Raw genomic sequence first — 144,179 nt, 5'->3', positions numbered from 1 at the left:
TTCTGCTGTACTAAATCAAATGCATATTGTGAGCGGTTTATCCTATGTTTATTTTAAATAACATGTGAAAATATAGATTCATAATCTATGCTAAGTAGTACTTCTTATAATCTGATTGGCTAATGAATACAGTCTGAGAGTGCTGATTTTAAGGAGTATGGATTTGCATCACAACTAGCATCTATTCCAGCTCCCCCTCCTTAGTCAATGTAATAAGGTGTTAGATGGCCATTCAATTTACTATGTTTAGATTTTCTATCCTTGTTGTTATTTTTAACATTGATAAGGATGTCTTAAAACATCACAGATATTTAGTTTTGTTGAATTCTGCTGACAACTGTTTCAGTCGGCGGTGGTATAACTTTTATTTCATTGCTTTTAAAAATCATGTCAAATTGATGACCTAAAATAATAAATAAATGCAATATTGTGTGTTTGTTTAAGTAGTAAATAATAATAATAAGAAGAAGAAGAAGAAATGTGCTTTTTCAGGTGCATTTCAGTAAAGAATATGAACATTTCATTAAATGTATTTGTTTATTAAAAGGATAAATAAAATATATTTTTCCTGGACTCTTTACTATCACAGTCTAGGTCATCAGGGCAAGGGTAAATGCAATAGACAGGCACATAGATAGATTAGATAGATAGATAGATAGATAGATAGATAGATAGATAGATAGATAGATAGATACATAGATAGACAAACAGATAAATAGACAGAAAAGGCAGAGTAGCTAAACAGAATGTTGTTTGATGCTGGAAAGAAATGGATTACTAGAAATAAACTCTGTTTTAATTATGTCAACCACAAAAGGCCAATGATGCAATGTCAACAGTCTACTGTCCATGTGAGAGGAAAATTTTGGCAGCATGCAAATAAAAGCTTGGTAGAAAAGACAAAGGCATCTTTTTTGCAGGCAAGCAAGCCCCACTTCACTACCCGCACCCTCTGCTAATTATACATATTAACTCTGAGGCCCCACTGCTGCCTTGGGATATGGGGTCATTTTTACACTCAGATGTGATTTACACTGCAGCTATATAACAAGGTTATAATAAATGACTCCCTAGGATTTCATCCACCTCAGTCTGAGTCAAGTGCCTTCTAGAGTAATTTACCAACAGTAACTGAGACTTAACCAAACTGTTTTCTCATAGATATGCTCTCACAATGTTTCTGATGGGGGGACAATGATACCTTTTCAGTGAAAGTACCTCTTTCTTGTATTCATGGTACCTGCTGCCACAAATCAGATTATTAATATGGTACTAACAATCTTGGTTAACAAACACTGATTGTACATATAATACAGTTACACAGTGAAAGAAAAATGCATTATTTCATACAGAAAAAATGTATCTGTATTTGTTATTGGCAGTTACTTATTGTTGCTGACTGAAGTTTCAGGATGAGATAGAATCCATCAACTCTGTGATCCAGAAATCCTTGATTAAACTTTCTTCAGAAGTTAGACGTTCTCAAGTCCCAGTAATAATGTCAGGCAAAATGAAAGAAAATAATAGCAGCATAATAACGGAGTTGATATCACCCAAGTCCCTTTCCTGGAAGACCTAGTACTTTTTTGATATCAGATGAAACCCCTTTTGCCACCTCTCCCAACATCATTTTACCTTACTCTACCCTTTTATACAGCCATTGGATCTGGCATTTTCATAGTTCTCCACCATGTGGGTACCCCCTGATTTAGCAGTGAATGTGTCTTTAAACTCTTTCAGTACTGCCTAGATTTCCTAATCTGGGTAGGAAGTAGCTGCTGTGGTGATACAACTTCATTCACACAACTGTCAGACTGAGCATCAAGGAAAAGACCTACTGCAAGATCATTTCTAATTCTTCATGTAACCCAGAGCAGATAGTGATTCTTCCCTTACAAAAGTGAGGGGGAGTCCCAGGTTTCTCGAAGCTTATTTTGCTGAAAAGAAATATGTGCCATTACCTTTTGCCTGACAGTGTATTCTTGTGCTTGTGTTATTTTGTCATCCCAAACTTTTTTTATTAATGTTGTACATACCTCTCAACCTGGAAACATCAAAAATCTAGACAAGGCCCATGAAAAATAGGTACAAATCTATACGCTGGTTAACATCTAAATTGCATACTTAATTACGTAACCTCACCCACTCCAATGGAAGTGTGGGATGCCAACTTTTAAACACAAACTGAAGAACAGACAACCAAATATGGCACCAGAGTCCCCCTGCAGCCATTCCAATGTCCTATTACCTGGCTATTTCGCCCCATTTACCATAAACACTAATGTGTGCATACTGCTTTACTTCTGCAATGATTGTTTGGATTTTATTTTTACATTTTACAGCACAACAATGCACAGACACTAATAGACATCTGGTAAACAAAGCAATACTGTCTCACAATGAAATAGACTTGGCATTAAAACTTGAAACTCACATTCATTGAAACAGCATTGAAACACACACCACATCCAAAGAAAATGCATCTGGCCAGTGGTGGATAAATTTTACCTTTGGGCTCTTTTCAAATCATTGGCCCCTTGCACACAAAACAAGAAACATACATGTGTACTTTTCTTTGATACACCTTCCTGACTTTATTAAATTATATTCCTTGCGACCTTGGATAATACAACACACTTGTTAGACAGAGCGCATTTTAAATTTATACATTTTTCCAGTAGGCTGCACTGTAGGCAATGAAACAAAATGTATGAACCAATAATGACAAAACTGCCCAATTCAGAACATTTTCATCATAAAAGTCTACTTCCACACCCACACTATATGTAGAATGACAGCAGTGTAAGCCATAGGCATATTGCATAGCTTCTCACACTTATTTTGAATTTCATTTTTGGGGATGGGGTGGGGACAAAAGGACAAAAACCAGGCATACATTTTAAATATTGCTTGTATAATTTTGTAAAGTTGCTAGAATTACCAAAAAGTCAGCCAACCAAAAGCAGCCAGTCTCATCTTTTACAGAAATCTTAGTCTCCTCTAGTTACTGTACTCCTCTATTCAGCACCCCAAAAGACCCAATATTTCCACTGATTACAAGCAACATAGGTTCCTGTGAACGTCAACATTTCTCAGTATACTTAATATGTACATTCTCACTTCTCCAGCACAAAATGTACCTCTACCAATACCAGAAAAGAAGATATATATAGTTTATAATGCATTTACCATGGTTAAACAAGTATATCAGGTAGCTAAGCTTACAGAATGAAGCACACCTTTTGTCTATTTTTAAACCATTTTAACTATCATAAATGATGTCCAGCATGCAAGTACCCTGACAAATAGTCATAGAAAGCACAAACAAGACATAACTCCAACCCTTCAAACTGTGTGTGTGTGTGTGTGTGTGTGTGTGTGTGTGTGTGTGTGTGTGTGTGTGTGTGTGTGTGTGTGTGTGTGTGTGTGTGTGTGTGTGTGTGTATATATATATATATATATATATATATATATATATATATATATGTGTGTAAATTAAACACAGATGCCTCAACACATGACTAACAGACTTGTCACTCACTCTGAACATATACACTCCTTACTCATAAAGAATTTAAAAAATTCCCAGACATGAACACTTAATCGTTCATCAGTTAGTACTAGGCTAACTGCCCTCATGGGCCATTTTAAGACTAGCCAATTACCTCATGTAAGAATCAAACCCTGCACCTTGTGTTTGTAAAGCAAACATTTTAACCATTACATCAACTCTTCTTGATTACTATACCAATTTAACTTCATTGGCAGATGATATTATTTTGTGTATAATAAGTAAAAAAAACATTTTGGTGTGGTGGAGCACTTTAAGGGACAGTTTCACATTTTTCTGGGATATAAAATTAAGATAAAACAAAGACTAGTGGTAAACTAGGTACCCACACATGAAATGGTTCAGCAATACACATAACTATGGGGACATATAAAAACTATTTAGATGCTCAAGTGTTCATGTGAAAACACAGAAGAATATATATATCTGTCTTAGCCTTGACCTCGTGTTTGTACTCATTTTAATAATATGTTTCACAGAAATGGTGAATGTCCCTAACATTTTTTGTTAAATTTTACTAATGCCAGCAAATGCAGTCAAGGCATACTCATACCTTCTCACATTGTGCTAACCCAATAAGCAGCTAAAATCCTCAACTTTCTAATAGCTCACATTTGGCAAATCCAGGGAAAAGTCAAAGCTCAGCTTCACTATCCCCTTTAACACTGAATAACCTTATAAGTAGAGTAAAATAAATTAGTAGTATCAGCAACTTAAACATGAAACACACTTATTCTGCACTAAGCACAGGCACTGTGTAGTCATACAATCTTTTCTCTGTCTTTCCTTTCTTTCACTTCCTATCTTATCTTTCACAAGTCCTACTTCACCTTGCTGCTGCTGCTGTTTTGCTCTTCATTTCTCATTATATTTTTTTTATTCACTGTACCTTCTTACCTCTAACTTCTTTTTCATGGTGAACTACACTGACGTTTTTTTTTGTACTTTCTATGTGACCCCTTGCAAAGAAATGTCTCCTCTACCTTCTCCAATCAGTCCATTCTCTCCATCTATGAGGGGGAACAGCCATCTCACTCTGAAATCTGATAAAAAATCACTACAACCTTTTTGCTCCCGGCCTGGGATAAGGCCTGATTCATCTCTTTATTCCAATTGCCGCTTCCGCAGTCTTCATTCCAGTGATAAAGACAGCAACCAGCAGTTGAGTTCCGATCCTGCACCAGCAATTTGTTCCCGCTAGATAAAGAAGTTCTGTAACAGTGACCATTTGTTGCTGTTCCGGCCACTCGCATTTGAGCAGCCAGGCCAGCCGGAAATGCGTGAGCTCCTTGAGCTCAATTCTGATAGACTGGTAGCTCTGATGGAGCTGACGTCATTGTGCAAGTGATGACATCAGCTCTAACAGCATGAAAAATTAAAAACAAAAGAAAAAATCGGAAATGAAGGGGGTGCCACTCGGGAATTGTGGCACCCCTTCATTTGAACCCAAAAACTTGGTAAAATCCAAATAATTCGGCATGGTTGGGAGGTATGATGTAATCAGACCTCTCAACTGTCCATGTTTTGTAGAAACATTTCCATTTTCCAGCCTGATTTACCCCTTCACACAATTTTCTGAACCCCATTATCACTCTTGATTTCTGAAGTTATCTAGTACACAGAAAACCACAAACTTCTGATTTCATGAGACAAACTGCAAAATAATCCAAAATCCTGCTACAGGTCTCGAAAGAAATTACATTCAGCATAAAGGCTACTCAGTCCTTTGATAAACTTCATTTCAATAAAAATAAGCACTTTCATTCACTTAAACCATATGTGAACTTCTCCAGACACAGAAAGCCACACTACATGAACAATGTACTAGTGGCAACAACAATTGAAAGAAAGAAAACAGACATCTTACATCAACCTTTTTTGGAAGCAAAGATAAATGACCTTGTGTGATACAATTTTGCAATAAAGTTCATTAAAGTCTACAGATTTTACTCTATCTTTTTGATATTGTGCTTATATTTTCCATGATTTTTGTCACTCTGTTTTTAATCGGGTTTTTTAATCGGGTTTCTGAGTAGTATTCCACATTTAATTTGGAAGTGGTAAGAGTTATGTGTGCTATTTGTTATTCAAATTTTATGCTAATTTGATGTCCAGATTTTTGGCTGGATGTTTCTTTTTTCCAAGGGCCTTTGTTCTTATTTTCAATGTCTGCAAACTGAGGGGTATACATAGTCTACAAGACACTCTTTTAAGGAATCACCTTTAGTCTCCTGTTCATCCCAACTCAAGTCTAGAGGTCCTCTCATCCTATAAACACAAAATTACTATAATGGTGAAAAACCTGTGGATTGTTGCAAAGCTCAGTATATGAAAAAGGAGCTGAAGCAGATATTTATTTCATTCCCACAAAATGTATCAGCATACTCCTAAAGGCAGATTTAAAAATCTCCATCAAATCATTTGTGTGTGAGTGGTAGGGAGCAGCTTCTAATTGTTTTCCTCACAACGAAACCATAATAGGTCAACGTCTGGCACAAAGCTAGTTCTTCTGTTTGACAGTACTTCTTGAGAAAAACCTATCATGATGAATTTTCCTAATAGAGCTTATGCCATGTTTTCCACCTCAAAAGAGGACAAAGCCACTGTCTGAGGATACTGAGAAGCATAATCCACCACCACCAAGCTCTACCTCTTACCATTGGTGCTTTGGTTACTGAGGTCTCACACTATTCATGGTTATCCTCTGAAAAACAAAAATTGCACTTTATTTTACTTTTGCCTCTTCTTAAAAGTACTCAATTGCATTTACTCTGCTTATTTATTACTGCTTGGTAGTAGCCTGATTAAATTGTAACTGTTATTCTAAGTCTTTGGTTGAAGCACTTGGGCTTCAGACCAGTTGTTTTACATTAAGAAGGTTTGTGGTCTGCACTGTTGTGGCAGGACAGACAGCTTACATCCTTCTAAACTGGGAATTGCTGATTGGAGGCTCAGTATCTGTTATTCTAAAAATGTATTAGTTCTGGTTTAAGCACTTGGGCTTCAGGCCAGTTATTTTACATTAAGAAGGTTTGTGGTCTGCACTCTTGTGGGAGAAGAGGTTAGATTATGTCCTTCTGAGCTGGGAATTTCTGGTTAAAGGATTATTGTGCCTGGTTATCTGAACTGTTCTTTCTGAAATTGGTGCACCTTGTTTGCTGTAGCATAGACTAGATTCAGACCTGCTGAATCTAGCTTTGTTTGTATAACTTGAGCACTAATCCAGACCATCGTTTTTTGGAGAAGGTCCCCCTGCACCCTAATGGCAGGAGTGTGCAGTTAGAACTTGTCTGATCAAAGACTGCTGGAACAGGGCTTTTAGCTTTTTATTGGTTAATTTGTTTAAATCAGTTTGCTCATTTGCTACTGTTATATTAAAAAAAAATACACTTTATGCATCACCGCTTAGCTAGGGTTAAAGTATCCCTGGCGCCATAAAGTCTGCTCTTCAAATTTTCCCTAAGAACTAGTCAGTTTTTTAGTTTTAGCATTCAAGTCAGTTTCTTTGAGCTCAGCACTTGTCAAGAACTTGTTGTAAGCACTAAATAAGCTACAAATTACTACAGCACTCAACTTTCCTCACATGTCTAGAGGAAAACAGTTTTTAGTACTTATTAAATAAGCACCTATCTAGGCATGTCTAAGGGTCAGCTCCCAGTGTTTTCTCCTGTCTACATGATGAATCTTGGCATCTTGGAGCAATGCAGCAATTGCCTCATTTACACAGGCAACCCTCTCCTCCTATCACCTAACACTACAGCCTGTGAGAGGTGCACTTATATAGCCAAACTGGAAGCAAAGCTCTCTTCACCCAAGACTGGACTAGACAGTCAAGAGGAGAAGGTATACACTTGCACCATACCACACTCATCACATAGTCCCTCAAAACCTACACCACCAAAACACACACATAGTAACACAAAACACACACCTACATTAATGGAGGCTCTCAATAAAAATCTGTTCAAGCAACAGAGACCTCCAAAGCAAAAACGCATGCAACCTCCACCCCCCAACACAACCCTAATGACACATAGCCCACAAACTCAGTGTGCAACTCAACCACAGCCCATAAGGCATAACAACGTACCCAACACTCTTGTCATAGGTGACTCTATAGTCAGGCACACTGATTTTCCACTCACCAGGCTAAACAAGGAGAAAGTTACTGTCAATTGTCTGTTGGGTGCCAGTCTCCGCCACATAACCCATGCATTCAGGTCACTCCACAACAAGTACAAATATGACTCTGTCATTGTCCATGTTGGTGTGAATGACATGAGTCATACCTCCCTGGACTACATGAAAAGAGACATGGAGGAGCTCTCTGATCTTGTAGCCCAGGCAGGTATGACCCTAGCCCAGAGTAGCATCCTGCCATCACCCAGAATGATACCACAGTACAAGGACAAAATGATTGACCAACAATTTGCTAATCTTCTGGTGTCATTCTAAGAGGATCCGGAATCTGTCTGCCTTGGATGACATGATCGATAGACCACAATGCTTTGCCAGAGATGGCCTGCACCTGTCGCCCTTGCGATTCTGGATACTGGCTAAGGCGCTTGCCACCCCTATAATGCCTTTTTTAGGCAAGGTTCAAATAACAAATTCACCACCATAATAGGTACAAGCAAGCAAAATCTGAGGGTAATGCTACTTAATGCTAGAAGTCTAAACCTCAAAATGGATTCACTCGAGGCACTCCTTAAAATGGAGAACATCAAAATCAGTGCAGTGACAGAGACCTGGTTCAAGGCTACAGAGAGCACCCCTGCATTACCAGGCTATAATTCATACCACACCTTTCAGCCACCTAACCTGGACTGAAACACTAAAGGTGGAGGTGTGTCCATATTCATTAAGGATATCCACACCTCCAGGCTAGTTGCTCAGCATAATGCATCTACCCCACCATTAACTGGAAAAGCTACTCATGTACCAACTCTTTTGCTCAACATTTTCTGGAATTCATAAATTCCAATGCCTTGGATCAACTTATCCACACCCCCACCAGGGGCAGCAATATCCTAGACCTAGTCATTACCAACATGAGCGACTGGTGTTCCACACCAGAGGTCAATTCCTCATTGGTCCGATCTGACCACAAGCTAATCAGCCTAGTTATCCACATCCCGCCCCCACTCCCCATTAGGGAAACCACTGTAAATAATTTCTCCAAAGCCAACTTCACGCTTGTTAAGACAGAAGTGGCAAATTTCACGACACCCATGCAGACGGACAATAGAGGTACGACTGCTGAATCCTACACAAATGCACTTTATAAGCACTTACATGAGTGCATGGATCATGCTATCCCTAACAGAACCAAGATGCTATCCTCCAAGAAAAGGAAGCCAATCTGGAAGTCCCCTGCCGTAAACAAACTCTACAACAGAAGAAAGAAACTGTTGCAAAAAAAGTAAAATCCCATGAGTGGAAGAACTCCCTGGTCAGCCTCAGTAAGAAGCTGAAATCCCTCATAAAATCCTCCAAAGCTAGTTATGAAAACAAAATTGTCACTGATTCTAAAGACAGCCACAAAGCATTCTATAGCTATGTCAAGAATCTCAATGGCAACACTCAGATCTGCTCTGAGTTACAGCACAATGGCAATAAATATACAGAACCAACTGATATTGCCAACATCCTGGCAGATAGGTTCAGTGCTAACTTTACCCTCCCCCTCACCCCCTAAAAGGCCCATCTCTATACCAGAAGAATACAAGGTTCCTGTAATCACAGCTGCACAGGTTAAAACCACACTCTCCAAAGCCAAGAACACAGCATCCATGGGACCTGACAACATCCCAGGCTGCCTTCTACATGAACTACAGAATGAACTGGCACCCCACCTAAGCACCATGTTCAGTCATAGCCTTACCTCAGGCTTTGTGCCCACTGAATAGTGCACAGCGATGGTTATTCCACTCCACAAAGAGGGAGCCACCACAGACCCCGGGAGCTACTGCCCCATTAGCCTAACGAGCCTGGTCTGCAAAGCCATGGAACGTATCAACATGGAACTTATAAACAAAGACATTGGTAATCTCCAATCTCAGGACCCCACCCAGTTCGGGTTTGTAAAAGGCAGATCATGTCTCCTCAACCTGATTGACTTCTTTGAAGCAGTCACCAAAGCCGTAGACAAGGGTAAGGTGGTTCACACAGCCTATCTAGATCTCACCAAGGCTTTTGACACCATCCCCCATTCTGGATTATAGATAAACTCACTAAACTAGGTATAAATCCCTATGTCACAAGATGGGTTGCCAACTGGCTCACTGATAGAACCCACACTGTGAAAGTAGCAGACTCCAAATCCGACTTCAGACCAGTGACAAGTGGAGTATCACAGGGTTCAGTCCTGTGTCCTTTCCTGTTTGGTATCTACTTTTCTGAAGTACAGGCTAACGCAGAAGGTCTTTGGCTAACGAAGTTCACAGATGACTGCAAACTAGGAGCCATGATTGAAACTCCTAATGATGTGGACATCCTACAAAAGGGCCTCACTGAAACAGATGCCTGGTGTCAAAGCCATGGCCTCAAGCTCAATGCCAAAAAGTGCATTGTCATCTTCTTTGGTAAAAACTCTGCACCCATGAGCTACCACACAGGTGGTAGTCTACTTAACACCGAAAGTATGATAAGAGACCTTGGGACACAGATAGATGGTAGTCCCTCCTTTGATAATCACATTGCCACAGTAGTCAGGAAATCCTTCTACATGGCATACCTCATCACAAAAGGTTTCTCATCCAGGAAAAAAGAGGTCATTGTTCCTCTCTACTCGTCACTCATTAGACCCATTATAGAGTACAACGCCCCTTTTGGTATGTACCTCACAAGACATCTACAACAACTGGAAAGGCTGCAGAAATACCTCACAAAGAGGATTACCAACCTCAAACAGATGCCCTATGCAGACCATCTTAAAAAACTCCAGCTTTACTCCATCATATATCGCCTACTCAGAGGCAATCTCTACCTAACATACAAAGCTATGTCAAAGCCAGAGCTGTTGGACATGCTCCACTTAAAGAAATCTCAATCCTTCCGAGCTACACACTCTAGGGACCTAAACCTTGTCACCACAATAAACAGAATGTGCTGGAGGGATAGATTCCTGTCCCAGAGACTTCCCATACTCTGGAACAAACTACCTATCTATATCAAACAAAGCTCTTCATTAGCACTCTTGAAGAAAAAATCTTGATGATTGGATGGGAAATAGGAAATTCACTCTGGGGATCATCTCTGTGGCTCTGCTCGACAGGAGCACAGGAAAATAATTTTCTTGGGTGGCAAAAGCCAGGGTACCTTTTTGGCTAGGCTATAGTAGAGTGTCAACATTTGAAAAGTTGACATCTTTTGGCTGTGACTACTGATGTTTAGCTGTTTTGATAAAATTTAATACACCATATATATATATATATATATATATATATATATATATATATATATATATATATATATATATATGCCTTCGCCTTCAACAAATGTGCAGAGAAATTATATGGTTAAGTTCCTTAGGCCTTTGATTCCCCCCCCCATTAAGTCTGGCTTTGTTCAAATTTATTGCCTCAAAAGGTATAAAACTCAAAGTGTCAGTCATTATTTACAAAGCCATCCCTCAATGATTTAACCATAAGTTATGAGAGACTGACCAAAATATGAGGCCAAATCTGGCCATTCTCTGAAAATCTGAGCCAGCAGAAGGTATGATAACATATGTAACCAGCGAGCAATAAGCCTCCCTTTTCTCCATACATTGAAATGTCTTTGTTTTCACAACCAATTACACTATTCGAGCAGTCCCTAAATGACTTAACAAATAGCTTGCAGTCATTGGCCCCTGAACCTCTACTGAAAAAGACTTCTGTCCGGACCATCAAGGTTAATAACTGTAAATAAAGTGTGCCACTTAGAGGCATGAGGCCTGCAAAAATTGCAGCTGAAAATAGCCATGCTTCACCCATAAGCCAAAACGGTAATACCTTTCGCCCCACATACCGAGAACCCCTTCTGTCCTGCTCATGGTTAAGACTTTATAGACCACAACGCAAACCAAATTCAGTCTCACCACTCTGCCCCTTGGCTCGCCTCAATCCACCACCAGACCTCCATGCCATTAACTATCTTATTGTCTCTTCCTTACTCGTCTAATACTGTAACATCAGCCCAGGACTCACTGTCCGGGCAATACTCTGACCCAAGACTCTTCCCAACAGAGTAACCGACCAAATATGTCAGCTATTCCTGAAATAAGGAACTGTATAGAAGACAAGACATTCCTCAAAAATATGCACAGTTTAGAGGCACACTGCACCCCCATGTTAGTTACTTGTTTCACTTTACTTAGCAACCCAAAAAGAAAAAAAAAAAAAAAAGACCAAGCCATAAATAAAAGTGGTACAAAGGCCCAAGATTAGGATAATTTGAAACATTGCTCCCCAAACTCACAAAGGTGATAGAACAGGTTGTGCCTTAGTATGAATTCTTTGAAGGATATAAAGTCTGAAACTCAAATGTCTGTCATTATTTTCTAACTTCAGTCATTAATATTTGTCAGTAAATTGCCAGATAAAAATCACAATTTTATGAAAATGGATCAAAATACGAGGCAAAATCTGGACATTTACAAAATCTGTACCACTGAGAGGTAAGCCCTGAGCTCTGAACCCAAAAGCCTACCCGCACACCCATTATGCGGAGGACTATTGCAAATAGGCACTATGTGACTATATACCTCTCAACCTCAGAGCAAGAAATCTGACCACGCCACCAACATGAGGTCCAAAGCACCAAATAGAGCCAATCTATAAATGTGCTCTTACATACTTAGAAAGCTAATGTCATAACCTGGTTTGCATTGGTATACCTTTTGAAAGCCTGAATCGAGGTATGTCATTATTTGCTGACTTTAATCCTTAACCATTCACCAACAAACCTCAACTTTATGAGGAGCAGACATAAAATATGAAGCAAGTCTGAATATTCTGCGAAAAATTGATCATTGAGAGGTATCAGAGAATAGCCAAAACAAACATTGGGAGGCACTATGGCGCGAGATGCCCCTAACCCCACCAATGTCTTTGGTTCATAGGTAGGTACTAGGCTATTGGCTCTAGGGCCTATACAAGCCTAGCCAAAAAGGTACCCTGGCTTTCGCCACCCAAGAAAATTATTTTCCTGTGCCCCTGTCAAGCAGAACCACAGAAGTGACCCTGGGGTGAATTTCCTATTACCCATCCAATCATCAAGATTTTCTTGAATAGTGTTAATGAGGAGCTGTGTTTGACAAAGATAGGTAGTCTGTTCCAGAGTATGGGAAGTCTCTGGGACAGGAACCTATCCCTCCAGCATGTTTTGTTTATTGTGGTGACAAGGTTTAGGTCCCTAGAGCGTGTAGCTCGGAGGGATTGGGATTTCTTTAAGTGGAGCATGTCCAACGGCTCTGGGTTTGACATAGCTTTGTATGTTAGGCAGAGATCGCCTCTGAGTAGGCGATATGCGATGGAGTAAAGCTGGAGTTTTTTGAGACGGTCTGCGTAAGGCATCTGTTTGAGGCCAGTAATCCTCTTTGTGAGGCATTTTTCCGGCCTTTCCAGTTGTTGTAGATGTCTTTTGAGGTACATACCAAAAGGGGCATTGTACTCTATAATGGGTTTAATGAGTGATGAGTAGAGGGGAACAATGACCTCTTTTTTTCTGGATGAGAAACCTTTTGTGATGAGGTGTGCAACGTAGAAGGATTTCCTGACCACTGTGGTGATGTGATTATCAAAGGAGAGACTACTGTCCACCTGTGTCCCAAGGTCTCATCACACTTTTGGTGTTAAGTAGACTACCATCTATGTGGTAGTTCATGGGTACAGAGTTTTTACCAAAGGGGATGACAATGCACTTTTTGGCATTGAGCTTGAGACCATGTCTTTGACACCAGGCATCTGTCTCAGTGAGGCCCTTTTGTAGGATGTCTACATCTTTGGTGGTTTAGCAAATTACCCCCTCACCCCACACAGAGATCCATGCCTGTTGAGAGCCTTGATTCCCCGACCCTAAGTAAACTTGTGCTGTTACTGTGCATGTACATAATTGAAAGAAAATCAGCAGAATGCCCATGTATGCTAGTCACCCTTGTATTTATTTATTTTTATCATCTACATATACACATAGATATAAACAGCTGCACCTACCACTAATTTAGACATATGCAGTGCTACTGCCTTAAAAAAATTCCATAAGCCATTTGGAAACCAACTCATCCCTTCAGTGAGTCCGTACTGGGGAAAGCAAAAGAAGATGACAGACTCGAGCAGGACCCCGATTCATCAGCTAGATGGCTCCAGTTGCGGGTGAGCATGCACAGCCCTAAATCACTACTTGTAGCACTTCCCAGGCTGTAACATCCCTACAAACCACCTCTCAGTCTTTTGTGCAAGAAATCTGGACACGGCTCCAATGGGAACAGGTCAAATGCTGCTTATAAACTTAAGTGGATTTTTATTTTTTTTTTAAATAATCAGATTGCTCTCTTCATACATTACTGAAGGGTATGAAGCCAGCAACTTGAATGTACATCCTTATTTTGCATCTTTAATCCCTTGAGCAACCCAGTGATTTTCCAGAAAGCCACAGGTTATATGAGGAACAAACCAATATATGAGGTAAAATCAGAAGAGTTGAGAGACATGGTAGAATACATTTTCCCACCGCATACCACTGACAGAAACCAAAGGTAGGGCAAACTTTGTGCTCCGACGCAAGAATGAAAGCTTTCGTATTCTTATCAAATCTGCTCATGTTTTGGGACTACCGTTACAGTACACTGCTCACTGATATTGCGTATGCGTTAACCCCCCCCCCCCAAACAGTGAACAAAAACACCAGCCCGCGAAAAGAAGCAAGGAAACATGACCCGCAGACACTAGAAACACCAGCAATACCATACAGCTGAGTACCGGAACACGAGTACAGTTTTCTGTTCTTTGTCCCCATTCCTTTTTTTTTTTTTTTATAAGCCTGCCACAAGAATAAAGGGTCATGCTACAGCCCTCACTCTCCTGTGCATATCGCGACCCCCAAAAGGCTTCTACCTACTTTTAAACCCATCCCCACCACAACTAGCCTAAACTGCAGCACAATAAACAGAAACCCCCGAAACACCATAATTGTCCCTTACAAGTCTGGATATCCATTAGGAAGAAAGTAGCCGCAAAAAGTAAAATCTAGGACATCACCAAGCAACAGAGCTTCACCAGCAATGCAGGCCCATCCTAAGCCACACCTTACCTCCTAAAATATATCTCCGTGACACTACATCAAGGAAGGCACTATGACAAACAGCATGCACAAAACAGCTGCAAATAAAACAGTAAACCCTATCTACTCACCTAGCCCTAATCCACAACTACCCAAATGCACACCTGCCCCCCACATGTGGAAACCTACAGCACCTTTGACATTTAAATGTTAACCCTGTGAGACACATGAAAACTCCCAAAACCAGGCCACTGAAAACATGTAGCCCACAGGGAAATAGGCCTATGGGAAACCATACAGCCAAGCCACCAGAGGTGATACAGCTAAGCCAAGTATAAACACTCCCTCATACCCAAAGCATCAAGAGGGGAAAATGTATACTTACAAATACTGTTTGCTATACATACAGACCACCAACACCCAGTGGCCTACCTTTTCTACCAGTGTACCTTGCTTCAGCATGTTCACGCCAAAATGTGACGCTTATTGCATAAACCCCTTAACCCCTCCCTATCCTTACCTCATTTCCTCCCAAACAACCCTCATTCCCATTTTAAACCTTTCTTCGACCTCATCCTCTTAATTCTCATTTATGTTTAACTAATCACCCACCCCGAAGATGTCCCAGGACAAATTGGTTTGTTACTAAACCTCATATGTCACCGCTGAATTTCATTGGCCCTTTAACATTCAGCTCCTTGCTTTCGTTGCTCACTTTTTCCAGTGCCATGTCTTTATTACTAAACCATGCTTTACCTTTTGTTCTCCTCATCCTTTTAACATCACATACAATGTCACTTACTGGTTATTATAAACACGTTTAAAGTTATCAGATAACAGTTCTAGCTCACTGTGAAGTTTTGAATCATCAGTGATTAATCCGGATGTTCTCACTGCTTGTCTTTTACTATAATGGAAAACATATGTCATGGATGCATGCTGTAAAAGCTAAGCAGTGTGTTCTTCCAACATAATTTCCTATATAATGTAGTCCCCATTTGACGATTCTCATCTATAAAAACCTGAACATCCGGAAATTCAATCTTTTTATCTGAGTAATTCAAGGTGAAACAACCTTGTTTACCATTATTCCTAATGCATATGACATTCAAGTGGTTAAATAATTTCTGAGTAAACATAACATCTATGATGACAGTATGATACATAGACTCTGCCTGCTACTACAATTGGTTCTGGAAAACAACATCTTTATATTTCAAGATATCTGTCTATCTATATATAAGCAAAAACTTCCATCGAAATGGAAAGTAGTTCATCCTACAATAATTGGCTGCTTCCCATCAAAAAACATAAATATCAGTCAGTAAAGGATAGAAAAAACACAGAATGTTTTTGAGGGGGGGAGCTCCCCCGCAGTCTTAATCTTTGATGGAGGACTCTATCCTGTACACCCCCTGCTACTTATATATGCCAATTCCAGGACTGACCAGTGGTGGTCAGGTTGTGTATTCCAAATAGGGTGGCCTAATGGTTAAGGCGCTTGCCTTACAAACACAAGGTGCAGGGTTTGAGTCTCACAAGGGATAATTGGCTAGGCTTACAATGGCTTGCAAGAGCAGTTAGCCTAGTACTAACCTAGAACTATGAACTATGAACTTAATCCCCATGCACTGCAGCCTCACACCACTCCAACATCCTGCATAAGACACACATATACTCATACATATCTTAGAAACCACATTTGCCCACCATATAATACCTATTCCATATCACTGTATACATAACAAAAAAACAGACATTATTAGCATTCAGTAAGTACAGACACTACCATTGCAATAAAAAAAAAAGTCACGCTCATGCAAGCAAAGCAGAGGCTAATCAATTCTAAATGTAACTTTACAAACCAAATATCAACCCCGAATTGATCAAACCACTAAGACAAATCTAATCACATACTACTAACAGATGCAAACACATTTGCTGAACTGCATGTAACTCAGTTTAGCGTTTGCACGTTTGCATTTGCTCACTTTCACACTGCTATCCAACATCCATCAAACATGCATTTGACTAAAGTGAATGCGTTCATATATATGCGTGTGCCTATGTGTGTTTGTGTGTGTGTGTGTGTGTGTGTGTGTGTGTGTGTATATATATATATATATATATATAAAGAGAGACAGAGAGAGGGGTTCATCGGTGGTTACTATGCTATCAGCCCAAAAGCCATTTTAAGCCTAGCCAAGCTTACCTCAAACTTACCAAAATATTGCTGACGTGTCAATACCCCATGGAATTTTACAGTTACAATATAGGCTTATACATATCAAGCATTCACAGGATGCCCCTGTCTGTCAAGGAAATAGATGCCAAACCAGGGATAAATTTGTGATTTCCTAGCAATTGATTCAAGTTATGTTTGAATAGAGTTAAGGATGAGCTTTGCTTTACATAGATTGAAAGCTTGTTCCAGAGACGAGGTAGTCTTTGAGACATATATCTGTTCCTTCAAAATGTCCTGTTTATGTCACAGATAAGGTTTAGGTCTAGAGGACATTACTTCTGATGCTATTTGTTTTGTAGATATGTAACAAATCACTCAGTGTGGGATCTGAAGTGCCTTACAGGCTAAGCATACATTGTCGTGCAGCAGTCTGTAGGAGACCAAGTACATAGGGCTTTGAAACAGCCCACATAGGAATTGTTGTTTACTCCATGTATTCATTTTGTGAGAAACCTCTATGGTATTTTAAGCTGTTGCAAGTGCCTGGCCAGGAACATGCTGAAGGGTGCATTGCACTCAGTGACAGGTCTGATAAGAGATGAGTACAGCACAACAATGGCCTCCTTGGACCTGGATGCTACACTCTTACTTATAACTTGTGTAACGAAAAGTGATTTTCTCACCACAGTAAAAACATGATGTTCAAAGTTCAGGTTACTGTCAACATGTGTTCCCAGATCTATGACCACTTGTTCTATTTGCTGTATCATCTGGCTCTGTATAGGTGGTTTCACTCACCATCCGTTTGACAAATTGTTTTGCCTTTAAGGTTATGACATAACTGAAGACAGCCTTACAGTTGTCCTTAGCTTGGGCAGCTATTTTTATCTCAAATTTTGCTCTTGTGGCCTTGACTAGTCCCTTGAGTTGCTTGTTCAGATAGATGAGGGAGTTTTTACCTTGCTGAGCAACACCGTTCCTGTTTTTGGATATGATTTTCTTTCTTTTGCTTTACAACCCATTTATACTGGCATTCCACCAAGGTGGCATGTTTTCAGTGGTTGCCCTGTGTTACTTTGGGTAGGTACAGGTGACTCTAATCAGCTATTTACATGATTGTATAGGGTTTCTCTTAACAATCCAGCACAGGCAGCCGCGTTCTCAGAGTTTGGGGTTTTGGAATTTTGCTAGACTGTTGCTTAGTATGAGGTAGTTAGCCTTAGAATATTTTAAATGTTCCAGGGTCGGTTGCAGTCTCAGGCTTAATATTAACTATGAAAATTAAAACTTGCAAAGCAAAATGGTTAGTGAACATTTAAATGTGTGACTCCTGTAGCACATCAAATTTTGCATATTATTTGGGTAATTGATTGATTATACGATGCTTCCTAGGGTTTTTTATTATTCAAAAGAGACAGCTTTGTTGTCCAACCTGACAAATGTGGACTTTACACTGACAGGAAGGGCACATTGTCCCCCATGTTTATGAGCACCAGGTCAAGGATACTTGACCCACTGATGGGCATATAGAGTAGTTGTTCCAGGGTGTTTGTATTAACAAAGTCCAGGGATCTGTGGACCTGCATGTTTAAAGTTGAGTATGGTTCCCAATTAATCTTAGGGTAGTTAAAGTCACCCATGAATATTGTGTTGGGTTAAATGGGGAGTGTCTTCAGTTTGTTCAAGTATGTGATAAAGGCTTCTTGGGTTAAAGAGGGGGACCTATAGCTTGCAAGGATATGGTATGGGACTTTACGTATGGTAAGACAGACATGGAGAAGCTAGAGTGTGTTGTACTGTTTGACCACCCTTGAGGTGCAGTTGTGTTTGACATAAATTGAGAGTTTGGTACATTTAGATCCTAACTGTGAAGAAGCTGGTCTAAATGTTTGGAAGGCATTACAGCCTTGCACTGCCAGGGGTATCTCTGTAGGTTTAAGCCAAGTCTTGGTAACTGCATAGATGTCTCCAGAATAAGTGTTAGATCAGGGTTTTTCATTGTACAATAGTTATTAGGAAGGCATAAAGAATAAAACAGGCCTATAAATGGTGTTTTGTTTATGCATACATTTTAGAAAGCAGAAACAAAGAATCTTCCATCGAATGCTGATCTTGCTGAAATAACAGTTTGTCAAAGGAAGATGCCGAGAGGACTTGTTATGTTCTTTTCTCAAGGAAAGAATCAAGAGACAAGTTAAGCTAAAAACAAGACGTAGCCTGAGGATCAAGGATTAGGGGGTGGACATAGTCAACAGAGGAAAAGTACTGAAAAAGAGAATATAATATGCTGTGTTTAGGACAGCAGGCAGTTAAGGCTAGTATGTTCGTTTGACCTGTTACTTCAGAAAAGATGTCTAACACTCGAGCATGAGTACAGAAAACAGGTCATCTAGAGATTATGTCAGTTTACGTTGTTCGGGACAATCAGAATGATGTACAGCAACTTGAATTGTTTATCAGAACTGTTAATGGAGACAGTATTTCGGATATTGTAAACATCTAATAAAACCTTATTAAATGAACTACAGTGTTTGGAGAATTCATGCTGAACAGTGCACAAGACTTGGTTATAAGGGAAAGACTGACACTTATTGAAGCATAAGCTTGGATAATTAAGACTTTTGTTTCTCAGTCTCATGGCATACAGTGTTTCCAGCTAACTACGGTAAAGTGCCTTCATATCTAATTTTACAATAAGCATAGCTTGTAGGTGATTTTTTTGTATAGACTCCTGGTATAGAACAGTAACACCTTTAGATTATTCTGAGCCAGTTTAGATATACAGTAGGTTTATCAGGTTGGCACTGCCTAAAAAAATGCACACTGGGGTTAGCAAGGTTTTAGACAGTATTCAAAAAGGTAAGGGGAACAGCTTCAGACTATCTTTGGCAAAGCAGCTTGGTCTCTCAACTATATCATACTAGGCAGGCAAATTATCCCATTAGACTGATGCCAAAAACTAAGCCAATTATTAAAGTCAATTATCTTCTCTTGATACTGTGACATCATCCTTGTAGAAGGCAGAATGACAGAGACACACAGTAACAGAGCTCTGTCATACCTTTGTTCATGTAGTCCAGGGAGATATGTTTCAGTTCATTTGCACCCACAGGGACTGTGTTGGAGTCATAACTAGTATTTGTGGTGCAATGACTTGAGTGATCTGGTAGTCTTTCTGGCCTCTAGCTTGCAGATGACCATGATTCTCTACTTCCTCAGTCTGGTCAGTGGGACATATGTGTGTCACACAACAGAATATCCTATAATTAAAATATTGTGTTGTGCAGTGGCTTGCCTTATAGGCTTAGAGACTGAGAGAGCTATATGTGTCTTAGTGCATGTTGTCATAGCAGAGTGCCCTATAGGTTGTTGAGGATACTTCTTTTATGTGCTACATCTGGAACATTAGACGTAAGAGCCACAGCATATATGAGACTGTGTGTCTGGTCCATATAATGTGTAGTGTGTGTGTTACTGACATCTGGAACATTATATTTAAGAGCCTCAGCATATATGGGACTTGTATGTGTGTGTGTGTGTGTGTGTGTGTGTGTGTGTGTGTGTGTGTGTGTGTGTGTGTGTGTGTGTGTGTGTGTGTGTGTGTGTATCTGTGCACATGTGCTTGTGAGTATGTGTGTGTTACTGGCAGCCTGTTTGGTGTTATTTGTATTGGTAAGTGACAGTCTTGCCTCCAGTGACATTGAGTAACTACATCTCTTACATTCTGAATCAGCTTGCTTTAGAATTAGGTGGTTGTCAGTAAGCATGAGAAAATGACTAGATTGCCTCAGGAAAGCCACATTCATTAAGCTGGCTGCAGAGACAGCAGGAAAGTACAAATCCATGGTTATAAATCCTTAATTGGTACTGTTTTAGGGGATAATACAAGAGAAGTTAATGGTTGCCAGCTGACTAATAGGTTGTTGCTTGTGCTTGAAGGGCTGTGCTCCTCAAAACAAAAGACAGTTGCTTTTTCCTTATCTAGGTTCTGATGAGTTTTCTGAGGTAATCCATTACAGGGAACATTATCCACGGTGGTGCAGCGGTAGCGTTGTTGCCTCACAGCAAGAGGTTCTCCCGTTCGATACTCGGCTGGAGTGCGAGGAGGTCCTTCTGTGTTGAGTCTGCATGTCCTCCCCCATGGTCGAGTGACATTCCGAAAGACATGCGTGAATGGGCGTGCCATCGTTGAAGGTTGGGCGTTGAGCTGGCAACTTGGCACCGTAAAAATCTACTGCCAATCATTAGCAGATGGTGACCCCTAACTGTGAAAAGCTGAAAGACAAACAACAAATTTGCTACAATGTAGGTCAGTATAAGGTATCTTACAAATTTAAACTCAAGTAAATGTAAATAAATGAAAAAATAAATCAAAATGCTATAACTTAACACTACAAATAGTGCACACAGTAAAAGTGCACTCAATATTAAGCAATTTTAGGAAAGGTCTTTTAGCCTGGTGAATATTTTAGGGGGAGAGACTTTGCAAGTAGACAGAGAAAAACAATCACTGACTAAACTTAAGCAACCACAAATCTGCTGAAAGAGATAAGTAAAAGGAACAAAGTAGTTTAAAAGACCTCTGTGCCAGTATATGAAAGTCATGATTTTATTGCTCTAGGGCACAATTTTTGCAGGAGAGTTAATTCACTATCACTTTGACCTAACTAGTGATATATAACAGTAAAAAATTGCACTTGACTGTTTGAACAACTGTGTAATGGTAAGAAGGTTTCTATGGACTTTGAAATGTAAAGACCAAAGACTACCCTCCACCCCCACAGAGAAGCAAAACAATGACAAAAGGTAAGCGAGAATAGTGGACTGCAGCTCTGGAAAAATACTGGCTCAGAACTGGAAGTGATTACACAAGCATCTGGGGCAAAGGAGAAATAAACTTAAGGAAGGGAGACAGTGGACTGCTAAAAACAATCAATGGAGTACAGTTGGACAAACTGTCAGTGGGACTGTTGTGGTCTAAAAAATTGAGCTATTATAGTAGACAAAGTTCTTTGTTTTAGGCTGCCATAATATTTATAATTTTCATAATAATATAGCCCGCACACTGCTGTTCAAACTGCAGACCACTGTTACATACATATCTATTTGTTTGCAAGGACACTTTTATAGCAAAATAAAACACACTAAAGAGACAGTTAAGTACACTGAGTCAATGTTGACAGTGCACCAATACTAGCTCAGAGCTGAAAGTGGTTTAATAACTGTCTTGGGCAAGGAGACATAATAAAGTAAGGGGGCCGACCAAGGGTGACTTCCTTGAAGACATGCAGTTCCACTGAAGAAAGACAGGAGGATATAAACAATGAGAGCAGCAAGTGTAGAAGAAGTGAAGAGAATATAAGAGAATGAACGAGTCTGAATAAGAACAGTAAGAGTAAATGTCAGTGTCTGCTAGGAAGTAGAGAGTTAAAGCTGACCAGCAGAATGTCAGTGGAGGAGGGGTTACAGACTATAAGGCTATTACTTACAAACTATGACACAGAAGCTCTTGTCTTCAGACTAGTCACTGTGCAGGCTAATATATATGCAGAAAAGGCTGGATGCCCCTAAACACTTACTTAAAGCACAAGAGGTGGTACAAAGTCTTTCCAAAATAAATAGTGGATGGATTGAGTGGACTCAGGCTGCCTTTTTAAATGAGACTGCTGTGTGTATGTTTTAGTAGGAATGTTTCACTGAACTTAAAGCACAAGGGCATAGGTGGTACAAAGTCTGTCCCAAATAAATGGTGAGTGGATTGAGAGGACTCAGACTGCCTTTTAGATATGCCTGATGTGCGTATGATGTAGGGATATTTCCAGTGAACAGTGTAACTGTCTTGTACCCTACTAGAGAGAGAAAGACAGACAGAAAGAAGGAAGGAATAATACAGGGGATCGAGTTGAAGCTTCTAGAATACTCTAAAATCCAACCATTTCCAAAATGCCATACTTGAAGCCATGGCCATGGTAGAATGGGCCTTAACCCTGCTTAGAATAGTTTTTTTGTAGTGAGTATAACAAAAGGTAATAGCCTTGGACAGCCATTTGGAAATAATCTGTTTTGACACAAGTTGTCACTTCTTCTTACTTTCACAAGAAATGAACAATTAATCCAAAGATCTGAAAGATTTAGTTCTGTCAACATAGTACCTGAGGACATCAAGGTATAGAGTATTGTTTATTCCTCATTTTTAAGTTCAGGAAAGAAATCAGGAAAACTGATAGTTTGGTTTAAAGTAAATCTGTATATCACTTTAGTTGCAAAAGAAAGATTAGTTCTCCAGGAAAGAAACTCTGTCTCTGAGGAAAATGGATAGGGTCAACTCACCATAAGAGCTTGCAACTCAGACACCCTTCTTGCAGAGGACAGGGCAATCAGTAAAACTGCTTCCATGTTAAGAACCTGATGTCAGCCAGGTTAGCTGGTTCAAATGGAGCAAGTGTTAACTTCTCTAACTCAAAAGTTAGATCTCAAGGAGGCGCCACCAGTTTTCTTGGAGATCTCTTATGCAAAACTCCTTTCTAACAGATTTTAACATGAGAATGCATTGTAAGAGGAGGGTCTATGGGCAGACAAGCTGAAATGGCTGATAATGATCCTTGATGCAGGCATAAGAAAGGCTGCACAGCCTCAGTAAACAGATGTCTAAAGGAAATTAATGCCCTATTGTATGAGCAGTCAGTTGAAGCTGATTGGGGTTGGGTTGTTTCAAACACTCATGTTCTTGTATGAGTAGATCCAGTCTATATGAAAGCTTCTAGTAATTGCTACTGGCCATTTCCTAAAGAAGGGAAAACCATGGCAGGCTGGTCCATAAGGAAGTCACCACAATGATCTTGGGGGTTCCATCTGAATCTTCAGAAGTACCCTAAATATCAGTGGAAATGGAAAAATGTACAGGAACAATTCTGTCCGAGTAATAGAAGAGGTATCTATCTTCTAGGCCTTCTTGCATGGAGTCCTGAAGTAGAATCTTGCCAGCTGATTGTACAGCAAGGAGGCAAATAGGTCTACTTTAGGAACTTCCTACAGATGGATGAAATGTTAGACGTTCCCCTGATCAAGATTAAATTTGTAAGGGTCTGTTCTTGTCTTGCTCAGCTTGTCTACCACACATTTGTGCTCTGATGGAATTTAGAATACATGTAGAGTGAGACTGTGCTTTGTAGATATATCTCAAGCTAACATGACTAGTCTACAAAGGGGGTAGGACCTAGTTTTCCATTGCTTGTTGATGTACCACATGGTAGTGGTATTGTCTCTAACCAGTTGAAGAAGTCCTGGGGACCAAAGATTGCTCAGATAATTGAGTGCCTTGATCAGAGAAAGCATCTCCTTGATATTCATGTGCTTGCATCTATCCTTGGTGCCTCACACCCCTGCACTTTGATCCCTTTTTAAGCTGCTCTTCAAGTAACATAGGAGGCATTTGTGGTGACTGACTACTTTGAAACAGGGAGGAAGAAGGGAAGACCTGGATTTATGGATATTTGCTGTTTCCACCAGGTGATTTCTCTTATGACACCCCCTGTATTGGAATATGAAAAGACAAAACATGTTGATGTTGTGACCAAAGAGACTTCAGATAGCATTGTATATTTCTCTTGTGGAGTCTTGACAGGGGTATCATGAGAGTCATAGATGGCATAAGACCCAAATATCCTGAGGTATTTCCCTGCAATAAATGAAGTCTGAGTAGAAAACCTTAGAAACAGATTTAAATATAGATCTATTTTTTCCTGTGGAAGAAAAGCTCTTTGAACTGAGGAGTATAGCTAGTACCCCAGAAAACGATCCTGTGTAAAGTAGTGAAAAAATACATTTGGATGTTGTTTTGGAATCCCAGTTTGTGAAAGAGATTCTGGGCACTATCGCAAACAGATTTAGGAAAAAATGATACAGGACTGGTCTCCATGCATTTTCTTTCTTTCTTTCTTTGGCACTAAAAACATCCTTGAATAAAAACCTTCTCCCAACCAGGAAGGAGAAACTAGATCTACAACACCCTGAGACAGCATGTGATGACAGACAGGTGGAAATAAAACAGTCTGGTCTAGTGGATAAAGGATCACCCTGTGAAAGGAAAGACCTTCCTCCCACTGACATTTCTAACCTTTTTGGATAATCTTCATAATCATTTGTTTGAAGTATCTGCTGCCAAAGACAAAAGTGGAGATTCAAACTTTCTGGAAAAGAAATGGGGCTGCCAGGGTTGTGGGGGAGTGCTCCTTGAATAGTCATTTTGACTTGGACTGTTCTTGGTTTTGGGAAGTCCCAGAATTAATTTTCAAACCTCCCTGCCATTGCTTCTTAAATGTCTGTTTACCTGCATTTTGTTGAGACTGTTTTTTTATTTATTTATGAATTGTCCAAATTGGATGAGGGGTTACAGAATCCCTTAGAAAATTTGGAAAAGGACGGATGAAAAATCATAGAGATTCACCATAGAAGCTTTCCCCTTTCATCACACTTTTTGGTCACCTCTGCAGCATAGGGGCCAAAAACTAAATCTCTAGCCAAAGAAGAATTTAAAATCTCATTTTTTTAATATCAGCTGGAAGGTTCCAGGAACACAGGCAAATCTCCTAAAAACAGTAGCAGTGGCCACAGCCCTGGTAGTAGGATCAACCGAGTCATACATGCACTCTAAACAATAAGTAGTGACATGGGCAATGGAAGTAACTCAATTATTTAAAACAGATTTTTCTTCACAAGAAGAAACTGCAGACAAAACATTCCTCATACTTTCACAATTAGTCAGAACAAACTTTAACATATGAGCCTGACAATTCAAAAGTCTGAAAATCAAAGTTTCAGAAGTATACACTTTTCCCCATACTTATCAATAATCTTCCCATCCTTATTAGAAACAGTAGGATTGGAATTAACTAAATGTTTAGCAGCAATAGGATTAATGAAAGCTGGGCCAGGTTTGTGAAGAATGTAGTTAAAAGACTGAGAAACTTTATACATCTTATCTGCCTTTTTAGGGGCAGTTGGCTGATAGAACAAATACAGGCAGTAACACACATACACACACACACACACACACACACACACACACACACACACACACACACACACACACACACACACACCCATCCTCCAAAGCTGATAGACCTGGAGGAATGGGTAAAGGTTCTGGAAATTATTTTTTTAACAGCTAATATTTTTTTGAGAGGCTGAAAACGTCAGTGTTCTCCCACTGAAAATGCTGACACATTCTGTAAATACTCTCAGAGAAAGAGAACCACCCACAGGGAGAATCAGAACTGAGCTCTTTTCTGAATATGACTTAGAAATCTAAGGAGAACACCCTATATCTGTCCCTTCATCTTCCTGTACACATTCAGAATCTTAAATCTCTCCAGCAAAAGAGGTATCCCTCTTTCTTTAACCAGAATCTACTTAATAAGAAAAATCAGTAGCTTGAATTAAACCCTGAACTAGATCCAGGAAACTAGTCCTGTTTAAGGACATTTGAGGAAGAAAAGATATGTGGTTAGTTTTCTGTTTCTATTTGACAGCAAAGATGGGGCCATCAGTGTTATTAACCCCAGCAGCAGCATCCCCAGGGATGGGCACAACATTCTGACTGAACAGGGAAACCTTTCCTGTTCCATTTCCCAGGACCAAAAAGACTGTCTCTACCTCACCCACTGAGGGGTCCCAACAGCCACAGAGAATGTGCTACACAAGAGGGATCCTGGGAAAAAGAAGAGAGGTCTGAGTTACAACTACAGAGATGCCTTGTTCTCAAAGCACATCTTAAAAATTTGGAAATCAATTCCCCAGCTCATTCTTTGTGCAGCCAACCCCTTTAAATTCAAAATTCTTCTTAAGTCCCATTTGACTAAAAACTAGCTATGCTCCTGCTCAACACCAGGCTGACCCCTCAGTAATTTTTAGCACTGTTCAACCTACATTTATTCCACTCTAATGTTTATATTCCCTGACTCTTTCCTTTAGAACCTATCTACAGCTTATTACAGTATATTTTTATTCTAATTGTTTAATTTGGTGAGGCTACCACTCCACTCCTTAAGTAGAAATACATTAATGCTTTAGCTTCTGGTGTGTCACATTCAAGGACCAACAATTATAATGTGTAATGTGTGTGGCTGGCCATCCTTCCTGCATTATTTCTATTACTGTTGCGTGTTTTTGTTTACTATGTAACCTGTTATTTTTTTACGCTTTATGGTAACACTGTTTACTATGTAACTTGGAGATTTTCGCCCCGTACCTTCACTGTAAATGGGCCTTTTTGGGCTCAGTCTGACACTCTCGATAAACAAATATAAAATAAAAATAAATAAAACTAAAACTAATTGCCACAACAGTCATCCACCTGTGGCTGAAGAAAATTGCTAACCTGTTGTGGTGGCAAAGGCTGCTTGCTTAACTTTTTTCTTTTTGTGGCTGGAAGAAACACTGACCATCACTGACCATCAGACCTTGGTCAACCAAAAATACTGCCCCTTTCCTGAAGAAAGCAAGCAGCAAAAGCCAGTAAAACCTAAAAGTCTTTAAAATCACTTTTTCACATAAAAGCACAGCAAAAACACTTTAAAACAATTTGCTACCCCTAAAGTAAAATAAATATTTCTCCACAGAAAAAAAAAATGGTCATCAATTACTTTAAACAATTTTTAAACTGACAGGAAAAAAGACCACTGTTGTTTATTACAATACATTTTCATGACAGTCCATTAAAACACAAACTCCTAGTTTTAAAATAACTTATTGTTCAACAAACATTTTTTTAAAATGGAAGATTTTCTCCCCCAAAGAAAACTTATCTGCCCAGCAAAAGAAAAGTACAAGCAACCATCAATCCTCAAAAGCCTCAGAGGAGTGTACTCTTTAACAGCAGGAAAGCTATGAAAGGTTTGGCACCAGGACATATCTTTTTAGTTAACTCAGTTTAAGCTGACTGATAGTTTGGGTGCATGGAAGCTATCCTGAAGCTTTGGAATCTGTCTGTCTGTTATATCATTGGCAGGCTAAAACCCTTAAAGCTAAGGCAACAGCAGCAGCAATCAATATGATGAACATCTTAATGTATGTAAGTTGTTCTATGTAATGGAAATATAACAAACCAGCAGTGGTTTAAAATAATCCAACGATATCTGTCTGGGAATTCTTATATCCTTAGCTCTGAGATGACTGGCCTGGAACTCTCTTAATGCAGAAACAAGTCCTGGACTGGCCTGACTCACACTGTCTACATAAGAAACTAACTAGGGTTTAATACCAACAGATTGTCCACTTAAATAACGAAACGCAGTGCAACTATGAACTGAAATTACTAATACAAGCTTAAAGACCATAGCTAAAGCAGATACAGACTGTTAACATGAACTTCAAAACAGATCAAGAAATGAAAAATCTAAACTTATCTTTGTTGCAGTATATAATGGAACTATATCAAACCAATAGTAGATACAGACACACACACATACACACACACACACACACACACACACACACACACACACACACACACACACACACACACACACACACACACACACTCACACACACAATAATGTAACTGCTCTGTGTTTCACTGGAACTTGGTATACTGCAATGTAAGCAAATGGAGCTTTTCTCCCCAGGCCTCTGTTGAAAATGGGTACTACCCAGTCAGACTTTATCAGTAAACAAAGACAAATATATATATATATATATATATGTACGTGTGTGTGTGTGTGTGTGTGTGTGTGTGTGTGTGTGTGTGTGTGCGTGCGTGCATGTGTGTGTCTATAGTAGAGCTGTGTAAGTTGAACTTACCATAACAGTAGATGTTCGAATAATCACTGCTGCAGTAACCATAGCTATATGGGTTATATCCTGCCAAGGATATAACAGTTGGACATCTTCCAAAGCTTTAGAGCACCTTCAACATGCTCAAATTGTCAAGAAGCTTGAGCTGAACTGACTTAAAGACTAGTTCGGAAGTGAAGCCCTTCAAAGCTTTCCTGCCAGTGGAAAGACAGAAGTTATGCCCTAAAAGGGCAAGACTGGGAATAACAAAAAATAAATGTCCACACCCTGGCATAAAAACACACCAAAAAATAAGGGGGTGGAAGGAGGGATTGGTTAATGTAGCAGTTATCATTCGAACATCTACTGTTATGACACGTTAAACTTACAAAATTGTGCTATGTTCTTCATAATGATCACTGCTGCAGTAGACTTAGCTATATATGTAGATTACCATACCTAACTAAATTTGTGAGATGGAAGGAGAAGGGTCCAGAAGCCCCTGGAGTATGGTCCCAGCAAGGCATGATCTAGATCTAGAGAAGGAATCCAACTTATAGTGTTTTGTAAAAGTATGTACAGATAACAAAGTAGCAGCTTCTAGAATACTTCAGGAATCCAAACCTTTCCAAAAAGCAATAGAAGAAGTCAAGGTCCTTGTAGAGTGGGCCTTGACCCTGCCTGCAATACATTTGTCATGGTGAATATTACAAAAGGTAATCACCTTAGACAAGTCGGGTCTATATTATATTATCGAAAACTGAATCCACTGAACTGCATCTACATCGTAAATGCAGTTCAGCAAACTGATAATAGTGAAACTGTGGGTACAGTGAGGATCAGAAAAGTTGCCCTTTCCTTACTGTAGTGCGATCTCAGAGTTGGTATATATAATTAATGGGGGGGGGGCACAGCCCCCCACAAGAGCATATTCGCTGAGCTGCATTTCTGATGTAGATGCAGTTCAGCAAATTCAGTTTTTGATAATATAATATAAACCCAACAAGTCCATATCTCTCATCTGTCCAGATTTTTGTAGAATGTGCAGATTTTTGGCTTATACTTTTAGTCTGTTCCTCACAAAATTTGTGGTTTACTGGCAAATCACTGGGATGATCTGAAGATTGGAGTCACTAAATAATGGCATACGTTTGAATTGAAGATTTCAAATCCGTCAGAAAATGTATGTTAAAACAAACCCTGTTACTCTAGCAACTTTCTAAGTTTATAAGAGCAATGTTTAAAATATGTCCCTATTTTTGGGCTTTTGTACCCCCATTTTGCCAGGCTTTGTCCAGATTTCTTGGACTGAGAGGTTGAGAGGTATATAGACAACCCTTTGGAAATAGTCTGTTTTGACACCGGTTGTTCCTTCTTTTTACCTTCACAAGAAATGAACAATTGATCTGATAATGTAAAAGATTTAGTTCTGTAAAGATAGTTCTTGAGTTGTCTGTTCGACATCCAAAGTACGGAGTATCCTTTCTCTCTCATTTTTAGGTTCAGGAACGAAAACAGGGAGATGGGTAGTTTGCCTTAAAGTAAACGCAGATACTTTAGGCATAAAAGAAGAATTAGTTCTCAACAAAGCTCTGTCCCTGTCCTTGTAGACTCATCATAAGAGCTTGCAACTCAGAGTCCTTCTTGAAGAGGTCAGAGCAAACAATAAAGCTGTTTTCCATATTAAGAATCTCAAGTCAGCCAAATTAGCTGGTTCAGATGGAGCAAGTGTTAGCTTTTCTAACACAAAATTAAGATCCTAAGGATGGGACACTGGTTTACTTGGAAGCCTGTTATACAAACCCCCTTTCAAGAACATTTTCACATGTGAATGCCTTGAAATAGACTGACATGCTGAAATGGCCGATAAACGAACCTTGATAGAGGAAAAAGAAAGGCAATAGGATAGTAAATCACACAAATATTGTAAAGCCAGAGAACAACTAGCCCTGAATGGGTGCTGTTTATGTTGTTGGCACCAACTAGAAAACCTTTTCCATTTGATAATATAGATTTTCAAGTAGCAGGCTTTCTTGCCTCCATTAGTACCTGCTGCATGTCCACAGAAAAAGGGTTTAGATCCTATCATCCAGGCAGTCAATGGAAGATGATTGATGTCAGGATGTATCTAGCACCTCTGCTCTAGTGTAAGTACATCCATTCTGTGAGGAAGCTTGTGATAATTGCCCCTGGCCATTTCCAAATAAAAAGGAAGAACCACAGTTGCCTGAGCCAAAAGAGAGTCACCACAAAGATCTTGGGGATTCCTTCTGAATCTTCAGAAGTACCATGAATATTAGTGGAAAGGGGGTAAAGGCAGACAGGAATATTTCTGGTCAAAGAAAAGTAAAGGCATCTGTCTTCATGCCTTCTTGAATGGAGTGCTGGAACACAATTTTATCAGTTGATTGTTCAGAGAGGAGGCAAAGAGGTCTACTTGAGGAATTCCCTACAGATGGATCAAATCTCCTGGATCCAGTTTCCATTTGTGAGGGTCTGGCCTGGTTCTGCTCAGCTTGTCTGCCACACAGTTTTGCTCTCGCACAGGATATCTCTACTCTGGAACAGACTCCCCATCCACATAAAACAAAGTTTATCCCTATCCATATTCAAATACAACTTGGAAATATGGATGGAAAACAGAAAATTTACCCCAAGACTGTACTATGTACTACTAATGGACTAAGGCAGCTCCTAAATGCATTATCCAATGCATGGGTCCCCTCAAATTGTCTATGGTATGATTCCAGTTATTTTCATTATGGGGTAATATATAATTATTGACTATAGGATGGGTAAGGCAATCTATAACCAAATGGGATAAGTTATTTCAAGCATAAAAAGCAAAATTTGCCAGGCTTAAAATGGTTCTCAAGGGCAATTAGCCTAGTACTTACCTACGAACCTATGAACCTAAGTAATTTTATCCCTTCCCACCACCCCACTGTTAATGAAAGAGGCATATGAGGATAATATTCATGCACCATTTAATGAAAAGTGATATGTTTTGTTCAAATATAACAGATTTTGATAAAATAACATTGAACTCACTGATGAATAATGAAATGATTATAGAATATGCTGATAAAAGAGAGGTATTGTTTTAAGTAAGAGTGACTACTTGCAAAGTATTTATGATTTTGCTACACCGCAAATATACATATGATTCAGAGACATACAAATAGCTGATAATGTGATATTTCCTCACTGAGGTTAATGTATCTCTGAATCACTGGTTTCCACTGTTGCTCTAACAGGCCCTTTTTGATACAGCTGCACTACTTGAAGCTGTGCCTGCTTCTGAATCCTGGCCAGAATTTTTGTCACACTAGACATAAGCTCACTGTTTGAAGTTATTTCTAATGAGTTAGGTGCTGAATCAGTTAAAACATATTTGCTTAAGAAGTCATTTTATTGTACAATGCTTATTAATACTATATGTGAACTGCTGTTATATGTTTTACAGAAAAAGTGCTTTTCTTTTTCAGAATGAAATATGTATACATAAAAGGGCATAGAAATGGGAACTCCTGTTGCTAATACACATTTATTTATTTTTTATTTTACATTTGTTGACCAGGAATGTCTGACTGAGCCGAAGCCCTTTTTCAGCAGAGGCCTGGGAAGAAAAGCTCCAGTAAATACATATCACATTTAGTCCTTATTACAGATATTAAAGAAGTGGAATAACGTAATCAGTTAGCTGACTACAAGAGCATTTTTAAGAGTATACAGATTACATTTAGTCATCATAGAAATATTATATGTGTAGAAAAAACATAAAAAACAGCTAGATTACAGCCACAGCATTTTTTAAAGTAGTAGTTAGTATAAAAAAGTAACATAGAAGTAAAGTGTTTTTTTTTGCAATTGAAACAAACAGGATACAGTAAAGTATAAGAGAGACAGGAATACATAGATTAGCAGAGTGCTGCAGAGAGTTATCAAGAAAGGTTTGAGCATTGGCAGATCCATTTCCTGTTGAAATATTTTTTTAGAGTTAGTTTAAATTGTTTGGGATGTGTGTGTGTTCAGATTTCGAGGGGAAGTTTGTTCCATTCAATAAAGGGGTGGTAGCTGTATAAGTTACACCCTGCTTTAGATTTGGGCTTATAGATTTTTAAGAGGTCTTTGGAAGAGCTACGGAGGTTTCCTGAAGGAGCATATTGGGAGATGACAGAGTGTAAGGCTGGACAGAAGGATGGCTGGTAAAGAACTGAGTGTATGGTTTGGAGCTGAGAGAGAAGGAGGAGGTGAGGCAGCTCAAGCCAGTTTAAATATCTTAAAGAGAGACAGTGGTGAGATCTATAGGATTGTTGAGTTGCAAATCTAGCTACTTTGTGGTATGTAGTCTCAAGTGTAGTGAGGAGAGAGGAGTTGAGATTAGTAAGTATTTGTGAGCAATATGTTAAACAGGGAAAAGGTAGGCATGAGTGAGGGCTATTCTAGCTTTCTGAGTGAAACATTTTTTATTTCTATATAGTAGGTCTAATTTAAGGTAAGTTTCCTGATACAATTATTTATGTGGCGGTCGAATTTTAGTTGATCATTGATTGTGATACCAAGGAGTTTTGAGCTAGGTTCAACTACAATAGGAGTCTTGTTGAGTGACTGGATAGTAAAAGAGGTCTTTATGTGGTTGGCTGTTTTTGGGAGGAAGAGTAGGAGTTTTGTTTTATTAGGGTTGAGGATCAGTTGGTTGTTTGAGAGCCATGATTCTACTAAGTTAAAGGAGGTCTGGGTAGCTGATAAGAGTTCAGACGGAGAGTTTGCTATTGTTATGACTGTAGAGTCATCAGCGTATTGGATAATAGAGGAGAGTGGGCAGGAGGTATAGAGCAAGTTTGTGAAATGTTGAATAGTAGTGGCCCTAAAATGGATCCTTGAGGGACACCCATTTTTATTGGAAGGGGAGTAGATAAAGCAGTGTCCCATTTTACTGATTGTAATCTATCTTTTAGATAGCTTTCAAACCATGCCACAGTATCTGGGGAAAAGTTGAGGTTAGACAGTTTGTTTAATAGTAGAGAGTGAAAAACAGTATCAAAGGCCTTTCAGAGATCAAGAAAGAGACAGAAGATAAGTTTTTGGTCATCTCTGGTCAGGAAAATAGTATTGAGAAAGGACAGAAGAGCAGTATAGGTGCTATGCTTTGGTCAAAAACCATGTTGCGTAGGTGTAAGTAGGTTTTCCTGAGAGAGATGATCCATGACTTGAGTATGTATGCATTTTCCAAGAACTTTTGACAGAGGGGAGAGGACGGCAATGAGTCTAAAGTTTGAGATTTCAGTGGAGTTACCTCCTTTGTGGATAGGTAGAGTGTAGAACTGTTTCCAGATGGATGGTACTTTGGATTCAGAGATGGAGCTGTTTATAATGATAGAGATGGGAAAGGCAAGTGAGTGAGCAGCTGTCTGAAGAAAGTATGATGGGATGCTATCAGCAGATACTGAGCATGGTTTCAGTTTGGAGAGTAGGGTTCGGATGTATGTTGTGGAGATGGGCTTGAGGGAGAAGATTTTGGGAGGGGTCGTTGTTGAAGAGAAAGCTGGGTTTTTGGGGTTCCTTGTATTGGAGCTATTGGAGTTAAAGAGTTTGGATATAGATTCAACAAAGTAAGTATTGAAGGTGTTGGCAGTCTCTACTGGTGTCTTTTCATGGTTAGGGTTGGGTGAGATAGGGTTTCCAGGATGAAGTATTTGCATGATAGCATTTCAGAATTTTGTTTGGGTCAGATTTTAGTGTTGTAGGGGGGTTATAATAGAATTTTTTTTTGTCTTTATTGATAAGCTTTTTGACCAGGTTTCTTTGTTCTTTATATCTTTGTAAGTCAATTGTTTGTAGTCATTTTTTCCAGGACTTATCTCTAGACTTCATGAGAGTTCTTGTGTTTTTCTTTAGCCAAGGAGATATTGTTGCTTTTTTCTAATTTTACGAGGTTGGGCTAATGAGTTTATGATATCAAGAAAAGTAGAGTTAAAAGCAATGACAGCTTCATCTAGGGGAGCTGAGTGCGGAAGTCCCAGCATACTCTAGATAAGAGGGTGTTAAATGTTTCTGGGTTGAAGTTGGAGGGATTATGTCTAGTAATGTGTCTGTGTGGTTTAGAGTGGTGGTTTGTATATCTTAGCATATATTTGAAGAACAAAATTTGTCTTTAGAAAAAGTATTATTTCATAGTCATTTCTGCTGATATTTTTCCATTATGGGGAGGAACCATAAATAAATTACATGATTTTGTTCATTATTTTTTTAACATCAGAGATATTTTAAAATTTAAAGTTACTACAGCACACAATAGTATAAATATATTAAAACAGCAAACAGTACTATACTAGTCAATAGTATGAAAAGATACAACAATGCGTTTGCAGAGATGCACGTCCCTGTATGAGTTCAGAGAAAATGAAATATTTGATTTGACATAAAAAGGTTGTTGAAGGATGTGTGACCTCTGGAATATATAAGTAACAGTGCATTGTGGGGTGGTACAGTAAACCACGTCACATTACAAACATGTACAAGCTAATGTACTTAAGTTCACATAGACTGATGTTGTACATACACTGCAGTCTGATCCTTGTAATAGTATTAAATAAGCCCAAACTATGCATTTCATATCATGGACTTCCTTCAGTAAAAGCATTCAGCTTTCTTAAGTGTGGCTTTTACATTTTGCTATTCTGGTATCAGGACTTGTTTCATGATTCCAACTATTCAGAGAGTTTACTCTCGAAGAGTTATCATCTTTTTGAGGTGGATCGGTAAGTTATGTTTCCAAGTCCAAATTGCTTCCAGATCTCCTTGTAGATGCCTTGAAAAGGTAAGAATGCTATAGGAACATAGGAACAATATTAGGCAAGGGATCAGGGGACCATAAGATACCTTGCATATATACTTATAAGCAGATGCACTTAGGGTTATAGCTTCATAGGTACTCTCTAGGCTATTGATTTTTGCAAATCTAAAGAAGCTTCACCTTACATTCCAATGGTAGTGTTTAGCCCTTATATTTTGTGTACAAATTACCCAAAGACAGACAGACAGACAGGTAGACTGAGAACAAAAGCTGTATTAGGACATGTAAACGTTGACCCCATCCATGAAGGATAGAGGTATTAAACTGGTTGTAAGTTTCCAGTTTCCTTTCCATTTGACCAAATTACATTTGAACAGAGTTATAGAAGTACTTTGCTTTATGTGGACTGGAAGACAGCACCAGTGAAGCAGAAATCTCTGTGATACACATGTATCCCTACATGGTTTCCTATCAGTAGGATTTATGATAATAATGTTTTGAAATGGCCTACATATTTTCTTTTTCATTTAGGGCCTTTTATTTCCAGTGAAGAAGCAGTGTGATTGATCAGTTATGACAAGTGTTTGGACAAATACACACTGAAAAGGTCATTATACTCAATGATCACCCTAATGAGTGCTGAGTACAGTGAAATGATTATATCCCTGGATTAGTATTCTGTACCTTTAGATATAAGCTGTGAGAAGAAAAAGGCTTTCATTATAATAGTTCATTATTGGTGTAGGTTTCTAGATCCTTGACTACTCATACAAGATCATTTTTAGGGGTGAGATGATGTCAGTGTGATAGCTACAATGGGAGTCATGCTTGCTGAAGGATATAATTATACAATTCTTTGCATTTAGTTTTATTCATAGCTTATACATCAGTCATTTGTTTAGAACAGGACTTATTGCAGATCATTATGTCCCTTGGAGATTTTATGATGGCACCATATTTGCAGTGATCTGCAGACTTAGTAAGCTAGAAACCCTTAACATTAGCCAAAGAGGAGTGGCCCTAGTACTGAACCGTGGGGTGCACCACTACTGACAGGTCTTTAGGAGGAGGTAGATCCAGCCACCCTTATTTTCTGGGTCCTGTTTGTGAGGCAATTTGCTATCAAATGAGTTATATATTGATTTTCATTTAGCTCCCAGAGTTTATCTATGATACTTGAGTATGGGATGGTGTCAACTGCATTTGCAAAGTCTAGATATGTGGAGTGTACTAATTTGCCCTCACCCATTGATAAAAAAACTATTCCAAAGAGACCGACCTGATTAAGTAGGCAGGTTCTGGTCTTAATTAATTCAAACTGCCTTGGGTGCATAGTCTGTTGTTACCTATACCCTTATTTATTAATTTCATAATGATCATTTCCATAAACTTACATTTGAAGCTGATCAGGCTTATCAGGTCAGCTGAAGCCCTACCTTTGTGAAAGGAAATGACTGCTGCCTTCCTCTATTCATATGGGATAAAGCCTGTTTTGAGGCTGATGTTGAATAGCCTCTGTAGGGGGGCTTGACATGTAATATTTCAGGTTGAACATTAGGCATGTGTGAATGTCTGTCTCCATATAAATAGTGTTCTTGACCTTTGCAAGCACCGTGAGGATTTATTCTTAGGAGATCTCAGGATGGTGTAGCTGCAGGAATGTGATCTGATAATACTGGGGAAAGGTGAAGCTGAATTAGTGTTTGCCTGCTAATAGATTAGCAATGTCCTCTGGGTTTGAGTATGTGATGCAATTCACTGTTAGTTCTGTAACTCATTGGGCTTTCTTTCTGTGATTTCTAACATAAAGACGGCTTTGTGGTTATCCTTCACCTGGGTGGCTATTCTTACCTTATTTCTGGCTTTGGTTGATTTGATCAGGGTCTGGAGCCCCTTGTTTAGTTTAGCTACAGCATTTTGACACCTTTGAGAATTACATTTATTTTTGTATGCAACTATTTTTTTATGTTATTACAGAGTTTGTTTGTATTAGGATTCTACCATAGGGCTACTGTTTTTGATTTTGATGTATTTATTTCTGAGGGAGACAGATGTATGTTTGCAGCTATTTACATGTGCATAGAATTTGGCAGTAAATGATTGCACATAGGCAGTGGGGTTGTCAAGATGGAAAGGGCTTTTGAATTTAGCCAGTTAATCACTCAATTGTAGTATATTAGCCTTCATATAATCTCTGAATACCGAGACAGTGTAAGTTGCTTCAAGCTTCAGTCTTATGGTGAATGTGACTGATTTGTGGTCTGATTTGACCAAGGAGGAAGATACAATCGGACAATTGGAGGGGGACAAAGCCTCACCATATAAAAAAACAAATTTTGGATGTTTTCACCCTGGTTGGGGTGCAGACTAATGGGCCCTCAGTGTTTGTACTGATGAAGTCCAGAAATTTCAGCCATGTTTGGGAATGTGTAAGTCTCCTGGTTTATGGAGGGGTATTTGAGGTCTCCTAAGAAAATGGTGATTTCCTTAATACAGTATTGTTTTCCATAATAGTTAGGTAGGTGTGGGCTGAGGAGGACATTGAGGGGATCCAATAGTATGCTGGATGTGGAGATATTCCGGTCATTATCTTGTCTAATGAGTCTGCAGGTGAAATTAGTTTTACGGAATAGGAAGACATTGCTGCCTTTAGTGCCTTCATCTAATGCAATGGGCCTGAATGAGATATGTATTGAAACAATGCACTGTTGGAATGCTTTCACTGGTCTTGAACCAGGTCTCTGTGATGATATTTATTTAAATGTTTTCCACAATAAGGAGTGCTTGCAGAGTATATAGTATTTTGTTAGAGCTCCTGTCATTGATCAGCAATACGTTAATGTTATCTGGATTCTGTTTTGTTATGTTAGAAACTTTAGAAGGCTGACATTATATAAGAAAGGTACTTTGTAGGGGAACAAGAATTAAAACAATATACACCAGCCTTAGAGGGAGAGGTGCAGGCCATCCTTGCAAAGCAGGTAGAGCTGTCTACTATCTCCTGCCAGGCCTCCTGTGAATAACTACAGAAGCTAATCCAATTGTTAAAAACAATAATCTTTTGTTTGTGTTATGACATCACTCTTGGCAATGGTGGAATACTGCTCAAGAACAGGTTCATACCAGCCTTGGGCACATATTAAGAGAGCTCCATCATATCTCTCTTCAAATAGTACAAGGAGGTGATGTACTATGACTGTGTCATATGTGTACTTGTGAAGCAAGGACATGAGTGCATGCATAATGTGGTGAAGCTTGGTTCTTGATAGGCAACTGACTATGACACTTGTCTTGCACAACCTGATAAATGGTGCATCAATTTGTCTCACAATGAAGTCTCATAACTAGGATATAGGCTTGTGCCAAGGTTTGTTTTATGGGTTTTTGAAATGAGTTGGTGCGTATGTTAGATGTGTATTTCATGGGGTGATAATACCTCTGCTGTGTGTTCGTGTGGTTGCTGAGGGTACTTCCTTTTTTAAGTTACTTTCAGGAGACCTTTGAGGTTCATGTAAGGTAATTTTAAGAAGCCCAGCATATCAAGGTCTATGTGTCTAGTCTGCGCTCCTTGTTCTTTATTTAATGCAGTGTTGTGTTATATTGACAACGTGGTTGTTATCTGCTGTTGCTTTGTGTTAGAACTTTGCCTTCAATAATACTGTATAACTACATTTCTCACAGACTGTGCCCACTAGTTTAAGTTGTAGGTGGTTGTCACTAAACATGAGACAATTGCTACATTGTCTTAGGATGCCCAATTTAACTAGGCTGGCTAGACGATTGGTTTGAAAGTGTAAATCCAAGCTTCCTGTGTTTACTAAAGTGGGATATAAGGGAAGTTGCTAAGTGGGATGTAGCGGGAGCCTGCTGCTGTTATGAGAATAAGCCTGCACACAAAGAGCAATGTACCAACTAGCACAAACCTCTCTAAGTATACATACTCCACTCACGCAAACCAGAGCCCCTGTACAACTACTGACTAAAGTACAATAGGAATTGGTGAATTAGGTTGATGAGAGAAAGCAAGATTCTAAATACTGGCAGTTTTTCCATCTCTTTCAACTTTCTGGTTTAAAACCCTGCATTTGTGCTTGCTTCCCACCTTTCCTGTAACTAGTCTAGTCCAGGTACAGATTTGCTGTATCCAGGACTGTTTGTAAGCGTCTGAGCCCCCCAAGCCTTTCTGTGTTGGAGGGAAGCCTTCTAGCTTATCACTAGGAGTGGTAAGTACTATGTAGCCTATCTACCACAAGAGGAGTGGTTTTTGGCCCAGAAATTGTAGGTTATTGACCATTTGGGCAGTTTTTCCATCTATTTTTACTCCCTGGTTTAAAAGCCTGCATTTGTGTTTGTTTCCCACCTTTCCTGTAACTAGTCTAGTCCAGACACATATTTGCTGTATCCAGGACTGTTGGTAAGCTTCTTAGCCCCCCAAACCTTTCTGTGTTGGAGAAAAGCCTTCTAGCTTATCAGTGGGAGGAGTAAGCACTAGGTAGCCTATCTACCACAGGAGGAGTGCTTTCTGACCCAGAAATTGTAGCTTATTGATTGTAGCTTATTGGCCGTTTGGGCATTTTTTTCCATTCCTTTCAACTTTCTGGTTTAAAAGTCCAGATCTGTGCTTGTTTCCCACCTTTCCTGTAACTAATCTAGTCCAGATACAGATTTGCTGTATCCAGAACCATTTGTAACCTTCTGAGCAGTGCCAAAGTTTGTTCTTCAATTTTTCCCTTAGATCTGCTTGTTCTCTCCTCTCCTGCACTTTTACTAGCTTATTAGTACTTTACCAGATTTCTTGTAGCAATTATTGTAGCACACAAAAGTGCTACCAGCACTAAATGTTCTACAAGTAAACAGCTCCAGTATTTATTAGTACCATTGCCCACCCCTCCAGGCATGTCTAAGCATCAGTTCCCTGTGCTTTCTCCTGATAACCTGGTGAACTTGGGCATCCTGAGGCAATGTAGCAACTGCCTCATGTACACTGACAACCCTCTCCTCTTACTTCCCAACACTCAGAGTTGTGAGAGATGCAATTATATATCCAAACTGGAAGCCACGCATTCTCCAGCCAAGACCAGAATAGCTGGTCAAGAGGAGAAGGTCAACACTTGCACCACACCACATGGAACAAATAGCCCTCCAGAACACATACCAGCACTGCCTTCACATAAAAACACAAACCACACACCCACTTTTGTGGAGGCTCTCAATAAAAATCTACCCAAACAGCAGACTCATCCAAGGCAGAAATGCACCCGACCACAACACAAAACCAATCACGAGACACATAACTCTCCTAAACAGTGTGCCAGTCAACCAAAGCCCCTAAGGCAAAACAGCATGCCCAACACACTAGTCATAGGTGACACGATAGTGAGGCACACTGATGTCTGACTCACTAGGTTAAATAAAGAGAAAGTAACAGACAGCCGCCTGTCAGGCACCAGGATCTGCCACATAACTCACACACTCAGGTCCCTCAAAACAGTTACAAATATGGCTCTGTCATTGTACATGTGTGTGTGAATGACCTGAGACGTACCTCCCTGGACTTCATGAAAAGAGACATGGAGGAGCTCTTGGATTATGTAGCCTAGGCAGGTATAACCCTAGCCCTGAGCAGCATCCTACCATCACCCAGAATTATACCACAGTACAAGCAGAAAATTATTGATTTCAACAATTGGCTAAGTTTCTGGTGTCATTCTAAGGGAATCCAGTAACTGTCTGCCTAAAAGTGGACATGATTGACAGACCTCGATGCTTTGCCAGAGGTGGCTTGCATCTGTCACCCCTGAACTTCCAGATACAGGCCAAGGCTTTTGTCACCTCTATAGTGCCTTTTTAGCTGGTTTTGCAAAGACCAAATTACCACCATAACAGCTACAAATAAATGCAATCTGAGAGTCATGCTGCTCAACGCTAGAAGTCTAAATCTCAAAATGCACTCACTCAAATCACTCCTTAAAATGGAGAACATCGATATTTGTGCTGTAACAGAGACCTGGTTCAAGGCAGCAGAAAGCACCCCCTGCACTACCAGGCTATAACTCATTCCACACCTTTTGGCCCCAGAACTTGGACCGAAGCTCAAAAGGCGGTGGTATTTCCATATTTATAAAGGATGTGCACACCTCCAGACTGGTAGCCCATCATAACGCATCTATGATACTTCAGGTGCAGCTAACAATGGGTAAGACAGCAATTCAGGTCATAGCCTGCTATAGGTCCCCAACCATGTCCCAAAACTCACACTCCACGTTCCTAAGCACCCTGGATAATATTAGGGTCCAACCTAACACTCTCATACTGGGCAACTTCAACTACCCCTCCATTAACTGGGAAAACTACTCATGTACCAATACACTTGCCCAATGCTTTCTGGAATTCATTAATTCCAATGCTCTGGACCAGCATGTTCTTACCCCCACTAGAGGTAGCAATATCCTTGACCTGGTCATTACTAATATGGGCGACTGTTGCTCTACACCAGTAGTCAACTCCTCCCTGGTTAGATCTGACCACAAACTAATCACCTTGGAAATCCACGTCCCCCCCCCCCCCCCCAACAAAGGTAACCACTATCAAAAATTTCTCCAAAGCTAACTTTGGACTCCTAAAAACAGAGGTGGTTAACTTCACGGCACCCATGCAAATGGAGAATAGTTGCCTGACCGCCGAATCACACACCAATGTACTGTACGAACATGTACACAAATGCATGGATCTCACCATACCTAATAGAACCAAGATGCTCTCTTCAAAAAAAAGGAAGCCAATCTGGTGGTCCCCTGCCATAAACAAACTCTACAACAGAAGCAGGAAACTGATCCAGAATAAGGCAAAGTCCCAAGACTGGAAAAACTCCTTTATCAGCCTCAACAAAAGGTTGAGATCCCTCATCAAATCCTCTAAAGCTAGCTATGAAAACAGAATTTCAGCAAATAGTAATTCAACCACAAGGCCTTCTATAGTTATGTAAAGAATTTCCACGGCAATACCCTTATTTGCTCTGATCTACTGCACAATGGTACCTCCTATACCGAGCCAACAGATATTGCCAATATACTGGCCAACAGATTCAGTGCTAACTTTACACCCCCCCCCAAATCACAATGCCAGTAGATTGCCAGGCACCCAGTGTTACTGCTGCACAGGTTAAAACAGCACTGTCCAAGGCCAAGAATACAGCTTCTATGGGACCTGACAATATCCCTGGCTGTGCTCTACATGAACTACAGGGTGAATTGTCACCTCACCTGTGTGCCCTGTTCAATCACAACCTCATATTAGGCTTTGTCCCTACCGAATGGCGCACTGCTACAGTCATGCCTCTCTACAAAGGAGGAGTGACTACAGCATCCAGGAATTATCACCCAATTAGCCTGACGAGTCTGATATGCAAAGCTATGGAACACATCATGATGGACCTAATAAACAAGGATATAGGGAATCTCCAAACTCTGGATCCTACACAGTTTGGTTTTGTGAAAGGTAGCTCATGCCTGCTCAACTTGGTTGACTTCTTTGAGTCAGTCACCAGAGCTGTGGATGAAGGTAACATGGTTCATACAGCCTACCTTGATCTGGCCAAGGCCTTTGATACCATTCCCCACTCAGGAAATTTTGAAAAACTCACTAAGCTAGGCATCATCCCCTATCTCACTAGGTGGGTTGCAAACTAGCTCAGAGGTAGAACCCAGAGTGTGAAAGTTGCTGACTCCAAATCAGACTGGTGACCAGTCATGAGTGGAGTCCCACAGAGTTCGGTCCTGGGTCCTCACCTGTTTGGTATCTACTTCTCTGAAGTCCAGGCCAACACAAAGGGACTGGATTCTGGCTATCAAAGTTCACAGATGATTGCAAGTTGGGAGCTATTGTTAACACCCCAAGTGATGTTGAGATTCTACAGAAAGGCCTCACTGAGACCAACGACTGGTGTCAGAACCATGGCCTTAAGCTCAATGCCAAAAATGTGTCATCATCCCCCTTGGGATAAACCCAGTTCCCTTGAATTACCACATCGATGGTAGTCCACTGAACACAGAAAGCATTATAAGAGATCTGGGAACACAGGTTGACAGCAACCTCTCTTTTGACTACCACATTGCCACTGTGGTCAGAAAGACCTTCTATGTAACACATCTCATTACTAAGGGTTTTGCATCTAAGAAGAAAGAGGTCATTGTCTCCCTCTACTCTTCCCTCATTAGGCCAATCATTGAGTACAATGCCCCATTTGGCATGTACCTCACTAGATACCTACAACAACTGGAGAGGCCGCAAACGTACCTCACAAAGAGGATCCTAGGCCTTAAACACTTGTTCTATATTGACAGGCTCAAAAAACTCCAACTATTATCTGTCTCATATCGCTTACTTAGAGGCAATCTCTGCTTGACTTACAAAGCAATGTCTGACCCAGCTCTATTAGAAATGTTACATCTAGAAATGCTACATAAAGAAATCCCAATCCCTCCACATCACACACTCCAGAGACTTCAACCTCATTACCACAATCAACAGAACATGCTGGAGGGACAGGATCATAACCCATACACTGCCCATGCTATGGAATAGACTTCCCATACATGTCAAGCAGAGCACCTCACTGACCCTCTTCAAGAGAAATCTTGATGAGTGGATGGGAAATATAAAATTCACCCTGGGGATAACTCCAGTGGCTCTACTCGACAGAGGCACTAGGAACTAAGGTCGGGTGGCACGATGCCAGGGTAATTGTATAGGCTAAGCTTGTAATTTCCTCCATGGCCTTTAACCTAGTACACACCTATGAACCTATGAACCTATGATAGGGCTGTACTAAACCACCATATTTATAACACAGAAAATACACAACAAAAAGTTCAACGCAGTATATCATACAATAGCAAGACACTTAAATTTAGCCCCTGTAGCAACTAATGCCAATAACTAGCCTGAGATCATTCACCAGGAAGAACCAGTAAACTTATTTTAGCAAAAAAAAATCATTATTTTAACCAATCATTAATCCTATGATAAATAGTGGTAATTTTCCTATTAGGTACTACCTGGCTACAATTAGTACTGGTCTTGCTGCAGCTACATTCAGCTACAAATCAAGGTCCCTTTGTTCCTTCTCTCACCAGAAGCAAAACAGGAGAACTGATCCCAAGCTGTTTCTTAAGAAGCAGGTGACAAGACTATTGGATGATCAGTAGTCTCAACCCAAATGTTCTATGGGTCTGTTGGCTTGTTGGAAATGTGTCTAGGTAGATGCCCTGGATAGCACATACAGCAGCTCTGTGCAAGAGAGCTAAGCAGCACAATGGTGCAAATGTAGACCAGTGACCAATCAGAGACATCCAGGAATCCATGTCTCCACATTTTTAATAAATGTAGACCGGTGACCAATCAGAGACATCCAGGAATCCATGTCTCCACATTTTTAATAAATGTAGACCGGTGACCAATCAGAGACATCCAGGAATCCATGTCTCCACATTTTTAATAAATGTAGACCGGTGACCAATCAGAGACATCCAGGAATCCATGTCTCCACATTTTTAATAAATGTAGACCGGTGACCAATCAGAGACATCCAGGAATCCATGTCTCCACATTTTTAATAAATGTAGACCGGTGACCAATCAGAGACATCCAGGAATCCATGTCTCCACATTTTTAATCTTATCAGGAGCAAAACAGTAGCACTAATACAAAGATGGATCTAAAGAAGTAATTTTCTGGATATCCAATGATTGGTAGTCTCCAGGAAGGCTGGAAAATAATATCCCATACTCCCTCTATCACCAGGAGTAAAACAGAAGCACTAATCCTAACTTAATTCCTGAAATGTGTTTTGTGGGCTACCAGAGGTTGGTGGACATGCCAACATGTTTGTGATTTCAAAAGCAGGATGGAAATAATGAATTAATAATGCTTTACATTTTGCAGTATGCACTAAACAGTGAGAAGATATGATGGAGAGAAAGTAACTGAAGTTTTAATTGTCTAAGGGGAGGGTCTTCCTAGTTTGATTTTCTGGTGCTCACTGGTATGAGTAGACCAGCTGCGACTGGGTAGAGCTTCCAAAGTCAAATGTACAAAAAAGTGTGGACCACTCAAGAGCCACTGAGTTTAAAGGCACAACAAAGGGTGAGTAAATATGAAACTTATTTTGAAAACAGCAGCAGGTTAGTAGCAGTACATGTTCTAGAATGGTCAGGTTTCTAAAGATGACTGAATGAATGGTTGACCTTAATTTAGTTGACTGCATACATGAAATCCACTCTAAGGAAGTATAATGGTGAAAGCTATACTTTGATTATAAAAAAGGCTTCATACATTAGGTCTGAGGTATACAAAGATGAAGCCCTGACTACAGCCCATGTGACCCTAATCTGATTAGTGTCACAAATGCTGGAAGATCTGGGCAAGTGAGGAAAGAAATGGCTGGCTTACACTAGTTTGCCAATGGGGTGGGGGTAGGTGGTCCTGATTTCAGGAAAGCAGAGATGTGCATACAGCAATGGCCAAATGATCAGGGCAGATGGGTTTAGCATTCCATGACAGTCATAACAGTCCTTGAATTAGTTTGTGTAGGAGTATGCATCAGCAAATGGAGGTCAGAGAATGCTTTGCCGTGAAATCAGTTCTCATATCAGCCAGCAGGGAATGAAATAAGGGACAAAACCACAAAATCCATATGACCATTTCCAGAAAAGGCAGACATGATGGTCAATAGGCAGAAGGAGAGAAATAAAATATAAAAAAATCCATGAAAAATATTTTTCCATCTTGATTTTGGTTAGTCAAAATTCATTCCAGCGTGTTCCTACAATTCTTAGTGGCAGTGTTTAACACAATATACATTGCCCATTTGCTTTATTATTCATATTTTCTGTCCTGGATCATCCATAAAAAGTGAAACCATGCGGAGCCCTATGGATCATTCATATTAGTTGAGTCTGTTAAAAAAAAGAAATATGTATTCATTTATTTGCACTACTTTGATCAGGTAATTTCAACTAGGCCAGTGCCCTCTTTTCACGGAGATCAGAAGTGGATTTCATACTGACTAGGGGAAATTTGTCCAGGGCACCAGAGAACTTTGCCTACTTCTACAGCACTCATGGTGCATGCACCCATTGAGTTACAGCATCTGTTCCATTCCTGATGCACTGGCAGCCAGGAAAATGGCATGGCATGCAAAGCATGGCAACGAAGGTGTGTGGAGTAGAAGCGAATGCCAACTCCTTAGATTTGTTTCCTATTTTGTTTTTGGAAAAGGAAGAAGGGAGATTTAGTGAGGAAAATCATGAGGGAGACTAGTTAGAGGATAAGGAGCGTATTTTTCAGTGGAATTTGTTCAGATTCGAGGGGTGAGGAGGGACAGCAAGAATATGTTATTACTACAAACCTCCAGTCGGGAAGGCTACAGGATGATTTATTTGTAGAACTTGCAGATCAGAGTGAGCCAGAGATTGGGAAAGATGTATCTCGGGGAAACATGATGGAAAGAAGTAATATAGAAGAATGACAAGACCTTAAGAGAAGGAAATTCACAGAAGTAGTAGAAGAACATAGAGAAGAAGAAAACAGAAGAAATGGAAAGAAAGAAGTATGTGGCAAAAATTTAGAATGCATTATTATGTCTTATGCTAATGATATAATATTAATGGCTAAAAACAGAGTGGAAATGAAAGAGGTAATTATATATGTACATGAAAAATGCAAGAAGTTGGACAAATAATGAATAAGGGAAATTGTAAGGGTTTTGGAGAAGAATAACAGTTAGGAGGACTACAATTTAAAAAAAAAGATATCAGCATTAGGAATTGATTTTAGTGAATATTCTATATTAAATGAATAATGGGAGACATTTTTGAGAGAATTAAAATGACTTAGTGTTATGTTGAACAGGTATAGGTTGTCTTTTAAGAAGAAAGTCATACAATATGCCTAGGAAAAGTATCATATATAGCTAGTGTGTGTATGTATGTGTATATATATATATATATATATATATATATATATATATATATATATATATATATATATAGATATAGATATATAGATATATATATATATATATATATATATATATATATATATATATATATATATATGATACCAAGAGAATTGGAGAACCACTTTTTTGAAATAATCTTTAGATATATGTGGGGATATAAGTTAAACCCAATTAAAAGAGGAGTGCTATATGTGGATAAGGAGAATGGGGGATTATGTTTATTGAACCCAATAGTATATGTGGCTTCACTGAATCTATATAAGACATTAAATGGATAAAAGGAAAAAAAAGATAAGTTGGTAGTAAGAACATTTCAGAAAATGCTTGAAAGGGAATGGAAATTAACAAAACTGAATAAAGGGAGAGAAAAGGAGAAATGAGGAAATAGGCCTGTAGCAAGACAAAATAAAAGTATGGAAATTAAGTATAGAGGGAATAGGAAAAAAATAGCAAAATATAGTGTAAAAATATAATGATGTAAAATTAGTGTGAATCCACTAGGACATTTAATAGAAAAACAAATAATAATAATAATAACAATAATAATAAAATAAAATAAATGGTGTATGAAGAATGCTGTATGCCAAGATTTTTTATGGAGGTTACAAATTAATGACCACTATTCTTTGGAGGAGAGGAAGTGAAGTACTCTGTGGAGCTGCTAGGTGGTGCCAGAGGGCTGTTACTTCAGTTCTGGGAATTCCAAGATGGAGGAGAGTTCAGCAGAGATTGTCAAAGTAGCACGAGAAAACTTACTGAAGGAAGGAGAAGGCGATAAAAATCTGTTACAGAGTTGGAAAATAGAGGAGTGGAAACACAGGTATTCATAGATTTGATGAATTAGGCACAGCCAGAGGAAGGAGATGATGTGCAACAGAGTGGCATGTTGGAGAGAGTACTACAGGAGGAAGAAACTGAGACATTAGAAATGCAAACAATAGATGGTGAAGTGAACACAGCGGAGGTATTCTCAGCTGGTGAGGTAGCCAGTTTTCAGGGCTTACCTCATCAACGGGGTTCTTTGTTACAAGAAAGAAAAAAGTTATGCAGATGCAGCAAGGCAAGGAAGAATGGAAGAAGGAATTGAGAGGGGACAAAGATTTGCAGTTTCTCAACAACCACAAAGAAGATGACCATTGGTAAGAATAAAAAGTAAAAGTGATGGTAGTCTGAAAAGTTATGACATTATGGATAATATTATTTTACTACTAGGGTATAACATTAAAGACATAAGAACATTAAATCATTTGGGAGCTGAACATTTTTCTGAGGTGAAATTGGGAAGCCTTAACTTGATAGAAAAATGTATGGCTGAGAGTAAAAAAATAAATATACTAGCAGCAGGAAAGACTATTTATTTCAAAGACTGGGTCTACAACTAAAAATGAAAATAGATGTGCAACTTAGGATTTCAGGTATGACGTTTAGTTAAAACTGTTTTTTTTTCTTTAACTGTGAGTAAAGTATATGAAGTTAAAAACATATATGTGAAGATAGGAATGTATGAACAAGGGGCTAGAAAATGTGGGTAACAACTTCACTAGTAATAAATGGTAAGAAAGAATTTCCTAGGTACTAGAGCAAATTCAAAGCAAGTAATTTCTATGAGGATGAAAGTCACTTAGTACAAGACTGTAACAAAGGTATGGCCAATGTGGGGATAGGGGAAATGTAGAAAAAACTATAAGCTTTTTTGTAGAAAATGTAAAGATATTGAACACGTCTGGTATGACTGTCTAATATTAAAAAAAGGAAAAAGTAGGTGAAAAGAAAAGCTCAGAAGAATGACAAACAATAGAAAATATTACTACAGAAGATACTGAAAGAGAAGGTATGGTGGAACAGAATTCTGAAGAAAGTTTAAACAATGAATATGTAGTTAGAGAAGAAGCAGTTCAAAGTGAGGTTATTAATATACAGAAAGAGACCAGATTTGAAATTTTAGAAAGTGAAGAGGAAGAAGAACAAGAAATTGAGACAGGAGAAGAACAAGAACAAGAATAAAAAAAAAAATCAAAATTAGTGGAAGACTTAGGAGAAGGAAAATAAAAATAAAATCTGCAAATAAAACACAATAAAAAGAAAAGGATGATATGGGAATTTAGAATTAAATGTGAATATTTTGAATACTGAATACTTTCCCGGTCAACAAATGTTAAATAAAATTTTATTATTTATTTTATTTTACATTTGTTGACCGGGCTAGTCTAGCTGGATATATGTCCATTTTCAGTAGAGGCCCGGGGAGAAAAGCTCCAAATAGGAAATTGACAAAGTTAAACTAAGCAATTCTACAGAATTAAAACTAGGCAATACTAAATAAGTTGAACTAAGCATTTCTATACAGAAAACATAAAATAAACAAATTTTTTTTTTTTTTTTTTACAAAATCACACTAGAAAGGTATGAGCAATTATTAGATAAAGGGAATAATAAATGTATCTTATTCTCATTATAGGAGAGTAGGAGTAGAGTTGAAGGCAATGGATACAGGTGTAGGAATAGAGTTAAGATTATAGAATGGAAGAAAAAAGATATCAGTGGGGGTTAGTACATGGAGAAAGCCAGTGTGCTTTCAGATTTTTTTTAAGATGTTTCTTGAAAAGAAAAGTAGAATTAATGGTAGATAATTCAGCAGGAAGTTGATTCCAGACTTTACCTACGGTGCTAGCGAAAAGAGAATCACCGGCTTTGTTATTAGCTTTGCTGGATAAAACTAGGAGCTTGTTAGCAGAGCGTAATGTAGGTAGATTATTGTAAGGAGTAATAAGATTAGACAAGATAGGAGTGTTGTTAGGGAGGTGTAGAATCTTTTGTGTTATAAGCAATTGTTGAAAGAGTATATGGTTTTGCAGTTCTAGCCACCCTAGTTGTTTGATGTTAAGACAGTGGTGAGTTTTAAAGGCGGAACTTGTGATAAATCTAGTTATGCTATTATAACATATGGAGAGCTTAGTGAGGTTGCTTTTGGATAGGTTGGTATATATGACAGAGGCATAAAAGAGGGTGGAAATGAGGTGGGTCTGAGCAATTGTTTTCCTTGCAGAGGGGGTAAGGAAGGTTTTTATTCTGTAGAGTGAGCCAAGTTTTCTGTTAACAGACTTAATGGTGGAGTTTATGTGTTCATCATAATTGAGATGATTATCAATAGTTACCCCTAGTAGACGGGTTGTAGTGTCTGGGAAGATGTTGGTACCATTGTTAGAGGTTATAGAGAAGAAAGGAGTGGCTGATTTATGAGTAGGAGTAAAAAGCAATAGCTTTGTTTTTTTGGGGTTTAAGAGGAGGCAGTGTTGCATAAACCAGTTTTCAACTTTCTGAAAAACAGTTTGTGTGAGGGAATGGAGAGAGGATATATCATTGGCTGTACATATTAATGTGGAGTCATCTGCATATTGAATGCAGGTGGCTTGAGGTATGTTGATGTGTAAGTTGTTGATAAATAAGGAGAAGAGTAGGGGACCTAGGATGGAGCCCTGTGGGACTCCAATGTTTACAGGAAGTAGTGAAGATAGACTGTTCTGCCAAAGTACTGCTTGCTGTCTATTTTCCAGATAGGATCTGAACCATTGTATGGCTTGGGGATTGAGAGAATGATCCTTTAGTTTGTCAAGCAGCAGGTTGTGGTTTACCATGTCAAAGGCTTTTGACAGGTCGATAAATAGAGCAGAAGAGAAAGAGTTGTTGTTGCGATTCTTGTATATAGAGTCGGTAAAAGATAAAAGGGCAGTAGATGTGCTGTGAAATGGCCTAAAGCCATGATGGCAGTTAGCCAATAGGTTATTTTGTAGTAAGTGGTTAAGTAGCTGCTTGTGAATACATTTTTCCATTATCTTAGCTAAGGGGGAGAGTAAAGCAATAGGGCAAAAGTTAGAAAGCTCTGTAGATGGTCCTCCTTTATGTAAGGGGATGATATGAGATATCTTCTATAGAGTAGGGATTCTAGCTTCAGAGATAGTTCTGTTAATAAGGATAGAAATGGGATAGTCTATGGCTTTTGCAGCTATTTGTAGGTATTCAGATGGGAGTCGGTCAGCAGAAGGGGTGCAAAGTTTTAATTTTTGAAGTAGCTTACAGATGAGAGCTGTAGATACCGGTTGTATCTGAAAGGTAGGTAATGTAGGATTGCAGGTATTTGTTTGGGATACAGCAATGGGTGGTAAAGAATTAGCCAGGGTTTTAATGGCTTCTGTAAAGTAGTTATTAAAGGCGTCAGGGATCAGGTTGGAGTTACTTTTGTTGAAACCGATTGGGTCTGGAGTAGAAGTGTGACCTGGCTGAAGGAGTTTGTTTATGGCAGACCAGAATTTTTGTGGAGTTTGTTGATTGTTTTTTTGAAGATGTAGGTAGTAATCTTTTTTGTCTCTAAGAATATCTTTCTTTGTAGCATTTTTTAGCTTTTAAATTGGAGGTGGGTTGTAGGACATTTGGTAGATCTCCATTTGGCCCAGATTTTATTTCTGAGTAGTATCTTTTGTCTGGTTTGTGGTGTGAGCCAGGGAGCAGATTTTGTTTTTATTCTAGTGGAGCGATAGGGTGCGTGGGAGTCTAGGATTTGAAGAAAGTTAGTATTAAAGTAGGTAACAGCTTCGTCTAATTTTAGATAGGTTAGTGGTGACCAGTCACATGCTTTTAATTCAGATATAAAGCTATCTGGATTAAATAATTTTTTTAAGCGTGAGGTTTTAAGTTGATGGGTAGTTGCAGTATGGACTTTTTCTCTAATAATGTAGGTATGTGGTCACTGATGTCATCTGGGAGTGTTCCTGGAGTATAAGAATTAGGGTGGCTATTAATGAGGATCCAGTCCAAAGTACTTTCCTTTTTACTGGATTTATGGATTCTTGTAGTAGATGTTATTAGTTGTGAGAACCCAAAGAGGTTTATATGGTTGGTAGGGTTTAGGGAATTGCAAGTAGACCAGTCTATGTTAACATCACCAAGTATAATAGTCTCCTGGGGTAGTTGGATAGAGAGGTGGCTCAGTAGGTTCTCTAGAGAATTTGTGTTATTACCTGGGGGTAAATAAATGCAGACTATATAGATAGATTTGGAGTTATTTATTTCAAGTTTGATGGATAGGGTTTCAGATTTGGTGTCTAGTGATGGAAGCACATTAACTGTGGAAATTTTGAGGCTTGATTTATAGAGAATGGCTATACCCCCACCTTTTTTTATTTTACGGTCATTTCTGAGTATGTTATAGCCAGGAGGGGTGATTTCTTGGTCTAGAGTAGTTGGTTTTAGCCAAGTTTCAGTAAGACAAAAAATGTCGAATGAGTATATATCAAGGAGTGCGTGCAGATGGGTAAGTTTATTATTAATACTTCTAATGTTAAGGTGAGCTATCAGGAGGGAGTTAGATGTTTTTTTAATAGTAGAAACTATGGGAGCTGTTAACTTGGTAGGATTAGTGGTGGAGTCAGTATAGGGTCCAGGATTTGGGTGAATGTCACCATCTTGGAGGGGGTGTTGCTGGGGGTATCTGAGTGATTTTAGAAATTTAGATAGGTTATTGAAGGTCTTTTTGATAGAGTAGTAAGTGAAATGGGTTGTTCTATGGAACTTTGGTAATAAATAAGTAGAGTAACATGTTATGTTACAATGGTTAATGGAGAAGGTGAGAGAATATGGTAAAGTCTGTTGGCTGTAGAGGTTTTGTTCAGATAGAGAGAGATATTCATAGGAGGTAAGTGAATAAGGAATGGTAAGAGATGCTAGTATGATAGCTGAGAGCAGGGAGGTGGTGAGTAGTGTTATATTTGTTGGAGGCATGGTGTTTAAAGTATATAAGGAGTAGCTTGAAGGCAGGTATTAAAATAAGTAAAGGAGAAAGTTTAAAGAGGTTAAGTAGGTTATATGTTGAGTTGGTGAGCAATTAGTAGGGACTAGATAAGTAGGGTCCTAAGGTATAGTGTTGAAGAGCAGAGGATGTGAACAGAGAGGGAGTAAAGTAGAATTAATTGGGGGATAGAGTAAAGGGAGAGGCTAAGTGATAAAGAGTTAAGTGGGAGTTAAGTAAGAAATCAGGAGATAGAGTAAGAGGAGTGGCTTAGTATTAAAGAGGTAAGGGATAGGAGAATAATGGAAGGGGGGGGAGTGGTTAGTGAAGTATAAGTGTAGGACCACTGGGGGTGGGTGGGAATTGGGGGTAGGTTAGGGGAGCGTAGTGAGCCCGAAGGGCGAACGGAGCGGGAACAAACAGAGTGGAGAGCTCAAGGAGAAACAATCAGCAGAGCTGCCAGTAAAGGTGAGTCAAGAATGTTTAAGGTGAGATGAAGCAGAGAAAAATGTAGGAGTCTAAGAAAAGCAGGCTGGAATAGCAAGTTAGTATAGAGGGAGAAGTGTGAGGTTTAGAGTCATTTTAGGTTCAGGGAAGTGTAGAATAATAAAGCGGGCTAAGAAAAGGAAAAGCAAGAGAAGAAAAATGGAAGGGAAGGTAGTGGTATCTACTGGGCAAAGCTATTATTACAAATAGCTACAATAACGGGGGGTAGGCTAGTACTGATAATGGAGGGATGAAAAGCAAAAAGAGGGGCACTAGGAGGTAGTAGAGGAGTAAGGTTAACAAGGTAGCTAGTTGAGGAGGTAGGAGGCTGCTGGCTGACCAGGCTCAGAGCGTACTTTAGAGCCCCTGGAACACCAGTGAATACAATTATGCTTTAAAGGCAGGACAAATTAACATACATATTTGTTTCCTTGAGAGGGGGTGCAGGGAGTAAAGGCAGTCAGTTGAAACCACAGGTCTTTTGTCAGCTGATAGGTATGTTCACAGATAGTATAGCGGTAGCAGTACAGTGAAAGTTAGGGTACTAGTGGAAGAGAGAGAAGATAACACAGATAATGAGTGGCAGAAGGTTAGCATAGATAACAGTAAAAAGTAAGTACAACAGCTCTAATAAAACACAGAGTGAACTTGTACTAACATTGCTAGCATATGCAACAGCATAGCAATAGGAGTTATAATGCATTCAAAACAGTTAGTAATTGAACAATAACTTAATACTGCTAGAGGCTATCAGTTTCATAAGACCGCAAATATTCTGATACAATTGATATACCTATAGGTTAATTCCTGTAGGCAAGTAAGATAACATTTAGTACATTGGGTTACAATTGATACATAGTCAATTCCTAATTGTATATAAAAGTAGTACAGCGCAGACTGGAATAATGCATATAGAGAAAGTGTGTAACAAATAAATGACGAATACTAAAAACAATCCCCTGGTGAGAGTTAGTGTTGGTGACTGTCTGGTTCTGTAGAAAGGAGATGCCACAAAAACGTAGCAAACAGAGGGTTGTTTGGATAACCAGCGTCCTAAAGGCAGGCACAGGTTACAACAGCTATTGCGCTTAATTACACACTTGTAGATCCACGTGGTCCTTGAACTGCTGATGGCTGTGGCGTTTGTATGGAATATGACTACCAGAAACTAGGCTAAAAGCTTATCAGAAATCCAGTAGATTACTGGCTACAAACTGCAGCTCTAGAGAGAGAGAGTTGTTAGACCCAAATACCCTAGCTACAAAGCAGGGCAGGAAGCGATCGCTAAAACCAATAATTCAGGGTTTCACCCTGTAGGAAGTAGCCATTACAGGCTAAAGCTATGGAGACTACAGTATAAGCGACAGCTGAATTAGTCAATAAATTGGTTTAAGAAGCGATCGCTTAAGCAGGCGAGTCATCTAATTATCAAAGAGTATAGAGAATAAATAAATAAATATCATTAGAAATTATATAAAAGGTTTTGTGGTAGTGGAATGTTGTAAAACACAACAATGTCTGTTAATGCTTGATGGATACCAAAAGTAACAAAGAAGGAAAAAGTAAACTAGTCCAACTAGCACCTCACAGCAAGAGGTTCTCTGGTTCAAATCTCAGCTGGGGTGCCTTCTGTGTGGAGTCTGCATGTCCTCCCTGTGTTCATGTGGGTTTCCTCTGGGTACTCTGGTTTCCTCCCCCATTACAAAGACATGCATCTGGAGCATTTTTCCCCAAGCCTCCACTGAAAATTGTCTTCATTCCAAGTTGGACGTTTCTGGTTAACAAATGTTAAATAAATAAAAGAATATAGGTGGGGGGGCAAAATTGTTTGTATGGTAGGAAATAAGACATGTTCTGGAATAATTTTTTTATAAAAAATTAAGAAATAAGAATTTTAGAATTAACAGTAGTAGTAGTACCAGAAAAGGTAGTAATATATGACTGAGAATGAGACAAAAGTGTATAAGTTTAATAGTGATTTAGTAAATATGCCAATAGTTTTGGTTGAAAATTTAAACTGTAACCCAAGAAAAGAAAAGGGAATATAGCACATGATATTAATATGTTAAGGGAATTAATAAGATGTGGAGATTTAAAAGTAGGAAAGAATAGAGAATTGATATATAAAAGGGAATTTTAAGACTGGACATGATTAGATAGTTTACTCTAAATACATAAAAGAAATAACAGGGGGGGGGGTACCAGTGCCACAGTTTTCAGATCATAGAGCAATATAGGCTAGAATAGGAGAAGACAGCAAAATAATAAAAGTGGGGCAAGGGTTAAAAGGATTAACTGCAGAGTTTCAAAAAGATTAAGAGATGATAAGAGAGAGAAATATTATGGAAAGATCATATGACAATAAGACTATTTTATAAAAAAATTGGACACAGTTGTGGCTTATGTTTAAACAGAAGTGCAAAACAGTTATTTAGAAGTGGAAAAAGAATAAGAAGAAAACAGATGAAATATGAAGACTTTGTGTGAAATTATGAAAAAGAGATAAAATAAGATAAATAGAAAACAAAGGAATGAAAAGAATTGAGAAGTAAAACTTGTGTTACATAGGCAAAGATTTTTTTTTCTGAAAGGAAGGAAAGAAGAAATTTCTACTTATTTAGGGAAAGAAGTAAAATGAGAGAAGGCAGGATGGATGCTATCTTAGATTACAAAGGAGACAAAATGCAAACAAGAAGATATTATTGAGGTGGTACAAAATTTTGTAGAGAAAATGTATGAACAAGAGGAAATGCATATACAAAAAGAATAGAAATTTAAAATATTTGAAAAAGTAAAGATTTTTTTTATGAAATAATGTAATGAAAGAAATACAGCACATGATGAAAGAAGGTAAGAATGAATCAGTGCTGGGATTAGATGTTATACATTATGTGTACTATAAGGAAATAAAAAAGATGAATTTTTTTTTTAATATTAACTGAATGGATGAAGGAAGGTATAATGGAATAAGTCATATGTGCTGTAGGGATATAATGTATATAGAAATTAGATGAAATAAGAGATATAAAAATGGAGGCCTCCAACACTAGGGAATGCTGACTACAAAATATTCATGAAAATACTACAAAAAGGTGGAGAAATGTTATTTACAATGAAAGACAGGGCTGGTGCTAGCATTTTGGGTCCCCCAGCAAGTCTCATGCTGGGGGCCCTACCCAGGATGATGTAAAGGGTGGCCATGCCCCCTTCCCTTTACTTCAATCCTCAAAGTTTGCTAGAAAACCAAATTGCTTTGAGAGACAGATTACAATATCAAGCACAGCCTGAAACTGTCTCAAAGCTCATAACCCCTACCACCAACCTCTCAGCACATAAGACATCAGATTAGGGCTTTAAAACACTGGGCTTCTGAGCTAATAAAGATGTTAGAAAAGATTTTGCAGTAGCATGCGTTGCATGAACCCACATTTTTTGAGGGTAACTGACCAAAAATACCATGTAAACATGTCATCATTGGACATCATTCTCACAGCCCCTACCCCTGCCTAATGTTTCAGCTCATTTCTATAAAAAGCCAAAAATAATCACAAAACAAAGGCATAACATCAGAGATATCTTTAAACATTGCTATTATAAACTTACAAAGGTACTAGAATTACAGAGTATGCATTAGTATGAATTAAAATGTAATTACATTCTGCAGAATTCTCATAGCCTCTACCTCCCAATATTTCAGCATAATAATTCCAGATAAAGCGAAAATTAATTGCAGAGATATAATGTTAGCAATAGTTTTAAGCATTTTGTTTTAAACATTGTTTTAAACTTATAAAGATAGTATAACAAGTTTTCCATCAGCGTGCATTAAAATACTGCCTGTAGTTTCTACATTCTCATAGCCTCTACACCCAGCCCTTCAGCACAAGAACTCTAGACAAAGCACGGAAGCATAAGACAAAAGCTAAACATCAGGGAAAACCTTTAAAATGCTTATAAAAATGACTGAATGGGTATTCCCATATTTTGATGTATTACTTTGCTTCAATCTCAAAGTTTTGTTAGAAAAACAAATTGTTTTGAGGGACAGACCACAAATATCAAGAAAACAGACCCACAGCTTTCACATTGCCCATACCCCCACCACCAACCTCTTAGCACAGTAATTCTAGATGAAGCAAAAATAAATAAAAAAAAAAAAAAGAACAAGACAAAGGCGATTTAAAACACTTGGCTTATGAACCAATAAAGGTGCTAGTATAACACATTTTGCAGTAGCATGGATTGCTTGAACCAACATTTTTTTTATGAGAAACAGACCAAAAATACCAAACAAACATTAGAACACCATGCAACATTTTCACAACCCCTACCATCCTCCTAACCTCTGAGCACAACAATTCTAGATAAAGCTAAACATAACTGCAGAACAAAGGTGGAACATCAGGGATAGTTTTAAACATTGCTATTATAAATGCAGAACAAATTTGTAGAACAGGTTTGCATTAAAATTATATTTGTGCATTCTGCAACATTCTTTCAGCACGATTCTGGACATAGCAAAAAAAAAAAAAAAAAGCAGGGCAAAGGCATAACATCAGGCATTTAAACACTCATATAAATATGCTAGAACAGGTCTTGCATTGCATGGACTCAAATTTTACATGAGTGAGAGCAACAAATCCTAAGCAGACATGATGACATTCTGGAATATTCTCACAGCCCATACACTCCCAACCTCTCAGCACAACAATTCTGGACAAAGCAAAAAATTACAGATCAAAGGCATAGCAGAAGAGATAGTTGTAAATACTGATGTTACAAACTTAAAAAAGAAATACTAGAATAACAGGGTTTGCATTCATCTACATTAAATCATCATCTACATTTTCTCAGTCACTATCGCCCCACTACCAACCTATCAGCACAATTCTGGACAAAACAGAAGTAAATAAATAAAAAATATGACTATTCTTATGCAGGACTTAGTAAAAAACTAGAACCTGGACATTAATTATCACAGACAAGCCCCCCCCCCCCATCTCTTAGCACAAGAATTCTGGACAAAGTTAAAATAAAACTATTTAAACCAAAACCTCTCTCCACCACCCCACCCACCAATCCTCCAAGAATTCTGGGGGCAAATATTACAATCCTCATCTCCCTGTGTCCCCCCTAAAAAAGTAAAAAAAAAAACTCAGCAACTTACCTTTTTCTGTATTGGAAGGTTCATATGTTCATGGATTCATACTAGGCTATCTGCCCTAGGGCATTTATAAGCCTAGCCAGAGTGTGTTGGTTTTCGGCACCCATTTTAAATGAATTTTGCTATGCCCTTTTTCGAGGTTAGTATACTGTGCCTCTGTCTAACAGTGACACAGAAGTAATACCTGGGGTAAACCTATGATCTCCCATCCACTCATCAAGATTCCTCTTGAAGAGAGTCAATGAGGGACTCTGTCTAACCTGGACTGGGATTTTATTCTAGAGTGAAAGGAGCCTCTGGGTTATGAATCTGTCCCTCCAGCATGTCCTGTTTATTTCAGTGCTGAGGTTCAAGTCTCTCGAGCACGTAGCTTGATGGGATTTGGATTTTTTGAGGTGCAGCATGTCCATTAATTCTGGGTTGGACATGGCTTTATCCGTCAGGCACAGATCGCTTCTGAGCAGGCGGTATGCCACTGAGTAGAGCTGGAGTTTCTTTAACCGGGCAGCATATGGCATCTGTTTGAGCCCTTTGATCCTCTTGCTGTGGTACTTTTGGGGTCTTTCCAGTTGCTGCAGGTGTCTGGTAAGGTACATCCAAAAAGGGGCATTGTACTCAATAATGGGCCTGATGAGGGATGTGTAAAGAGGCACGATGACCTCCCCTGATCTAGATGTGAATCCCTTCATGATTAGGTGGGCTATATAAAATGTTTTTCTAACCCCTTTGGCCACGTGGTTTTCAAATGAGAGATTGCTATCAACTTGGGTCCCCAGGTCTTTAATTACTTCTTCCGTACTTAATGGATTACCACCTATATGGTAATTTGTGGGCACTTTGTTTTTGCCAAAGGGGATGACTATACACTTTTTGGCATTTAACTTGAGGCCATGGCTCTGGCACCAGTTGTCTGTTTCTATGAGGCCCTTTTGTAGGATGCTTGTGTCGGCTGGAGAGTCGATTATGGTGCCTAGCTTGCAGTCATCTGTGAACTTGGTCAGCCACAGTCCTTCCGTGTTGGCCTGTACCTCTGAGAAATATATACCGAACAAGAGAGGTCCCAGGACTGAGCCTTGTGGGATGCCACTTGTAACTGGTTTGGAGTCTGACATGGCTCCAGCAATTCTAACCATGTGGGTTCTGTCCTTGAGCCAGTTTGCAACTTATCTAGTGACATAGGGGTTTATATTTAAGCTGGTGAGCTTATCTATAATGCCCGAGTGGGGTATTGTATCGAAGGCTTTTGCGAGGTCCAGGTAGGCTGTGTGGACCACCTTCCCCTCGTCAATGGCCTTGGTGACTGTTTCAAAGAAATGGACCAGGTTTAAGAGGCAGGATCTGCCCTTAACAAAGCTGAACTGGGTAGGATCTAGTGTCTGTAGGTCCCCAATATCTTTATTTATGAGGTCCATGATGATCCTTTCCATAGCTTTGCAGACCAAGCTAGTCAAGCTTATGGGGCGATAGTTTCCAGGATCCATTGAGGCACCACCTTTGTGGAGAGGAACCACTGTTGCTGTACCCCACTCTTTGGGTACATATCCTGTAGTAAGGCTGAGATTGAACAGTAGTTTTATGTTTGGGTTTAGCTCTTCTTGGAGTTCATGTAGGACAGCCGGGACACCGTCTGGTCCCATTGATGCTGTGTTTTTTGCTTTGGAGAGGGTGGCTCTTACCTGAGCATCTGAGATGTCAGGGGGGGCAGCACTCTGCTGGGATAGATATTTGCCCTTTGTTGGGAGTTTGCTCTGAACCTGTCAGCTAGGATGTTGGCAATGTCTGTGGGTTCGGTGTATTTTTTGTCATTTTGGACTAATTCTGAGCATATCTGGGAATTCCCACCCAGGTTCCTAACACAACTAAAGAAAGCCTTGTGATTATCCTTAGTGTCCTGTGCAATTTTTGTCTTGAAGCTGGCCTTAGACGATTTTATGAGTGCCTGTAGTTTTTTGCTAATACTGATCAGAGATGCCTTCCCTTTTTGGGATTTTGCTCTATCATGTAGTAGCTTCTTCCTTCTATTGTATAGTTTGTTTATGGCTGGGGTCCACCAGACAGGACGCCTGCCTTTGGAGGATTGGGTCTTGGTTTTATTTGGGATTGCATGATCCATGCATTCCTGAAGGTGTTCATAGGCTGCAACTAATCCTCTACCCGCACTAAATTAGAGGTTGACCCTTGCTTGTTACCACAAAGACCATTTCAGCCTATTTGTCATTAAAAGTAGATAGTAATCTCTCCTTTGACAATCATATTGCCAAAGTAGTTAGGAAATTCTTCTATGTAGACCATCTAATTACTAAAGGGTTCACATCTAGAAATAAAGAGGTTATAGTGCCCCTCTACTCGTCACTCATCAGACCTATTATAGAATACAATGCCCCATTTGGGATGTACCTCACAAGACACTTCCAACAGCTGGAAAGATGACAAAAGTACCTCACCAAGAGGATTACTGGCTTCAAACATATGTCCTATGCAGCCTGACTGGAAAAACTCCAGCTGTACTCAGTCACATATCGCTTAATGAGAGGTGATCTCTGCCTGACATACAAAGCCATGTCCAACTCAGAATTGATTGACATGCTCCACCTAAAGAAATCCAAGTGACTGCGAGCCACTCGCTCTAGTGAGTTGAACCTCACCACAACAATAAATATAACATGCTGGAGGGATAGATTCCTGTCAGAGAGACTCCCCATGCTTTGGAACAAAATTCCTAACTACATTAGGCAGAGCCCCTCACTAACACTCTTGAACAGAAACCTTGACGAGTGGATGGGTAACAGAATATACACCCCTGGGATCTCTTCATTGGCTCTTCTTGATAGAGGCTCAGTTAATTAATCAATGGGGTGGCGAAAGCTGACACACTCTGGCTAGGCTTATAAATGCCCTCAGGCAGATAGCCTAGTACCTACCTATGAAGGTATGAACCTAAAAGGACAATTTTTCAGAGCTTTTAAAAATTGCCCTTTCAAGGGCAGTTGAAAATGTAGCTTCTTGGCTTGTCCCAATGATCATTGCTGAAAGGCTTCTTCCAAAGTCCTTGTCCTCCTCATGCAACCAGTAATCCACTGAATGATCTCCTGAAAATCCAAGTAGCAAAGCAAACTTTTCTCTTCAAAAACATAAGAAAGGAATGCTCGCTACACAAGTGCCTTTTTAAAGGTAACTGACACAGGAAGTGCTTTGCAAGGACCACTTTTTTGAAGAGAAAAAAAAAACATACAACTTACTTCCTTGGCTGCTACAACCAGTCAGGTCCTTGCTTCACTGAGGCAGACCTGATGGAGTGCAGCTTTTAGCTGACATTACAGCTTACAGGAAGGCAATTTATTAAAGGTTTTGATGGTGCCACGAATTGTGCGATGCTATCATAATTAAGAGTCTGGGAAAATCGGAACCGGGAAAAGAGGAAGGAGAAACCTGCAGCCGCTTGTGTGCAAGTTGACTGCACAGTGTTAGTGGGGCCCTTGTGTCCGGGGAAATAACTGGGGGCCCCCCACGGCTGCAGGTTTGGCAGGTGCCTAATGCCGACTATGATGAAAGAAGTAGTAGAGATGAAGCTATAAGAAAATAAAGAAGTAAGACTGATTGATGTGACATAGCTAAAGCCTTCAATAAAGTGATACATGAAGTAATGTGGTAGATTTTAGAAAGGTATTGCACAGGAAAAACAATATTAAAGGAGAACTGCACCTAAAAACTTAAACAAAAAAAAATGTGTTTTTCAGACAGTCTTGAACTTTTCTGCATTGCCAATGCCTCTGCATCACCATAAATGGTTACTATTTATTTCTAATTTGTTATACCCCAGAATGCTCTGCAGGCAGCTGCCATGGCTAGCATGATTTTGTTTTACAGTCAATGGCTTCTCATTCCTGATGTCATGTTAGAGGGACAGAAAGAAATCCTTATGATGAGGGGATCATTATGGATTTCTCTCCATTCAGTTGACGACATTGCTGTGACTGCTTATGTTTCACTGTCAGCATGAATTCACATTTTTAATTACTTTACTTCCTTTGACTTTCATTAGTGACTATCTCTGTTGCAGCATTTTAAGGAATGTTTGAATGACAGGCTTAAAAATCTATCTGAGTTAATTTTTCTTTTCAAAGTAACAACTGTAGTTCAATGTTCAAGTGTAATAAATCTGACCCCTGTGATTAATAGGTGTTACTTGGGCTGAGATGGTTCATGTTGCATTCACAGTTTTAAATATTGTAGCTAGAATTAAAGTCTTTGATGTTGATCTTCTTTCCCAACTCCAGAAGGAACATGCACATTTACAAAAATTACAGTACAGAAAAAATGCAAAATCAAATAGTGACAGAAAGTAAGAAGAGTTAGCTTGTGCTTTGTGCTTTCCTTCTTCGTGGCCCTGAGCTTTATTAAAGGGAAAGACATTTGCATTTGAAAACTAAGCTTGACAGCCCTGCCTTTGTTCAGACTCCAGGTTACTCTATTTATCTGAGGTGTGATGTGGGCAATCTGTAACTGATAAGGCACATTTAAATGTTATTGCTTTCTTAATGTCTCTGTTGTTGGGATAAGTGACCTAACTTAATTACTGTGCCACTCTTAGCTGTTGTGATGTAACAGATGAGACAAATGCTGGAAAGAAAAGCAAATGTGATTATTAAATTATGTTTTTTTTTTTCTGTATGTGAAGTGTTTAGTGTCGGGTTACAGGGAAGGAAAAACACTTTTTGGAAGGAAAGACATGACTTTTGGGTGGAATTATCCTTTAATGTAATAAAAAGTATTCTGAAAAATCATAGTTACAAGTTTTGATAAACAGATGGGAAAACTTATTAAGAGAGGAGTAAAACAAGGATGCCTAATGAGTGTGTGCTTATCTTTATTAGTAATGAATGCAGTTGTACTGTCATGCATGTCTGAAATGAGGGAGGTGAGATATGAGATAGAAGGAAATATTATATTACCAATATGTATGACAGCTCAACGCTAGAAGTCTAAATCTCAAAATGCACTCACTCGAAGCACTCCTTAAAATGGAGAAGATCGACATTTGTGCTGTAACAGAGACCTGGTTCAAGGCAGCAGAAAGCACCCCTGCACTACCAGGCTATAACTCATTCCACACCTTTTGGCCCCAGAACTTGGACCAAAGCTCCAAAGGCAGCGGTGTTTCCATATTCATAAAGGATGCGCACACCTCCAGACTGGTAGCCCAAAATAATGCATCCGAGATACTTCAAGTCCAGCTAACATAGGGTAAGACAGCAATTCAGGTTGTAGCCTGCTATAGGTCCCCAACTATGCCCCAAGACTCACACTCCACATTCCTAAGCACCCTGGAGAATATTAGGGTCCAACCTAACACTCTCTTACTAGGTAACTTCAACTACCCCTCCATTAACTGGGAAAACTACTCATGTACCAATACACTTGCCCAAAGTTTCTTGAAGTTCATTAATTCCAATGCCCTGGACCAGCTCGTTCTTACCCCACTAGAGATAGCAACATCCTTGACCTGGTCATTACTAACAAGGGTGACCATTACTCTACACTAATAGTCAGCTCCTCCCCGATTAGATCCGACCACAAATTAATCACCTTGGAAATTCACATCCCACCCCCCACAAAGGTAACCACCTTGAATAACTTCTCCAAAGCTAACTTTGGGCTCCTAAAAACACAGGTGGCTAACATCATGGCACCCATGCAAATGGAGAATAATTGCGTGACCGCCAAATCATACACCAACGCACTGTACGAACACGTACACAAATGCTTGGATCTCGCCATGCCCAATAGAATCAAGATGCTCTCCACCAAAAAAAAAGGATGCCTATCTGGTGGTCCCCTGCCATAAACAAACTCTACAACAGAAGGAGGAAACTGATGTGGAATAAGGTGAAGTCCCAAGACTGGAAAAACTCCCTTATCAGCCTCAACAAAAAGTAGAGATCCCTCATCAAATCCTCTAAAGCTATATATGAAAACAGAATTGCAACAGATAGTAAAGACAACCACAAGGCTTTCTATAGTTATGTAAAAAATCTCCATGACAATACCCAGATTTGCTCTGAGCTACTGCACAAATGTACCTCCTATACCGAGCCAACAGATATTGTGAGTATACTGGCTGACAGATTCAGTGTCAACTTTAACCCTCTCTCCGCACCAAAGGACCAATCACAACACCGGTAGATTGCCAGGCACCCAGTATTACTGCTGCATAGGTTAAAACAGCAATGTCCAAGGCCAAGAATACAGCTTCTATGGGACCTGGCAATATCCATTGGTGTGTTCTACATGGACTACAGAGTGAACTGGCACCTCACCTGTGTGGCCTGTTCAATCACAGCCTCACCTCAGGCTTTGTCCCTACTGAATGGTGCACTGCTACAGTCAACCCTCTCCACAAAGGAGGAGTGACTACAGACCCTGGGGACTATCACCCCATTAGCCTAATCAGTCTGATATACAAAGCTATGGAATGCATCATCATGGATCTAATAAACAAGGATATAGGTGATCTCCAAACTCTGTATCCCTCACAGTTTGGTTTTGTGAAGGGTAGATCATGCCTGCTCAACTTGGCTGACTTTTTTGAGTCAGTCCCCAGAGCTGTGGATGAATGCAAGGTGGTTCATACAGACTACCTTGATCTGGCATTCAGGAATCATAGAAAAACTCACTAAGCTAGGCATCAACCCCTATATCACTAGATGGGTTGCAAACTGGCTCACAGATAAAACCCGCAGTGTGAAAGTAGCTGACTCCAAGTCAGACTGCCAACTAGTCACGAGTGGAGTCCTACAAGGTTCAGTCCTGGGTCATCTCCTGTTTGGTATCTACTTCTCTGAAGTCCAGGCCAACATGAAGGGACTCTGGCTGACAAAGTTTGCAGACAATTGCAAGTTGGGAGCTATTATTAACTCCCCAAGTGATGTTGACATCCTACAGAATGGCGTCATTGAGACCAATGACTGGTGTCAGAACCATGGCTTAAACTCGGTGTCAAAAAATGTGTGGTCATCCCCTTTCGTAAAAACCTGGTTCCCATGAATTACCACATTGATGGTAGTCCACTGAACACAGAATGCATTATAAGATATCTGGGAGCACAGGTTGACAGCAATCTCTCTTTTGATCACCACATTGCCACTGTGGTCAGAAAGTCCTTCTATGTGGCACATCTCATTACTAAGGGTTTTGCATCCAGGAAGAAAGAGGTCATTGTCTCCCTCTACTCTTCCCTCATTAGACCAGTCATCAAGTACCATGCCCCATTTGGCATGTACCTCTCTAGACACCTGCAACAACTGGAGAGGCCACAAAAGTACCTCACAAAGAGGATCCTAGGCCTTAAACACTTGTCCTGTATGGACAGACTCAAAAACCCCAACTATTCTCTGTCTCATATCGCTTAATTAGAGGTGATCTCTGCTTGACTTGACCCAGTTCTGTTAGAAATGCTACATCTAAAGAAATCCCAATCCCTCCGCACCACACACTCCAGAGACCTCAACCTTATTACCACAATTAACAGAACATGCTGGAGGGACAGGTTCATAACCTAGAGACTGCCCATGCTATGGAATAGACTTCCCATACATGTCAAGCAGAGCACCTCACTGACCTTCTTCAAGAGAAATCTTGATGAGTGGATGGGAAACAGAAAATTCAATCTGGGGATAACTCCACTGGCTCTACTCAACAGAGGCAATGGGAACTAAGTTCAGGTGGCACTACACCAGGGTAATCCTATGGCTAGGCTTGTAAAGGCCCCAGGGCAATTAGCCTAGTACACACCTATGAACCTATATGCAGATTATTTGGTTCTAATAACAAAATCCAAGGAATGGATAAGTGAGGTTGCAATAAGGATTGAAAAGCTGTTAAAAAAGCTGGTCTGTAGTTAAACAGAATTAAATGTAAGGGATTTTGTGAGAAAAAAAATGAATGGCAAATATTTCACAAGAATAGAAATGAAGATTTTTGGGAATGACATTTGGTGAGTATGCAAGTGTAATAAGTCAGCGAAGAGAGCGAGAGATACTGCATCAAATAAAAATGTTAACTTGCTGGAAAACTTTTTTTATTATTTCAGAAAAAGACATTCTGAATACTTCTGTATTAGGACAAAAATGCATATTTAGGGGAAATACATAAATGTTTCTCACTCAAATGGAAAAAGAGTTATTATAGATGAGGTTATCTTCATTTGGAGCTCAAGTCTGTACCCACTAAGAAGAAGGATAATTTATAATAAAAAGTGTTTGAATTTAAGAAAAGTCCAGTGGTACATTTAGCATCTATTAATTTATTTGATGTAATGATAAGGGTAAAAAGAAGACATAGAGAAATGATAGGTAAGATGCTGTATACAATATATGGGAAGAAAAATCAGGGGAAGGAAAAGAAGACGAACATATCTGAAAAAATGAAATTATATAATGTAAAAGTAAGTGAGGCTGATGGGGGGAAAGATGTTATAAATTTTGAAAAAATGGTGTACCCATAGAAGGAATGAAAAGGTGAAAAAAGGCAATAAAAGAAAGAAATGTTTGAAAATTTTAATGAAGCAGAGAGTTTTTTTCTGACTAATTATTTTGACAAGTTACTCATGAAAGAGAATATGAAGTGTAAGGTGATGGAGGAAAGAAAATGTGTTGACTTTAATGAAGAAGAAACTAAATATTTATTTGTCTTTTTATTGCAAAAATAATAAATCATTTTGGGAATTGTTTAAAAATGAATGTAGGTGGGAAATGTTTAAATGTATAAATATGAGTATGATGTTGTATGGAAAGTAGGGTCTATGTCATACGCTCAAAAGTTCAAAAGAGCAAAACCCAAAATATCTAAAACTCAAAATATCGAAAACATTTTTAATGCAGGGGCAATCCCGCTTGCACCCTCAACACTCCCTTCTAATAATATATACTAACTCTGAGATCTTACAACAGAGGAGAGGGGACAAATTTCCATTTTTGACATTTTGAAGTTTTAGATATTTTTTGTTTTCAGTCTTTTGGACTTTAGACCCAGGAAGTATGATGCAGTGAAACAATGCAATATTGATGAATGGAATAAAGTAGTGCTTCTGACAAAGTGGATGCTGTGGAAAAAAGATGTGAGAATTTCTTATTTAAAAGAAAATGGAAGACAATGATGTATTAGTTGAAATAAGAAGATGGTTATGGAAGAAAAGATGGGTGGACACAGCAAAATTACAACGGAAAAAGAATGAAAGAAATAAAACACTTTAGTTAAGATCTTTTGTGCTGATAACTTGTAATTAATTTAAGTATGAATGTAAAAATTCTCAGATTTGACACATTTCTCTTACCATAAAAAAGGTTCACAAAAAACTAGGTGCATTGTACAGAAACAAACAATTCCTCACCAAGACAGCCAGAACTTCTGCTGCCAATTCCCACCTAATCTCCACTTTACTCTACGCCTCTCCTATACTTACCTACCTTAGACAAACAGACCTAAACAAGCTCAATGCTTGCTACAATAAAATTGATACGTTTGCCACTGGTGAATCTTAGCGCAGCCACCATTGTATCTCACTTAGAGAACTTGACTGACTTGAACTCCCTCAACTTCTTCACTTGAATCAACTCTCCCTTGCCCACAAGTTAGTAAACCATCCTCTTAAAGTCCCATCCTTTCAAAACCTTCTCCAGCCGTACTGTTCCAGTAGACCTCTACACTCCAGCAGCAAAAATCTACTTCTAGTGACCAAACCCAAGAACTTAGCAGGAGAAGCATTATTCTCCTGCATCAAATCCAGATTATGGAACAATCTCCCCCCAATATAACCACACTACCTTATTTCAATCACTTCAAGCCTGCAGTAAAACTCACTTAAAAAGTCTCTGGTTATGCCCATGCACCAATCCTGACTAGTAACCCTCCTTTTTACCTCCCCTTCCTCTCCCCTGGCCTGCCTCACACTGTCTGATCATTGCATTCCTTCCTCTGCAGGTTTTGGCTCACCATTTATCCTCCCCTTCCCTCCTCTCTCAATCTCTCAGACCTGTTATAACATGCTTAACTACCTCACTTCATCTCAACTCCAAATACATATCCAACTGACTTACAGCTAGCTTCCTCTCACTACCACATATACTGCTCACTCTTCTCTCTTACTCATCTATCTTCCTCTTCCATCCCATTAGCCCTTCTAGCTTCTTTCACCTTCATGTCGAGCTTCTGCTTTATATCTGCTTGAGTTTAGTGCAATATTTCTATATAAGACTTAGGTATATGAGTTTAGAGCAGTATCTGTTTGAGCTTAGTACTATCTGTATATACATCCTACCTTTATTCCTAGCCTTTAGCTAGATATTGATATATCTGTTCATTACTATGCTTCATATTGTATGTATAGCTAATGTTTGCTGCAGTATGTATTATTTGTTATTGTATGTATATTCAGTTGTTCTTCATGTACTCTGCTGCTCATTTATTGTTCTGTGGAGATTTTCTCGCTAGGCCTCCACTGAAAAAGGACCTGTTTCCAATTGGAATTTCCCGGTAAACAAATGTAAATAAAATAATAATAAATAAAATAATAAAAAAAATGATTTTATAAATAATTGTCAAAGTTTTTTATATGTTATAAATTGAATGTGTTAATAAAGCACCCATGTTCTTTTCGATAAGTGCTGTGGGATGTTCTACATCCAGCTGCACTACTATCAACTCAGATGGATGAGGCTTCAGTTTAATGCTTCATCCAAACAATGTCAAACTCTGCAAAACATTTGACAAAATGCCTCAATTGGTCATGTATTAATCTTGTATGATTTTTAACTGTGTGACAGAAATGGACTTCTTAACTTGTATTTTCTCTAAAGGCTTGATAATTGCAAAAAAGTTGTTTTAGCAGAATGAAGCAAAACTCTTTTTCTTTGAGGCATTGATTTAATTGTGAAACTTTTGTGTCTTACATTCATCATTCATTGCATGCCAGTGATAAAAGGTATATGAGTTTAATGTCAGTTTTGGTTTTATCATTCAGTAAGGCATCGTGAATAACAGTTTGCACCTTATAGACAGTACCGACTTTGTGGATTACTTTACAAAACAAAGATATAAGAATATGACAGATAGGCTGATCTATTAGAGTAACCAAGTTGTTAAGCCTGGGAGGGGGCAGAAGTAGTTTTACCAGAGGGATTAACAAAGACATATACTGTATCCAGCCTTGCATCCTCAATGCTACCTGAACCTTATTATTGCTGCCTGAGATCTGAAAATTAGATTGGCCCCTCACTATACCTAATGTGCAGGTAATGATATGCAAGACTTGTTGATGAAGATGAGGAGAGAATCAAAGATAAGGTGAACAGAAATGGTAAGACAACCTTTGAGGGCAAAGGGATTATTTTGTTTTATTTTTCATACAAAGAATTTTAATTTTATTATAACCGAATAATGACTGCACTGATGGTTCACATGTATCTGTTTCTAATGTTTATTGTTGACAAATTATATTATGGTGCTTGATAAATTATTATAAACAAAAAAGCAAAGTTTAATATTTACAAAATCATAGTGAAAATTTTATGTATATATTTATTCGCTCATTTTTATTTATTTATTGACATTTGATTACCAGGAAAGTCTGACTGGGTAGAATCCCACTTTCAGAAGTGTCCCAGAGAGAAAAGCTCCAAATAATTAAAAAACATTATGAAAACAATAATTTCACAAGGTTTAAAAATAAAACAAAAACTACAGTTTAAATAATCATAACAAATTAGTTATAATGTAAAAACATTGATTAAAAATTGATAGAAGTTATATGACAATCAATTAATATTTAGAGAAATTTTTAACAGTTTGTAGAAAAATTGAAGGTAAGTTAGTCTAATACAAACAGGAATTGCAATATGAGGTGAGGGAAAAACAGGCTTATGGTATATTTAGAAAAAAAAGTCAAGGAAGAGAATTTGATAGAAGTAAGGAACTGAGTGAAGAAGGGAGAGTAAGGAGATGTAAGGAATGAAAACATACTTGGTTACATTTATGAATGTAGTTTATCCTGGTTTTGAGCAGGACCAGAGCCAGATTTTAGATAGGAAGTCTTTCAGAGTGGTTTTGAAAGATGGGAAGGAGGTATTAACCTGATAGATGCAGTTAAGGAGTTTCAGGCCTTAGCAACCTTGTATGAGTGCAGACAATGCCCAGCAGATTTGATAAGTTTGTAGACAGACAGGAGTTTTTGGTCACTGGATCACAACGACCAACCAGGGGCATAGTTGTGTAGAATGTTTTTAGTGCTGGGCAGGCAGACAGGTGCTGGATAATTTTATAGGTTGTAAGAATCTGTGTATATGTTAGTTGATGAGGTAGTTCTAACCAATGTAGGCATTTTAGTGCTGTACAGTGGTGAGTTCTGAAAGGGGAATTTGCTGCCAGTTTGAACAACTTTGTTATAGCATTGTTCTGGGGGTTAGTAAGGAGGGGAGCACCATAAAGAAGAGTGAGGAGGAGATAAGTAGAGATAAGTAGTGGCAAGTGTAGTTGTAGTTCATTCAATGAGAAAGTTTTTGACTGTAAAGCAACCCTAGTTTTTGATGAGTTTTTCTTATGCAATTTTGTATATGCAGGTTGAATGTAAAATTATTGTCCAGTATCACCCCTAATAATTTGCTATGTGAAGTGACTTCAATGGTTCTTTTATCAAGAAGGAGGACTTTAAATTGTGTGTTTTCAAGAGAGGAATTTGGGGAAAAATGCAGTAGTTTGACCTTTTTTATTTTGAGTATGAGTTGTGAGTTATGAAGCCATGTTTCAGTGGTTGTTAAGGCTTCCTGAGTAATTTTTTTGGAGGTCCATCATGTTGTCACATGTGCAAATGAAAGTGGTGTCATCTGTACATTGTATATGGGTGGCTTGTTGCATGGATGTATAGAGGGTATTTGTGAAAATGTTAAAAAGGAGGGGACCAAGAATAGAGACTTGTGGTACACCAGTGTTGACTGGGAGGTAAGGAGACAGCAAGGAGTTCCATTTTACTGACTGATATCTATTGGACAAGTAACTTCTGAATGACAGAAGGGTAGGCTGAGAGAGACCTAGTGAGGATATTAAAAGTAGAAGTTTGCTTTGACAAACTATGTCGAAGGCTTTAGACAAGTCTAGAAATAAAGAACAGACTAGTTTGTAGTTATCTCTAGCTTCATTGACAGTATCTATATAGGTTAGAAGGGCAGTGATAGTACTATGGGAAGGACCAAAGCCATGCTGTGTAGGAAATAGTAGTTCTTCCTGCAGGAGACAGTCTAGCAATTGTTTTTGAATACATTTTGAGCATTTTGGCGAGGGGAGATAAGATTGCTATAGGTCTAAAGTTATTAATGTCTATTGAATTTCTTCCTTTCTGCAGGAGAGTAATATGAGACTTTTTTTCCAGAGAAAGGGAACATTAGATTCCTGGACTGACCTATTTATAAGGCTTGAGACAGGATAGCCAATGCTATTGACTGCTATTTTTAGGTACTCGCTTGGAAGGCCATTGGCTAAAGAAGAGCGGGGTTTAAGTTTGTTTAAGAGTAATTTTATACAGGATGTGGTCACAAGTTTGATGGTGAAACTGGATGTGGCAATATGGGCTGTTGGGAAGGGCTGAGATTAGATGCTGAGGAATCCTTGGTTAGAAATGCTATACTATCTGTAAAATAAGAATTGAACTGTTATTGCAGTTTTGAGTAGTGAGTTATCGGGAGAAGGGTTTGGGATGAATTTTTGTTCAGGATGTAAGATTTCTTTAATGAATGTCCAAAATTTTTTTTAGGGTTGTGTTTATTATTATTCTAAAAGTTATTATAGTATAGATTTTTGCTTTTTAGCATACGATTGCCAAGCATTCTGAACATTTCACGATATTGAGGTGTTTTATATTTCTGCCATTCTTTCCATGCTTTTTCTCTATCCTGCATTAGCATTCTACTCTTTTTGGATAACCAAATTGCATTATTTGTTTTCAGTCCCTTCCTTCTAGGAGGTACAAGGCTATTTAGGATATTTAGAAAAGTTGTATTGAATTAATTTACAGTATCGTCTAAGGGGAGGATTTTTAGGAAGTTCCAGTTAATTGATGATAGTGTAGTGATGAACACTTCTAGGTTAAACTTGGAAAGGTTGAGTGTTGTTTTATAAATATGCTGTTTAACTGGATGTGTGAGATGCCTTGTTGTATAGATCGGGAGATGATCACTGACAGAATCTGACATTGTAACTGTGATGGAGTATTCACTATTGTCTGATACTAGGATCCATTCTAATAGTGAATTTGATGACTTGCCATAATGTGTGGAGTTATTCATGTGAGACCATACAAGTTCATGCTAAATGTAGGGGAGTTAGAGTTTATGCCCAATCAATTGACATTCATTTCATCTAGTAGCATTTTTTCTTGTGGAAATATTATAGATATCCAATATAGGATATGTTTGATAATAGTTTCTTCCAATTTATATTTCTTGTGGAAATGCTATGAATATCCAATGTAGGATATCTTCCAGTACAGTTGTGTTGTCAGGGAGAAGGATGTAAAGGACAGCAATACATTTGTTTATAATTGTTTATCTATAATTATGTTATCCAGGAAAATACACTCATGTGAAACATGACAAAATTCATATGTTGCATGGGTGTGATGCACAGAATGTTATTTGAATATTTTACTATAGAAGCACGATTAGACACATTTTATACAAAAATAAGAGTGATGGAAGGATGAAGTGGCTACTGCAGCTTATCATTTGAACTGTTATGGTAAGTTTACTTACACAACTGTACTGTGTTCATCATTTGATCACTGCTATTAGCTATATGGGTAGAATACCATAGCTTATAAGGTTTGGGAGGAAGAAGGATTAGGGTTTGGTGACCCCTGGAAAATGGTCCTACCAAAGCCTGCTTTAGACTTGGAAAAGGAGTCTAGTTTCTAGTGTTTTGTAAATGCATGTACAGGGGACCAAGTTGCTGCCGCTATAATACTTTGAGTCCACTTATTTCCTAAAAGCCACTAATGAAGCTAAGGCCCTAGTAAAATGTCACCTGACCCTGTCTGAAATTGATTTGTTATGGTGAGAATAACAAAATGAGATAGACTGGGACATTTTTTTTGGACATAGTCTGTTTTGACCCAGGTTAACATTTTTTCATGCCTTTATAAGTAATGAACAACTGATCAGATTTACTGAAGGTTTTATTCCTAACAAGATAATATCTAAGTTGTCTGTAGACATTCAGAGTTTGACAAATCGTTTCCCTCATTTTTTAAAAAATGTTCTTTAAAGTAGAATGGGAGAGGGATAGCTTCGTCTAAAGTAAACTTCAGCATAAATTTTGGATTTGTTCACAGAAATCATATATTGAGTGAAAAATAAGAGATGGGTGACCCTCCATGAGAGCTTCCGACTCAGACACTCTTCTTACAAAAGTCAGAACAATCAGCAAAACTGTTTTCCATGTTAAGAACCTCAAATCAGTCCAATGTGCTGGTTTAAATGGAGGACGAGTTTATTTTCTGAAACAAAATTAAAATTCTAATTAGTTTCCCAAGGAGGAACCATCTGTTTTCTTGGTGGATGGGTATGCAGATCCCCTTTCAAAAATATCTTGACATGAAAATGCATTGAAAGAGGGAAATCCATAGGCAGACACAGTGAAATGGATTATAAATGAACCATTATAGAGGAGTAAGAAAGGCCAGATGATAGAACTCCCACAGAGAAATATTAGCCATAAAATGGTTTTGGTTCTTAGTATGGCAACAACTAGAAAATCTTATCAATTTGCCAATATATGATTTCCAAGTAGCATTTTTTTTGTCTCCTTCAATGTCTGTACTTCTTTAGAAAATTGATGCCTTAAAGGTATTAAAACTCTATCATCCAGGCAGTTAGTTGACGTTGTTTCAAGTTGGAGTGTGGCAAACAACCCCTGCCTTGTGTGATTAGGTCCAGTCTGAGAGGAGGCTTGCAGTAATTGCCATTAGCCATTTCCACAAGAAGGGGGAACCACATTATGTTAGGCCAGAAGGGGGTCAACACAATTATATTTGAAGAGTTCTACTGAATCTTCAGAATGACAATGGACACCAGCATACCTCTCAACCTCTTAGAGCAAAGAATCTGGACAAAGCCATAAATAATAGGGGAACAAAAGCCCCAAAATAGGGACACTTTTAAATATTGCTCTTACAAACTTAGAAAGTTGATAGAATAACAGGTTTTGCATTAACATGAATTTTCCGAAAGGTATGAAGTCTGAAACTCATGTCTGTTATTATTTTCTGACTACAGCCCTCAATGATTTACTAACAATTTACCAGAAAACCACAATCGTATGAGAAATAAACCAAAAATATGAGGCAGAAATCTAGACATTCTGTGAAAATCTGTACAGTTGAGAGGTATGGACACCAGTCCAATGGTTGGAAAGTTATACAAGAATATTCCCTTCCAAGGAAATTAGAATGTAACTGTTTTCAAGGACTCCTGGAGCAGAATTTTGCTAGTTGTGTGTTGTGAATGAAGGTGAATAACTGTATCTGAGGTATTTCTCACAGCTGGATTAAATCCTAGAAGAACGCCAATTTAATTTACATTTGTCAGGGTTTGTCCTGGTCCTCTTCAGCTTGTTTGATGTGATGTTTTGCTCTGACAGAATGTAAGAAACATGCAAAGTGAGGTTCTGCTGAATAGCTATATCCCAGGTTACCAAAGGTAATCTGAATGGACAGTGAGATCTGGACCCCCCCACCCATTTGTTTATATATCACATCACTGTGGAGCTGTCTATAATCCCTTGCAGTGGTCTTGGAGACCACAGATGACTGTGACAGTTGAATGCATTTATAACACCAACATCTCTTTTATGTTTATGTGTTTTGGTCTGTCTTTTTTTGGTTCACAGACCCTGCACATTTACCCCCAAAGATGCAGCTCCCAAAGTAAAGTCTGGAATGCATATTTTTGCAGACTGTGCTGGAGTTGGAAGAGAGAATGATAGACCTGGATTCAGAAAAACAACTGGTCTCTCCACTAAAGCAGTTCCCTTTTTACAAATCCCCAAACTTGAAATGTAATGGGGTGTTGATGTTAGGACCATACATACTTTAGATACCATTAAATATTTTAGGTGACTCTGGTGAGAGGAATTTTAAGAATAATAGAAGCCATGAATCCTAGTGTCCTGAGAAGTTTCTTTGCTGAATTCCTGGACTGAGTGGAAAAACTCAGAAATAGAGCTAGATATAGATAATACTTTTTCTGTGGAAGAAACGCTATTCAAACTTATGTATCCAGGAAAAATACCAGGAATAAATTTTTGTGGTTAGGAATAACATAAGACATTTAGATGTTCTCTTGGAAACCCAGATTGCAAATGAGATCTCTTACCCAAGTGAGAGATTCCTGATACATTGAGAGACACTACAATGATAAGCAAGTCATCTAAATAAGGAAAAATGTAACTGCCTTGCAGACTGCAATGGCTTCCTATTGAAATGGAGTGACTGGTTCAGCCTGGGGCAGATAGATAAGGATTAACATTTTGCTGGGAGTTTATCTATGATACCTGAGTGTGGGATGGTATTAAATTTGCTATTAGCTCTGTGCAGTGCTGGGTGTTGTTTCTGAGATTTCTAACTTAATTAAAGAAAGCTCAGGGTTATTTTTGCCTGGGTGAGTATTTTTACCTCCTATCTGACTTTTGCTGATTTGATCAGGACTTGGAATTCCTTTTTTAGTTTAGCAATAGTGTTTTTGGCTTCCTGGTTGTTAGATTTATTTTTGTGGGCAATCAGATTTTTTTTCTTTTTTTATAAAGCCTGTTTATATTAGGGTATTATTATATACCACATGTATTATTTTTGAATGCTGCTATGTATTTATTTCTAAGTACCTTTAAACATCTTAGAGCAAGAACTCTGGACAAAGACATAATAATGGGGGGTTAAAGGCCCTAAAATAGGGACTTTTTTAAAAAAATTGCTTTCACAAACTTAGAAAGTTGATAGAATAAATAGGTTTTGTATTAGCATGAATTTTCTGAAGGGTATAAAGTCTGAAAATCAAATGCCTGTCATTATTTTCTGACTTCAATCATCAGTGATTTGCCAGTAATTTGTCAAAAAAAAAAAATTTTATAAAGAACAGACCAAAAATGTGAGACAACAATCTGGACATTCTGTGAAAATCTAGACAGTTGTGAGGTATGAGTGAAACAGATGCATCTCTGCAACTATTTGCATGTGTATAGAAGTTATCAGTAAAGGATTCTGCAGAAGCAGTGGTATCATCTAGATGGAGGGGGCTTTTGAATTTAGTCAGGCCATCACTCCATTTCAGTAAATTAGCCTTTGAATAGCATCTGAATACTGAGGTTGGAAGATTCATCTGTTTGCAATCTTAACTTGCTCTAAGTGACCTGTGGCCTGATTTGACCAAGAAGGAGATTACAGTAGGCAATGAGCAGACCCATCCCATACTGGTAAGGATCAAGGCCAGGAGTTTACCCCCCCCCTCCCAGTTTGGGTATGGATGAAGTAGTCCACAAAGTCTGTATTTATGAACTCTTGTCATTTCTAGGCAAACATGTTTGAGGATGTATAAGTCTCTCATTGTCTTAGGGTAGCTGAAGCTTTATAAAAAGATTTTGAGTTAGGAATGAATCATTTAACAAATTTGGAGAAGAAGGCTGAAAACCTTGAGTCTGCTCTTGAATCATTTTCTTTCTGTCATCACACTTTTTTAGGACTTCAGCAGCAGATAGTCCAGAAACAGCCTCTCTATCAAGTGGTGAGTTGAAAATTTCAGCTTTAACATCTGCAGGTAATTTTTTAAGAATGCAGCCATGTAGGCCTTCTCATAACAGATCCAGTAGATGCTGCTCTGGAAGATACATCTGCTGAGTCATAAGCACACTTCAACAGATGTTTGGTTACTTGAGGCACAGAAGTAATATGTAGATTTAGAGAACATGTTCCCTCAGAAGAAGGACACAATGTTCCTAATATTCTCAAATGAAGCAAAAACTTTAACATGTGAGCTAGACAATTTATTGTCCTAAAACATTGTGGCAGAGGAATACTCTTTGTTCAAATCTATCAAAAACTTTCCTGGATTAGGATTTATTAAACATTTAGCTGCAGAAGAATTTGCCAAGGAAATCATTGCAACGACAGATCTGGGATTAGGAACCAATAAATAAATAAATAAAACAAAAAACTGTAAGCCTAAGGAGCTTTACACAATCAGTCTGTCTTAACTAACAATCTGCTATAAATGAGAATCCGCGACAAAATTATTAAGTTACTTTCTAAACTGCTGTAACACTTTCTTCCTCGTCTGACATTTTGTAGTTTGTACCTTGTAACTTGTTTTATCAGTTTGTATGGATTATTCTGTGTTATGTAGTTTGCATTTTGTAGCAGAATATGTGGCAGGTACTTGGCTTATTGTATGGAGTTTTCTCCCCAGGCCTCCTCTGAAAATGGGCAACCCTGCCCAGTCGGACTCCCCCAGTAAACAAATGTAAAATAAAATAAAAAAAATAAAATATTAAGTGCTGCAGGTTGGCTGTCAGGCATGCTGCAGACCATAATAAAAAGCATCCTCCAAAGCTGAAGAACAGAAGGAACAGGAGTAGGTCGAAAAAAATTCCAGTTGCAATAAATCATATCTTTTTTCAAAGAAACTGAAATGTCATTTTGTTCCCACTGAAGCAAGGGGTTCAGCATAAATATGGTTTCAGAAAAAGATAATTCTTCTAAGGGGCAGGCAAAAGAAATACATTCTCCACATAATCAGAATAAGTTACCTGAGGAAAAAAAGACAGTTGTTTCCTGACAATCACTTCCCTGTTATTCACACTAGAAATCTTCAGAAAATGGTCTTCTTTTTTCTCTTACCAGTAAATCCAGAAAGAGAAGGGTTAATAGTCTGCACTAAGACCTAACCTATACCCAGTAAATAAAATCTGTCTAAAATAACATAGAGAGGAGAAAATAAATTTGAACTTTCTGCTTGTATTTTAGAAATAATCTCCATAGAAGCAGACCAACTACTGTCAAAAACATCACTACAGGGAACAGGCGTCACAGTCTGGCAAAGCAGAGAAGCACACCCCCCCCTTTTCTCCAAGAGTGGTTCTCCTGTGCCCACCACGGACACCTCGCCTGTCTTTCTCCTTAGCTTTGTATTGCTTCTATCTCAGTTCTTTGATTTCTTCATGCCTTACTTTCAGAATCCTATTTATTGCCAGCATATATCACATCAGATGTAGTATCCCCCATCCATTGCTAATCATGCCTGACCTGAGTCTATATGGCTCTAGTCTTCCTTTCCTCCACTCCAAGCAAAATTGCCACATACCTATTGTATCTTATCTCCTGGCTTTAACACAACATGCCTCATTAAGTATATAATTAGAGGCAGCAACAGACCCTATATTTCCTGTAGCTTCCCTGTCAAACATCCAACTTCTCTTGTCCATTTGTCCAGAAACCAACTTACTTTTTCTCTCACTACTTTTTATCTGCTGTCTTTCTTACTGTTCAGTAAATATTTATCACTAAATACTTGACTACCCCATTGAACAGGAAAAGAGAAGTTCTGGCCACCCCCACTACTTTTTTCATGAGGCAATTTTTTTTCTTTTTTTCAAAAGTAACACTAGGCCAGATTCCTTCCAAAACTGCTGAAGCAGCCCAGACGCACAGCTTGCAGAAGCATCAGTTCTGTATCTTTTAACAAGCACAAGCATAACGTAACAGGTTTACACTGCTCCTCTCTCTCTCCCTCATTTCCTCATCCCAGAATTAACTCTCTTGATATTTGATCCAGCTTTTTCATTACCAAGAGACAGAGAGAGAGAGAGAAAACCTGTTCCTTGTTCCCCTAACTAGCTTCACTATACCTGACAAACTTCCATTATTTCTTTACCTTAACTTTGCCTCTTGATAAAAGAGCGCTGCCATGATTTAAAATCATTTTCTCTCCACCATGTTCAGTTGTTTTAGTTCACAGAATCAAATGTCTTTTCTACATCCATCCTTGTTGCACCAGCTTTCCCTTCCCCTTCCCTTACTCTGCAACTTTTTAACAATATCCTCCAATTGACAATCCCCATTTTACAGTCCCCACCTGTTTGTTACCTGTATTATCTGGTAGTATTTCCTCCAGCTTGGTTACTTAGACTCTTGCCAGCAGCTTGGAATCAATATTACACAGTGAAATGAGTCTGTAATTGGGGAAGTCAACCTTGTCTCACTTTCTGTTAGGTAAAGCATGTGTACTACACAGTGAAATGGGTCTGTAATTGGAGACGTCTTACTTCTTCTCTTATAATCTTAGGTTATATAATCCTTTGCTGATTTACTTACACACCAGGGCCATACAAGTAGTGTTTCTGCAGCTATTTGCTTATACTCCTACCTTTCTGCCTCTACTTCTTCCTTGTTTTCACTTACCTTACAGCTCCTGGGTTTCCACTTCACATACTGATTGTTTTTCACTCTGCTGCTATACCCTAACCCCATTCCCACCCACCGCTGCATCACCTAGACTGATGCAAACACTAACCACTCCCCTAACTTTCCCCAATCAACAGTCACCCTCCCTTCACCAGTCACACCTCAATTAATCAATACACTATTTGAAACACTCATCCCTCCCCTCACACAACTTAATTGCAACTGCCCTTAATCACTCTACTCCCACCACACTACACCAATACCCCTCTGTCCCTACATCTTCTTTATCACACTGTCCACCTAACCTAACATTTAAAAAAATGCACACCATGCTCTTTCTCTTGCCCACACTCTATACCCTATTGCTATTTGCATACTATCTAACATCCTACACTCACCTACAGATACAGCATGTCCATAGTCCCACACTATATTATACTAATACCATCTACTCCTCAGTTTCCTACCTTTCCATCTCCTCCCAACTTTACAATCACACACCTATTGCATACTTCTACTTCAAACATGTACATGTCAGCAGTACCACTAACCACTTCAGCAAACACCTTCACATACTCTCCAAACTGTCACACAAACATGCATGTATATTATCACAGATTCTCCATTGTGGTGATATACACCCCAATCCCAGCCCACATACTGCCCAACATACCATCATGCCTACCATTCCACCCCTTCCTCACATTAAAACTTCAGACCTTCTCATTTTTAGCATGGACCTTAGAAGCCTAGTTAACAAAATCACATACTTTTATGCAGTCATTGTACAATACCAACTAGACATTCTTATAGCAACAGAAACTTGGCTAAAACCCCATATAAGAGACCCAGACATACTCCCACAAGATTACTGTGTACACAGGTTAGACAGGATCAGGAAGAAGGGAGGAATGTTGCAATCTTCTTCAAAGATAACCTAAGCATAGACTACGTACCCATCAAATACCCTTATGATGACAACTTTGAAGTCCTAGTAACACAGCTGAGAATCAACCCAAAGAAAAATATTACCATAATAGCCACTTATATACCTCCCAACAATACTCCCACTGCCATTAAGGCACTTGTAGCCCTGACAGCCTCAACCTACACCCATGAAACCATTATCACAGTTGACTTCAACTTTGACTGGAACACTTGTACTGGTGATAACCCCTCCACCTTCATAAATCTACATGGCTTCTCAAAACAATCCAGTTTCCCACTCAAATAGATAAACATAGCAAAAGGAAATCTATTTTAGACTGGTCACTAATTAACAGTACCACCCACAACTATCTTTCTGGATGCCTTCCGAATAATTTAAGTGACCAGAGACCTAACTACTTAATCCGTCATCAGCTCAACCCACCCACAATAGTTTACAAAGTTGCACAAAATGCCAAAAACTTCTCCAACGAAGCATTCTTAGACATACTCAATAAATGTAACTCGACACCACTCCATCATCTCCAACTCGACCAGACCATAACATACTTCAATGGCACATTTCTAGTTCTTCTAAATAGCTTAGCACCAACTTGTACATGTCATGGTAAAAATAAGAGATTGCACTGAATAACAGAAGAAACCATTAGACATCAAAAACTAAGGGACAAAACCTGGTTTCAATACTAGAAAACAAAAGACAATAAAACTGTTAGCATACCAGTAGCTCCGCAATCAAACAAAAAAAACCCCAAATCAAACATATTATACATCAATGCAAAACAAATATAAAAACAATCCCAAAAACGTCTGGCAGGCAATTAACTCATTCCTCCACCAAGGTAAAGCCACAACTCCAGAACCAACAACCAATAACCAAAGCGTGAGTATTGCCTCAAAAATCAACACCTACTTTATAAACACCATTCTCTCCTTAGTTACAGGGAACAATTCCACCCCACCGTCTCTTCCACATAATATGGAAACTAACTAGAACTCTTTTGACCTCAAACCTGTCCCAAGTAATACCATAAGAACAATGCTGAAAACACTGAAACCTTCTGCCTTAGCAGCTGGCCAACTCCCCAGTGAGTACCTCAAACTTTCAGCTGATACCATAGCTCTTCATATCTCCATTCTGGTAAATTTGTCTATAGCAGAACAATATGTCCCAAAATTATGGAAAATTTCCTATATCATCCCTCTACATAAAGGAGGAATGTCAACAGAATTAAACAATTACAGACACATAGCCATCCTTTCCCCATGTGTCACAATTCTAAAAAAAATGTATACACACTCAATTACTACAATACCTGCTATCTCACAACCTTATATCGCGCTCTCAACATGGTTTCAGACCGAAACTCAGCACCACCACAGCCCTAATTAACTTCTCTAACACCATCGACTAACTCAGAAATTCAAACCAGCAAATAGCATCAATCTTCCTACACAAAAGCGTTCAACACTGCCTCCCATCAGAAACTTCTTAATACTCTTGCCTCACTAAACCTATCAAAGACTTCACTGTTCGGTTCCTAAGCTATCTTTCCGACAGACAACAAGCAGTATGATGGAAATCTGAGCTCTCACCACTTCTACCTGTCTCAGTCAGAGTTCCCCAAGGATCCATACTAGGGCCGCTTCTTTTCACCATCTTCTCTAATGATCTAGCCTCATCCACAACAAATGCTAAAGTAGTTCAGTATGTGGACAATTCAACTTTAATCTGCTCAGCAGATACCTTACCAGACCTCTAAATAGTAGCCCAACAAGCTTTTTATCATGTAGAAACATATCTAAGTAAATCGCAACTAATCCTCAACCCCAAAAAGGCACCCCTCCTTTCACCATTTACTCAGCAAACAACACAGTCATCCAACCAGTTGAGCATACAAAACACCTTGTTGTGACAATCGACAACAAACTCAGATTTGACTAATACATAGCCAACGCAGTTAAGAAAGTTCACATCAGACTTGGCTCACTGTACAGAAGCAAGCCATTCCTGATTGACAATACCAGACTAGCCATATCCAGACCCTTCCTCCTCTCTATGCTCCTATATGCTTCCCCCCTCTTTACCAGCTTAAAAAGATCAGATTTTACCAAATTGGGAACTTGCTGCAAGAAAATAGCACACTTCACAGCCAACCTTCCCCAGCAAACCCACCACTGTATTGCTCTACATAAACTAAGTTGGCTCGAGCTACCTAACCTTCTCCATTTCTACCAACTTAAATTCAAACACAATATCATCTTCCATCCTGACAATTTCCCATCCCTCTAGGAACTTGTTCCCTACTCATGCCCACAAAGTCTAAGATCTGCAGACATTTTCTTTCTCACAGTAAACAAAGCTAACAACACTCACGGTAAAGCCCTATTCTCAAATCAAATAGCCAAATTATGGAACTCTCTACCCCACACCCTCCAAAACACACCTGAATCTACCAATTTCAAACAGCTACTAGTTGAACATCTATCCAATAACTGGCATTGCTCCTGTGCCAGACCTGACTGACAAGATATCTATAACTCTATCATCACACTGTCTACTCTTTACCTCAATTTTCTCCCTCTCCCTCTCTCTCACAGTACTAATTTTATTGTTCTTAGTGATCTTTACTGAAATGCTTGTGTATTTCTTTTTTGAACCTGTATCTACCAGAAAACTGTATTGAATACTTCTTTGTATAGACTAACTAGATGCATGTTACTATATGTATACTATTGTACTATGTAATTATTGTATTTTGCTTATATTTCTGTGGAGCTTTTTCCCCTGCACCTCCACTTAAAGAGGGCTTCTGGCCCAGTCGGAGTTTCCCAGTAAACAAATGTAAATAAATAAATAAATAAATAAATAAATAAATAAATACCTCTGCTTCCATCATAGATCTCAGGGCCTCCCCTTTCTGTATCGTGTCATTAAAAAACTCTAACAATCCTGTGCCTAGCTCAGTTTTGACTGTTTTATAGAAGTCTATAGGAAATCCATCTGGAAATTCTGATATACCCCTTTTAATATGCTGTATAGTTGAAGTTGCCAACCTCACACCTATCTGCCTATGAAATTTTTCTTCTTATCCTGCCATATTACTCTAACCTTCCAGTCCTCGAATTCCAGTCATTTGCCTTTCATTATACAGATCAGAATAAAATGCCTCAAACTGCCCTCATTTCACTCCCCTAATCTAGCACTTCTGCTGCTGTTCTTGCACCTTCCAGGCTGGTACTTTCACATTAACGCCCTACTTCTCTGCCACTTAACCCCTCTCCTCTCTAATTCTGCTTTAATCTGACTCTCCTCAGTTTCAATCAGTTCATCCCTAACTAATAAAAATGTCACTTCTTTTATTACCTCCATTTTCCATATCAGATCTAAGCATGTATTCCTATTACTCTTTTAATCTACCCTCCACAATGTTTACCCTACCCTTCTCTGCTTAATTAGTCTCCTCCCTAAAGCTAACTTTAGACCGTCAGCCTGTCATTATTCCATCCTGTTCCTTCTTGACTAATTCTCCTTCTTCATCCCTACATCATTCCATGGCATGTTTAGCCAGTTCACTTGCTCTATTACTCTCCATCTGTTTGGATTGTATTGCAGTTTACCATATTCCTTCATGCCATTACCCTATTCCATAACCACTTCTAAACGGACTGACACTTCTCTTTTTCTAGCCATTTCCACCTCATGTCTTGTCATTTTTAAGCAAAAATCCTGTTTAACCTACTAGTCTGTTTTCACAAATTCCTTCTTGAAATATACTACTTGATCTGCCCCTGTTTTTCTCTACAAATGTCTGTGATCTCCACCTTATCCATACCTTACTTTAGTACATTCTGGTATCAGACATGCAACTCTCTTTTCCCATATTGACTGTCTAGGGCTAAGTAACGGACCGTATTGATATTTTCTACTCGGATAAGTGCTGCTCTCGTTACAAGCCTTACTCACCATCAGTAAACACATTTTTCAAATACCCTGGATTACTCATATTTGGCAGTGTATCCCCTATTACATTTTCTGAAAAAAATCTAGTCTCTATCATATTTCCCTAATATGTCTATTCCTCTCTTTTCCTTTCCTTAATACAGTCTAGACATCTCCTTCTGAAACCTTCCTTCTGTATCTTTCCTGCTTCTTTCTTACTTATTGTCCTGCAGAAACACTAAATCAAGGCTCTCCTTCTTCACCCTTGTGAAGTTTATTTCTCATTTTCTTGGCCATATAACAACAGTCACATGTCAGCTCCCTCTTTCATCTCATCCTACCTTCATATTCATTGACCTACCTATTGATCCTCTGAAGCTAAGCCTATAAGGCTTTTTGTTGAGACTTTACAACACACCTATGTTACCCTAGTGTTAATAGGCCCTGGCCACTCTAGGCCATTGTCTTGGTTAACAATCTTTTTAAGTATCCCAGTCATTGTCTTCTCCAATTTGTTGCTTAGCAATTGCTACATTTCTTCCTAGATACTTGTTTACTCTTCTTTCTTACTACCGTTCATTTGAAGGGGTTAACCACATCTGTACTTTACTGCCACAATATAATTCAGCTTATCTATCTTTCATATTTAACATTTCATGTGACAAACTACTCTGTTTACTTTAGAATTAGTATATAATAGTTAATCACTACTAACAGACATTTCTAATGAACAAGTTTAAACTGGTAGTAAAGTACAATCATTGCATTACCACACAGATCTTTCAAAAGGAAATAAATAACATCAACAACACTGTGTAGTTTCCTGCTCCAAATCTTTATCTATGCCAATTGCAGAATTATTTTGTTTCTACCCCACACATTCATGAAATCTTTTGTTGTCAAAATTATTGCCAGTGTCCATCTATATAAGGTCATCATTTTCATATAAGGGGACTTACGTATTATCGCAACCAGATTTTCACAGGTTGCGAAATTTGTAATGTTACTGACAAAACAGGTTTATTAAGCTGGAAACTAGTGTTAGCAAGTAAGTAATAGTGTGGCACATACGGGGTTAGGCAGGGAGAGGAATAACTGCCAATTTCTCGAGTCCTGCCTGCCGTGTCTCATTTTGCTGGCGAACTCCACACTGCTACATTCCATGACAGATCCTGCCTTCCTGATTACAAGCGCAGGCAAGGGAACTTAATCTGGAGCATGCCGTCTGAATGTCCATGGCCAGTAGTCAAGTTTAATTTCATTCATCAGAATGATTTTAACAGGCAATTTTAAGTTTTTACTTCTGTGATGCACTATTTCATGTTTGCTGCAGTATCACAGGAAAAAGTAGCAAATAATTATGGCTCGCATCCGTTTGGGGAATCAGTTATAGTTAGTATATATGTGTGTGTGTGTGTGTGTGTGTGTGTGTGTGTGTGTGTGTGTGTGTGTGTGTGTGTGTGTGTGTGTTTTGGGGGAATCAATTGAACATTTTCCTTCTTCACTGTTTAAATTTAAAATCCGATTGGTACAAAAATAGTCATCGTTTTTTATGTAACGCTCAAAATGCAAGAACTGGTGGATGTAAGGAATCACGTTCTTATTATCAGCAACAAGTGTTTGTAAAAGTGCTGCTAGTTCTGTTGAAATTAAACATGTGTGGAAATATGGCCAGAATGGTTCAGTAAATGTATTTCAGTGCATGAGAATAAAATTCATGCAGTTAAACCAACATTAGTTCATGTGTTTTCTTTCATAAAAGAAAAGGTGCAGAACAACTTTTAACAGTATGCGAGAATTGAAGCGTGCATATGTAATGCACGCAAAACAGGAAGATTTGTATAATTGTTTTTCTTCCTGAATGTAATCTAAGGCTATTCTTTATTAGTAAGGATGTAAAATAACACCGTACGTTGTTTTTTGCACTTGTTTTTATTCCAGTATGCAAATTTCGCAATCGCGAAAATCTGGTTGCGATAATACGTAAGTACCCATATAAGAAAGAGATCAATAAAATCAATTAAACTGGTACAATTACTCATATTACATTGCATCCTATCTGTCTATATCAAGACTATTTAGGAAACATATATCCATTATTCTATGTAGAATTCTATGCAGAATTTCCTAAGGAAAGGGAACGGCACTGATCAGTCTCCATATCTACAAACTGATGTTTGGACAGCTACCTCCTTATGAAGAATATCCTCCAATAAAGGCGGAAACTAACAAGACAGCTTATCAGTGGTCGAATGTAACAGAAAACAATTACAACTTCAAAATAAAAGTGAAATATTACTAACTCTTTGGAAAGGTCAGAAAGTATGTAGCTAATTGAAATGTAATAGATATAAACAAACAGTAATAAAGATGAATATAATATTATGAACATTCGTAAAATTAATTTGATTGGAAAAAGGAAATATTGTTAGTAATGTCTCCTTTTTTTAAAATTTGCGATGCAGTCAAATCATAACTAATAATGTCTCATAAAATGAGTAAGCTTTAGAAAATCAGAATATATTAAAAAAATAGACTAACCTCACTAAGGAAGCAATTAATCTTGAATATGATGAGAAATATTCTTGCCAATAATGTTCTCCCTTCAGATTTGTATGGATAATTTCAAACAATGGCAATTTAAATTAAACATAAGTAACTGTTTTGTGAGGAGAAAAAATGATTCAGTTATTGTTAGAAGAAGAAAGCATAATTTGTCAAGATTTACACCAATCAAAATGTTCCATTCTCTGTGGCAGATATAGCTGTGTTATGTGATATATTGATATATATATATATATATATATATATATATATATATATATATATATCTTCTGTGACTCTTTCTATGACTGTGTTTTAAATTCAGAGGCTCTAATGAAGTCTTTCCAAAACATTCTCCATGTCTTTACCACACAAGTTATAATGTTCTCTGGAAAAAAGGATCATGCACTTATTTGCTTTATGCGTGCTGAAAACTTTTACTTAAGAAAATATTCTTAGTATGCTCCTATGCATATGCAGCAAAGGAAGATATCCTTTGTTGGCTCTAGTATCCAGTGAGAAACTACTGTATAGATAAAACATTTGCATTTCAAACCCCCCCCCCCCCCAGATGCAAAATAATCTGTATTCTGCCATTATGTGACATTGAGTCCTATGGTCTGTATTTACTCTCCATCAATATTTTTTGTATGCTGGCCATAAGATATTTACAGTGTCAGAGATCAGCCAATTAGTTCAGTATCTGATCAGAATAAAATAACTAATACTGCCATAATATCATTTAAAAAAAAACTTTAAAATGCTGTATTTTATTTGAATACATTAAAATACCTTCTAAAACTATTTGCTGTCTGTACAGAGCCATTATGTGCCTTATTTGCACTACCAGTGAATCCACACAAAGTTCAATGCTTGTTAAAATTAATAGGCTCATAGGAATATACTAGTCTAACAACCACCACGGTCTTTATAAGCCCAGCCATGGAATGCTACCCGATTGCAGACCGATGTATTGTAGGTGTTTATGTTAGGAAGTTTCTAGGGGTTGTGTGTGTGTGTGTGTGTGTGTGTGTGTGTGTGTGTGTGTGTGTGTGTGTGTGTGTGTGTGTGTGTGTGTGTGTGTGTGTGTGTGTGTGTGTGTGTATGTGTGTGTGTGTGTGTGTGTCTAGGTGGTAGTTTCGGCATAGTTACTGCCTGTTTCTGTCTATAAGGACAGACCCAGGATAAATGTCCAATTTCCCATCCATTGATCAAGGTTACACTTTAATACGGTTAGGACTGTATTCTTCCTCATAAGGATAGAGAGCCTGTTTGAAGTGCATGGGAATCCTCTGATACACATATCTGTCTCACCAACATATCTTATTTATGTCACAAGCAAAATTTCAATCCTTGGTTCTAGTGGTTATGATGCTGGTTTTTTTTTTTTTTGTGGATGTGCAAAAAGTCCAACAAGCTACCTCTAAGGATGCCTTGCATGCCAGGCATAGATCGCCTCTCAGTAACCTGTAGGAGATTGAATATAGAGATAGGGCTTTAAGGTGATCCATATAGGACAATGTATTTATACCTTGGATTTTCCTAGTAAAGAACTTTTCCGGGTGTTCCAATTGTTGCATATATCTGGTCAGGTAAATACTAAAAAAGAGCAATATGCTCAATGATGGGTTGAATAAGGGCCAAAAAATAAATGGCACTATAACTTCTTTGGACTGGGATGGCATGCCCTTACTTATAAGCTGATTGATATAGAAAGATTTTTCTTACTACCTTGACCACATGCTGGTCAAAGGCCAGATTACTATATATATATATATATATATATATATATATATATATATATATATGTTTGCAGATCCCTGACTACTGAGTCAATGCTTAGGGGTGTCTTATCAATGGAGTAATTAGCCTGGGTGGCAGTTTTCCCTAAATGCACTATAATTCATTTTTTGGCATTGAGTTTTAAGCTGTGCTTTGACACTAGTCATTTGCTGTGTTAGACACTCTTGTAAAATGTTTGTGTCATGTGGGGAATCTATGATTGCTCCCAATTAGCAGTCATCTGCAAACTTGGTAGGCCAAAAGCCTTTGACATTTGCCTTTACCTCTGAGAAGTGGATGCCAAATACGGGTGGTCACATCACAGAGTCCTGAGGTACCCTACTATTGACTAGTCTATTAGTGGAGTTAATCTCATCAATCCTAACTTCCTGGGTCCTGTCTGGGAACCAACTGGAAATCCACTAAATTATGTAGTTTATACATGGTTTAGTGAGTTTGTCAACTATATACAAGTGGGGTACTGTATCAATGCCTTAACCAGATCTAGGTAGGTGGTATGTACCATTTTCACATCTTCCATTGCCTTGTTGACCTTCTCAAAGAAGTCCACCTGGTTTAGTAGGCATGACCTTCCCTTGACAAAGCCAGACTGGGTTGGGTCCACTGTCTGAATGCTGCTTATGTCTTTGTCGATCATTTCCATGATAACTCGTTCCATGTCTTTGCATATTAGACTAGTCAGACAAATGGGTTTGTAGTTTCTGGGGATTGTTTGATGGTCCACCCTTGTGAAGTGGGATAACTGTTGCAATCCTACATTCCTACCTTGTCAAGAGGAAAACAGTTTTTAGTACTTAAATTAATAATCACCTATCCAGGCATGTCCATGTGTCAGCTCCCAGTGTTTTCTCCTGTCCACCTGATGAATCTGGGCATCTTGGGGCAATGTAGCAATTGCCTCATGTACACTGACAACCCTCTCCTCCTACCACTCAGCACTACAACCTGTGAGAGATGCATTTATATAGCAAACTGGAAGCCAAGCTCACTCCAACCAAGGCTGGAATAGACAGTCAAGAGGAGAAGGTTAACACCTGCACCACACCACACTCAACACATAGTCCTTCAAAACCCGTGCTACCAAAACCCACACAGAAACACAAAGCACACACCCACATTTATGGAGGCTCTCAATAAAAATCTGCCCAAGCAACAGAGACCTCCCAAGCTGAAACACAGACAACCACCACCCCCCAACACTACCCAAATGACACATAGCCCACAAAATCAGTGTACCACTAAACCTCAGCCCATAAGGCAAAACAACATACCCAACACACTAGTCATAGGTCACTCTATAATCAGGCAAACTGATGTCCCACTCACCAGGCTAAACAAGGAGAAAATTACTGTCAGCTGCCTGTCGGGTGCCAGGATCCGCCAAATAATGTATGTACTCAGGTCACTCCACAACAAGTACAAATATGACTCTGTAATTGTCTATATTGGTGTGAATGACCTGAGATGTACCTCCTTGGACTACATGAAAAGAGACATGGAGGAGCTCTTGGATCTTGTAGCCCAGGCAGATATGACCCTACCCCTGAGTAGCATCTTGCCATCGCCCAGAATGATACCACAGTACAAGGACAAAATGATTGACTTCAGAAATTGGCTAAGCTTCTGGTGTCATTCTAAGGGGATCCAGTATCTGTCTGCCTGGGATGACATGGTCAACAGACCACGATGCTTTGCCAGAGATGGCCATGCACCTGTCATCCCTGGGATTCCGGATACTGGCTAAGGCTCTTGCTACACCTATAGTGCCTTTTTAGGCAAGGTTCAAATGCTAAATTTATCACCATAACAGGTACAAACAAGCAAACTCTGAGGGTAATGCTACTCAATGCTAGAAGTCTAAATCTCAAAATGTACTCACTTGAGGCACTCCTTAAAATGGAGAACATCGACATAGGTGCAATGACAGTGACTTGGTTCAAGGTTCCAGAGAGCATCCCTGCATCATACCACACCTTTTGGCCACCTAACCTGGACCAAAACACTAAATGCAGAGGCATGTCTATATTCATTAAGGATATGCACACCTCCGGACTAGTTGCTCAACATAATGCATCCAAAATGATCCAAGTGAAACTAACACTTGGCAAGACTGCAATCCAGGTTTTAGCTTGTTACAGATCCCCCACCATGCCCCAGGATTCCCACTCTTCATTTCTTAAGATACTGGAAAATATTAAGGTACAACCCAATACTTTAATTATGGGCGATTTCAACTACCCCACCATCAACTGGGAAAACTACTCATGTATCAACTCATTCGCTCAACGTTTTCTGGAATTCATAAATTCCAATGCCTTGGATCAGCTTGTCCACACCCCCACCAGGGGCAGCAATATCTGGGACCTGGTCATTACCAGTATGGGTAAATGGTGTTCCACACCAGAGGTCAAATCCTTACTGGTCATATCCAACCACAAGCTAATCACCCAAGACATCCATATCCCACCACCACCCCCCATTAAGGAAACCACCATCAAAAACTACTCCAAAGCCAACTTCATGCTTCTTAAGACAGAAGTGGAAAACTTCATGACACCCATGCAGACAGAAAACAGAGGTACGACTGCTGACTCTTACATAAATATACTGTATAAGCCCATACAAGAGTTCATGGATCATGCCATCCCCAACAGAACCAAGACGCTATCCTCCAAAAAAAGGTAGCCAATCTGGTGGCCCCTGCCATAAACAAGCTCTACAACAGAAGGAAGAACCCGTTGCAAAAAATACTAAAATCCCAAGATTGGAGGAACTCCCTGGTCAGCCTCAGCAAGAAGCTGAGATCCCTCATAAAATCCTTCAAAGCCAGTTATAAAAAAAAATAAAATCGCCACTGATTTCAAAGACAACCACAAAGCATTCTACAGCTATGTCAAGAATCTCAGTGGCAACACTCAGATCTGCTCTGAGCTACAGCACAATGGTACTAAATATACAGAACCAACCGATATTGCCAACATCATGGCAGATAGGTTCATTGCTAACTTTACCCCCCCTCTCACCCTCCAAAGGCCCATCTTAATACCAGAAGAATGCAAAGCCTCTGTAATCATGGATGAACAAGTAAAGACTGCACTCTCCAAAGCCAAGAACACAGCATCCATGGGGCCAGACAACATTCCATGCTGCATACTGCACGAACTACAGAACAAAATGGCACCCCACCTAAGTACCATATTCAGTCATAGCCTCACCTCAGGCTATGTGCCTATTGAATGGTGCACAGCGACGGTTATGCCACTCCACAAAGGGGGTGCCACCACGGACCCCGGAAACTACTGCCCCATTAGCCTGATGAGCCTGGTCTGCAAGGCCATGGAATGCATCATCTTGGAGCTTATAAACAAAGACATAGGTAACCTCCAAACCCTGGACCTCACTCAGTTTGGGTTTGTAAAAGGTAAATCATGTCTACTAAACCTGATTGACTTCTTTGAAGCAGTCACTAGAGCTGTAGATGAGGGCAAGGTAATGCACACAGCCTATCTTAACCTCACCAAGGCTTTCGATACCATCCCCCACTCTGGAATTATAGATAAACTCACTAAACTGGGCATAAATCCCTATGTCACAAGATGGGTGGCCAACTGGCTCACTGACAGAACCCACACAGTAAAAGTAGCCGACTCCAAATCCGACTTCAGACCAGTGACGAGTGGAATACCACAGGGTTCGGTACTGGGTCCTCTCCTGTTCAGCATCTACTTCTCTGAAGTGCAGGCCAACACAGAAGGTCTTTGGCTAACAAAGTTCGCAGATGACTGCAAACTGGGAGCCATAATAGAATCACCTAATAATGTAGACATTCTACAAAAGGGCCTCACAGAGACAGATACTTGGTGTCAAAGTCATGGCCTCAAGCTCAGTGCCAAGAAGTGCATTGTCATCCCCTTTGAGAAAAACTCGGTACCCATGAACTACCACATAGATGGTAGCTCACTAAACACTGAAAGTGTGATAGGAGACCTCAGGACACAGGTGGACAGTAATCTCTCCTTTGATAACCACATCGCCACAGTAGTCAGGAAATCCTTCTATGTGGCACACCTGATCACAAAAGGGTTCTCCTCTAGAAAAACGGAGGTCATTGTTCCTCTCTACTCATCTCTCATCAGACCCATTATAGAGTACAATGCCCCATTTGGCATGTATCTCACGAGACACCTACAACAATTGGAAAGGCCACAGAAATACCTCATTTTACCAGCCTCAAACAGATGCCATACACAGACCATCTCAAAAAACTCCAGCTCTGCTCCATCGCATATCGCCTACTCAGAGGCAATCTCTGCCTAACATACAAAGCTATGTCAAACCCAGAGCTGTTGGACATGATACACTTAAAGAAATCCCAATCTCTCTGAACCACATGCTCCAGGGACCTAAACCTTGTCACCACAATAAACAGAACATGCTGGAGGGATAGATTCCTGTCCCAGAAACTTCCCATACTCTGGAATAAACTACCCATTCATATCAAGCAAAGCTCCTCATTGGCCTTGTTTAAGAAAAATCTTGACGACTGGATGGGAAATAGAAAATTCACCCCCAGGATCACTTCTGTGGCACTACTTGACAGGGGCACAGGAAAATAATTTTCTTGGGTGGCGAAAGCCAGGAAACATTTTTGGCTAGGCTTTTATAGGCCCCAGGGCCGATAGCCTAGTACTTACCTATGAACCTATGAACCTATAATGGTACAAAGCCTGTTTTGTGCCTATAGTTGAAAAGAGACTCAAGTGCTCCTGAAAAGTCATGTTTCAAGCTATTTAGGAGACATCCCGGGATACTGTCAGGGCCCACTGAGGCTGTATTATTTTCACCTTAGTGAGTGCCACTAGGACCTACTCCCTATTAATGGTTGGAGAAGTTATGCTAGTAAATATTTCAAGGGGAGAGGTAGTGCAGGAGTGGGGGGTAAAGTTTGAGCTGAATTTGTCAACCAGCAAACGTGCTATTTCACTGTGCTAAGTGAAGGTGGCACCATTGACCATGAGTTCAGCACACTAGTTGTGCTGCCTTTGAGGTTTCAGACATAGCCGTAGAAGCCCTTGTGGTTGTCTCTAGCCTATAAGGTTGTCTTGACCTTGGAGTTGGCCTTGTTGGACTTAATTAGTCCTTTAGTTTCCTATTTAGTTTAATTAGAGAGCTCCTGTCATTATGGGAGTTGTTCTTCCTGATTTTACTCATGACTTTTTTCCTTTTGTTATACACCCTATTAAGGTTAGGATTCCACCAGTGTGGTTTGTATTTAGAGTTTGTTGCGGGCTTACTTCTAGTAGGTACCGGAGGCTCTATGCAAGCATTTAAATGGTTGCACAGGATCTCTGTGAACAATTACACATAGGTTGCTGTAAACCCGGAGGTGGGATGGGCATTGAATTTTCATAAACTATCTGTTAATTATATGTAAATTGCTTTGGAATAGTTCCATACTGTTGCAGCTTTTCCTGGGATTGCCATGTTGATTTTTGTTCCAAAGAAGACAGCTTTGCGGTCCACCTCCTCAGTGAGGAAGTGACACGGGGGGAAGGGGGGGGCAACAATCTCCCATATTGGTGAGTACCAAATCCAGTATGTTTGAACCTCTGGTGGGTGTGCACACTATCGTGTCAAGGGTATTTCATTTATTTATTTTTATTTATTTTGCATTTGTTTACTTGGTAGTGTCCGACTGGGCTTGGTAGCCCATTTTCAGTAGAGACCCAGGGAGAAAAGCTCCATTAATGTACAATACAATATAAGACATTTGATTAGCACTAAAATAGTTACATACCAAAACAGAGAATCAACAGGGTAGTACATCCTTAGGAAATTAGATTACAGAGTTATAAGAAATGTAAAGGATCATTTGTTAAGTTGCATATTAATATAGGAGGTGAACAGTAGGAGAGGATTCAGGCAGAAAGGAGGGGAGAATATAGAGCGATTAGGAGGTAAAGAGGCAGTGAGAGGGAGAGAGGTAGTGGGTAAATGCAGAGAATGAGGGAAGAAAAGTATTTTTGGAAGAGAGAGAGGATAAGTAAGTAACAAGTGAAAGGTGGTAAAGGAAGATATCCAGGACAGCAATATGGGCATAACCAGTTGTTATTGAGGTGTTTTTTTAGCCTACATTTGAAATCAGAAGAGGATGGGGTACTTTGTAAGACTAAAGGGAGGGAAATCCAGTACTTAGCAATTTTGTTTGAATAGAGGGAGTCTCCGTGGGAGTTTCATTTGGGAGTTTTATTTGTGTTAATAAAGTTCAGGAATCATTGTGCCTGTGAATTTTAGGCAGTGTGTGTTCCCCAGTTTATAGAGCAGTAGTTAAAGTCTCCCATGAATAGGGTATCTGATATAATGGTGAGTGCCTCCAGTAGATCTAGGTAAGAGCTATGAGATTCTAGGGTCATAGAGAGTGACCTATAGCTTGCTAGAATATGTTATGCTTCTTTGTCTATGGTGATTTGGATGTGGATAAATTCCAGGGCATTGTGCTGTTTATCCAGTCTAGAATTATACTTGTTGCTAATATACATTGAGACTCCTCCATCTTTTGTCCTTGTCTGTGCAGATGATGACCTAAATGTGTGGAAGGTGCTGAAGCTTTGCACTACTGGAATACTTTCTGTGGATATAAACCATGTCTTGGTAATGGTATAGATGTCTATATTTTCCAGAGTGAAGAGACCTTGTAGGGTGTGGAATTTCTTGTTCAGGCTCCTAGCATTCACTTTGTCAGTAGGTTTGTCAATTTAACATTGCCTAAAAAAGACTCTAAGGGGGTGGATAAAGTTTTAGCCAATATTCAGAAGCCTGGGGAGACAGGTGCAGACCATCCTTTGGAAAATAATGTAGTTTATTAACCATACCCTCCTATGCTGATAAATATTGAATCCACAAGGAAAGACACCAAAAACTAAGCCAATTATTGAAGTCAATCATCTTTTGTTCATATTGTGGCATCATCCTTGGCGAAGGTAGAATGATCCTCTATGCAAGGTACATAACTGCTTGAGATACATATTCAGCGATATCAATAATGTCACTTAACTTGTAATCCAGGGAAGTATGTCTCAGGTCATTAATGCCCACATGGACTATGATAGAATCATACTGGTACCTGTGGAGTGGTGACTTGAGTGCATGAGTAACTTGGCGATCAAATAGGAAACTAACCGTTAACATATCCTTGTTCAGTGTGGTGAGTGGGCTGCCTGTGTGTTATACAATGGAGTCCCCTATGACATAAGTCCTGGGTAATCTGCTTGCTTGCCTTATGGGCTTTGCTGTTTGGGCTCCATCAGGTGTAGGAGTATCTGTGGTGGTTGATGTTGCGCTTGGTGAGTGCTTTCAAGATTACTGAGGATATGTGTTGTTATTTAGAGGCTTAGGAGGTGTTTGAGGTTTGGGAAGGTTTTGTTTTAGTGCCTCAGCATAATTTGGTCTATGTGTGTGGTGGACAGTATTTCTGGTGGATGTAGTGTGTATGTTCTTGACAACCTTGTTTTTTTTAAAGATTTTTGCTTCTAGTGAAATTGTCTGTGTGTCTCTCTTGCATACTTTGTTTCTTTAAGGATTAAATGCTTGTCTGTGAGCATGAGACAATTGCTGTATTGTCTCAGGATACTAGCATCAACCAAGCTGGCTATGGAGACATTTGAAAATTTCATATGCATGTTGTCCAGACCTGTATTTGGGTGGGCTACTTTAGGTGCTGAACTGGGTTATACAGAGGACTTCTTGGGTAGTTTGTAGGCTTTAGTACTAGACTAGGATAGATTGTGCTAAGATTTGATAGTAGTGCTGTTGTATGTGCAAATTACCTGCTCTAAGCTTGTCTTTATACAATGACTTTGTTTTAGCCACAGCAAGTTACAGGTTTGAGTTCTAAGTCTAGTTTTTATAGATAAAATGTAATTTCTGTGTGTTTACATCTTTATAAGGCACTGCTAACCTCATGATATAAAAAAGAAAAAATATTGCTTGTGAGTATAGTGTCACAACAACAAAACATCTTAAACAAAAATGCATTGACAAAGCAGTTTCAAGGCAGTTTCAAGTATAAGGGACCTTTAAAACTATTCAAAGGAAAATCAACAAATAAAGCAAAAGTAAAACAGTATCACTCCTCTCTAAAACAGTTAACTGACGTGCAAAACAATAAAGTCAATCCCTTATTTGCCAAGGATGGAGCAGGATTAAGTCAGGACCTCCTCAGAGTGTGGCAAGGGCCCCAAGCAGATGGGATCTCTGGGAAAATTAGCAGGAGACAATTTGTAGTAAAGGAGGTTTACTCAAGTGCAATACTGGTTGCTGGGTGGGCACTTAGAATTATGCATATACGGAAAACTTAACTAGCTTACACAACAGAGGATAGCAATGAAAAAGGGGAGTGATATACTTTAGACTAGGGTTGCCAATTTTCTTTTGACTAAAACTGGACCAAAGTTACACCCCTCTCACCTCCCATAACTCTGCCCATCCCCACCCCTGTCAAATCCCACTCTCCACCCATTTTGTGGCATCATCGTCTCATCAGCTGAGGGGGAACCCCCTCTTTTTTCCATTCATGATGCCTTCTTTCAGCCAATTTACTATGCTTTTCTGTAAAACAGCATAGTAAATCCACCAATTTAACAAACTCTGATAGTCTGCTTATTTTTTGAAAAGAATATCAAAGTTTGTATGGTGTTTTCTGGACTACCAGACAATTGGTTTGATTTCCAGATAGTCCAGGAGAAAAAAGAGATAGGTGGCAATGCTACTTTAGAAGTCAGATTACCATAAGAGGTGGAAGCCAGATACACAGCCTTTTAAAACCACAACAGCAGAATGGTGGGAGAGATGAGAAAAATTAAAGTTGGAGTTCTAGTCCTATGGTTAGAATTTCAGAAACGTTTAGCTTAATGTCAAAGTGCGACCTGGAGCTGACACAAAAAATGTAAAAAAAAGTAGCAAAGTAAACAAAACGGCACTGGAATGCAACTTTAAACTGGTCTATACAGCTTTAAAAAGTACTGACACACAAATCCTGGAGCAGAATTCACCATACAGCCACTTCTGCAGTCTCACCACAGACTAAAGCACCAGACTATGCAGAAATTTACCAATAACATTGTTTATGGAAAAATGCTGTAATCTTCTTCTTTCGGCTTTTTCCCAGTTAGGGGTCGCCACAGCGTAAAAAGTTCAAATCTGGCAGTTGCTCAGAGTTCTGCCACAGCTATAACTGAACTCAGGCCATAGACTGAGTTCAAAAGGAAAAGCTACCTTTTAAATGTAATTCTACTTATGGAAATAGAAGTGCAGTATAATGTATAAACAATGCTAAAATCTTACAGTAAAACACAATCTTCCTACAACTACAAAACTAAGGTCCCAGAACAAACTAAAAAATGCAAACAGATAACTGTTTTGGCTAAAACTTGAACAAAAAGCAGGGAAGTGCAAAAAAGTATCACCACGCATGTCATTATAAGAGCAACTTAATAATTTAGGCAGAATTTAAATAAAAACGTTTTCTTCCCTTTAGATGAAAATGTTGTATGTCACACTTTGGGGCTTTCCATATCTCTCAGAGTCTTGAACAAAAGACAATTGGTGGATGTATTCTGTGCCAAATATGACAGACTTCTAAAGAGGGATCCAATCAAATAAAGCCAGTACTGGAGTTCAAGTCCTACAGTTAGAATTTCAGAAATGTTTAGCTTAATGTCTCAGTGGGGGCTCATTGAATATTCTGCACTGAAATACTTAGTCTCTCTCCCTCTCTCTCTCAAACTAATACAGCCAATTTAGCCTTGGTATGAAAATGTGTTTCATAGACATTAAATTTCCTTAATTATTAAGAAAATGGGAATAAGGTCTAGAAGGTGAAAGGTCATTGGTCTGATAAAGTACATTTGTTTTTAGCTACTTTTTAAATTAGAAATAAATAAGAACATAGGAACACTACTAGGCAAGCAATCCCAAGGACCAATAAGATGCCTAACTATATTCACCTTTTAAGCAGACACAATTACAAGTCGGTACCTCACTTTTCAAACACTTAATAATTCTCACCTTCTAGATTAAGCACGGTTGTACAGATAACAGGCAGAACATTGCATTATCAAACTGGAATAAGTGATTCTATTAGCATGACGTCCATATGTACTGCTTATGCTAGCAATGACAATAATGACATCGATCCCTTACATTTTTGTGTATGATTTTAAATCACTTTATATGTTTTTAATAGATAATGGAAATATTCCTTTGCTGACTTCTTCAATCATGGTTACTGCCATAAGGGTAAAGTTGCATAGGTTCATGAATAGTTACTAGGCATGAGATCCAGGAGATCATAAAAGAGCCTAGCCCAAATTCCCAATTGCCACACAACAATGTTTGGTTAAATGACTTACTCCGAGTCATACAGTAAGGATGTGGAGGCTAAAGGAATTAAACTTGTTTTAATATAGGGATATGTTAGTTAACAGAACATAGTCCTAATCTTCAGCCAGACAAAAAAAAGTGAAGACACTACCTGTTGTGGGATTAGAATCCACAGCCCAAGATCTTCTAGTATCAAAAGTCAATATGCTATCTCTTGAGCTGCTAATGCTGAAACGGACATGCTGCACTGAGCAGATGGCATGGTGGGAAAAACATCTACCACTGAACTCACATCAACATAACATTTTACCATGTTAGAAATGGCATGTGTATGCATATACACAAACATATTTGCATACATGCATACATAATAAAAAGGTTCATGAGTACTTATTAAATAGCAGTATACTGAAAAGTCAAAATACTGAATGTACAATGTTGAAATGTCAAAATGCTGAAGTGTTAAAATGTTGAAATTAAAATATCTACTTACCTACTTGTTTTTTGCCTTTGTTGGATCCTTTCGGTATCCTGCTTGATTTACTGGTGTGATTCAGTTTATGTTTTTGCTGATTTTTTTGAGTTCAACATTTTAACATTGGGCATGCAGTATTCAGTAAGTTATCAGGCATTCCATATAGGAGTGTGTGTGTATGTGTAAACAGTTTACTCTCAAAATGTAGAAGTGCAGTTAGGCAAAAATGGAAATGCCAAATGTGTGTTGGTTGATTCCCGTATTGTCGAACTGCAATTCTACGAATGTCCTTTAGCAAATGCCACTGTGCATTCACTCATATGAGGTCGACGTTATGAATAGAGATTGAGGTACAGTGTGGCAAGAGAAATTTCCCTTTTTTCTAACTGTAATGTGATCTTGGAGTTGGAACATATAATTTGCAGGGGGGTGTGGGGGGGGCCAACCCCCTGCAAAAATGTGAATTAAAGTGATGTGTAGTACTGAACTGTGTACATTCGTACTTCTGGGAAGCAGGCAGGTAAGTGTTAGCAGGTAAACTTTTGGAAATGTTGAAACCATTGATTCAATCGTTTTGAATTGATGTGTTTTTGACATGTGTACTTAATTAATATTCAGAATTTTGTTCTGTGTTTGTGTACAAAATGTGTTTTGATGAGCGAGATTTTGATAGTAAAACATGTAAACAATGCAGCTGCCTACAGCATTTTAAAAATGTAGGCACATCATTTTAGTAACTATTGTCATTACCAATATTACATAAAAGTAAATAAAAAGTAATGGCAAGAATCAGTGCAAAGTCAAAAAACAAAACAACACTACTGACCCTGTAACAGCATTAAAACAAATCCCTTATCTCGTTGTGCCTAAAAGCCTAAACTGCATGCAAAGCCACCATTAAACTAAGAATAGTAAAGCTATAAATCCACCATCTAATACAAACCCAAAATACAACTTCAAACAGTTTGTCTAAATACAATTGCATTCAGGAGTATTCACACACCAGTGCAATCTCAAATGGTAGACCAAAGGTGCAGCTTACCATTTAAAATGTACCCGTATGTGGCAAGGATGTTGTTCTCCACTGTGGAAATAAGGACTAGCATTTTACTCCATGGTTGGAATGCCCTCACCTTACCTTTTTCTATTGTCCTGTTGTCCTTCAGCTTCTTGAGCGTTTTCCCTTTGCCCTCCCCTCTTTCTCATTATGGTCACATTTGTTGCCATTTCCTTCTGCATAATAGCAATGTATTAGACATTTGTTTACAGGTTTCTTTGCTAAGTCAGTAGGCCCCAAGTGCAGTGAACCCAGTGGATGACTGAGGTACTTCCCTGATGGCAAACGACAGATATGACATTAAGTTGCATCGGTTTCTTCCATCTTTGTCAAACACTATTCTTAAAATATTCTTCAAGGTTTTATTGAAATCATTCTACCAAACCATCCATTTTGGATGTGACATACCAAAGTTCTGAGCTCTTTAACTTGTATTAACTAGCACAGTTACTTTATTAAATAGATATGAAATGATTCCCTTTTTTGGAATTTCCTTGCAGACTACCACTTGACTAAACATAATGTACAGTTCTCTTGCAGTAGGCTTGACAAATGCCGTATATAATGGCAAAGCCACTGGTTAATAGGTGGCATTGGCTAAAACTGCTAAGATATATTGATGCCCCATATACATTTTAACAAAAGGTCCTATCAAATTCATGGCTATTTTCAGAAAGTGTATGACAATTACAGGCAATGGTACTACAGGGCAAGAGAATAGCATTACATGGGACAGTTTTCTGACATGGGAAAGGAATGCAAAATCTTTCTATGGCAGAAAGAAAAATCTCAGGCTAGTAGATCCTCCATTACACTTATTTGCTCACCTTTTCCACTCTTAAATATCCCCAAAACATATGACTATGAGCCAAGTTTAATGACTCCCTATTGAAATGTTAACACTAGAAATTCCAAGTGCCGACAAGTTGAAAAAAAAAGACTGAAAACCCCATAAAAGAATAAATATCAAAGATTGCTCTTCTACCTAAAATGTCTTTTTTGCAGAGGGCAATCCCCTGTACCCCTTAAAGTGAGGACTAATCCCCCCAGGCTTACATATACCAACTCCAAGGCTGCCATACCTTAGAAAAAAGGGAATATTATGAGAAATGGCCATATTGGACTTATACTAAGTCCATTTTTTTGGCCATTTAGTCACCCTTTTCTGGGAATTGCTCTACTGGATCCCAACATTTCAAATGGTTACCAAGTTGAACAGTGTGTTTTACAAGGCTTGGGTACTAATAGATGTTTTACTACATCATACCCTTACTTGTTTACCTAGTAAGTCACCTCTTAGCATGATTGAAATTGGGGGTAAGTGAGTGGCTGATCTGCTAATAAAGCAATCTCATTTACAGTGCATCTTATTGTAGTCCTCTCTGCTGGAGGGATCCTTTACTGTAGTTTCTTAAAATTCATGTAACTAATGCTCAAACCTCTTCTCTACTGATTTCTCCTGTTTTCTTTGGAACCAGACTTTTTCTGGTTTGTCTCATTCCCTATTGATATAGGTAGGAAATGCTCTCTCTGCTTTACCATCATTCTGGCTTCCAACAAACTCTAGTCTGGAAAGAGGCAGACTTGTTTCATCATTCGCCACACCTTCTCTGAGCACTTGTGACCCACCATTTATGTATACCTAAGAACCAAGCAACTGGGTAAAATAACCTCTCAGAATGTCTTCATGGCTGAATGTGGCTATTATCCTAATTCATGGACTCAGGTTTCTAATGGGAGTGCAGAGCAGCATGTCAGCTTTGCAACATTTCTTTCTAGCCACATGCATGCATCTGGGCTCCACTTTTCTTTCTGATTGTACCTTAAACTCAGGTACCAATGTTTCATTTACTAAAGCTTCCATACTTCCAGAATCTGTCAATGCCTGTACTTGTTTCCCATACACTTATATAACATATTTTGGAATTTATACTGGAGTATGACCAGTTGGCATAATGGGAAAGGTCTTTGCCTCCATGCACAAGGTACAAGTTAGGCTCTTGACATCTGACCAATGCCTGCATGTAGTTTACGTATTCTCCTTTGTCTCTATGGGGGTTTCCCCACCTCCAAAAAACAGGTTGAGTGTTTCAAATGTAGTTGTGGACAGCAGCACAGACTCTAGATGGTGCCCTACAGGGGGAAGAGTTGTATAGACCAACTGCTTTGGACATCTACTTCGGTGCACAGTATCCTGCAGATGTCAGAACATGAATTATAGACTGCATGCTGTGACAGGGCTGCCCACTCAATAATGTAAAAGATGGATCTAAGTGATTCACTTGTGTTGATTAATGTCATGAAATGGTCATGGGTATTTGCCAGTGATAAATGGGTTAAGGACCCGGACTACTCTGACTTACACCAGGGACCCATGCTAATGGTGGGAGGGATGTATGCGCCTCTGTTGGCCAGTGTGTGCCTGCCATAAAGCCCAGCAGCTCTGGGTCAATAAGATGCTGGCTAGCCAGTGTCTAGTTGCCCAGCTTCAATTGCATGGGATAGCTCTGTTGAGCTAAAGTTGGACATTAAACTAATCAGCCTGCCAAATATGAACTAAGAATTGGTACTCTCAATGTAAGTTGACTGACAAGATGAAGTTTGGAAGTGGACGACATGATGGTAAAGAAGAGGCTGGATAGCCTATATATCCAAGAGACAAGATGGAAGGGCAATGCAGCAAAGACACTTGGCTTGGGATCCAGAGTCTACTATTCAGGAGGAGGAGGAAAGGCTAGAAATAGTGTGAGGATTGTGGTGAGAGAGAGGCTTCAGAAGGCAGTGAGGGATGTCATCAACCATTCTAGACTTTTGTCTGGCAAACAGCTTGATAGTAGCCAACACATAGTTTAGAAACAGAAACAGTCACAAAATCACATATAAGACTGGCCAACATGCAACACAGGTAAACTTCCTCCTACTAAGGAAAGGGCATTGGGTTAGAATCAATGATTGTGAAGTCATCCCCATTGAAACAGCTGGCCCTCAGCATAATGCACTGATTGCCATAATCAGCTGCAAGTTGTGGTAAGAGATGTTTCTAGGGTCAACAGAGACCAGGCTAAAGACCTTGAAGTTGACTAGAGAGAAAGTACAACAGTTCAAGAAATTACTTATGTCTCTAGCACCCCAAAAGAGGAGAAAATAGGTGGAGTTGAAGAAGAATGGCAGTGCCTCAAAACACCATCCCCAAGATTCAGGAAGTTTGGCGCAAGGACAGTTTTAGCCTTGCGCCGAGTGTCCTCACAACAGATGGTGCAGCAGTGCCATATGAATATGTATGAGGGCGCACCGCCACACCCTCAACGTGCACAGGAAATGTATGCGAGTGCAGGGGTGTGTACAAGTGCTCTTTGGAGGTGTAAACATGCCCCAACAGTTGCATAACCTACAATGCCTACTAGTAGAGCCTGCCTCTAATAGTAAGTCAGTAATTCAGTGTCCATGGATACCGAAATGTATGCTAAGCATACAAGAGTGTCCATGAACAGTGAAATAAAATTGAAGTAGTAAACACACAAGCACGTAGTGGAATGTTGAGCCCTGCCCATAGAACTTTCACAATTAGATTCCCCGTGTCCCTATAATACATTTGAATTGCTGCAATATCGAAGGTGTAAGCAAAGTGCAGCATGTTTAGGCATCGCAGCCCTCCGCTGAGCATAGCTTACACATTAAAGTCATTCAAATAGAGAAAAACATGCGGCATCAATGTAAATGTCAATAGTGTAGTGTTTAGAGCATCCGCCTAACGAACATGCATTCACGGTTTGAGCCCAACAATACCACATATCATTTTCCATGTGGAATGAATGTCGTTTTGCTGTAAAACCAACATAAGAGTATTGCATGAGATATTTAACTAAATGTCATTCAAAGTGGCAATGTCATAATGAATAAGGCACTAGTAAGCAAGTGTAAGCACAAATAAGCAGCAGTAAACATATATAAGTACCAGTACGCAAGTCTGAGTGCGCTTGCGCAGGTCTAATCATTGCCCAGCATAGAAAATGTATATACGTATGTACAGATATATAATATATATATATATATATATATATATATATATATATATATATATATATATGAAGAAAGAACGACATAACAATAAAGCATACACAAGGAATGAGAAGGGAATCAACAGCAAATATTCTATAGCGCTGTCAGTGTATGTCATATCAAGCTGGGCAGGATTGAGCAAAGCACTGCTACTCACACCACAGGCAGGATATTACCAGTGGGAGTAACATTGTTGATTTGCTATGTCTACTTTATACACAGAGGGTAGTCCCTGGTGGGACTACCCAAAAACTGATAGACTATTTGGCCATCCGACCATTACACAAGCAAGGGCAGGTATGTTCAAGGACTAAATGGTGGGAGAGCCTGAGAATACATGGGTTGGGACAACATACATGTAAGGCCCCTAACACCAGGAGAGGGCAATGTGTGGAGGTGTGTCATGGCTGCGATAGCAACCGGGCAATTTATGGTAGTGTGTATGTTGAACTCGGGCGGGGTGGAGGAACTATGGGTATGAAACTATGGATCCAGGCATGCCAGGGTTGGATGGGCTGGTTCTAATTGGACCACCCCGTGGAGTTCAGTGAGTTCATTATAAGTATATATGCATACACACATGCAGACATCTATATGTAGAAGTACATTCTCTGTAACACATTCATTCCATTTGCAGACATAAATAACATGAATGTGCCCTTACAAACATCGACATAGATAGAATAATAGATTATGCATAAGAGGGAAGGGATGAAACTGCTAAAACTCAGAAGTGTGTATAGTGTCCGAAGTCAGTGCTGTGCTGAAAAAAGTAAAATGTGAGGACTTTCCCACACATGGAATCATTCCTGTGATCTGCCTGCTATGGCAATGCCAATTAATAAACTGGTCTATTTGTAAAAGAAATATGCTGTGCACATACATAATTAGGCTCTCATGTGTAACGTGTGCAATACCACATAGTCATACTTATTAATTTATTGTAGTGTCATGTTAATGGGAGTAAGGATGTAATGAAGTATAGAGTCTAATCTTGACATAAAGACATGCGTGTCCTATATGGGGAAACCCAAAAATTGAGAATAGTGTCCTTTTGGTCGCTCATGTCACCAATGTTTGTGGACTAAAATTTGGGAGTTCTGAGGATACGTGGAGTGAGTCAACCGATGGGATGGGTCTACAGGAGTAGGAAGTGGCGAATGTGTAGTGGTGTGGGTACACCGTGAATCCAAGTGGAGAATGGATAACTGCAGTGTTAGGGAGGCTTTGGGGTGGGTGTTTGGGGAACCAGGAGCCATGGGTAAATGGGTATATATCCAAATGAAGCAGCACAGCAATAGTGTATTGGCTAGAGCAACCACCTAATGAACAGACATTCCCATTCCGAATCCCACTGCATCACATACCATTCACCATGGATAATCTGTACATGAACATATTGCAACATCTGTCCACTGTATAACCTGCAAAATAGCAATTAAAAGTGAACTGGAGCGAAGTGTCAGTGTCAAAATGAATAAGGCACTAGTAAGCAGGTTTAAGCATATATAAACACCAATAAGCATCTGTAAGTGCGTTTGCTCTGGGTATGCATTGCTTTACAGACACACATATATATAAATATATATATATATATATATATATATATATATATATATATATATATATATATAAATATATATACACATATATTATGTATATATATATATATATATAGATATATATATATATATATATATATATATATATATATATATATATATATATATATATATATGTGTGTGTGTGTGTGTGTGTGTGTGTGTGTGCGCGTAGATATACACAGATATACAGCTATGATAGGAAACAGCACACAAGGATGACATATGTTCACAGGCTATGCCAATGGATATGAGGGGCCCAAGCAAGAAACATGAAACATGTAGCATGACCTTCCATCCCCCAGCCGGACACGGGAAACATACACACAAACAATGTAAAGAATCCACTGCAACCCAGACCACAGGCAGGATACAATCGGGAGGGGTACACAGTGCACCCATGAAATCTAATCTTGGAACACAGACAGGAGCTTCCCATGCGAGACACCCCAAAAATTGGCAAGACCAAAAGAAGGTGATAAATCGAACATTCTGGCTGGGGTGTATACATACCCGGAATACAAGGGTGGGAAAGCCTGATGACCCATAGGTCGAGACAATTGTATGAAATGGTTCCCGTGAAGTGGAGAGTGGGCACCGTGTAGTGGTGTGTTCAGAACCGACCAAGACCCAGAGTCAGAATGGGTGCTGTAGAGGAGGTGCGGGTGGGGGAACTATGGGTAACTACTTATGGGTCTAGGTGTGCAGGTATTGGCTGATGTGGGCCTATATGGACAGCCCCAGGGATGTAAGCAAATCTGATCATTGGGCAGAGGCATCGCCCAACGAGCAGCCACACCCACTACGAGTCCCACTGCAACAAAGTGTAATCTATCTGGTAAGGAATGGAATAACCAGATGCAGGTGTATATATGTAGAGGTATGTGTGTGTATATCTACCCATAGTGACATACAGATAAGCCTCTCCCTCTCCGTAGTACAAATGTATACATACAGAGACAGACTACATATACATACCCACATATAGATATATACATATGCAGACACCCATAGACCTATATATATATATATATATATATATATATATATATAAATATATATATATATATATATACATATATAGCAATATATAAATATATACATGTATGCATACATATACAGATATATCTGTATATAGTAATGTATATATATGACTGTAAATATACACATGTATATAGCTAGGATATGATACAGCAGTTACGAGTTACATATGTTCACAGGCCGTGCATATGGGGGTGAGGGGTCCAATAAACAAATGTGTAACACGTAGCATCAAACTCCCCCACCCCCAGCTAGGCCAGTGAGACATACAATCACACAATAAAAGTAAACACACCACTGCTTCCCAGACCATCAGCAGGATGCTACCAATGGGGGAGACCTGCCAGGTCTAATCTTGAAACATAGACATCGATGTCCCTTGTGGGACACCCAAAAATTAATGATCATGGGAGTCAGTCCCAGTAATGATTCATCAAACCAGGCTGTAGATGTATATGGACCAGTAGGTTGTGCAAGCCTGATAACCCATGGGTCGACACAACGTACGACATGTGTCCCGACACGTGGAGAGTGGGCAGTGTGTAGTGGTGTGTTTATACCCCACCTGCACCCACAGTAAAGATGAGTGCTGTAGATGAGGGCCAGGTGGTGGAACAATGGTTATGAAATTATGGCCTAGGCGTGCAGGTGTTGGCTGGTGCATTCGTATTAGGACCGCCCCAGGGATGTAAGTAATATTCCTAAATGGGCATAGCTGACGCCCATAACTCTCAACCCCTAAGAGCAAATCCACTGGACAGGACACAAACCATTGGGGGAACAAATAGGGACCATACCTCTGAACTGTCCCCGATTTCCAGGGATGTCCCTGATTTCGACTCATTTTCTAACTCTGTCCCACTTAATCTCTCCTAAAAATAGTGACTTTTGGAGGAAAGGTGGTGAATTACACGTAATGAATAATGACAACAATTAAGAGTTATAAACATCATTTACCTCAGAAAATGTGCATGAATTCATATGCTCTGAGTCTGTTGATGTGTCAGATTAATAGCACTAATAATTTAAATGTGTCCCTGATGCTGTTATGACGTGTCCCTGATTCAGTTGATATTTGTCCCCAATCGTATGAGAGGTCTGATAGGGACAGAAAGCACATATTCCACTTACAACCTTAGAAAGATAATAGAATATTAGGTATGCAGTAGCATGACTTGGCTGAAGGATGTGGGTTCCAAAACCCAATTACTTGTTTGTATTGAAGAATGTCAGTTCCCATGTATTAGCCAGACAGGTGCAGATTGTAAAAGGAACACACCAATAATATGAATCAAACTCTGGACAGGCCACGGATTCCGTACAGTCGAATGGCATGCTTTTGCCTAATGGGCAGCCATTCCTGATACTGTAGGCATGTAATCTGATGTAAGAGGCATCACAAGGTAATATCGTAGTCCTCACTCCCACCCAGGGGTGTGAGTGTCAGATGCAAACACCAAATGCAGTGCATTTGCAAGAGCGGGAGCAAGCGGGTGTAAGCCTTTTTGGCCACCAGTATGCAAGTATTACACCAGTGAAGCAATGTAGAGGCTAACTGAGAGTAAGAAACTGTAACTGGAGGTTAGCATTGCTTAGCTCCATGCAAACCCATGCACACCCGCTCACAACTGCTTTAATGTGCCTTAATCACTCCATATCCAATGACCTTGTTCTGCCCAGCAACAAAATAAATGGCCTCTTCAAGGCTCGAAACCAGGACCCTGCCAACACAGCTATTGTGATTTACCACTGAGCCATGGCAGATATACAGACATTGGATCTTATCACAAACATATCATCTAGCGCAGTCATTAGACAGTATAGGAAATGTATTCAATCATGTATATGTATGTGTATGTGTTTATGTCCAGATATAGATACATACATATATATATATATATATATATATATATATATATATATATATATATAGATAGATAGATAGATATATCAAGAACATCCCATGTGACAACAAAGCATTACAAAGGAATGAAAAGGGAAACACCAGCAATGCCTGTATTATGTAGTGGTGTTGTCCTATGTAATATCAAGACTCCTTCCGACAGACATGTGTCATTAATACACGCAAACATTTGTACATTGGCCAAATACATCACTTTGTGCATTTTATTTACATTAACACAACAGTTCCTTTCCAATCATTATGTGAGAACAGTACTGTTGCAAGTTGCTATGTGCAACATCATCATCATGAAAAAGGTAAATGGGGTAACCATAGAGGGACTGGTAGTGTTGTTTGTACAATGGGGTCATCTGCATCACGTGTACCTGGAACCTTTAGGAGTCATGTGCATACCAGGATCGTGTGCCTGAGATACAGGGGTGAGGACATCTGGAGTATGTTGTGATGTATATTAAAAGGGTGACATGTGTCCAGTGGACACATGTGTGAAATGGACAGCTATGTATGGGGCAAATGTTGTTCTAGGAACCGATTGGCCTTTTGTTTCCAGAGGGTCAGAGTGGGATGTGGGGGAAGGAGAGTAGGTATAATCATGGAAGATAGGTTGGGTAGGATGACAGACAAGGCAGCATACAGAGTCAGTATTTGACACATGTGGGGGGATACACCTTGGACAGGGAGGGGTATTCGTCAGTCACAAGCCCATGAGCCCACAGATGAAAACAGTGGGACGGAGGTCCCCAGCCATGGGCAGCCACCACTGCACAAAAACAGCCGCAAAGGTGGCAGTGCTGGGGGCTGTCTAGGAGGGGCAAGCTCACCCTGTAAATATGACACTCTGCCCTCGAGCTGGTGTATATGTCCTCAAAACCCCTTATTGAGCCCCCTACGCACCACATCTGGGACTGTACGTTAGCGGACATGTTCCTGTCTGGACCTGCTCCCAGGGGATACAAGCCCCATCCTCAGTGGTGGTTCCACCAGAAGGTGGTGCAGAGCCAACAGAGATGGAGGTCCAAGACTGGGCACCAGATGTGCTGGTGCCCGGTGCCATGGCCAGCTGAAGTGGGACAGGAGGTTCTGCCGGGACCTCCAAACCCATACAGCCTATGATGTTGCACTTTTAACACAGATATGGCTTAGTAATAGTCAACAGCATTCAGGATTACTTATAACAGCATGCATAGATATGACCATCAACCCAACACAACAGATGGTATACATTTGCAGAGGTAGCACAACACATGCATATATACTGCATGACATCTGTACAAAGTGTAGAAGACTTGTGACTGCAGCTATGAACAGTGGCCCATTATTGGCATGTCACTGAGAACCCCAGGCAGTGTCTGTCATACCACTGTTTCATGTGACATATGTCCAGTCAGGGATACACTGGCAGTAACTCATCACTATCACCATGTACTGACTGCAATCCTCACACTATGCTCCTACTGTTCACAGATGTGTGTTCAGTGAGTAACCCAGGAAACAAATGGTTCCACACACTGACCAGTCCACAGATGGCCCTACAGATGGGGGTTCCCTCACAAGCAGAGCACTGTCTTGTCAGTTTTAAAACATGCAGAATAGCCATTACCACACCCAACTTGTTAAACTGGCAGTAGTCTCAATGAAGCATAACTACACTTACATGCTGTAGTCATGTCTGGCACATTGGCCTCCTGTTTTTAGGCTATTTCCCACTGTGTATGTTGTTTGAGGAACATCCAGATATAATCTGTGATGCCATTTACCAGACACCAGATCCAGGCACCACTCACAGTGACTGTCATGGGAAAACATCAACATGATGTTCCTAGATATTGTACTGTGTTTTCATGCAATTGGCTATGGGAACATCATCAGAGCTGTTCCACATGCAATTAGCTAGAGGAGGACTGCAATAGGTGCAGAGGCCATCACCTGATCATGACCATCACTTGCAAAACACAAGCTGCTGCTGAGCAGGTGTACAGCTCCACATCCACCAGAGAGTGTGTGGGTGGGACAAACAGAGTCGGAGACTAAAACCTAAGCATTGTCTGTCACACACCTACCAGTATAGGGGTTCAAACTTCTGACTAACTAGTCATTACTATCACAAGTGCATGCAGTTGCTCCATGTGCCACAAAGCTGACATGATGGTGTGCTGTAAGAACATATATGCGTGCTGGTGAGCGACATCTGAAACAGAGATATAGTAGACATACATTAGGTGTAGCACACATGGCTGTCCACATGAACAGATGTCATTGTCAACACAACCACACTCTCTAATGGAATCACATTTACACACTTTACCAGGCCCACAAATACACTTTCTAACTACTTAGTTTGCCACACTGCAGTAATGCACAGGTACTACATGCACCACAGGGGATATCCATAGGTTCTATGGGCTAGGGCATGTGAACGTGTCTGACATCAGTCGGTATGCCAGTGGGAGTTATACTGGATGTGACTGTGGGTGGGAGCATCATACCCCACACGCAGATACAAGGTGCCAGTACTAACATGCATGTGTGCATTGCTTCATGGGTGTGTAGTGGTTGGCTGTGCAAGATGGCTGTACAAGGCTGGGTGAGGGGTAATCCTTGGCATTACACCACCCAACAATGATGTGCAGTGTGGTACAGGGGTGTAGTGTCTGCAATGTCCCACACAGATGGGTATTGTATTAACTGTCCTGACATCCTGGTTATCATTGTTTATGACCATTGCTTTTCAATGCATGCCATGTCTGTGTTTGATAGTCCTTGACATGGACATTGCCTGGGATGTGCACATCTCACAATAATGTACAGTGACATGTACAAGTGCACCTGGTTTGGCTGGCACATGTTGTGTACACAGACTATTATCCTCAGATATGCCAATACTGGCCTGGTGTGGTGTGGCAGGACCTGCTTATAGACAGCATTTTGACCCTGCACCTGCATTGACAGCATGATACAGGTATTCCCTGGTGTCAGTGGCATCAGTCCATACAGGGCAAATGTGTAAGGCATTGTATGGCCTCTGTGGATCACATCTGATGGCACCACATATGTTGCAGGCATCCAGTGGGGAACATAGTGAAGGCACATTGTCAGCAATGATGTGCCTGTTGTACTGCTGTACAGGGTGCCATGCCCTCTGCAGCCCACTGCAATCACACCATGCCTACTATCTGTCATCAATGTGCAGGGTACTAGCAACATAGCGGGATATTCTAGGCCAGTGTGTTTGTGTATGACACATGGGTTCAGAACGTATTCCAGGTAATAGTAGGGTTGCATACTTTGTTCACCAAGCCTTTTGCCAGATGTAGTGGTATGGCTTGCCAACACAGTCCCTTGGCTGACTGACATCTGTACTCCTCATGAGGTGGACATTGTGACATATAATATGGACACCATATAGGAAAACTACAAAATCCACTCCCCAACATGTCCAGTGATTAGACACTCACAGCCACCTCCACACAGGCTCTGACTGTCAAACACACACACACAAACCTGCCATGTCTTGGAATAGAGCCCCTAACTAACTAGTTTATCACACTACAGCATTACTCAGCTAGAGCACATGCTTACTAAGTTACAGTAGTCCCAGAGGTGTATTACTAGGTGGGTGACAACAGCAGGATTGCCAAAGGAGGTTATGTGAATTGTAAAGAGTGTGCATACTCTAAAAAGCCTTGTTCCTTTCTCAGGCAGGCAGACCGACACACACACACACACACACACACACACACACACACACACACACACACAAACACACAATTGGCCTGTCTTGGAACAGAACCCCTACCTAACTAACTTATCATATGACAGCAATACGCAGTTACAGCACGTGCTATAGAGAATACTGGGTTATAGCAGTCCCAGAGGTGTATTTCTAGGTGGGTGACATCAGCAAGATTGCCAAAGGTGAGTATGTGAATTGTAAAGAGTGTGCATACTCTAAAAACATTGTTTCTTTCTCAGGGAAGCAGACACACACACACACACACACACACACACACACACACACACACACACACACACACACACACACACAGTTGGCCTGTCTGACATTAGAACACCTACCAAACTAGGTTTAACACACTACAGCATTACGCAGTTACATCACACGCCATGGAGATTACTGGGTTACAACAGTCCCAGAAGTGTATTCGTAGGTGGGTGACATCAGCAAGATTGCCAAAGAAGGGCATTTCAAGTGTACTGCGAGTTGTACATGTCTGTTACCTGTGTGTACCCACTGCTTATTGTCACAAAAACACATTTACACCTGCTTAAAAGTGTCTTATGCAGTCCTAATTCACAGTATCAACAAAACACATGTATACTTGCTTACAACTGTCTTATGCAGTCCTAATTGGACAGTATCAACAAGGCTTGCATGTCTTGAACCCTGGACCATGCACACTGAGGTCACCGTACATACCACTAAGCCATCTGGGTTGTATTCGTGCTGCATGGAGTTTATAATGCACATCTTACTACAGGTATTCCACAGTACTGAAAACAAATGGGACAGTCACTTTGTGTACATATGTAGAGTACCCTTGAATGTACTGTACTCTGTGAAACAACAAAGACAAGTCTACATCTGTACAACTGTCATAACTACATATATAAATATGCACCTACGGGATGTGTACACACACACACACACACACACACACACACACACACACACACACACACATATATATATATATATATATATATATATATATATATATATATATATATATATATACACATCTGAACACCCATTCTGACACAGAAGGGTTCCAAAGGAAATGACATGTACACAAAACAGAGGCATCTCTTGTGTTATAACATTTAAATCTTAAGCATTTCACCAGAGAAGGGATGGTTGTTGTGTATGTGGAGTTTGGGGTGGGGAATGATGGCTAATGTAATCTACTCCGGGGATTATTGAGTTAGGGTGGGGGAATGATGGGTTTGGACTTATACCCTGGCGACCACTTCTGTGTCACTGCTCGACAGTGGTACAGGAAAATAACATACCCAACTGTAGTCATGCCTGACTGTGTATTCTTTACCATTCCTAACTATGTAATACTTTGTAGACACCAGTTACCACAGATGGTTACCATGGTGTGCTAAAAGACATTACACATGTGTATGCCTGGGTACAGGGTAGTCACACACACAAACCCGCACACACTTGCCAGTATTATGCATACACGTCTTGCTATGTAAAGGTAACTAGTACAGTGATATGCAGTTGGGGTATGTGTCACAGAACACATACAATCACACTTACTCTGATTTCACTTCTGAGCTGGGTGACATCACAGGACTGATTACTTGCAGTCAGGAGGGGGAAAGAGAGAAGTTTAGCAGTTGAAAAGGATACAGGCCAGTGCAAAAGGCGGTATTTCTTTGGAATGCAGCAAAGCCAACTGTCATGACAGGATGCAGACACAAATACACACACACAACCACACTCAGCCATTTGCTGATACACACACTCACACGCACACAGTTGCCAGTGGTGGGATCAGAACTCCTGCTTATCTACAGATCACTATTTGAGTACTATGCAGTTACAAGACACGCCACAGAAATTACATGTTCCAAGGCATTCAGAATGCCCTTCTAAGATTGAGGACAACAACAGAGAGACTGACAGTCACAAAGTATATAGCTGTAAACCTGTGTGTTTAAAGTAGGTGTCCATTACAACCTGTATGCACAAACAGGACACATCATCTGCAGGTAGGCCTGAGAGGTGTAGTTGTAGCACAACAGGAACTTGAACTAGGGTACAGCCATCTGTGGAATGGACAACTACTATCACTATACAGGGTTACAGTGGGCATGCTCATACACTTAGTAGCACAGGGCCATTTGGGATGCATTATGACTACAACTACACAAAGTTATACTGGGCATGCTCATACACTTAGTAACAAATGGCTTGTTGGATGCACTGACTCAAATTACACAAGGTGGCAGTGGGTACGCTCATATGCTTAGTAGCACAGGGCTGTTTGGGATGCACTCCAATTCTAACCACAGAAGGCCACAGTGTGCATGCTCATACACTTACATGTACTGAACATGTTGTAATGGACTCCTATTGTAAACACACAGGTTTACAGCTATGTACATCTTACCTGTCAGTATATCTGCACATCATACTGGTTTACTACCTAATACTTGTATGTGGCCTGTAAATTATATAGCTGTGTCTGTGCTGTGTGATACACATGCATACATGTACATGAAGTACTGACATATATATGTTAAGTATATACATTCATGCATGTGTGGACATGACAGACAATAGGTTACCTGGGACACACAGGCGGATGCTACCTACAGCATGTGTCACACACCTTGCTGCCCTGAAAGGCATACATTGATAGCAGGCTGTGGACAGTGGCATTATACGTAGAACAGTGGCATGTGCAAGCATAATGTGTGAGCCACATTGTGCAATGGTACTGAGGTGCAGGTGTCAAGATGACCTCTCCCGGCTGTGTTAGTTGCTCTCATTATTAGCAGGATTGCTACCCTAAGTATATCTCACATTGGTCATATACACAATTTCTGCTGCTGTCTGTCACCTTACATGAGGCATTTGCTACCAAGCACATTACTGCCACTCACAGTGATGTCATGGTATGAGTGGCAACTGCTAGACCAAAACAATGAGCCAATGTCCTGCTGTTATTATGAGATTGTCCAGTGTCTGTCATTCCAGGCTGTCATGACTGAATGACAAGCCTTCAACACAGAGCACATGCATCCATGTTTCACATGTGTGTGGGTAATACCTAGGTTGCATTTACCCATATAGCCGCATTCCAAGTCAAATGTCCTACACCCAGAAGTAACACGCTGACACCTACAAGACAATTGCATTGGATGCGTATGCTAACCAGTGCTGGATGTGTGGCTTTAGTAATCCATTTGCTCAATATAGAACCTACAATGTGGAATACTGACATCTGTGCAGTGAGTAACACCTGGCTGAAGGCTCTGTAGTGCACAATTTCACTACCACCATATAACTCAGATCCAGACATGTGGACAATAACAATGGTATGGACCATTCCAGGTGGTGGTGTCCACATTTTCATAAAGGCTACTCACATGCAAAGACCACTACTCCGACATAACTCATCACAGATGAGTCAGGTACAGGTGACAGTGGCAAATGCTGAATTCTAGGTTGTATCCTCATATACATCCACCACCTTGTCCCCAGACTACCAACACACATCCATATGTGGTATGACATAGTATGGTAGACCACCAGATAACCCTCGATTGGTGGACAGTATCTAGGCCTACATCAACTGTACAGACACAGCTGCATAATGTGTTATGCAATGCAATAATACCACTGTTTGTAACCAACTCAGTTGTACACATACCAGGGTCCCTCGGATGTTGTCAGCATTAACACGGTCGACTGTTGCTGTACACCAGTAAACAACACCCTCATGGTTGGATATGAACTAACTGTACCTGCCCTGGATATGTACATCCCACACTCATACAACATAAATGACATTACCATAGCTTTCATTATCTTTTCTACATACAGGTGGCTACAGTCATTACACACATGCACATGGCAGATAGCATGCTAACAGTACATAAGTTTTTTTTTTTTCAAAACAGGTTTATTGTTTTAACATATAAGAGAAATATCATAACAATTTTATACAAGTAATTAAAAATAGGTATTATTATAATATTCAACAAAACAACTAAAGTATTTACAAAGACATCCACTACAATCAGATCAATTAATTAAACTAAAATACCATGCTATTGAAATTAAAATTTTTTTAACAAATTTTGTAAATTATCCCATACAATAAAATAAGATGTTTTTCTATTTGTTCTAGTCCTAATTGTGTTTATTTCCATATGGCACACTATATTCATAACATTTTAAATTCATTGAACGAAGGAGGTGTATCTGAAATCCAATTTCTAGTTATTATTTTCCTAGCCACTGCTAGAATAGACCATAACAAGGGAAGCTTAACCTTTTAACACTTTGAGGTACAGGTGTGTTGAATAATATAAGAGATTTAGAAATAATGAAATTATCTGTAAAAAGAGCCTGCAAAAATTCATTAATTGACTTCCAGTATTCTTTCAATTTTATACAGTCATAAAACATATGAGCCCAGTCAGCATTAATTTCTACATTACATCTCTTACATAGATTATCTTTATTATTTATTTTATTCATCATCAAAGGTGTATAAAAGATCTATGTAAAAATTTCCATGTATAAAGTCTCCAGACAATGGAAGACGTAGTTCTATAAGCAGATTCCAATATATATTGTTTATCTTGTTGATTTGGTGGGTCCCCATTAATAGAAGTGAAATAATTCCAGTATGAATATACACTGTAAAAGTTTCTTGTCTGATAACTTTATGTATGTATGAAAGTTTACCTTTATCAGAAACTTTATGTTGTAAATTTAATATCAAGTAATCAATCAGTGTTGGAATAGATTCTTTAACAGTTATAGACATTAAATCTATTTTATTAATGAGATGTTGTCTAAAGGTCTGAACCTCTAACCAGCAAGTTTCTCTTAGATCAAATTCTTGTTTTAAGAAATCTAGATTTTTAACTTTATTATCAGATATCAACTGATACCAGTACTTTAGATCATTATCTATAGCTAAATGAGTTCCTTCAGAAGTAGATGACAAAAGCATACCCTGAGTATACATTATAGGAAATACAATAAAATTCCATTCCCTATACTTAGGGTGCATGAATATAAAGTTACGATAACTAATGATAATATTTAATGGGTAACAAACCATATGTTTAGGTGTAATAGGTGAAGTACAAAATTCCTTTAGTAACCATAACATGGAGTTATTTACAATCATATTTTTATGTGTTAAGGAGATTTTCATGAAGTGTATACTAATTAGCTCCCAATAATCTTTCCATTTTGTGACATATGACTGATCTATTAATAAAGTAATAACTTTTACAATAGAAGAGATAGTATATAAATTAAAGTCTGGGAAAGAAATACCCCCTTGAGACCATCTATTAGTATGTTTCTTTAATGCAATCCTAGGTCTATTAGGTGCCCATAAGAAATTTAACATTAGTGTGTTCAGTTTCTTGATAATTACTTTTGTAGGTGGAAGTATTATTGATTGTATTAAGTATAAAATCTTGGGGAATATTATCATTTTAATAATTGTAAGTCTCTCCTCCATAGTAAAAAACATATTATTCCAGGTATTAAAAAGATTTTGTATATTAAGAAAACAGGTATTATAATTATTATATATAATAGATTTAATATCTTTAGATAGTATTATACCTAAATACGTTATCTGACCTGAATTGGGTACATATTTAGTAAAATCACTAATGAGAATATTTTTTTCGTATATATAGGTAGTATTTTAGTTTTTTCTTCATTGAATATTAAACCAGAAATACTTTTAAAATTCATCATGTTATCAATTAGAGACTGTATAGAAGAATTAGATCCTGCTGATGTAATTAGAACATCATCTGCAAAAAGTTGAATTTTGGATGTTGTATTTTCATCTATTTCAAAACCCTCTATGTCAGTACTGTTTCTGATCAAATTAGCCCAAGGCTCCATTACTAAAGTGAATAATAGTGGAGAAAGTGGACATCCTTGTTTTGTACCTTTAAGAATGGGTATTTTTTGTGAAACATATGTTCCTACCTTAATATAAGCCAACGTTCCTTTGTATAAATGTTCAATTAGATTTACAAATGCATTTGAGAAGTTTGTGCGCTTCATTAAGGTAAACAGATAATCCCAACTTACTGAATCAAATGCTGAACTTATATCAAGACTAATAAGTGTTAAATCTTTCTTTTTCCTATTTGTAAAATCTATTAATGTTAAAGTTCTTCTTATATTATCAAAAGTATTTCTATTTACAATGAAGCCTGTCTGATCTATATCTATAATGCCGGGAATGATTGTCTTCAATCTATCAGCAAAGATATTCATAAACATTTTATAATCAACATTAAGTAATGAGATGGGCGATATGAAGAACATCTAGTTGGATCTTTATTAGGTTTTAAAATTGGCGAAATAAATGTATATTGCCAAGATGGGGGGTTATTAACTCAGTTTGGGCCAAAATAAAAACCTTATGTATTAATGAATATGTATTTTAGAAAGGATTTTATATATCTCTGGTATAATACCATCATTACCGGTGCTTTGTTTGATTTAAGCTTATTTATTTGTGTAATAACTTCTGTATATGAAATACTCTTGTCCAATAGTTTAATCTGTTATTTATTAAGCTTTTTATTCATATTTGTGGTTATAAACTCCTTTATTTTATCTTTAGGTTCCATGTTAATATTATTATGGTTAATTTTGTGAAAGTGATTTCTAAATTCATCTAGTATTTCTGGTATACTAGAAACATTCTTCTTTTTCTTAGAGAAAATATTTCTTTGATATGGTTTTGTTTATTCAACCCTTTTCTTTTATTTTTAAGTCTATGTAAGTATTTGGGGCTTATTGAATAAGACAAAACTTGTATTCTCTAAAGTTATTTTAACTTTATGAGTTAAAATTTCTTTGTATTTCTCATTTAGTTTGTTTATTTCTTCAATAACTTTCTTGTCCATAATATTTTCTTTATTATTATGTTTATAAGAGTCTAATTTACTTTGAATATCTAACAATTCCTTATCCCAAGATTTCCTTTTATTATTATACCATCTGATACTTTGTCCATATAGATATGATTTTAAGGCATCCCAAACATAAACAATGGAGTCTTCAGGTGTGTTATTTATGTCTAAAAATGTTTTACTTCTGAAAGTATATATTCTTTATAGTCTTTTAGTTGAGTTTAGTATGCTGGTATCCTTTGATCTGAACATTATGAGTATTTTTATCATGAATTCAAAAACAATTGAATTATGATCAGATATAGGACATGAAATGATTTTGGAATTAATAAAATCTGTTACCATCTGGTTAGAAATAAAGACCCTATCTATTTTTGAATAAGTTTTGTATCTGTTAGAAAAAAGGTGTATGGTAATGATTTTGAATCTATCTGATTATTAATATCATTCAAATGATAAGAATTAGCAAAATCCTTTAAATGTTTTGCATTAGATGTAATTCTTCTCTTTCCTATAGTGGTAGTATCACTTTCATGTAGTATACAATTAAAGTCACCAGCTTAAATAATATCTCCTATAGAGAATGATATGATCTTATCAAGATGATGTTTCACTGTATTAATACCAATTCCAGGTATCCAATATACATTAATTAAAGTGTAAGTCTTCCCATTAATTTGTATTGTAACCATACAAAACATTCCTTTGTCATCCTGATAAAACTTAATGGTTTTAGGAATGGGCATACTTTTATTCCATAAAATAGCCACTCCTCTTTTTCTGAGTGTGCTCTGAACTAACCAATACTGTATATTTGTTTGTGGCTAGTTTATCAATATCTTTTTTCAAGAGATGGGTTTATTGTAGGAAGACTAAGTTGGCCTTATGTAAATTAATGTATCTTATTAGGCTTGCCCTTTTACATGGATTATTCAATCCATTAATGTTTAAAGAAATTCCTTTTAAATATGTCATTTGGCATTTTTAAAACTTAAGAATCTTATGATCAAAATAACAAATAACAAGATAAGTAATGTTACATCTCCTCCTTTAGGTGTACCTTTAAATATAGCTGTATTTATTGAATCTCTTATGGGATTTCATATAGGATTCAATTTTGTTTGTAGTGACAATGAATGTACAAAATATATTGTGGATGTCAAAACTATATACAAATAACAATGAACAAGTGAAAATAATGTAAGGATTAAACCTTGCATCCAGCCTGAGTTATAAACTCCAACTTAGAGTAGTATTTACCACTCAAGTTAACCCCCTACCCTAAGCAGCAGTAATGTCATACCACCTTATCAATTTAATACTAGTTATATTTAACTGAAGTTAACAGTTTTCAATTCAATTATCTAGCAAGACAAGACTACACATTTGGTAAAACAGCATCATATAAACTAAAATAAACCTTTTTTTTTTTTTTTTTTTTTTTTTTTAAAAACTGTTCATACTACTATATATATCCATGTAATATAAAACACTTGTATTCAAATAGCATTCAAATAATCTTGATGTTAGAAATCAAGAGGAGAGAAAAATAAGTTCTAACATTCATTTAAATCAAAAACTTTGGCTAATATGATTCAGACATAACATATACTAGGATGCATCTATTTTCTGTCATGTAAATACAGTTAACAGCTTCCAAAAAAAAACTTGAATTGCTTGTATATGAGCATTTACTCAAACTCAATATTGCCAATAGAATAAAATATTGTATTCATAGAAATTGTTATAAATCATACTTCATAGTTAAGCAGATTCTCAGAAACATTTCTATACATATCTACATATACACACATACACACACACACACACACACACACACACACACACATATATATATATATATATACATACATACACACATACACACACATATACACATATACATATTTATATATATATATATATATATATACACATGCATACACACACACACATACACACACACACACACACACACACATACACACGCACATACACACACACACACAAACACACACACACACACACATACACACAAACACACACACACACATACACACACACACATACACACACACACACACACACACACACACACACATATATATATATATATATATATATATATATATATATATGATCTCACTGAGTTGTATCTTTACTGAGCACCATCTTACATTGCTGTCCCTTCAATAAATCTGTCTGCTTTATACAAAATAATGCACAGCAAACACATTTTAGTAACCAGATTTTACAAACATGCTATACTACTGCTTTAAAATATATCACATGACAATTTCTTCCAGTATAGAGTTATAAAATTATTTATGTTTGTCAATCAGATGAATTAAATGAGTTATAGTAATGTATATGTTTGGGACATAGGTTTTTAACACATATTATTAATCTGCTATTCCTGTATCTGTGATGTGTCAGTGTGATATCTAGGTCAAAGGGGAGACCAGCTGCTTTCAGCTTTTCTGTGAGAATTCTGAGAGTTGTTGAAGCTTTTGAAGTAGTTCATGGACACTGTGCATGAGACAGCCCACATCCCAGATTGTCTCTCTTAACATTTTGGCGGGAACCTTATTAAAAACTAGTGACAAACATTCATTTAGCAGTGTAAATGCATCTAAACATGACAAAACCTTCACAATGCATTCTACAGGTTATTACAGACTCTATGTAAGTGAAATCAAGCCCAAAATTATTAATAAGTAACAAAACTCAACATTTTTGTCCCAACTCAACTCCTATGCGAATCTTATTATTTACTGTGTCTATATGATCAAAAGTATTTCTATATATTAATAAAGAAAAGAAAAGAGAGTAGAAAGTAAAAGGGTGTAAGGCAGAAATAAAAAAATGTAAGAGAAAGCTATAAGAAGTATATACAATAGAATATTACTTACTGTTTATATTAATAGAGTTAAAAATAAAACATATTATTTACTATTATTTAGTTCTAATTATTATTAGTTAAAGCATGACAGATTATTTACAAACAAGCATAAGCAGTGTAATCAAGAAAGTATAATTAGGTAGTGTCATTCCTGTATCTGTGATGTGTCAGTGTGATATCTAGGTCAAAGGTGAGACTAGCTGCTTTCAGCTTCTCTGTGAGAATTTGAGAGTTGAAGCTTTTGAAGTAGCTCATGGACACTGTGCATGAGACAGCCCACATCCCAGATTGTCTCTCTTAACATTTTGGCGGGAAACTTATTAAAAACTAGTGACAAACATTCATTTAGCAGTGTAAATGCATCTAAACATGACAAAACCTTCACAATGCATTCTACAGATTATTACAGACTCTATGTAAGTGAAATCAAGCCCAAAATTATTAATAAGTAACAAAACTCAACATTTTTGTCCCAACTCAACTCCTATGCAAATCTTATTATTTACTGTGTCTATATGATCAAAAGCATTTATATATATTAATAAAGAAAAGAAAAGAGAGTAGAAAGTAAAAGGGTGTAAGGCAGAAATAAAAAATGTAAGAGAAAGCTATAAGAAGTATATACAATAGAATGTTACTTACTGTTTATATTAATAGAATTAAAAATAAAACATATTTTTTACTATTATTTAGTTCTAATTATTATTAGTTAAAGCATGACAGATTATTTACAAACAAGCATAAGCAGTGTAATCAAGAAAGTATAATTAGGAATAGCATTTGAAGAACATATAAACTTTTAAAGGAAAAAAAAAATGTATCAAATTACTGACCTTATTTTTCCTCTTCAGAAAGAGAAACAAGTTAAATCACAGCTTGCCTTTAAATTTCCAGATATTTTGACTAGTTATGAAACAAAACATTTCTTTGCACACAGAGAATAACTTTGATTAAATCTTTTTCAAAATATTTGTTGCTTCTTGAAATGCAGGAACTATATTTAAAAAGATTAATAATAAAATAAAATGATGAGAGAGAAAAAAAAACATAGTACAAATCATTTGTTTTTAGTCTCTTCTTCTTCTCTGAAGTCTTCCACGAAGTTTCAGTTGCCAGTCTCTTTAACGAAGGACTAGCCTATTCCATTTCTTCTATTTTTCCAAAATCTTATTTTTTTGATAAACAGTAAAGCAGAGTCTAAGTCATCAAAATTTTAGGACCATCAGGAAGGAAGATTTTAAGCTTGGCAGGAAACAGAAGGTATGTTTTAAACTGTGCTTTTAAGCTCCCTTATTAGTGGCAGAAAAACTTTTCTTTTAGCTAATACCATGGAAGAATAGTCATTGTCAACGCACAGTTGTTTCATTAATCTTAACAGGAGCTTTAGCCCAAGCAGATTTAAGAACCATCTCTTTAACAAAAGATGATAGAAATCTAACTATAACTGATCTAGGATAGTTTTGTTAGAGTTAGTATTAGCTATAGATCTATGTGCTCTTTCGATACCAAAAGAGAATGCTTCTGGTAAATCTAAAGTTTTAGGGAGCCATGTTGTTAAAAAAGAAGTAATATTGTTACCTTCAATATTTTCTGGCAGTCCAAAAATCCTAACGTTATTGCGCCTAGATCTATTTTCCAGGTCATCCAGCTTTGTTTGTAAATGTGTATTTTGTTTCAGTAGAAACTCAATGTTGATTTCCTCTTCTTGTATTCTATTTTCCATGTCATTCACAGCTTCTTCTATGCCTGTCATCTGGATCTTCTGTTGTTGCAGGTCCATATATAAGAAGTCTATTTGTTTTGTAGTTTTTTCTATGAAAGTGTCTATTTTAGTATCCATTTTATCCATCTTAGCAGTAAGTTGCTGGACTATAATTATCAGAGACTGAAGTTCTTTCTTGATGCTGGAGTCTTGAGAATTTGTCTTACTGGAACTCATTTCAGACTGATAAACTGACAGGAAAATTTCCAAAGTAATTTCTGACAGGAATATTATTAAGATTTCCTTTCTTTTTTAGATATAGTTCAAGAACTATATAAAACAAACATATTTGGAAAGAAAATTACTTCAAAAATTAATTTTTTAAGTAATTAATTCCTGTCAATGTAATGAAATTGGTGGAGCTGAAGAAATCTGCTGCTATCCTGTGTTCATCCTTGGCCACCAGTACATAAGGTTTGATATCTATGTAAATAGAGGTAATATCCCCTCTCTACTGGTCATCCATGACACCTATCATATACCCCATGTGGCATGTATGACATTAGACATATCCACCTAATGCAATGCCTACAAACATGCTCAAATAACAGGATCATAGGACCTACACAAGGCCTGTATTGACAGACTCAGGGAAATCCAGCTCTGCTCTGTATGTTCCTGAGTAGCCACAGGTGATATGTTCATGACATGTACAGCCATGTGTGACCACAGCTCCTACATATACCCCATGTCAACAATTGCAAACCATGCATGCTGTATGCTGTCTGGACATTAGCCTTAGTACCACAATAGCCAGTACATGCTGGGGTGAGATGTTTACAAGCCACAGACCTCGCACATGCTTGAATGAGTATACTGCCTAGCTCTAACAGATCACATTGCTGCCACTCTTCCAGTAAATATGAGGTGTGTGTGTGGCAAATATGATGTGCTCACTGTTGACCATTACAGTGCCCTGGTTTCACCATGGCACTGTCAAGTAACAGTTTGTAGGAGCATGACATGGAATAATGCTGTGTGTGTCTCGCTGATATGTGCTGTTGTCATTTATGTACACTTGGCTACTCGGTGAAGGTGGTGGTGACCTACCAGTACATGAATACAACATCCATTATGGTGTAATGCTCGGCTATGTTTCACACATGGTGTGACGAAGGTGTGGAATGTATCGTCTTGACCTGCTAGTGCACTTACTGATGTAGACTGTATATGTGTACATGTATTGATGTTTGTGTAGATTCTATGTGTATGATGTCTGAAGGTGACTGTTGTCTTAGTACATCATGCTGTTGCTATACAGCCTCAACATTGCCAACTGTATATGGTGATATGCACTAAGTACAGTGAGCCGTACATGAGATATGGACAGATGTTTGGACATGAGTGGTGAGGCTTCTTTGTAAATGAATGATTACTGAGGACAGCTCACTGGTGTGTTACAACCATTCCTGCAATAACCTGTGTAACTGCTAAGGTCAGGTTTTGTCAATTAAAGTGGAAGACAGACAATGTAGAATGCAGTAAGGGTGATACTGAAGGCAAACCTCATGACACCTGTAACAGTAATACCTCCGCTGTGCATATATTGTGCATATATCAGCACAGTTGGCAAAGGAAAGAGTCAGTAAGCTTTGTAGCAAATGCGATAGTGATGTACTTCTGTAATACCTATCATGAGATAGGCAGTTGTTTGATTCACAGTACTGTCACGTGTGGGTGTGTGTGTGTCCATATATGTCACATATGGTTGGGAATACATCCCACATGTTTTCACTCTCCTGAACACTGTTGTCGACACCAGTACAGAGTGAAATGTAGAAAGAAAGGCATAGGCAGGTGGTTGAACCTCACACATGTAAAGTGTCTGAATGTGTGTGACATAGGTGTATATCTTTGTGAATGTCACAGTGTGTGTTTGTGTGTGTATGTGTGTGTGTGTGTGTGTGTGTGTGTGTGTGTGTGTGTGTGTGTGTGTGTGTGTGTGTGTGTGTGTGTGTATGGCTGTCTGGTCCCTGGAGTGAGACTGTATTTTACCATAGTTAAATGTTAATGCCCCCTCCCCCCATTCACTCAATGCAATCTAGCATCCCTGTTGATGTCATCAGTCGTAGACGGCATTCTAACCGCCTGTTAACACTGTACACTTTGGGGTGTGATCTATTGTTACATAGCCTACTGATGGATGCCGCGCCCTACATACACTCACAGCACTTTAGTACCCCTGTCGATGTCCTCGATCTTAGGCCATTCCGACTACCTGTATATGTGTAATCTCTGTGGCGTGTCTTGTAATTGTGTAGTACTATAATGACGATATGCACATAGGCAGGGGTTCTCATCTGAACACTGGCAACTGTGTGTGTGTGTGTGTGTGTGTGTGTGTGTGTGTGTGTGTGTGTGTGTGTGTGTGTCTGTGTGTCAGAGTATGTGTTATTGTGTCTTTGAATCCCTGAGTGTGTGGGTGTGTCTGTGTTTGTATGCTGTCATGGCAGTGGGTATTACTGCTTCCCAGTGAGAAGCTACTATTTCCACTGGCCTTTACCCTTGTCATCCACCATACCACTCTTTTACCTCCTCCCTGCTCCAGGTAACTATACCTGTGATGTCACCCACTATGGATGTGATGGCTCTGAACACAGTAGCTTACTACACAGCTGTCATGCTCTTGAATCATTAGAACAGTAAACATAATTACAACATGGGAGAATATAACTGTGATGTGGAAGCTAAAAAGTGCATGCAGGTATTTTCATACTGACATGTGGGTAGTCAACATTTACACATTAACTGGAAACACCGACATTCCCCGGCACACGCAACTACACCTGAAAGAGGAAGGCAGAACGTCAAGATCAACATGCTGTTAGTGTTGTTACACATGATACATGCTGTCAAATGTACAAAATGCATTCTAAAACTGTAATACATGGCATGTCTGCTGCCTGCCAACACTACTCAACAATATTAATCTATAATTGTCGACCTAGTATGTTCACCCTGTGCATCAGACCATATGAGCATGTCCCTGCACCAAGGGTGTGGATGACAGGGATGCGACACAGGCATCATCATATGCACAGGGTGATAATGTTTGCCAAAGGCCTAGGCTGCACTGTGTGTTAGGGCCTGTGATATCATTGGGCATGTGTGGATGTTATGTGTGTGTGTGTTGAGGTGCCCTGCATTTGTTTCTGGTGTATGTGTGTATGCATGCACACAGGTCTGGCATGTGGCTGGCTTACACAGGGGTATTGTTGACAGCTGCAGACTGTACAAGGCAGGTTTCACAGTTCACGGTGTCTGGCCACGGCCATGTGACCTGCGCTTTGCCAGGGGTTGCATAGGCACTAACAGACAGAGGTCCAGATTGGGTACTGACTGATGACACATGTCCACTGGAATCATGTCCCTGTTGGGACAGTCCAAGACCATGTGCACGTGGCCTGCTGTGTCCTGATGTGGACTTCAAAGCACCAGCTGCACTGCTGCTGCTACCGCCATTATGGGAGCGGGCATGTGCAGTAGCATGTTCACGTAGACCTTCAACAGGTGATGTAGCTGACCTACATCCAAGTGCCCGATGCCTCACTCCAACCAGATGTTCCAGCACAGACATTCCACACTCGAGGATTGACATGCCATGGTCAAGGACTCCCAACATGTCACCCAATCATCTATACAAAACATCTGCAAAATGATGGTGAACATTTGCAAGTGCCTGGATGTTGTCAGTTAATGAACAGACAGCAGACCACTGAAGCCTCAGACCTTCTCTGTTGTGCCATTCAGCATGTGTCTTTGCCTCCATTACAGCCCAAAACATGTGTCTGGTGACTCCAGCTGATGTCCTTTGTCTCACAGGGGCATGTTGGCCAGTGGTCCTCCTATGACCAGCGCTGGGCACATGTCTGTGTGGGACATCACCATTCAGTTGACTGGGATCATGGTGTGCAGGCACACCTTCCATAGTCTCCACACTTCCCTGTTCCATGCTACCACCCACCAACTGTCCTTCCTCTATGGCCAGTGGTGATGGGGTATGTCTAGGCAGGGGAACTGTGTACGAGGATGAGGGGGAGACAGTGGAATGGCAATCAATGGCACATATTCAGCCCCTGACAACCCTGCTGTGCCTCAATCATACTATCATCATCACTGCTAGAGTCTGTGGGGACACTAACATCAGGTGGACCGCAGGAGGGCAACGCACCTACATCAACCCCTGTGAGGGGAAGATAACTGTACATTACAAGTTATACCAGACACACACACACAGACAGACAGAGACAGACAGACAGAGACACACAGACAGACAGAGACAGACAGACAGACACACAGACAGACACACAGACACACAAAGACACACACAAACACACAGACACACATGCTACATGCAGGTGATATGGCAGATGGCATTCAGCTTAGACAATTATAGTTTCAGCTTAGACAATTATAGTGGTAGTTATCATACATCCCTGAGTTGCACACAACAGCATGCATGTGTTATAGCAGATGGCAAGCACCTTACACAATTATAGTGGTGGTTAGCATACATACCTGTATTGCACCATTTGTGTTAGTAGCCTATGCCCCATACCTGCAACACAATGCATGCACTTTGCACCATTGCACCGCACTGCCATGGTGTGTGCAACATACACCACATCTTAACTGACCATCGTTGACCTTTGTACATCTGCCACTGATGCTTTGTGTTGGCCACTGCCCCTATGTGTGAGGACATGAGCAGTAGGGTATGTTGACTGCATACTATGTTTGCCTGAGCCCTAGCCTGCATATCTCCCCCAAAGCAGTGCATGTCTGTTCAACATTATTCTGCATACCCCTGAGCTGAATCTAGACATTGTGCATGTGGATGTACACACATGTTTGACATGCCTGTCCCTACTTTGCAATGGTGCCACAGACCAGTACAGGTTTACAGTACACTGGCCTGCTGTGTGGCGTATGATCTTGCCAATCACATGTAGTATGACATGTCTTCTGCTGACATGTTGAATGACATGCATACATGTGCAACACAATGGTGTCCTTTCCAATGTACAGTACGGTAATGGTGTCCCAATGCAGGGACGTGTTATACTAACATGGCTTTCAGCTGCAGCAATGTTGTCTGTCCACCCTACAAATATGCATGGGCATAGCCATTGCAGGGCATCATGTGGCTTCACAATTGCTATACAGTGTGAGCTACTGACACAGTTCATAGCCATGACTATGTTCACATACAATACATATCTAATGTGGGATGTGACCCATGTCACTGAGGTGTATACACACTAAACCCTAATGTGGAATGTGTGACACAGGTCACAGAAGGGTATACGGATGACACCCCTGCACATCTGCAACCGTATTACTTGTGCCTGGCAACTATGCCCACACATGGCTAACTTAACAATACTCTATGTCCCACATGCCATCTGTGTACCTCACACACATGAGAAGCAGGCATGTCAGTGATGTCTGACACCAGCAAGGTGAATGCACTGTATCTGTTGCCTGATGTGGTTGTATGTGTATGTTGTGCAACACATGTATGTATTTGGATACTGTATATGTGAATGCTTTCATGTCGTGACACACTCAAGATGTTCAAGACATGTTATGTGGTAGTTTCATGTTATGCCTACACAAGCTGTGCACAGGCCTGTATAATGTTTAGTGTTTCACATCTGTAATATCATCATTACACAAAGGCCATAGTTGTATTGTGATGCGGCAATCTACAACATGGTGTACACACATGTACATCACTTCTACTATGTGTGCTGCTTCATGTCTCTGGCCATCCTCCATGGCCATGTGTACACATGTTCTGTCCAATGGTTGTGATGGCCATCTTATTTTGCATGTCAGTGTTATCCCATATGACATACACTCATAGATGTCATATGCTCCAAGGAGGACAGGGTTATGCAGACAAATGGTGGTATTTATGGGATGTGAGACATGTTTTGCAGGATAGTTGAGCAGTGTTGCAGTCAGCCCACTACATGTCATGGACATGTCAGATAGCACATGACATTGTGTGACATTCATAACAAGGATATAATCCACAAGGGTGTATCCTGTGGGACAGTCATACTCCAGCTCCAACACATTTAGAGTGTGTGCACACATATGCTCTTTGTACAGTACTATTCATTTTCCCAACATGTGTATTGCTGATATGTAGTACCTGTCCCTACAGTGAAACACACCTCCACCATTGTATTCACTGTTGTCCACACATCTGGCAATGACAGTTTGGAAGGTTTAGTGTAGGTGTTTTATATAGTCTTCAATTGTTTCACATGGGTAACCACTGTGATGCATTGCAGGTCTGACCAATGTCTATTAACAGGACCACCATACATTATGTGCACATGTGTTATGGCAGATAGCATGCAATTAATATGTTCCATGCATTATCAAGCCAGGTAAATAATAACAATCTCACCTGACACAGGCTGCTGTCACTGCAAAATGCCAGAGGTACCTAAATAGGAGTGTCACAGCAGTAACATCATTATCCATACCTGTGTGATAGCTACAGGGTGCAATGTCCATGTTAGCGCATAAGCCAGTACAATACACTATACTATGGAGTATGCACATCTGTGCATACATAGAGTAGCAGACTATAGTATGTGGCATGTGTGCATACATGCCTTGCATAAGATGTTACATTACATATTGTACAGTAACACATGTAACTATGTGAAATATAGTTGTGTTATATGTGCAGTAGTGACTTACCAGGGGGGGGTGTGTGATTGCTATGGTCCATGTTATACTCAGATATGAACACTTCAGAGGCTGTCTACAGACATGTATGTATGTGTGTGTGTGTGTGTGTATATATATATATATATATATATATATATATATATATATATATATATGCATATGTTTATAGATATACATATTATTGCATACGTTTATCTGTACCTCCATAGATGTATAGATGTTTTTAACCTATCTATATATCTACATACATATGTAGACCTGTATACATCGACATGTCTCTATGTATCTCTCTCTCTCTCTCTCTCTATATATATATATATATATATATATATATATATATATATATGTATACATATATATATTTCTATATATCTATATATGAGCATACACCTTTAATTGGGTACATGGCGGGTTGTCCAATTTCAACACATTCCTCCCTTTTGTGTTTTAACCTGTCTGCATACACAACTGGGATAGGTACATCCCAGGTAGCTTAGTGTTAGGTTACTCTGAGGATGGAGTACATGGTTGCGTTTTCTAATCCTGGAAGGTGTTATTATTTTACCTCTCAGAGTAGGCACTGGTAGGGAATGTATGAATAACGCACATTTACGCAGTTGTAAGCAGGTCTGCCCATGGTCTGTGAGATGTTAAGCAAAAGTTAAACCTGTGAAGCGCTTCTCCGTTTATCGTGTTTCAGTGCCGCTTACCGTCGTGCAAACCCGTGGAAAGCCACTTACAACTGCTTAAGAGTGCTTTAATCCATCTGCATCCAACAGCCCTTATTCTGGCCCTCAGAATAACTTAACAGCCCTTGAACCTGGGACCATGAACACCGCAGTGACTGACTTTAACACTAAGGCATCTGATATATGTGCAAATGTTATGGTGTTTAGAATATACATTTTACTACAGGCATTCCTCACTACTGAAAACAATTGTGACAGTCAGTTGGTGTACATATGTCTGATACATGTTAATGTTCATATGTTTGTGAAATTAGGTGTTGCAATGTGACATGACAGGGTGTATTATGAATGAGAAAGGTTCTTGTTTTGTGTCCTTTTTATATTGTCCCCATACTCCATGTATACCCCTCCAGTTCACTTATTGGACATCCGACCCAGGCCTTCCTTGATGCATGATTGCATTACCCATCATTCTTCCCCCACCCCAATCTTCACATACACAACAACCACCCCTTCTATGGTGATTTAAGTTAATATTGATTGTTATAATACCAGAGCTGCATGTGTTTTGTGTACACTCCAATTACTTTGGAGTGCTTCTGTGTCACAAAGTGTTTTCATAGATATTTATATATATGGCTATTGATGTAACTGTATATTATATATCCATTTGCAGACATCACTGATGTGTATATATATATATATATATATATATATATATATATATATATATATATATATATATATATTTTGTATTAATTTGTAACAGTAATACATATGTAGACTGGAATGTGTTGGTTCACAAACTTCAGTACATTACAATGTACTGTACATATGTACAGAAAGTGACTGTCCCATTTGTGATCATTACAGTGAAGTGCATATGGTATAAGGTGTAGTCTCAAGACCGTGAAACATATATACACCTCAGATGGCTTAGTGGTAAGTCCCATGACTATAGTGTGCATGGTCCAGGGTTCAACACCTGCGATGCTTTATAAATGTTTTTTACTCCAGAATAAGGCTCATTTAAGCAATTGTAAGCATGTTTAAAAGTGTTTGTGTGACATTATAGCAGCAGTTAAACACAGTTAAACAGACATTGTAACATATAACCTGTGCACACAAACACGGCCACATCCGCTAACTACTCAGGATATATACATGCCAATGAAGTAACATCTCACTATGTGCTGACATAACATTACATTCTCTGTTGACTGTACTCTCCAGCGCACATAGGTTTATATGGTTGTTTTGAATGTTTATTATACAGACGATTACTACCTATATATGCAAGCTGTGGTTAAGGTACACTTTTGAACATGATAAACATCCCTGCCTTTATCGGGATTGGAACCTCGAATGCACAGATGCTATGCAGATGCTGCAACCATGACACTGTGGACATTAATGTTGCTTCTGCCTATTTCCTATTTAGATGATTTCTATGTGTAAGCTAGGCTAAGCAAAGGGTGGAGGCCCCCAAATTCACTGAGCTTCACGAACTCTTGAAATAACAAAATATAACAAATGTACTGTGAGACAATACATTACATTCCTATCTACATTAGGCATAGCCCCTCACTGACACACTTCAAGGGAAACCTTGTTGTGTGAATGGGTAACAGAATATACACTCCTGGGATCATGTGTCCCAGAACCATACAGCCAAGAGGTGGGGGAGCCTGTCCATTTTGATCGCTGCGAGACCTGTTGGGGGAATTGAATGGTGTTGAATTGTCACATTAACATGCCCTCTTTAGATCACTAAGTGCCCCTATCACCCTCCACAACCCCAGTCTTCAACAGCTTCCAGCAACTCTGCCTGGAATTGCTTCATTGGCTATGCTTGAGAGAGGCTCAGTTACTTCATCAATCATGCGGGGAAAGCCAACACACTGTAGCTATGCTTCTAATTGCCCTTGGGCAGATAGGTAGCAGGCTATCTGTGAACCTCTAAAGTGCAGGCCATCACAGCCATAATATGTGAATAAAGAGACCTTCAGATCATAATATACAGTGAGAAATCACCATGTAGTCAGGAAACAGTTAAGTACAGCAAGAACATGCAGAACACTGATACTTAGTCACTTCACAATCCTATCTTGGAAGCTAGAAGACTTGTATAAGTTTAAGGCTTTCTATTGCTTACCAGTAGGTTACCTACAGGAGAGATGAAAAACAAGCACAGATGGGGAACATGCATGCAACAATACCATACCGGCCAGTGTGTCAGCCTTAGGCTTTGGAATACTGGCCAAGGCTATTGGTGACCCCATGGTGCCTTATTTAGGAGACTCTCGAAGGTGAATACCAGCTCCATAAATGGCACAATAGCAGATTCAATGAGGGTTATGCTACTCAACACCAGGGGTTGTGATCACAACATGCATGCACTCACAGCACTCCTCAGGATGGACAACATCAACATCTGTGCAGTAACTGAGATCTGTCTTAAGGCTCCTGAGAGCACACCAGCACTACCAGACTACATCCCATACCACACATATTAGCCACAGAACAAGGACTGACGCAGACATGGAGGAGCTGTACCCATATTCATCAGGGATACCTACACCTCCAGGTTAGTGGGGCAGCATGATACCTCTGAGATCATCTATGTGCAGTTAACATAAACTTCAACTGCAATGTAAACTGTGGCCTGCTACGGATCACCCTCCATGACCCAGGACCACCACTCCACCTACCTGGAGACAGTGGAGAACATGACAGTCCTAATGCACACCCTGGCATTGGTCGATGCCAACTACCATGCCATTAACTGGGAAGCCTACTCCAGTACCAAACCTCTCAACCGTCCCAAATTACTCGGTTTTTACAGAGTTTTGGGGTCCCTATAATGGGGTGCCACAATTCCCGAGGGGCACCCCATTATTTCTGATTTTTTTAATCTATTTTTTTAGATTTGCGCACTTTGACAGCTGACGTCATCATGTGCGCGATGATGTCAGCTCCGTCAGCCTGTTGGAATTAAGCCGCGCATCTGTTTGAATAACAGAATACAGGATTTCTAAGCCGCGCTTGAACGCAGGAGGATTTCTGTACTTTGTAAGCCTTGGACTGGATGGGTTAATGAATTAACTGCAGAGCTGGTGGATCTCTAAGCCGCGCTGTTACAGTAACAGAATGGAGGATTAAAGTCATACTGTTAACGAATGGCAGGTACCTAATTAAGCTGTTACTAATTCTGAATAGATTTAATTGCAGAGCTAGGTGAATGCAGTGCAATGCACTAATGCTAGTAAGCTGTTACAGAATGGGTTTAAAGTCAGCGAATGCATTTTTAATTGCAGAGTAAGTGTGTGTGTGCGTTTTAACACTATACATTACTATATGCTAATATGTCATTGCTAAAATATAACACATTATTATTATCACAGGTGCAGTGAGTCAGTATCTCTTTTCGCATCATAGCTCAGGTTAGAAAAGTATAGTTACAAGTATTTTATTTATTTAAATAACATTATTGTTATCACAGGTGCAGTGAGTCAGTATCTCTTTTCGCATCATAACTCAGGTTAGAAAAGTATAGTTACAAGCATTTCATTGATTTAAATAGTATGTCCCCCCTACATTGCTGTGAAGTGCAATTAATATGTCAGCTTCAAATGCACTCACCCATCTAACAACGGCAGTCAGAGAAGTAGTGTGCTATGCTAGAAAGTATTGAGCTCTATTGTTTGGAGTTTTCTCACGGCCAACCTGTTATGAACTCTGATACAGGATTTCAATGAGAAAAACAGTACCACATCTGTGAAGTAAAGTCTTCTGTGTTTACTTTATACTAGAGTGCGCTAGTCCTGATTTACAGGCTTCATTTTGTACTGTGATGCTTTTCCATCTGAAACTGGTCTTGCTCATTCCTCTTGGTGAAAGTAACAGCTTCTGCTGTTGTTATTTCAGGTTTGTATTACTAGTGATTATTAGAGGTGCTACCTTTTCATTGACTGTGTTTTCTGTGGTCTGCTGTACACATGTCATTTCTGAGAATGCTACTGCTTTGCCATGCTGGGCTTTGATACAACCAACCTGCCTTGAAGTCTCTTACTGGAAAAGCAGTCTTTTAACATCTGCGAAGTAAAGGTTTGTGCATTCATTTTACACATTAGGTTGTGCTGGTGCTGCTTAAAGGCTCTATTTTGTGTTATGGTAATATTTTATGTATAACTGGCTTTCCTGGTTCCTCCCATGGTGACAGTATAGGCTACTGCTGGTGTTATTTTTGGTTTATATTAGCAGCTTTTACATAGCAGTGCTAATTTTTCATTGGTCTGTATGATCTGTAGTCTGCTTTAAAATTGTTGTATTTGTGAAAGCCACCACTCTGTTGTGCTAGGATTCAGCACACCCTACCTTGCTTGAATCAGTAGCAAGTACTGATGTTGGTAACTATCCTGTTTCCTTCTATCCCTATTATCTAAAATAATGCACCTTGGTGATCACCTGTATGTGTGTGTGTGTGTGTGTGAGCCTAAAGTCCCTAGCCGCCATCACTTCTGAATTTATGCTTCACATTTTTGTTCTGTTCCTCATTAAAGCATTGGTTTTCAGGATTTGCGGTAAAACAAAACCTTTTATTCTAGCAATTTTATAAGTTTATAAGATCAGTATATGAAATGTATGTGTCCCTATTTTGAGGCTGTATTCCCCCATTATTGGCTTTGTTCTGTATTTTTGTGCTAAGAGGTTGAGAGCTATGGTGAGAAGTGAGAACTGAATTCACTAAATGATAGCCATTTAAGTTTGTCTTTCAGGAAACTGCTGATTTAGTATAATGGTATGTTGTTGTGACTGTAGTGCACAGGGTTCTGGCTGGGTTCAAGACTTGGCAGTGAAATACACAGTGGTAACACAATATTTTATGTAAGCAACTTTCCAAAATTATACAAGCAATGTTTAAAATGTGACCCTGGTTTTTGGCCTCCCCCCAATTGAAAATAAGTGCAAGAAGCTGTATAACATGCCTACGGCTTACACTACTGTGATTATATATAATATATATATATATATATATATATATATATATATATATATATATATATATATATTTATTGTGTGTAGAAGTAGACTGACTGTTATCATGGAAATGTTCTGAATAGGGCAGTTTTGTCCTTATTGGTGCATGCGTTTGTTTCATTGCCTACTGGAAAAATGTTTAAACAATACATTATTTAAAATCCGCTCTAACTTAAGTCTAACAAGTGTGCTGTATTATACAAGGAATATAATTTAATAAAGTCAGGAAGGTGTATCAAACAGCACATGTATGAGACAGTATTGCTTTGTTTAGCAGATATCTTGGTGTTTGTGCATTGTGCTAAAAAATTAAAAAAAATAAAATCCAAATAATCATTGTAGAAGTAAAGCACTATGCACACATTAGTGTTTATGGCAAATGAGGTGAAATAGCTAGGTAATGGGACATTGGAATGGCTGCAGGGGGACTCTGGTGATATATTTTGGTTATGTTCTTCAGTTTGCGTTTTAAAGTTGGTCTCCTACAATTCCATTGGAGTGGGCGGAGTTGTGTAATTATGTATGCAAATTTTATGTTAATCAGCGTACAGATTTGTACCATTTTTCATGGGCCTTGTCCAGATTTTTGATATTTCCAGGTTGAGAGGTATGTCCAGTATTCACTTCCAGGCCCAGCACTTCCTGGAATTTATCACCTCATATGCCCTGTATCAGGTGGTAACCCCCCTAACATGGGGTGGAAACTACTAGAAGTGGTCATCACCAACATGGGCAACAGGTGCACCACAGCGGAGGTTAACCGGTCACTGGTTTGATCTGACCATGAACTATTCACTTTTTCCACACCCAAGCATCTCCCCCGCCCATGGATACCACAGTGTATACCTTTCCTACAGCTAAATTTACACTACTAGTGACAGGGGTGGGGGGTTTCACAGCCCCCATGCTAAGGGGAAACACTGCTCAAGATACAGACAGATTTACAAATGCAGTCTATAAGCAACTACACAGATGTAAGGATCGTGCCATCACTGGTAAACCAAGACTCACTCCTCCTAGACAAGGACAGCAGTCTGGTGGACCTCTGCAATAAACAGGCTATACTACAGAAGTAGGACAGTGTTCCAGACAAACAGCAAATCCCATGAAGGGCAGACATCCGTGACCACTATTAGTATGATATATAGGTCTCTCATGACATCATCCAAGGCTAACATTAGCAGGAGAATATGCAAGGATTTGAAAGATAACCACAAAGCCTTCTTTGGCTATGTCAAGGATCTAAGTGGTGACACACAGATTTGTACAGTGTCGGTGAAATATAGCACAAAATGTGCTGACCCTACTGATATCGTCAACATCCTTGCAGATACATTTAGTGCATACTTCACCCCCTAAAGAGCCCACAACACTACCCGAAAAGTACAGTATCCCACACATCAGAGACACACAGGTGGAAATGGCCCTTTCTAACAGCAGAACACAGCATCAATGGAGGCAGATGTTGTCCCAGACTGCATCTTGCAAACTGTACAAGACAACCTGACCTCCCACCTAATTAAGCTTTCCTACCTCAGCCTCTCCCAGGCTACATGCCCATACAATGGCGCGTGGCAACAGTTATTCCACTTCATCAAGGTGGAATCACAACTGACCATTGTAACTACCACCCCGTAAGCCTGACTAGATTGGTCTGCAATGGTATGGTTCGCATCCTCATGGCACTCATTAACAAAGACATTGGTGACCTCCGAATACGTGACCTAAACCAGGTCAGCTTGGTTGAGTGCAGTTCATGCCTACTGAACCTGTTTCACATCTTACATACAGTCACTAGGACGTTAGATGATGGGGGAGGTGGTTCACACATACTACCTGGACCTCACTAAGGCTTTTGACACCATGCCCCACTCAGGTATTATTGATAAACACACCAGCCTGTACATACACCCATACATCACAGGTTGGGTTGCCAACAGGCTTACAGACAGAACCGACATGGTACGACTAGTGGTCTTCAGGTCCAACTCTTAACCAGTTATGACTGGTGTCCCACAGGACTCAGTCCTGGGAGCCCTACTGCTTGGCATTTACGTCTCAGAGGTACAGACAAACACAGATGGACTACGGCAGACCATGTTTGATAATGACTGCGAACTGGGATCCATGATTGATGGTCCAGCTGACACAGGCATTCCTCAAGGGGCCTCACAGAGAACATCACAGGGTGTCAACGTCATGGCCTCCAGCCAAGTGCCACTAACTGCATGGTCATTCCATTGTGGAATTGGCACCCACATATTAACACAAAAGTGGCAGCCACTTTAATATGGACTAGGTAATGGGGTATCTGGGGTCTAAGGTAGATAGTGATCTCCCCTTTGACAATCATATCTCCACAGTAGTTAGGGCATCCTTCTATGTAGGCCATCTGATTACTAAAGGATTCCCATCTAGACATACTGGGTTTATAGTGCCCCTTTACTCCTCACTCATCAGTCCCATCATAGGGTATAATGACCCATGTGGGATGTACCCCAGAAGACATTTCCAACAGCTGGGAGGTCCACGGATGTACCTCACCAAGGGGAATACTGGCCTCCAACATATGGCCTATGCAGCCAGACTGAATAAACTCCTGCTTTACTCAGTGGCCTCTCGTTTACCCAGAGATGATCACCGCTGGCCAACACAGCCATGTTGAACTCAGTCTTGATGGATATGCTCCACCTATGGGAATCCATGTCACAGTGAGCCACACACTGTAGTGAGCTGAACCTTGCCACAACAATAACTGGAAGATGCTGGAGGGACAGATTCCTGTCACAGACACTCCACATACTTTGGATCAACATCACTAACTACATTATACAGAGCCCCTCACTAACACTCTGCAAGAGAAAACTTGAAGAGTGGATGGGGAACAGTAGATGCACCCCAGGGATCTCACCATTGGCTCTGCTCCACAGAAGGATAATTAATGAATCAATGGGGTGGCAAGAGCTGACACATTTTGGCTGGGCTTATAAATGGCCTCTGGCAGTTGGCCAAGTACCTACCTATGAATCTATGCATACAGTATCTGTATATGCTGATAGCTTATTTTACTGATCAGGTGTTGACTTACCTTGTGCCAATGGCAGCTGTGTGTGCAATAGTTGACAGGTGCCTATGTTGGATGCACACAGTAGACTGCCTATACATGACAATTTACAGCAAGTCTTGTGTGTGTGCCATCCATTTTTACTGTGTGTGCAGGTGGAGAAAGGTGTCAGTCCCTAGGTGCCTACACTGTCAGTGTGTGTGCTATATGTTCCCTCTTTGCCAAGGCATGGGCATACTGGGCACGCCTCCGTCTGCCTACTGGGTCTGGCTCAGAGTGTTCATGGTCTGAGTACCTCTGTGCCTGTGGGGCCCTTGACAATGGTGGTGGGCTGTAAGGGCCATCACCATTCTTTCCCTGCCGCAGCTGTTTCCGCAGGACCATATTGTGAAGCATGGCGCACACTATGAAGATGTGGGCACATGTGCCTGGAGAATACTGCAAGGCTCCACCAGATATGCCCAAGCAACAGAACCATGAGTTCAGCATCCCAAACACATGCTCTATGATGATTCTGGTTTGTGCGTGTGTCTCACTATGGTGTTCCTGCATGGGTGTGTGTGCATTTCTGATGGGAGTCATCATCCACGGTTCCAGTGCATAGCCAGCATCCCCCACCAGGTGGCCATTTGGAATGTCCCCACTGGCAAATAATTGATACAGCTGTGAGGCATGCCAGATGTGGGAGTCGTGATAGCTTCCAGGGCTGCCAGCCCACACATCCATGATAATGCCCTGGGCATTGCACATGACCTGCCAGTTGATGGAGGGGTATCCCTTGTGGTTTATGTAGCGCCTACCCTGCTTACCGGATGGTGACTTGATGTGTATGTGCATGCAGTCTATTGCACCCAGTACCTCTGGGTAGTTTGCCACATGGTGGAAGAGATGCATATTGCTGGCCAACTCCTCCTGCATTTGGGGGAAGTATATGTGCTCATTAGCATGTGGTAACATGGCATCCAGGAACTGGTGTAGTACCCTGGATGCTGATGCCTGTGAGATGCCCATGATATCCCCAGTTGGTCTTTGAAAGGTACCTGTAGCTAGTATTCTCAGGCATAGCTTCATATCCACTGGGACAGTTTCACCTCTGCTTGTTCTGGCTCTGAGGCATGGCCGGCAGAGCTCCACAAGTTGCTGTAAGATGTCCCTGTCCACCCTGTAATGCTCTACTATCTCCAGATCATGTAGCCCCTGGTAGGTTACCCTGGATCTGAACACTCTCCTCCTCTTCTGGTACCTGAGGTGGTCATGTGCATCATCCTTCACACCACCTTCAGTCTCCAACACATGCTAGTGGATCAAAGCTATGGCAGCCCCTAACATGTACATCCTAAAAGTTCCCCGTCTGTATACACCACTAGCACAGAGTGTATGGGAATACACAAATGTGTGTGAGGTGCTTTCACACTTTATACTATTGTGCTATGGATGCTGCTGATGTCAATGGGGGTGTATGAGCTATTCCAGCTGCAGCGTATTAATTATGGGTTTTGCAATGATTACTGCAAGTGTGGGGCCTTGACTGTGGAGATCTACTTGCCTGCCTTGATTAATCTGTTGCCCTTTAATTCACTTTTAAACCTGGATCCCCTCCCATTATCAAGCATGCATCCACCTGCTGTCTTTCTCGTTTTGTACTTTCCCTACCCAGTCATGGCAAAATGTGCCTTGTAGCTGATATACTGCAAATGTTCTTTGTTCTGCTTTGACACTTTACTGTTTTCTTTGCAGTACAGCTCCTCCCCTTTCCTGTTCTGCAGGTAGCTGCTTGCAGCCTTGTTAGCTGTTGTCAATGGCCCACTGTAGGCTCCTAGGTATTAATTAGTCATTCATACTCCAACTTCACTGCTGCAGCAATTCCTTATTTCTTTCCTATACCCTTCCTGTTTCAGCTGCAGTGCATGCTGCACAAACCCATTTACTGGGTTTACCCACATTTTCTTCTCCGTTCATATGCATACTCGGTTACCTTGTGTACTCTCAGTTAAGCATAGCTATGGCCAGTTCGACACACCCCTATCCTCCAGCTTTGCCTAGCTAGGAGCAAACCTGTTTAGCAATGCTCCAATGTGCTTACAGCAATGGCGACACACCCCTCTCTTGATGTCATCTTTATCTCAAGGGCACACCTTGGTGTTATAATGCTACGCTGAGAGGTGCATCCTTACACCAGCAGGGAATCTGCGATTCACTATTACTCCTCTCAATTGCATGGCATTGCCTACTAATTCCTAGCTACTGTGCATAACACTGTCACTGCCCCTTAGCAACCCTTGTGCCATAGTATGGTATAGCATGTCTGCCGTTGACTATTATGTGGAAATCATGATATGTGTTTCATTGCGGTTTTATTCTATATTTTTATATATTCCTTGCGATCCCCTTTGCGCACCGTTGCCCTGAGCTTCTATGTCGCGATAGTGCGACTATATATATTAAATGTTCATTTTATATTTTGTACATTTTTTTATGCCAATGGCTATATATTTAGCCATTGGCATATATTAACAATATAATACATGTGTTTGGTCGGCAGTCATGGCTCCGATTTTATGTTTGCAAACATGTAAACCGTTTTCAACGGTTTACTTCTCTGCATGCTTACACTATGCCTGCACCACTTCCTGAATCGCTACATACCTTCATTTGCATGTTACACTTCTGCACATGGGGTAATTAGCATACAGGGCTTGGGAGTTGTGCAGGTGTAGCGTATGCAGGTAGTGCACGTGGAAACAGCTCGTACCTGAATCGCTCAGTCGCCATATTTGGTGTTAGAACGCCGATGCTGTGCCTGCACCTGCACAAGCTTCATGAATCCCAGGGTATGTGTGAGGAATATAAAGCAGATATGTGGCTGAGACAGATATGGAAATAAGATACATAAGGGAAGCTGTAAATATGTACATAAGGAAAGATATCTGTAGAATACAGAAATTCAAGAAATCATCAAAAAACGAGTGCAGGAAAAAGTAGGAGATAGAAAAGATGGAATACTGGTTGGCTAACAAAGAGGCTATGAAAGG

This window comes from Protopterus annectens, chromosome 1.part0, assembly GCF_019279795.1.
Source record: "Protopterus annectens isolate FY-2018-M chromosome 1.part0, PAN1.0, whole genome shotgun sequence".
NCBI lineage: Eukaryota > Metazoa > Chordata > Ceratodontiformes > Protopteridae > Protopterus > Protopterus annectens.
Note: the sequence above shows the minus strand (reverse complement) of the source record.